The sequence below is a fragment of the Melospiza georgiana genome, chromosome 2 (genome assembly GCF_028018845.1).
Source record: "Melospiza georgiana isolate bMelGeo1 chromosome 2, bMelGeo1.pri, whole genome shotgun sequence".
NCBI lineage: Eukaryota > Metazoa > Chordata > Aves > Passeriformes > Passerellidae > Melospiza > Melospiza georgiana.
Genome location: NC_080431.1, coordinates 97094323 through 97238501, shown reverse-complemented (window position 1 = coordinate 97238501; position 144179 = coordinate 97094323). Strand labels below are relative to the sequence as shown.

Here is a 144179-nt window from a genome sequence, read left to right as displayed (position 1 = left end):
CTATTTTTAAAAAATCAGGTACAACTGTTTACAAAAAGATGAGATAACCTGTTTCAGGAAGTTGGTATATTACTGTAGGAGATCTCCTGTAGGTAGAATAAAGAAGCTAAAGTAATCTTCAGATGCTGCCTACCTTTCCTTCTGCTATAGAAAGAGGCCAGACTGACAGCTGTGGGATTTAGAGAAATCCATATTTCTGATTGCTATTTTATAATTGTTAGGTATTTCAGCTGCTTTGTGTTCAGCAATATATATCTTATACCCCTAGTCCTACCAAGGACAAAATGCAGTTATCTCCATCTATCTAGTCAAAGTTATTTATGAAACCCTGAAAATGGTGTATCTTATCTGATTACACCAGTCCAATAAAATTCACCTAAAAGCTCTTCAGCAACACAGTGATTTTAAAATGAGTCTGTGTTTGACCTGCATTTAGACTTGTGTCATAAGCAGTTTTCTCACATATGCTCAAAGGTATTGGGTAACAATGATTTGCATGTCCCAGGCAGAGTTGTCTGAAAGGGTCACGTCCACAGCCCTATAAGGAAAGTGGGACTAGATCAGTTGGGAGGGAAAGATGCTATGCACATCATGTAGTCCTTTTTTCTTACATTTTGAAATTCAGCATCTTCAGAAAACTTTTTTTCACTGAGTCTGTCTTCTTCATCTAATAGAATGGTATGAAAAAGAAAAAAAAAAAAAAGACTAAAATTTTGCTTCAGTTACCCCAAGTAATCCTACTCCCAAACTAATTAATCTCATTCTTCCAAAGCTGCAACTGAAGCTCGCATTTGGTCGCAAGGGTTTTGTGCTTTGACCGCAATCAGTTGTTAAAAGGCAAGCCAAAAGGGATAAGGCAAAAAAAAGGCCAAGATAGGATTCCTACTTCAGAGAATATGAAGCTGTTGACTGCAGCTCCAGCTATTAGCACAACTTGTTTCCAGGAGTCTGAGTTCAGTGAGGCGAATTTCAGTGAGCCTTTGCCCAGGTGTGAGGGCAGAGATTCTTCCTCCTGCCACTGTCAGTGAGGCCGAGGTGTTTCCATTCTTCTGTACCCCGTCTAATATTTCTGACTGAAGTGGCATGGCAAGGCTAATTAAGTCAGCAAGGCTGCATTAATCTCATGGCTCCTAATTGCCATTTTAACAATCCATGTCTGGCAATTGAGTCTCCCACCAAGATGCAACAAATACAGGCAGTAAAATAAAGGACATTTCTTCCAGACACATAATGATACTCTCCCATGTATCTCTGGCATTGTATTAAATATTAGAATATAAAGGAGGCAAGGTTTAGAAGAGGCCCTTATGTCAAATCACCACGAAGAGATTCCAGTTCATCATTAATATTTTCAAATTAAATTCCAAATAGGCTTAGTTATGTTGCCAGAGAATTCATTGTTTGAATACAAAACCCCAAATATTTTAATACCATTGAACACACACACGTGCGCACACACACACTCACAAAATAAACTTACCTGGCATTACATTTTTGTATTATTTCATTTGTTTCTCAAGATGCAGAAGAATTCAGATTCTGGAATTGAATAGCATAGAATGCCATCATGTTTCAAGAAAGCTGGTGTCCTTAATATTAGGACCCAAATTCAATAAATTTGCCTGCATTCAAATACAAAAAAATCTTAAATTCCCTGCATTCAATATCAATTTTGATTCCACCAAAATTAAAAATGATCAATAAATCAAAAATATCAATGTCATCTCTTGATCAGAGGTACTGATACGGGTCACTCCTTTGAATTCCAAAATGGCATACATTAACATTCTAGTTTTGAAATAATTTTAAATTTTGCTTGAATAAGTTTCTTTAATGTATTCAGCAGTATGGCAAATGGAGCTACTATTACACTTGTACAGAGAGAATGTAAAATTAAGTCATCTGCTCACCACGTGCGGGAAAAGTAAAGCTGTGAGAGAATTCAAAATAGAGGGATTTACAGATGGAAGAAGACATTTTGTTCTTCCTCAAACTGGTTTTATTGTCATGTTTTTACTTCTGCTTTTATTTTCTTGAAAAAAAATAAATGAGGCTAATCCTTAACTGAAATTCATTTTGAAAGCCCATACATCAAATAGCATGCCCAGAATGCACAGGAGGGGATAGACAGTCCCTGCAATGTAGGGATGAAAACTGTTCTCCATCTTATTTTGTGTCCTTAAAAGGTCTGTGTGCAGCCCTTCAAGCTGCAATCCTAGGTGAAAAGAATTTTCTGTACTTCTTTATCTGTTATATTTCCTAAGAGTGAAGTTTGTCAAGATTGTAGTGCTACTATTAAGGAATACAAATTTCATAGATTCTCCTGTTTCAAAATGACAATGTGGACTGAAGAAGTATCTCCAAGTTAACTGAAAACAAATTAACACTTGATAAATAAAAGTGCATTTCACAATTTTAGTAAATTCCAAAATACAACGTTCTCTTCTGTATATGTGAAAATATTGAAAATGCACAAAACCAAAAAGATTTCAAATGTTAACATCTTCTTGGTAGTCTGAATAATTCAAGGGAAAGGTAGAAAAAAGTGGATACTAGACCATTCACCAAAAAGGTGATATTGAGTTCATATCAATCTAGAAAATGTGTTCTCTTGATTTTCCAGGAAAGAATATCCTGAAACAGAAAAAGAAAATAGACTGCAAGTGCATACTGTGATTTACAAATCATTATTTTAAAAGGAAGGAAAAGCTAAAACCACAAACACATAGAGCACAGAAGTGACTTCAGTTACTCTTTCTGCTGAGACCAAATTCCACAGAATCTCATTGTTAAAAATGGCTCACTTTCTACTTTGAACCCTAATTGTGGAGTCTGTTAAGGATCTTGGTTCTTAATTGTTCACTCAGTCCTGTTTGTAACAATAACCTACAGGATCTGGAAAACAGTCATAAATTATCAAAACCTGTCCCCAAATTGTTCCATTTTTATGGTGTGAAGTCTTCATGTGGGAAAGGGAGCAGAAAAAAATTATGTTGTTTCAGGGAACAAAGCCCCAAAATTTGCATTTTGCATGCATGACAGGGAAAGTAACAAGCAGTTTCATGGTGGTTTAGTAATGGTGTTTTAGTAAACGATAATAAATCCCAGTTCCTCCAAAAAGTGGGAGCCACTCCTTCCTCACTGGTGGGTGCATCCTTTGAAAGCAGACCAAGTGCCCAGGGCAGCACAGAGGACAGAAAACACAAACCACAGAGGAGATAAGGTCACTAAACACCTTCCAGGTGACACCATTCTGCTCTGAAAGGGACGATTCCCCTGCAGGAGCTCCCCAGCTCCGCTCTTCCCCTCTCCCTCCTTCTCCTCGCACAAAGAGCAGCACAAGCTTTCTGCTTCGAAGTAATGAATGAACCTGAAGGATGCTCTGCCAAGCCATGCAAAATTAATTAGGTCAAGGGCTCGGGTGGCTGCAGGGTGACTGTTACACTGACATTTTTAAGCAGCCTGTCTGTTGCACAGCAGCCCTCCCAGTTGTGCCATCCCAAAGATCAGCGTTATGGGACGTGTTCATCAAATCACTAAACATAATCATATTTCCTTTTATAACTGTCATGGCTTCTTTCCTACATGCTCACTCCCCTCTCTTTTTCTTCTGTGTTGTATTTATTATTATTATTTTCCCTACAAGAAATGAAAGGTTTCTGAAATATCAGAAGGTTTTTTTCCTTGGTACAACAGCTCCCTCTAATGTTTTCTTTTTTCCTTCATTTACTGATGGAGAGGAAAAAATGTGTGAGTTATACTTAAAAATTGATGAGCAGTGTTTCTTTGGCCATTCCTCTGTGTTGTGAATACATAAACACCAAGGCTCAAACTGGCAACAATTCTTCTTAGACACTTTATATCTATCTGAAAAATAGGCTTTATCAAGGGTACCAAACAATTACATTATGTTTAAAAATACTATAAATATAACCTTGGTTGGTTTCCCCTGTCCAGACTTCTTTGCTGCTTTTCAGGGTTTCAAAGATCTGTGGTTTGATGGCAGACACTGACTTACAAATATTTTATTTATTTATTGTCTTGTTCCATCTCTGAGTAGGTAAGGAGATGTGAACAGATGTGCTGTTCTGACATGTCTTTTAGAAGCCTGTGAGTAGAAAAGTGCTGAATAAAAATACCCCAACCAAATCAACCCAAATCCCATGGAAAAAAATATCAATTCCTGAGGTCTTTCAGTAATGGCAATTGCACTGCAGAGTAACAAAAACAAGACAGGCCATTCAGGAATGGGATATGGATTAAGGAAAAAATTTAAAGGAGGACGAGAGACAAAAGAGTGGGTGTGAGAAGGGAATGAATGATCAACTGGATCAATAGACTTTAAAAACAAGTAGATCATTGCCATTTCCCAGGTCAGCCTCCTCACAGTGTCCTCCCCAGATGTGAAGGAGATGGATTTCTTCTCCTCAGACACAAAGCTCCCAAATACTGTGGTTGCAGTTGTTTTCAAACAAACACTGGTCTTTGAAAGACTGTATTTGTGCAAGTTCAGTGTAATGACATCTAATCTCCTGTTTCAGGTTTGGTAGCACCCTGCTGGAACACAGTCTCTGATGAGCAACGTGATGGTCCTTCTGTGCTTTGAAAGCCCAGAAAAAGGGAAAGCAGCTGCATTCAGAGGCACATCAGCTCTAATGAAGGGAGGGGAAATTCACATTTCTGTGAGGAGGCATCTAACTGTTATGAGGGGCATATAGCTGGAGTTTTCCAGGCTCCCTCAGAGCAGCAGCACTGCCAGTTCTGCTGGCCCATGAGCAGTGTGGTATGGAAACAGCACTGTGCACTGTTGGCAGGGCAGGAGGGCAGATGCCTGCAACCAGGACAAGCCTTAACAACAGATTGGATTTTGTCTTGCACCTCTCCAAGCTCCAAGTGAAGAATGTACTGCAAAATGAGAGCTTAAATTTAGAGCTCTGCTCAAATCAATAAAAAAGATATAGATGTTTGTAACCATATTAGTGAGGTGGTTACAAAGCTATGAGGAAAAAAGAAAAATATTGTTAGCTATATTATAGCAGTGAACAGAAAAAAAAATCCTCTAAGCACTCTGAGCTGCACAGGGTTTCCTGGGTGATATCTCTGTGTCAGCCAGGTTCAGCTTTCACCTGGGGACAAGCACACTTCTCAGTTCATGTTTACATCTTTGGGTTCCTCACCCGCTTAGCTGCACACTGTAATCAGCTCACACATTTCAACTGCACAGGAAGCCAGTCCTCTCAAAGCCTCACACTGCATCTGTCAGGTCGTGTGGTGAGAGGCTGCTCCTGCAGAGCAGGACCAGGCTGGGAGACCCTGGGGCAGGCAGGGCCCCAGTGCCTCCCATGTGCACCCTCTGTGCCTGATGTACCTATTTATAGATGATGCATATGACATATATATATGTGTGTGTGTGTGTGTGTGTGATCTATATATATATATCTATATATATGAGAAACATGATGTATACACTGGTGTACTATTGGAATAAGGTTCCCAATATTACCAGTTAGATTGTGCCTGGGCCAGTCCGACCCTCGCTGCCGGGCCAAAGGCAGCAACTGCGGTGTATCACCGCAGAGATACCTTGGCTTGCTGGTGGTTGCAGCTGGGCACTGAACAAGTCCAGGCTTGTTAGGAACCCCGTTTACCTCAGGAGGAATAGCTTCAGGCGATGGTGAAGAGAAAAAGGAAGGATTCTGCTGGAGGGTTTAATGTCCAGAGGTTTATTCCATGGTTACAGAGGTCTGAACGTGAGCAACTGCTCCAACAGAATGCTGACCGCATGGTCTCATTCACCTTTTAAGCTCAGGGACAGGGGGAGGGGTGGTACAGGTGAGCCACCAACCAGGTGAGAGGGGCAGGGTCTCAGGGGAGGATGACACCCAGATAGGCCAATGACCCCTGGGCCTGAGGGGCATCCTTTGAACTTGACCAACCACACGACGCCTTGCTGGAACGTTTAGCCTGATTGACAGGACTCACTCAGCATGGGGGCAAGGGGGAAGGGAGAGAGACATAGGCACACCTGGGGAAGTAACCTGGAAGTCCAAAATGGGACATTACAGCACACCACAACATCGTACATATGTTTGTGTTTGTGTATATGAATCACGTGTGTGTGTGCATGCTCTTGGGAACATGCTTGGTCTTGATGCAGGCTGAACCTGGGGACACAGGGCTGCCACACCTCCTTTGCCATGCTACTGCCCTCAGCAGCTCCATGGCAGTACTGTCACAGACATCTTTTCATTAAAATCCTTTCATTAGGATCCTTTCTGCTGAAGCTGAGAAGTTTCAGCAACAAATGTAAGCAGTGGTTATCTGCTGCTGTGGAATGCAACAGGTGGATCTGTGATTGGTCTCCTGTGGATGTTTGGATTTACTGACCACTCATGGCAGAGCTGGGTCTCGCTTTCTGCTGGGACACAGAACTTTGTTATTCAATCTTTTCTATCTTAGCTTAGCTAGCCTTCTGGGAACTTTCCTTCTATTTCTTTTTAGTATAGTCGTAATATAATATATATCATAAAATAATAAATCAAGCCTTCTGAACATGAGGTCAACATTCTCACCTCTCTCACCCTGAAGACCTTTGTGACCAGTGTGACACAGTACTTCACAGTTTGCACCCTCTAAGCTTTACCAGAGCAATCACATTCCTATTTAGTGGGGGGAACTTCTATTTTATGATGTGAGCCTTTGAAGATCCACTAGCTCTCCTTTCCCAAGCAGATTTTGTGTTCTTTTCACAGAGTTGCCTCAGCCTTTCCAATGCACTTTAATCTTGAGCTCATCTGAAAGAATGAAATAAAAATTACTAGCTATACACTTCCTTTGTAGAGTGATACATCTTCTTTTCTTGTCTCATATACTGTGATAGAAAAAAAAACATTTTTTCCATCAGGATGTGAAAATGAGACACAAGCTGAATAAGATCCAACATTCCAAGATGTCTGAGAAAATTAACAGTAGATAAGATTTCATTTCTTCAGTCAATGCTTAATCTACTAGATAGTAATAATCTTGCTGTAAAGCAGTTACCTTTGTTGGGATTCAACAAGAAATAGATTTTCCTTTTTCTTAAAAAATACACTGATTTCTGGAGTTGAAGTTAACTTTGGCATGATCTTTATATCAATCTGAACTTTCTACAACTGGGATAACTCATTGTAAATTCAATGCTGAATTTACACCCAGCTGCAGCCACCACAAATGCTAATGCTGGCACCTGATGGAAGTGACTCTCAGACCACCAAAGACAATCCAACACAGCAGCACTGATTGCAACTCCAAATTTAGAACAGTGTTCTGACCATACCTATCACTGAACAAAGTATTGCAAGAAGGATTTGTAGGACAGGTTGTGGAGAATTCTAAGACTCAAAAGAGCCTGGCAATTTTAGAGGGCAAATGATTAAGAGAAATTTAAGCATAAATTGATTAACGTCTCCCCTCTCAAATAGATACTCAGGAAAACAATAAGCATGAAGTAGCTTGCACTAAAATCTGATTTCACAATAATTTTGAACTCTCTAAACTGAGTTTTAGTAACACAGGCTCAGTTCTGGCAATAGTGCAGGTTTCTGTGCCACCATCAGTAAATACAGGCGAGGGCATTTACAGGGACTGACATTAGCAGATATGCTGTGTCTGCATCAGCAAGCAGGGCAACACAGCAAAAACTGATCTGGAGAGCAGAAGTTTCCACACCACCTGCACTGCTGAGGCTTAACTTCAGATCATTTCTAGTGTGTTTCTGTAGGCTGAATACCTGAAGACTCCTGAACCCCACGTTTTGAGATGGTCTCAGTTGGAATCCCAAACCCTTTCCTTTCTGCAAAATCATGGCAAGCAGGAGTAATAAAGAAAATTATTTCAAAAGAATTCTGCTGACTCAAACTACAGTGCTAATGCAAACCAGATTAAATGACCTGATTAGAGATTTGAACAGGAAAGATTAAAAAAAAAAAAAAAAAAAAAAAAAAAAAAAAAAAAAAAAGAGAGACATTATTCTGTCTCCTTCTCCCATTGGAGTAAACTGTAGTCTGACTGTCTTAATTTATGAACTTTAACCAGATGTCTAAAATCTGTGCAGTAAGTATCCTTCCTGAGCTCTCTGAAGGTACCTCTTTTCAATCAGGATGAAAACACTTTCTTTTTACTCCTGTCTCCTTTTTTCATCTTATTGATTTACTTGTTACCATCATAGCCTGCAACTTCTGCATAATACTGGTCACACATATAAATGAGCCTAAAACATAAGCAAGGTTTTATCTCTCTTTACTCTGTAGATACATTAACACCCTTAAATCTGACTGTGGACACCTGCATTAGTTGTCAGCTGGAAGCTTTTTCATCTTCAGAAAAACCTAACACATTATGTTAGGTTTTCTTCAAATCTGATATCAGCAAAATCCCTCTAAACTTGCTTTTCTCTGAATGTAGTATTCTCCAAATCCCACTTCAGACAATATCCAGGATGAGCTTACAGACTGAAGCTTTAGACAGCTGGCTCCTACTGTTGTTAATGCTACTGCTGAAATAAAGGTGCTATTATTGTCTGATAGGGCTTTCTGTAGTGCAGTTCCTTTACTTTGAGTAAAGTTTGAGTTTGAGTTTGAGTTTTATTGTGCATGTTCATGTGGAGGTCAAAGGAGCACAAAGCTCTCACTTCTGGCCCTCCAAGACATCATTTCTTCAGGCAGCTGAGAGGGATGAAAGGCAGCAAGAGGATCTCTGTATTATGCGATTCCAAGTTCCTGCATTGCATTGTATACACTATAAGAAAAGTAACAATTACTGGTGCATTTGAATAAGAAGCTTTCTGCTGATAAGCCACCTTGAGTGTTTTCTGAAGGTGGGACTCTGGATACCACCCATGAGAAATGGAGTACTGCAAGGAAAGGAGCAAGATAAATCAGGACACACTGAAAAGCAGTGTAAGGGGTATTGAGGCACTCCTGCACGTTTCATCCAGGTGCAGGTTTCTCTCTCCATCTCACAGTAGGTGAGCATGCTGTGCAACCACTGCTCTCCCAACAAACAAGCAGGAATGGTAACTAAAAAATGATCTGTAAAAGGCGACATCAGGATATGACCAAGTATACCTAAAACACTCCAGTGGAAACAAGATCAGAGTCTAACAGCATTAACATTAAGCATTGTATAACCATGTAATGGGTAAAACAGACTTGGGCAAATTAGTTTAAATTGTTACCCATCAAGTCAAGAGTAGGGGAATGAAAAATAAACTCTAATTTAAAACACCTTCCCCTCACTCCTTCATTTTTCCTGGGCTCCAGTTTTCTCCTGATTTTCCCTACATCCCTGTGCACAGCACCGTGGGAGGATAAAGAATGGTGTCTGTGGTCAGCTTATCACATGTTGTGCCTGCTTGTCCTTCTTCCTTAGGGGGAGGACTCCTCACACTATTCCCAGCCACAGTGGGGTCCTTCCCAGGGGAGTCAGTTTGCCAAGAACATCTCTAAAGTAAGTGCCTCCCATGGGCCACAGTTGTTCCAAGAACTGCCCGAACTCAGGCCCCTTCATGGGATGCAGTCCTTCAGGAACACTGCTCCAGCAGCCCAGGCGGGCCACAGGTCCCGCCAGGATCCTGCTCCAGCATGGACTCACTGTTTCACATTTACCACAGATCCTGCCAGGATCCTGCTCCAGCATGGACTCACTGTTTCACATTTACCACAGATCCTGCCAGGATCCTGCTCCAGCATGGACTCATTGTTTCACATTTACCACAGGTCCTGCCAGGATCCTGCTCCAGCATGGACTCATTGTTTCACATTTACCACAGGTCCCGCCAGGATCCTGCTCCAGCATGGACTCACTGTTTCACATTTACCACAGGTCCTGCCAGGATCCTGCTCCAGCATGGACTCACTGTTTCACATTTACCACAGGTCCCGCCAGGATCCTGCTCCAGCATGGACTCACTGTTTCACATTTACCACAGGTCCCGCCAGGATCCTGCTCCAGCAGGGGCCACAGCTTCTTTTGGTCATGCAGCTGCTCCAGCATGAGGGATCTCCAGGGCTTCACATGGACCTTCATGGGCTTCAGATGGACAGCCTGCCTCACCACAGCCTGCCTCACCACATTCTTCACTGTCGCTGATGGGGTCTGCCTTGGCCAGCAGCAGGTCCATCTCCCGTCTGAGAGCCAGCTGCCTTTGACTCTGTTGGACATGGGCAAAGCTCCTGGCAGCCTCTCACAGAGCTCTTCTCCCTGTTATCCAAACCTGGCCACACAAACCATTACTAGCCAATCATTTTGGGGTCTATTATGGGTTGTTTCTGGGTGCCTATTAACAATATAAGAATATATAGATATACACACAGGAAAAACACAATGTCTGAATGGTTTCAAATTTTAAATGTCTGAAGAAGAAGAAAAATAACTGTAATTGTCTCAACCTAGGAATTAAGAGAAAGAAAAGGAAGCAGACTAGTACAAACGATAAATGTTTTGCTCCACACAGATAAATTAATCAGCAGCTGTAGCAAGACAAATATCAGACAGATGTCTCTAGGAGCTTCCTGAACTCTCACTTGCAGTTAAGTTTGGCAGACCCAATAAAAATGAGGTACAGCCAATGTGCAGCTCCTTACCCTGAGAGAGTAAGAAAAAACAGCAAGAAAAGACATAGTTGATTAATATAATTGTCTCATACCTCATTAGACAGCTAACCCTTGCTGTGCATTAAAGACTTTTTCCCAAGTCTGTTCTGGTACCACCTCAGAGAATTACTTTCTAAATATAATGCAGAGTATAAACAAAGTTTGATTCAGTTTTTATTGCTTGCCCCAAGGTCTGTCTTCAGTGTTTCTCAACACAATAACAGGGAGCCATGGGGCTTTACCTCTGCCTCTCTTTACACCACTTCCTCCTCTAAACATACAGGTTAGGAATACATCCAGAATAAAGGAAATGCTGAATTTAAAACTAAATGTGGTTCTTAGCTTCTGGATAAAAGAGGAAACATTCAGGCTCAAAAAGCCTTGGACTACGGACTTTGTCTGCCTTTGCAATAAATTATACATAAACATTATACAGAGCTGGAAAATGCATATTTTGGCTCTTGATGTGGAATAAGGCCATATGTTAACATGAAAGAAGGGACTACAACTGGGATAACTCAGAGCATTGCTGGCTACTCCCAACAAAATCATTTCTATCAGCTCAACCCTTCCAAAAAACTGCAGAAGTTAGGTTTTGCTGAGAAAACTAATTTCACTGACGTCAATGATTTTTGCAACATGACAGTTAGTTAGTTTGCAAGAGAGGAAGCTGAGTAATCAGTGGATCTTGTCTAAAATAAGAAACTATACATTTGAAATATATCTTGAACTAATGTTTTTAGATTTGGAATACTTAAGGATTTTCATAATCTGCACCGGTTTATAGCTTTTCCTTCAAATTTAGCTGAATACTGAACATCAAAAAATCAGTTTCATTTGTACAGATGCAAAAGTCTTCTGAAAAGAACTATGTTGAATTTGCATAATAAGGTTTTTTCTTTCTCCATACTTTTCTTGGAAGTAGTTTTTTTCAATGTAAGAAAATACACATTAAAAAAGTGAGAAAACCTCCATGTCTGAGTCCACCAATATTCTAGATGTTTCCTTTTAACAATGCAGTAGAAGCTGATACATCAATGGACTTCAGCTTTGATAATCAGATAAATACATCTTTTGTTGTTTTAAATTCAAGGAGACTTTAGTGAAAGTCCGGCTTCTCCCTAGGAAAAAATAAACATATTGCACATATATGTTTCTGTAGTGGTAAACTTCCTAAAAAGTGGTCAGGTAGATTTAATATTTTTAATTTTTTTATCATTTATATACAGCTGTCTGAAATAGCCAATTCCCTATGGCTCAGAGCTCTGAACCAAACTGCAGCCATTCAGTCTTGTGCAGGAGGTTGCTGCAACTTCTTTTCATTTGGTTACTGCAGGCAGTCTAACCTACCACAAAACAACATGCAGAATAGTACTCAGGAAAGTTTTTTAAGCTCTTCATAGAATTAAAATTTCCTTCAGACTGGTAAATTGCATTATTAACAATGAAAGTAACTTGGGGGCTGATTTAAAGAAATCAGGCCATGTTATGTGGTTTTCCAAAAAGTATCAGCTTCCTAACAGTTTTATTGAAAGGATGAAAAATAACCTAAATCTATATATTCAAAGCGAGTGTTATTATTTCAGGTTAAATATATAACAGTAAATAATAAAGGCATGCTTTTATTAGAGACAGTGGACACAAACAGAAGATAAATGCCTTTTAAACAGAAGAAATCTCTATTACTGTGAAGAGTGGTCAAACACAGGTTGAGCTGGGAGATTGTGGAGTCTCCAATTTTGCTACTGAAGTCAAACCCCATCTGGACACAGCCTGGAGTAACCTGCCCCAGCAGAGAGGGAGACCAGTAGAGACCTCCAGAAGTGCCTGCAGCCCAAGCCATCCCTTCAAAGTTAGCAACAGTCATGATCCAGTAGAAACAATTAAAAATGAAACCAGTTTTTCTTTAATGTGCAGAATAATCCACCAAAAATAATAGAGATAACGACTGCATGCTTCAAAAGAGTGAATTATCCCTGTTTAAAAAGAGATATATTTTAAATTAAATTTAATCATATTTTATACTTTAAAAATAAACAACAAATATACAGGTTATACCAGAAAATTGGTAGATAAAATAATTGATTATTAATAAAAAATGTATGCTGGTGTGCTTTTGCAGTTTTTGAGGATTATCTATAAATCCTTTTTAAATATTTACAACCAAACCAAAAGAATAAAGAAATTAATAATTTAAAAAAATAAAGAAACTGAAGAAAAAAAGAAGAAAATGAGTTTTAAGCCTCCCATGTAAAATTTAATTGGCCCAAAGATATTCAAGACCAAGTATCACTGCACCAAGCCTGCTGTCAACTTTGGTTCTTACTTTGAATCACAGCTTTGCAACCTAGATATTCTAGTGGCCTAAATATTCATTTATTCCTCAAGGTGTGCAGTGGAAGGACATGAGGTAAGAGCCGGCTTGGTGGTTGCTAGAAAATTTTATCTGACTCAAAATAACAAGAAATTAGCTGGAACAATTAAATCATTCCGGGGAGGTTGGATGCTTTAGCAATGCAGATGAGGGCAAAGTCTTCTGCTTCAGAAAAAAATCAAAACTATTGACTTATAAATTAAACTTTAAAGGACTTGAACTGACATATTCTTTCCAGCTACCAAATGGCTTTGTCTTTTGGAGTGGCTGGTAGACTTCTCTCCATGATGTTTTTACAGTTTCATTAATCAAGCAGGTCAGCAGAATGGTCCTGAGGTATAATTGTTCTCATGCCCCTCAGATGGCACCCAGAGGGATAGAATGCAAGAAAATAAAGATAGTGCAGAAGGTATCTCACCCCTGAGGAGCTGCAGCTGTGCCAATCACCAAAGATTAGGAACAGGCCTGCCCTTAATAGGCCACAGCTGTGTCCAATAGGAAGATAAGTGCTACAAAAGAGTGGGTCAGCTGGCTGAGGAGACAGTTGGAGTTTGTTGACTGCGCTGAGAAGAAGGAGTTAGTGCTGTGAGGATCTGTCCATAAAAAAATCACCAAGGTATGGAACTTTTGCAATAAGATGGCAACAAGAGGTCAGTTTTCAAACCTTCAATTTCATTTCATCTCCTTCAGGACTTTGATTCTATTTATTCCAAAGTGAAGATGACAAACTGGAATTTAGAATTTCCTGTCTTTTTGGGTTTTTTTTCCTCATCTCTTTATCCCTCACCCCAAATCAAGGGACTTCTGCAGTTTCTTTCATATCTTCAAAAGTCTTCAGCAATTGTGCTTTGCACCAGATTTTTGAGACTTAGATAAACATCTAGAAGACAACTAATGTTTGGCATCCCTGGGAGACAGCTGATCAGACACAAGAAGGTCAGCTTGCCTTTATGTGTGCTAAGCTTTAGCAGATCAGAGGAGACCAATGAAGCTTTGAAATTTGACTCTGTACTTATATAGGTTTGTGCTATGCCATTTAGGCATTCCTTACAGTTCTAGCTGTCACCATCTGTCACTGCAAAAAGGGATAAAACTCCTTACTATTGCCATCTTGATAGTGCAGAAATTAGGAAGTGATTGTTGTAGCCTTTTGCATTATATATTAATTAAAACACTCCTATTTAATATTATAAATTTAAGGTTTCTCTCTGTGTATATTTAGTTACATAAAGCATAGAATTCTACTCGCTTTTGGAATAACCTAATAAAGCAAATGAATAAACTGGACCACTTCCACATCCAAAGTTTTGCCATATGTTCCAATTAAAGTGAGTTCCAAAGGCAAGATTCAGTTCATTAAGGTTCTTATTCTCTTGCTTTTCTTCCTTCCTTTTCTCCCCGGAATCTGTGAAAGAATTTATGCATTTTGAATTTCTTGGCACCTTACTTGGACAGAGGGGTTGTTTTATGACCTACCTCCTATTGATTTCCAAGTGCTATAGTGATTGTTCATGTTTTCTTTTCATTATTCTAATCAATTTTGCCAACAGCAAAAAGTAAAAATTAGTACAGTTTTGAATTTGTTATTTTCATCTTTCTGAGGCCCTGAGGTTCTTACTGGAATATACATTTCTTCTTTGTCTTACACTCTTATATAAGACCTAGGTAGGTACTTCAGAGCCCAAATAGTCAAATTCCAAAATGTATATGTATGATAAAGAATTAAATCTAATAAGTCTGCTTTTAGTTTTCCTAGTCTCTAGCCTGAATAATCAATATTTTTGTCATATCTTCACAAATACAAGTGTGTTTGTCATGAGAAAAACATGTTAGAGCACTATAGAAAGAGAGATATTTAAGTAAAATGTACCAAAAAATTGCCCTGATAATACTATCATAGCCTCTATTCATGAAGAGGGTATGAAGATCAGTCATACACATTTTTGCTTGAACACCACTGAAACCACAAAAACTAGTCACTGAAGTTCTTGTTTCTCATTCCTGCTTATTGCCATTTTCTGTCCTATAGAGGAAAGGTAACCATGAAAGAGAGAGAGAGAACTGTTTGACAGGTCTCCACAGCCCCTGCTTTGTTGGTTTGGAATCAGAAGGTAGCTGCTGTAAAAACAAAGTTCAATAGAGCCCCTTATGGCTTCCAGTTCTTATCAGAGTGATCAGAGTTGGTGTGGGTGGGAAGGGGCTCCCTGTCAGTGCCAGCTGTGCTCTGTGAGAGCTGAGCCAGGGGACTGCACACCTGTGTGCAGCTGACAGGCTCGGGTTTACATCTGATGCATGATGTGCCTCCTGCAGGGAACAAGGTTTCCTGAAAATAATCTGATCAGACAGAGCAAGTAACTCCTGTATGAATCAAATCTCCTTATATTATCACACAAGAAAGGTCGAAGAGAGCGAGCTGCAGCTTTCAGCGTGTGGAGCTGAGTCATTTGATCACAGGATGTGGTCAGGAAAAGGAGCAGCTTTGCCCAGCTTAATTCGAGCCTTGAGATAGTATCAGGCACTATTTGGTGTTTGTAACAATAAACTTGCCGAAACTGAGGAAAAAAGGAAGCTGAAAGATTCTGAGGGCTATTTTAGTTTGAAGCAGATGTTCTTTTTTAAAGAAATTTTTTAGTATTTAATGACCTCTAGTGGACAAGGTTACATGTGCAGGTCTTCCAAATGAAAATGTGAATTCTGCACCTATCTGCAAGGAAGACTGCAGTGCAACGTTATCAAATTCCTACCCTTTGGTTCTTTACGTCACAATTCCAAAATTCACATCCCACCTTCTAACTGTGAACCTGCTTAAACTGAAAAGTGAGCACAAATTATTCTTTATAACAAGTGTGCAAGCTAACAAGAAAAATTCCCAAGGCAGAATTATTAGCATATGTAATAAGAAAGTCAGTTCAAACACATTTTAAAAAATGAAAAAATTCTGCTCATTCAGCTTTTCAGAACTGTAATGTTGCAAACACCATGTACAAATTTTCTAAATGGATTTCTTTACCAGGGTAAACTATGCTATTTTCTAAGGAAGTCCACCTTTAAAAAAATAGCCATCAAGTACACTGTCATAGTATCATGTGCATGTTTCTCTCATTTTGGGACTAGCTGGACCGTGAACATTGATGTTCTCATAACAGGGGTATAAATCATCACAAATCCGTTGATTAGAAATTACAGATCTTTCCTTACATACTCTGTCTGTGGTGACTTCTCCTCTTCCCTACTCTGTTTGACTCCTTTTCCTTCCTGCTCTCCTATTCCTGAAGTCTCTATCTCTTTCCAGAGTCAGAAAGTATTTTTCCTTCACCTGTGCTTCAGTGACATTATACCCTGAGAACCTTGGGTTGAGTATCAGAAAATCATCTTCTCTGACTTCATTATTTTACCATAATAATTATTTTATTGTTTGATCATTCAGGGTGAAAAGAATTATTAAGTTTCCATGGCTTATATAAGAGGGTCAGTTTCTGACTGGAAGTTTAATTTGTTTCTTTATTATAACAGCCTGTGGTAGTTGGCAAAGAGTGATGATAATTATTGGCTTTAAATTTAACTAGGAGTTGTAACTCTGAAAAAAGAGAATACCATTCACTTTTGACACTAAAACCATCAGTAACAGTAAAATAATCAGTATACATAATTCCCTCAAATTATCACTGTATTCCCTTAAGAAAGAAAAATGGGATGGCACAAAAGAGCAGATCAGAAATGGCTGCACACTCTTTCCAGAAGAGATATCATTGTGGAGGCAATGGTCAGTGTACAGCAAGCAATAAATGGTAAAGAGTTCATGGTTGGTGAAGTCTGATCCTGACTGGCTTACTCATCATGCAATTAATTAAATCAGCACACTCTTGAGCACTTCCATCTCATTCAGACATGGTTATCTCCCTCTCAGATGTATCAAGTCTTCTGGCCTTTTCTGCTAAAAATAAAAATAATTTGAAAATAATAATCTCTGCTTTACTGCTTCACTGCAGCATTTTCTATCATACTATGAAGGAGCAATCAGAACATAAGCTCCCCTGATAGGCAAGAATCCAAGCTACTTCAAGAAGAATTAGAAAGATGCTTTGATCCAGACTTCCAGTGAGCCATGCAGGGATGTCTCATTGTCTTTAATTCCTTCATTAAGTCATCAGCACAGTGCACAAAAAGAGTACAGACTTAAAAGGTGAGCCTTGCAATGCATCGAGTCACAGAACTGCTCTTGCTGCTTCTGGAAGTTGGAAGGAAGAGCTGTTAAAGCCCCCATCTGCCCTCTGGGTACATAGGCAGGTGCTTTATGTGAAACAAATGCTTGTGTCTCTCCCATGCACTCAGTGCTTTGTACTGCCCTCACACTGGCTTCTGCTAAGCTGTTTCAAAGTTGGGAGGATTTTCACTTTGGATGTAACACTAATGCAAGCAGTTCCTTTGCCAACACAAATCTCCTGGGACACTGAGCCCGTAACAGTCTCTACCTTGTTATCTTCCATCAACAATACCTCACTCTGTCTTGCCATTGAGTAAGATCTCTTCATATGCACTCAATCTACCCAAACATTCTTTAGAGAATATTTCATGTTAAAAAGTCGCTAAAACTAGCATCACACAGTAAAATTAATTTACCCTGGTGACAGTCTCAGGTGGAGATGAAGCACAGCAGCATAGCATTCAAATTTATTTCATTAGCAGTAGTGTGAGCATATTATAGCCTAACTAATGTTCTGCTTCTCCATTTATTATCTCCATAGTTACAGAAATAAACTTGCTACATAGAACTGATCTCTTCCTCATCTTTTATATCTCACATTTCTACAAACCTGAAGCAAGACTTTCAGTAGTCATTACATATATATATATTATATATATATTGCATTCCTCACTGCCTAAGACCTACCTACCCTTCTGTGTAAGGAGCTCATTCTACCATCTAGTGAAGGTATTTCATTCAGTTGTCACTTTTCAAACCATATTGGTTATTATTTGCTTATTTCATCATTATTCTGTATTTCTGTATGCCATATTCTGTGGTATTTCTCTTCCTTTGCCACAATGAATACTAGCTTTGCACCTGCTGAGTCAGGCTACCTAGTTAAGCTGCATGTCCTGTATTGTGGGAATAGAAAGATAGCATGAATCACTACCAAAATCTGCTCAGTTCAATATGGTAAAATGTTGCTTGAGAAAATATGCGCCCTGGTGTTACAAATGCTTGTGGGGGTTAGATAAGCCCTTGTCTTTTGCCCAGGCCTCTGGCAGCAGGCAGTAGCTTTATTGAGGCAGGCAGCGCCCCAAAACTCACTCTCATTCACAAGTTCTTTATTGTTGAAGTCTGAGTCAATCTGTTATAGATTGAATTATTTATTTAATAGACAGAAAACTAGCAGACATAAGTCTAATACTACACAGGAACAAAGATAAAAAGAAAAGAGAAACTACTGGTAGATATGCACAGCACAAGGTTAAAGGCACCTGTTAATGTTACAGCTAGCGAAAAAATAATATAACTGAAGATTCAGTGTATCTTGCTCTCCAATTGTTGGTGCAGCACACATGGATAGCCTTTCCCTCAATCCCCAGAGAAGCAACCACAGAACCTGTGTCCAGGCTCTGGGGAGAGGTGTCCCACACTTCCAGGGTGTGTGTGTGTAGAAGGTTTCTGCCCCTGTGATAATTGATGTGTGTTTTATAATTTGTTAAACAGTGTCTCTCAGTCAAGAATATTTCTTTTATCTCTTCCCACATCTGCTCTCCAGACTAAGGTGTTGATTCTTAGCTGAGACCTGAACCCCTTTGGTGCCAGAGATGAGCCCTTGCTGGGCCTTTTAGCCCCCAGGTTATCTTTTTATGCATCAGCCATCTGTGGTAGAGAGGAGTGAGGGACAGATGTCCCTCCACACCAAGCCAGCCTCAGAGAAAACCCCTGGATGGAAACCAGATAACTTTATTCCCTATCTGACAGGCGACAACAGTAGGGGCGCAACTCATCTTGCTGGACTGGTTTGTTAACAAAGACAAGGTCATTACCTACCCTTGAGAGGACTTAGGGAAACTGAGTGTTTGCAATAATGCATCTAAAGTATGGTCTGTTACCAGCTGGGAGGCCAGGACAGCTGAGCAAAACACAGTGCAGTCTGTGCAACCTAAACAAAAACTGATAGGCAATAATCTGTCTATCACTGCTGAAGTTAACCAGATACTGAAACAAACATATCCTCTAAAAATACAGGAAGAATGAAAGAGGAAGATAATTTCTTTCAATACAGTAATTATTGTGGTAATAAATAAATCAACTCGTGCATTCATGTTAAGGCAAACAAGCTTAAAACACTCTATCCTTCTATGAACTGTTTAAAATTACTTTGGTGGTTATATGGAACAAAATGGACTTTAAGCTGTGATATTTGCCTGTGTCATGACTGAGCACTAACACCTTATAAATTTTAATGAAATATTGTGGAGGCATGGAGGTCCAACAGATAAACCACTGGACCAAGACTCAGAATTCAGCTCTACCCCTCATCCCTCCTTTACTAGTCTTAAGCAATGTCCATCACTTTTCCCTCTGTTACCTTCTCTGCTCCTAAAAAAGGCATAATATCCATCTTTTCAGAAATACATCTGTATCTTTTCTGTAGAAGAAGGCTAGAAAAAGTTAAATTTTATATGTTATTAAAGTATAAAGTGATAGAGAATACTGTATGACCTTTCAGCAGTAGCCCCAGTGAAAGGCTGCACTAGTACATCAAAGAGTTAATTTTCTTTATTAACAGGATAAAGATTTAAGGATAAAGGATAAAGATTTCCAGTCACACAAACCAATGTGGCTCTAGCCAGGAAGAGGGCGCAGAAGTTTTATTTGCCACATGCCCCTTGTATAAAACTTAAACTAAGAAGAAAATTTGAATAATTAAATAATTAGAACTTTGAAGGGGCATAAAAGGGCTGAATTTTCTTAAAAAAAAAAAAAAAAAAAAAAAAAAAAAAAAAAACCTAACTGAAAAACCCACAAATATACTTCTAATAAACACACAGAGAAAAGTAAAAGCAAACAAAGAAAATTCTTTTACAAGAAGTCTGTTTCTAATACTATTTACTTCATAATACCTGTAGAATAATGGTGGGTCAGTGTAGAGACATCCAAGAACAGAGTTTTGAAAGGGACAAGAAAACCATAAGCAACACATCAATTCTTGTTAAAATCTAAAGTACTGCAACTTTAAGGAGGTCCTGAACTGGAAATGAGTAAAAGCAGCTTAAGAGCAGCAATAATGCAAACCCAAAATGTGGCAGCACTTCTGAGGACAACCATGAGAAATGGATTGTGTTTATGCATTCAAAAGGCATTACCAGGGACTGCTTTTGGAGTTTCCACCAGGCCACCTTTGGCCGTGTCTGATCACACACAGATGGCAGTAGACATTGCTCTTAAATACACCTAAGAGCAGCCACTTCAGTAACTGAACTAGTGATGGAACTACTGATGCTGTCTGACAAGATGCAAACCCCCCTTTGCACTGCATGTGGAAGACCTCACAAAATCTAATGAAGTATTGGACAGTGCAGGGTTCTGAAGACATTAAAATAATAAATGTTCCCTGGTTAATCGCAAGAAGCACTTGGCAAAAGGGACTGTTCACTACCACTGTTTTTGTCTGTGAAAAACAAGGTTTTGCTTAAAGGAAAGGCAGAAGTTACTCTAATAGATTCAAGGTGTGACATCATGAGCAAACTTTATTCTAACTAATTTCAGATGTCAGCATGGGAGAAATATCACTTTCAGTGTGCAATTTTTCTAAGCTGTATTAAAGTCATGCTGAGATGAGACAAAGAGCACCCTAAAAGTTCATTTTCTTAAAGAGATATTAAAGGAGTCTTGGGTGAGTTGCTCAGACACTCAAGTTCTACATGCAAGACATCTGCATTTTACTAAGTTCTACCCCATAAGATTGCATTGTGAAAAAAAGGCTTTTCTAAAGCAGGCCAGAAGCCAAGATAAGGGCAATTAAAAATAAAAACAAAAACAGTGAAGCAAAACACAAACAAGTAAAAAATCCCAAAACCAACCTAAAACAAACAAAAAAAACCCAAATAAAACACCCAAACAAACGAATGGAATCTGAGAGATTCATTGTTTTGGTTTCTGAAACAGATGAAAAAGCTAAACACTGGAAAATGTTTAAGGAGAGGAGCTGTATGATAGTCAATTAGCACTTTTCAATACACTGCTTGTGTATTAGGCAGGTTTTCTGAAGGATAGTTAGGTGAAAGATGGAAACAAAAGACAAATTTTGAAAAATATACTATTGTAATACACACTTCTCAGGTAACAGGATACCTATCAGTGCTGCAATAGAAACAAAATAATTAAGCAACATGACAATGTCACTGTATGGTAAATAAGGTATCTTTCTTTAAGGCGAGAACCTTCCTTTGCTTCTCATTCAGGAGCAGAGTGTCACCTTTATAAACAGACAAAAGATGATGAGTAAAACAAGACATTGCATCACTGGTGATGTTTGGCCCCTCTGCTCTCTCTCCCAGGGCAGCAGCAGCACAGCACTGAGTGACTGAAGGATTAGTGTCTGCCACCCAGGCAAATCAGAGCAGCAGAGCAGCAAAAGGCAAGATAGAGACGCACTTAAAATAACCCAGAGTAAGCAGTTTCCTCTGAGAGAAAAAAAGGAAGTATCAGAGGCTATAGACAGATGAGCAAGTGTGGGTCTAGCCAGCAAGTGGGTCTAGAAATACAAAAGAGCACAAATACAAAGCTCTTTTACAATCTCTTTTACAAGATAGCAAATGAGTTATAAGCAATAATGGAACTAAATCCAAAGCCTTCATAAATAAAAGCAGATTGCTTGTGTTCATGGATAAGCAAAGCTAAAGTTAGAACTATTAGAACATGGGTAGGTAAGAAATCAGAATTGATATTTATTAATCCAGCAAGAATTGATTCAGGAAGATATTGCTCAAAATGAGTGTAAGCAGTAACTATGTTTGTCAACATGAAATGGAGAAATCTTCATGGTGGTCAGAGAGAGAATTCTGCTAATTCTGGGCAGTATAAAAAAAGAATCTGAAAGAGAAATCAAGTATCCAATTCTGTATGCATCAAGATAGTCCATGACACCAGCAATTTTCCTGAAGAAAAAATGGTTTGGTTTTTTTTCAGCATAGGTTTGCCTTTTGCTTTCACCAAAAATACAGCTTGTTGAGGTGCAGTGTAATAATGAATCCTGCAGACCAAGCTCCAATGGATATTTTCAATGTGTAAACAACAGCCTGAAAAAGTAATGAACTTGAGCTCAGGTCTCCTGGATGACCTGTAATACAGTACTTTTTGTTTAAAGAGACTTTGACATTGTCATCATCATCAGTTCACATTGTTCAGGACAGAGATATGAAAACAGGCCCCAACTCTGCCTAAATGTGTTTAAAACAATCAAAAAATTTCTAATTATATTTTATTTCTGGCAGAGGTGCATTTGTTCCAGGGCAAAGTGGGGTTTTAACCTCTAGCCAGTGATTGGAGCATGTTTTTGTTTTCTCACACTGAACAAGCTACACTGTACAAGTCTCTTCTTGGAGCATGCAACTCCTGGCTAAGATTTCTGCAACCTCCCTGAGGGAACTCACAATACTGCTCAAGATAATTAATATTATCTTCTCCCTTCAAGTCACAGCTCTTGGAAAAACATTTTGTTCTGTCTTTTTCTTTTTTGGAGTCTAGCCAAGAAACAGCAAAAGAGATATAGGGGAAGAAAGGGGATGAGTGTCTGTGCCATTCTTACAGGCTTGGCATAGGCTCAGAATGGCAATTACCTCGGATAAGAGCTTTTCTTTACAAAAAGTAGGGTTTCCCACACCCACTCACCAGATCAAATAAAAAATGATGGATTGGTAAAGGCACATGAACTCTCCTTTCTTCACAACTGACCACAATTCATGATGGCACAAGATGGACAGACAGATGTTCAAGCTCTAAATCTCTTAAGGCACAGGCTACAGAGCTCACTGATGCCCATGATCTTTTATTTCAGTCTTAATAGAATCTGGCCATGCATCAGCTGGGTACTACAGGAGCCCCACACACTTTACTAGTTTCTGTTTCCTGCTGATAGCTCATTCCTTTAAATTTGCATAAGTGGAAGCAGTTGTTGTCTGAGTGATGACATTGTAAGAAGCTGCTTCTCTTATCTGCATAAGATGCTTACCTTGAAAAGCTGGTGTGGGCTGGGAGGAGTCCTGACAACTACTCAGGAATCACAAGTTTCAGACTATGAGGGAAAATTCCCTGACACAGGAAAATTTAAGAGATTCAAACTTTTTGGTTCTTTTTATCTTTTGTACAGAACATCTGAAGGTTTCCTTTACAGCTTTCTTGTGCCATATGTTCTGTAGATGAACAATCCTGATGTTTTCAGGTACAAAAACTATGTCCCTTCAGCTTAAGAATGAATAAATTATTTTGCCACTTACCGTCTTTTATGAGACTCTCCTGGGAGAAAAATTCCATGTCCCTGATACTTCTTTCAGCAAAAGGCTTTGTGTGTCAGAAATATTAAGCTTTAATACAAGATAATAATCTATGGTGGCAAAAAGAGATGTAATAAACTCAAGTGGCAAAACCTTTGAAATGGCAATAATGTTGGGGGCAGGATGGGACATATAACAACTGCTTTAGATTAATTTGGTCTTGCCACTGCAACTGCTGAAAGGCTGTAGATGGCACTTAGACACTTTATATTATGGTCAGGGGCTCCCAGAGCACTCAGCATAAATAAATCTGTTTAAATTAACATCTCTGTTTGCTTCCAGCTTCTGAGATGACCTACCCTATGGATTATGCTGCTAGCCCAGTAAAGTTACTCTTCCCAGAATGCATTTACCTTTCCCTTACATCAGCCCCGTTGACAACAGCACTGTGGTATCTAAGCTGGAGAATTGCTTCAAGAATGGTAAGAGGTTTCAGAGTTCAGGCCTGAAACACCCAGAGCATTTCTCTCTTGGGTGACCCAGACACAGAGACACCCCAATGAGTCACAGCTCTCCCAGCAGCAGGGGCAGTTTACAGAGCTGTGCAGCTGTGTGCTGTGTCAGGATGCTCCATTCCGTTCTTATCTGCTGAAAAAATAAAACACTCTGTAGAAAGAAATGGCAAAATTGTTATTGCCAAGTCACTGGACACAGTGAGTCTGAAAATGATGCATAATTCTGAATCTTTGAAGCTCATATTTATTAAAAAGAGAGATACAAACAAAATTTATGTCTCATGATAAATGATATGTAGCTTAGTGCAGATAAATAACCAGCCAACTATTCTATGAAACTATTAAACACATAATCAAGATGAAAAAGGTGTCCCTGGTTGAAGTTCTCTCCTTCCCAGCTTTGGAATGTCCTTCCAAAGGTAAATGAAGCATCCAGATACAACTCCCTCAGGTATTGTATCAAAATTTGCAGAAAATTTTTTAATGGGTTTAGAATAAAATAGCTATCAGGATTGGAAATTCATTTTCCTTCCTTTCAATGCATTTTTTCAGAAACTGCATTTAGATAGAACATTCATATTACCAGCAGTCCAAAAGGTCTTTTTAGAAATCAGACTAGTACAATTATCTGAAATTACTTTCTAGAAGGAACTGAAAGAACAAGTGTACTCCAAGAGAGATTTGAGAAAACACAAATGCTAAAAACATTATTTAGATAATCCTGTTATCTTTTTTCTTCCCCACTAACTTAGGTTCCGCAAACATTTACAGTTTTTTATAATGTATTAGGATTTTTGGTTGTTTTTCTGGTTGCTTGTTTGGTTGGATGGGGTTTTGTTTTGTTGGTTTTTGTGGGGTTTTTGGTTAATAGGTTGCTGTGTTTCTGTGTTTGGTTTTGATTTTTTTTTCCTGGATAGGCTGCAATAATCCCAAGTGTAAATTCTTTTGTATTTGTGATATTTTGGGAACCTTATTTAGTACCTGTGTTTCTACTTAGCTTGCTTTTCTTGATGCACTTTTTTCTTGCCTTCAAACAATAGTATGCATTGTTCTAGTATCAAACCATATCTGGCCCCTGAAGAATTTTTGCAACACTCAGACTTTCCTCCTTTAACACTTGTCTGCCTCCTGTTGTTCATGTAAGACTCACCATTCTGCACAAGTGATGTCTTTGGGTTTTTTGTCTTTTCCATAGTGCTAATAAATTATATTCATGCCTAGTCTAAACATAATTACTTGGAGTCAGATTTTAAAAAGCTACACTTATCGCTTTTTTGTGAATCTTCAGTTTTAGAGAATTTATTTCCCATTCACAAGGTGTTTTGGACTAAGAACATGGGTTTTAACTGATTTTCAGATATTGAAGACTCAAAGGTCCTACAAAAGCCACTAGAAGCTGTGGGGATTCAGCATCTCTGTCAATCCCTGAAAAAAGGTTTCTTGGCAATGTCTCAGTTCATCACTTATAAGATCTGGTACTTTGTCACAAATAAAAGCTGCTTAAATGCCATTTTAAGCCACTGATCCATCACTTTTCATGTTGCAATTTTGTACTCCTTTTCCATTTAATACTTTCCTCTTCAGCCACACCATTTATCTTTATTCCTCATTCCAGCCACAGGTCTGGCCTCTGGACACCACAGGAGAAGCATCCCTGCCAGAACTGAGAGAGCTCATTACTAAGTCTTTAATCTTGATTCCCTCTTCTCCTTCCTTCTCCGGGCTGTCGTGGCTGACACTTATTCTTCCTGCAAAACAAACTGCTCCACCAAGTTAGTAAAAAAACCATTCTGATGTGACACAAGTCTTTGGGCCCTTCTTGGGGCTCTTACCATGGAGATGGCAGGGAGAGTTATTCTCTGATACTCAGAGAAATAAAGTGTGCTTGCAGTAGAACTGGTTTTCTGATATCCTAAGTTATACCATACTTCACTGTTTTAACTTCTGCAACTCACAAAACACTCCTTAACTAATTGCTAAATAAAACATGGCATTTGCAAGGCTTACTCTGTATTTTTCAATTCACATTTTTAATTTAATAATTTCTTTAGGATTCTTAAGAGCTTTACCTCTGCTTCAGCTGGGCCCATATTCATTTTTATAAACCTTCATGCAGATCCAAAGTGTTTGGTATTATACAGACAAATAACCTCTTGGACACATTTCTTTGCTGCTCGATTTTCTTTTAATGTGGGAAAATATTTTCATATAATTTCCAAAAGATACTTAGAAAAATATAGCAGTACTCCCTAATTCAGTCTTACACTGCCTATTTCTTTGATGCTTGTTGCTTCTTTCTCTGAGTCTTCTACAGAAAAGCAGAAAACCCTTTGAGTGCGTGTGGGAACTCAGCACATCACTCCGGATGTCCAGAGTTGCCAAGGTAACCCTTGGGGGGCTCGGAAATCCTGGAATGTTGCCAAAAGTGCTTGGTGGTTGGATTTTGACCTGGCACAGGATGTGCCACCTGTATGAGGACAAGAGGATCACTTGGGGATAAGTAGTGTAAGAATTAATTATTCACAGGGTGAAAATACAGGTTTTAGGATTTTGGTACAGGGGGGTTATGGAGACAAGATGGAGGAATCAGGGCGTGTCTTGTCCTTCTTCTTTCTTCTTCTTGTCATCCATCTTCTGTGTGGTGATGTTGGCACTTTGGGATTGCTTCATGTTGAATGTGCACTTGTTAATATGGGTGAAAGGTATTGGGAAATAAAGGTAAATATAATATGCGTAGTTTTTAGTATAAAAATAGATGACCGCCCAGTGGGAGGTCAGCGTGCCCTTGGCTGCCTTGCTGGTCAGACCTCTGTCAGGTTGGAAGAGAGTTTTGTAGATAAGAAATAATAAACAATACTGAAGACCGAAAAATCTGACGAGTGCACTCGTCCTTTGGAGCGCGGGCTGTCCCGGGCCATCCTACGCGTGACCAGGCAGAGACAAAAGGCCGGGCCGGTCAAGTGTGCAGCAGGGATGTAACCGAGAAGAAACCCGTGAACCCCAACTAGGCGCAGCACTCCAGCTCTGTTTTAAGTGACGGAAAAGGACGCGGGATTCCCTATTTCTACGGCAGACAGAGCGGAGGAACGCGCGGGAGCAAAGCGCCCGCCCTGGGGGAGGTTTCCCGTGCTGTGCGCCCAGCGCCGGTCCCAGCAGAGGGCGCTGCTGCTCCGGCCGGAGCGGGATTGCCGCCTCGCAGCGCCGGCACGGCCTGAGGGAGCAACACCGCCATAACAGCCACCAGAAACCTCACCTCTTGGATGTAGGATTGTGTTTTCTGTAATCAACCCGATTACAGAAAATAGAGATGCCTCGGTGCCTTTATGGTCCACATTTCTGCAGATGTGATCTCAGCAATTCAGTGTTCTCCGATCTCGGCCTGTTGTCTCTGCCCGGTCAGGCGTAGAATGGCCTTGGGACAGCCCGCGCTCCAAAGGACGAGTGCACTCTTCCGATTTTTCGGTCTTCAGTATTGTTTATTAATTCTTATCTACAAAGTTGTCTGCCAGCCTGACAGAGGTCTGACCAGCAAGACAGCCATGGGCACACTGACCTCCCACTGGGTGGTCGTCTATTTTTATACTAAAAACTACTTATAAGATATATACCTTTACCTTCCAATACCTTTTACCCTTATTAACAAGTGCAGATTTAATGTGAACCGATCCCAAAGTGCCAGCATCACCACCAAAGATGGATGACAAGAAGAAGAGGAGAAGGACAGGGCACGCCCTAATTCCTCCATCTTCTCTCCTAAACCCCCCCCTGTACCAAAATCCCAAAACCTGTGTTTTCACCCTGTGAATAACCAATTCCTTCACCACTTATCCCCAAGTGATCCTCTCGTCCTCATACACGTGGCACATCCCTTGCAGGGTCAAAATCCGATCACCAAGTGCTTCTGGCAACATTCCAGGATTTCCGAGCCCCCTAGGGGTCATCTCGGCAACTCTGGACATGCGGAGTGATGTGCTGAGTTCCCACACAGTGTGGGCACTAAAATAATGTATTTGTGAATGTATGGTGGGTTTAAAGCTCAAAATAAAGTAGAGTTTTCTAGACAGGCATGAATTTTACCAAAAGTTAAATAATTTACTGCAAAAAGTTGACACTAATGTAACAACAAAAATTAGGGGTGGGGCGGTTGCAGGTGCTTTTAACAAGATCTCTATTTGCAGGTCAGCATTCCTCAGAAGATACAGAGAAGCTGAGATACAAAGATGAATAACACCTATCAATTACTCATCAAGCTGCTGTCAGAGGCAGAAATGCATCAAATCCTCCTAAATCGAGCACCAAGAAGGATGACAAAATACTTTAGCTCATAACTCAGAGACTTTAAAGTTCAATAAGCTTGGGCCAAACAATATTGCCAGTCAGAAGGGATTTTTCAGTATTCTCCCATTTCTTAACAGAAGCACAAAAATTATTCACAGGACTATATCAGACCAAAAGTCCATCTATCCCAGAATCAATTTTCCGCAGATGAACAAAAGCAGATGCCACAACATTAAAGATATTAAATCTCAGATCCTACGGTCACACTTTGCCACTTGCAACACTATTTTTCAGCAGCCAGTTGTTCAAGGAATTCTGTGCTATTAAACAGTCACTGATGATCTACTCTCAGCAAAATTTCCTAATTGTTTTTAATCTCTTTCTGGACTCCACAACATCCGGTGGCACTAAGTTCAATCAGTTAATTATCTGTCAAAAGAAAACTACTTCCTTTGTTTGTGTTAAATCTGCTGCCAAATGCGTTAATGTTGTACTCCAGCTACCAGAACAGCAAATACCTCCCCTATAATCAATAGGGAGAAATATGTCTCAACTATTTTGCTTGCTTACACAACTCCTGACTCACAAGTAGTTTTTATCACATTTATTGACTCTGGATATCCAACAGCCAATTTAAATCTATTTTCATTTTACTCATACCACTGTCAACATCATATTGACCTAAATCACTGGATTTTAAGAAAACCCCTGTAGTAAAATAATGAAGAGATTATTAGCCTATTTATGTGTTGGGAGAAGTTGCTTTTCTCTTATTTTTGTCTTGTCATAAAATATCTAGCATTAAGTATTGAGAAGAAGACTATAACAGAGTAGATGGCTTTTTGTTTTGTTTCTCCATGACCTTTCCTTTTCCATATTCTGCTATTTTAATTTCTTTTCTTGAGACTCCGTATATTAAGATCTTGACTTCTCATGGACAAAATATTTAATCGGCAGCAAGAAGAATGCTACAGCCTCAATTAGTCACTGTCTGCAGCCTCTTTGACTTGCCATTGATTCTGGTATCAAAACAAAAGCAGTAACTATGTCCAAAAAAGAAGCAGCATTAAAAGATTGGTGTCTTTCAGACACTCTTCATTAATATTTTAGTATTTCTCTACCATTACACATTTTTTACATTGTGCCATGTAATTCAGAGAACTTTCCCAGTCTCAACCTTTTAAAGTGTTCTTCCTTCCAGTGCCTATCAGCACCATCACACCACCCACCACACAGAACTCCTCTCTTACTTTCCCTACTTCTGTATTTGCAGACAAAGCACTATTGTGCTTTGTTACCAAAATAAAGACATCATCCAGACTTAAGAATTGACTCAAACTCTTGGCTGAGCAAACAATAAAACTATACACTCACATCAGCAGATACTTCTCTGTAACAATTGTACTGTACAAGTGAATCAAGGAAGGATATTGAAGATTCCCTGGAGAAACTTATTTTCATCTGGGGACAGTGGCAATCATTCTCTAAAAAGAAAGAAAAAAGTCAGTTTTTCCTTTACAAATTCTTGTTGATGCAGGACGAACTTGCAATTAGACAACAAAATAAATAAACATGATTTTAATGAACAGCTGTATATATGTTACATTGATTCCATGACCATAAAGGCATGTCAAAATTCCCATGTTCTCCAAAATTATTAAATATCAATGTATTGATTTTTTTAGCCTGTAACAGAGTTTTCTGGGACAAAATCATTGCGATATTTACTATGACAAGACTGGAGTTCCTGATTATGCAGGATGGATTATGGGGAAAGCTATGCAAATGTAAAGTCCTTGTTGTGAAACTCCAGGCAATTCAGTAGGTGGTAGTTCTCCTTACAACACAAAAGGTTATGTTCAGAGTTGTGTAACTTGGGTGGGGCTATAATGAAATATTCATCCAGATGATACACTTGGTATTCAGGCTTAAATTCCAAGGAAGTGTGTCCATGCCAGCTGAAAGAGCAAAATAAGTTCAGTGTTGGCTCTGTGCAAAAGGGGTGTGCTGGCTGGTAAGCACCCAGGTGCAAGGGATGGAAAGCTGTCGTGGGATCAGCTGTGCTCTCCAGCACCTTCACAGTCTTATTCAGTGATCTCCAGCTCAGCAGATCCTCAGCTACACAGGAGCTGGGTCCTTGCTGATGTGCTGAACAGCCAGTGCAATTCCATTTCCCCATTCCTGTGTGACAAGTTCCTCAAAATGAGAAACCACTGTAGCAAAAAACCCTTCCACAGTCAGCAGATGAAAATTCCCCTGAAAAATACATTATGGTGATTTTTGTCAGATACCAGGCCTTTTACTGGGTCCTCTTCTTCCTCTTCCTGCATGTCTGACAGCTGCTTGGCCTTTTGAACTGCTCACATCTCACACACCAAAGCAGATCCTCTTTCAGCACGTGCTGTAAATAGAGCTTTGGAGCAGAGACTTGCTGCTTCACTTACTTCAGAACCATAAGTGCAGGGGCCGAAATGAAAAGTCTGAATCCTCACTGACCACACAGCTGGGGAAAAATTTATTAGTCATCTGTGCATAGGAGCACTGTTTGAAACTCTATGCTTTGTTACAAATATTTCATTTAATTTATTAGAAAAAAAGAAACAGAAAAATTTAGAAGGATGGATTTGGACTGATTGAAATTTTTATTCATGGATTTGGGACTACAGAAGTAATGGGTAATTTTGAGAAGCTGAAGCATTTCACTTGTAGTTTCTGCATTTTGTTTTTGTTATTTCATTTTTTTTTAATTGTTTGAAAGGAATTCAGGGCAAAATAAAATCTGGACTAACTGAAAATATTTATTTTTATTTTGGTTTTCTCTTTCAACAAATAGTGTTCCATCAGGTTTGTCTTGGATTTTTGACTTGTAGGAGGTGGTAGGGTTTAAAACAATTTTTCTTACCTCCACGTCAGCACTCTATCCCAATATTTGCATTAACTTTTTGATAATAATGGATGAATAATATTAGTCAATTGTTGCATGAAGAAAGTTATTTTTAAACAAACTAACCAGCGATTTTTTCACTCGGTTTCACTTAGCTGAAAATAGAAATTTATGAGCACGTCTGCAAAATATTTCTATAGTTTTCAATTAAATGTTTTGCTTTTGGGCAATCTTCATTAGAATACTTTATTAAAATATTTTCTGAGAATAGAAATATATTTTTAAGAAGTTGTAAAGTTTTGCCTATATTGCTAAATATGCGGGGAGGGTTGTTTTCTTAATATTTTTTCCCATTGTATTTTTTAGAAACATTTTTTGCATCTGGTGCTTATGGAGAATGTCACTTCTATTCACTGCAAAAACGCTCAAAATGATCCTTTTGGCAACAGAGCAAAGTGTTATCAGAGGTAGAAGATCACTGTATCATATTACAAATGCTCCCTTCTATTAAGCTTTTTACTGTTGAGAACAAGAAACACTCACAAATTGTCAGGAAAGATACAGAAACACATTTGATATGCCCAGAAGAACGAAGAAGCTCAGGCTGCTTCATGGCTTCCAGCCATGTGGAAAGCCAATCCAACCTCTCCGCTTTGGGTGAGCTTTTGAGAGCATTTCATTCCAGCTCCTGCTAAGTTGCTCCTTTCATACAAGTTCAGAGAATCATACAAAATGCTGACTTGGCAGGGACCCATCAGGACCACTGAGTGCAGATGGAGGCTCTGAGGGACAGTTCCCAAAGCTTTGCTGGAGTCCAAAAGGATTACATCCACTGGCTTCCCTTGATCAGCCAGGTGTGTGACCCTGCTGTGGAAGGAAGTCAGGATGACAAGCAGGACTCTCCTCTCATGAATCCATGCTGGCTGTGACTGATCGCTGCCTTGTCCTCCAGGTGTTTTACAATATTTCTCAGAATAAACTTTTCCATGTTTTTAACTGGCACTAAAGTGACACTGACAGGCCACTAGTCCAGGGTCATCTTTCTTGCCTTTCTTGGAAGTCAGAACAACCACTTTCCAGTAGCTGAGACCTCTCCAGGTTCCCAAGACAGTTCAAAAACATTCAGGAGAGGTTTTGTGGTGACATCAGCCAGCTCTTTGAGGATTCTTGCATGAGTCCCATCAGGCCCTATAGATTTGTAGGGATCTAGCTGGAGCAGCAGATCCTGCACAAGTTTAGGGTCAAGGGGGTGTTGATCACTCTTGCAGACATATACAGTTGTGAAAAATGGAATTTTCTCCTTTGACAACAAAGAAGGTTGATGGAGTTGATGTAGGCTCTGGTACTGATTACAAGAAAATACTGTATCCTGAATCTACTCCAGCCTCTGGCAGCATCATAACTGATGTTCATGGCATGGCAGAATAGCTACAAATAATTATCAAAGTACCTCTAATAGCAGGCAGCAAAGGGCATCTAAGACTTTCATTTCTAAGAAGATTTTTTAGCTGAGATTTTGTGTAAGAAATATGCAGAGTGTAGAATTCACTGTAAATTTGGATACGAATACAGTGAAGAGATAAAATAAGGTTGCTATCTTTTAGATAATAATCTCAGACATTTTAAGCATTAATAGGATTAAACGTAGTTGAAGAAGAGTTACATAAGAACACAGAACCAAAATGAAATTTATAATGCTTTTAAACATTATCATTTTCCTTCCAAAACAGAATTTACAGCTGTAATTTTATAGATACTTTACATTTCTAGATTGAGAACTGTATTTTTTTTTTCTATAGAACTGCATTTGGACTGCTGGGACAGGTTTTCCCTTCAACTGATACAAGAACTGATACCTAAAAGAGGTGCTTCCCTTATCATATTTTATTATGGGAATTTTAGGGTATTATTTTTGATGCAGAACTTGGCTTTGCCTCTGGCTTTCTGAAAAAACCCCAAGTGGATATTTAGGGATTTGTTTTGTCTTCTACAGTCCTAAACTCCATAAAAATGCGACTCATGTGAAACCATCCTGCCAGTTATGGTCTCAAAGATGTCTCAGTTTGACAGCCTAATCTTTTGTAGGGCTTCTCATTTTTGCAGAGGTTTCCTTTCATCAGCCACCTCATCAGCACGACTGACTAAAGACTCAGATGAGGAGCTCCCAGGACTGCTGCAAGGCCAGATAGGTTTCCGTTAGCAGGGATGGATCGTGATACGGATCTTGAATGCTTCTGGTTATCGGTGGTTTCTGAGGAAGAGGTTTGTATTTCATGAATGTTTGTTTAAGGACTGCCAGAGAAGAGTGTAGAGCAGTTAGGATCTTTCTTTGAGTAGATGGAATCTAATCATCTAATACATCAAAAGATAGACATGTAAGTTCAGAGGAGTGTGGTTAAGCTATAAGCTCCAGCACTCAAAAGCTACAGAATGGCAAAGTAATGTATCCTATGCAAGCCTTGGATTGCACTGCAATTTCTATTTCCCTGGCCACATAATCTTTTCCCACCTGTAAATATCCTCTTCAGTGTGCAGACTGAACTGTGTTAGTTCTTGTGCTCCTGCTCCTTCCTCTCCTTTACCTTTCAAGCAGATGAGCCAGGATGCACTTAACCTGCTAAAATCAAATGCAGCCAATATGTGATAGCTGATGCCACTGGTGATCTGTTCTCTTTCCACATCTTGTTTGTTATTCATTGTCCAAAATGTGTCCCACACCCTGTATAATGCATGTGACTCAAGGTTTTCTCTAGATACAAAATTATTATTTTCCTCCTGAGCTTTCCTGTAGCCTGCTGTAGTCACCAAGTGATGCACAAACAACAATTAAGTTATTTTCACAACATACCAGTGAGACAGCATGCTATTATTATACCTAATTTACATGTGGAGAACTAAGGTATGAGGAACTGTGGTTCCACGTGTAAGCTATGAACATCTTTAACCACAAAAGCTGGGACCATTCTTGGAAGAGAGATGACCTATTAACTAAATGAGGTAGGATTACTGTTGAAAAATAGCATGTTATCGTGTAATTAAAAACTAAGTCATACCACAAGAGCCTGATAGAGTCAAAAGAGCCTTATTCAAGCAGAGGCAATTCTGATATTTTCTAATCTTTCAAACTAAATTTATGGTCCTTACTTACGTATTTTAATCTGGTTAATATTTGTAAACGGTAGGATTAGTACCCCTCAAAATAAGAAAAAAGGAAATTTCATTAGATCTCATGATCCTGACTTTGATGCGAGTCATCAGATGGGTCTGAGTTCCTTGACCTCACAGTAGAGTCCTGCAATATCTGGCTGCCCCAGGCTGTGCTTCTGCAGAGGTCTAGACCCATCTGCTGCCAGCTAAAACAAATCTGAGAGGAAAAAAATTGCAGTTTCGTTTCTGGATCAATGGGCACTCACAATAGATAGGTAATAGGGAACCAAAACCTGAATCAGTAGCATTATCTGAGGGGGGCATGATGAGTGTTTTGGTTGCTTGATTGGTTTTTTGGGGGGGGGGGGCGGGGCTGAGGCTTTTTTGGTGTGTGAGTTTCCAGAGACACTGTTTCATCAGCAGGTTTCATGGGGATTTTAAGCATTAGAGACTTAGACAGATCCAGTTTGAAGAGACTTTATTGATTTACTCAGTCTCCCAAATATGAGCCTCAATGATGAACTTGAACTTCTGCTGATCAGGTACATTTTGAGTTGCTTCCAACATTTCTCCTATGACTTCATCTATGTTTATAGTAAAGTTTCATGAAAACAGTAATACTAATCCCTTTAGGGGAAAAAAAAAAAAGAGAAAAAGAGAAAAATCCTTATCTTTCATATTGTCATATCCACTAGGCAATCACTGTGTACTCAGCAGTGTACTCCAGAACTTGGCCTAAAAATAAGAGAATTGCAAGATCCTGCTACATTTTATGCTAATTTATTCCTCAAGGAAGGCATGTTACTCCTTATGACTTCCCTTGTTATCTTTAACAATTTCCATAATTTAATTGTGGGTTTGGTTTATCATTTGGATAACATGGCTTGAGTGCAGTCTTCCCATATGCAAGAATTTCTTTGTATTTTTATTTTGTCAAGAGACAATAAAAGCAATGACTTCTATCTAAATTAGAAGATTCATTTTATCTTTTAGTTTGAAACCTACAATCCACTAATATCTCTTGACAGTCAGGCACAGGAGTGCTTAATGATATCAATCATGCATATACATATATATGTATATATATGTATCTCAGCCTTGTGACTCTGTGACTCAGTGTATCCACCTAGCCTGTGATTTGTGCCATGTTACTAATGTATCCTGTGTTTCTGTTTGTTACACAATGCAAGGCTGGCCTTGAAAAGGGAATTGGAAGGTCTCAAAACATGTGTGGGTTTAAGAAAAAATATGAATATTTATTACTATTATTTATGTAATTTTTTTCAATGTGGAAAAAGGTACTTTTCTTAGGGTTCTTTTACCTCTTATGGCTGAGAAAAAACAGAAAAATCTGCCAGCAGCTGGAGCTGTAGGTTTATGCAGTAGCTCACACATTAACAACACTGGAAATACCAGTGTATTTTATTATAAAATAACTTTCTTGGAATTATACCCTTACATGTTTGAAAAAAGAAATTGAGTAATACAGAAGTAACACTAAATCTTAAAAGGATTACCTGAAAAATGTTAGCTCAGAGGGGTTTTCTCCTTGAATTTGCTTTGTTTGCAGTCAGTGACTGCACTTCTCCATGGCAATATCTGTCCTGTGAGTATAGAGCCCTCAAGGGTTTATCTAGTCTGCTCTCCCTCTAGTGCTGATGCTAACGTATTCACACTCAGGAGATAAAAGGGAAACACATCTGATGGCACAACAGAGGCAACATTTCATTGTGTCAAACTTCTTTTCCCAAAGAAAGTCCCAAAGAGTTCTTTCCAATTCTTGGGCACCACCTCTTACACAAGCACTACATGTATTGATACCTTTAAAATGCTCAGTGCTCTCCAGCCCTGCTGAAGTCAATGGGAACTGAGGTGCATTTTCTTCTAAGAGAGACCAAAGCCTGGCCCAAGGGACGGCTCTCCTGATGTTCAGAGTCATTACTGACACAGTTCAGGAGCCTTCCCCATGAAATGTGGAGGTGCAGACCAGGCATACCTTCAGACACAGAGCAGGAGCGTTTTCCTTCATGCTCAATCTGCCAGTTCTCAGCTCCTCAAGGCTCTCCTCAGCCTCTAGCTCAGCAAAACATGAGATGAGTACCTAACTCATACTCATACTAAACACTGAAATGTTTAGTATTACTGTATTATTAAGATGTATTCTCTCCTTTATCCTTTCATAGCTAAATTCTCCTCCACTTGCCTGAGACCCACAAAAAAAAAAAAAAAAAAAAAAAAAGGGCTTGGAGAGCCCTTGGGAGCTTCCCTGGGCTGAGAATTCTCAGGAATATTCATCTGCATTTATAGCTTTATCCATCCTGTAAACATTTTTACAAATAAAACATTGTTCAGTTTATTCTCAAGGAGAAAAAGGGGGTCAGTAAAGTGGCAAGATAAGGTTCCACCTTTTACTTTAGATTTTCCTTATTTTTTTAATATCAATTAATTTTCTAGAACTGCTGTATTGTATTTTTACCAGAATATCCTACTGATTTTTTTAATATAAATGGCTTAATTTCAGCTACAGGCTTCTCAATGTTATTAGCCTATTTAATACTATTTTGATTTTAATCTGTCAGTGTAAATCAATAGCAAACTGAATATTTGAGCCATTATGGCATCTTCATTGTTACCCTAAGCAATTATTTACCATATTCTCAGATTTATTTCTTTTTTAAAGCAAATATTTTCTTTGTCTCTAGGATGTTCCTGCAGCTTGTTGATTAAACTAGAAGTTACAAAGTTTGACTTCAAGCCCTTGGGGTGCTCTGATCCCACACTGAGCAGAGCAGAGCTTTCCAAAATAAGCTTGCTAACGTCAGAACCTCTTGTTGCTAAGAGAAGAAGCAAGTGTAGCCTGGTAAAAGCACGTTGTTTCAACAAATCCATTTGAACTGGCAGCCAACCTGTCCAAAGACAATGGAAGTAGCTTTAAGCAAAACATACCAAATTGTTACATCAGCCTGTTTTAGTGGAGCAGGAAAATATTGGAAGGCTATTGAGGAAAATAGTGTGGGGGGAAATATTCTCTACTGAACAGAGATTGGAGAATGTGTATGTGTTCTATCAGTCAGAAAACCAATGGAAGTGAGAATGACTTACCTCAGGCTAATAATGTACAGTACATGCAAGTTCTCAAAAGAATTTCCTATTAAGCTTCTTTTTATTACCACACTAACCAAAGGCTCCACTACTGCATGGTACATTACTTTTGAGAATTAAATATTAATTTAGATCAGAGGTATATATTCCCATTCCAGCTAGGAGGAATGCTACACAATACTGACCTTCCCCATGAGCAGCACGTAAATTCATCCATACTTGACAATATATACAATTTACATTCGCCTGGTGGATCACCTGGATGAGTCTCTGCACTGTGGTCCTTTATTTCTCATCAACTGCTAATTTATTAAAATGAAACACCTTACAGTCTTGTGTTCTCACCTTCTTAAAGATACATACATGCCTGAGAAGGTGAAATTAGAGTCAAATATAAGAGAATTCTTAGCCTTCACAGATTAAAAATGACAGAGTTTACTGGCTAGATGGAAAATAAAAAACTTGTGACTTTTTCAGAGATTCTCAAACTTCACAAATAAATGGTAGCTAACATATGTTTAATAAATGGCAGTGGAATACAAATTATTGACCCCTACTGTGTCATCTGACAAAGCAGAGGAAAATATCCGTGAGAAATCACATTTATATGTTTGATTCATTTATCATGTATTTTATAGAGTCAAGTTACATGTCAGTGGGCTGGCTTGACTTTTCCATGCAAAATTATTGTATCTCAAAAATATTGAAAATTCAAAAGGGCAAGAAGAGCAGGTCTGCTGGTTTGTGTGTCCTACCTTTGCTGGTTTTGGTTTGTTTTTGTTTTTTTTCAATTTCTTGCATTTTAATTCCATTTAAATCACTGCAGGATGGAATGTCATCTTTTGATGACCAATTTGCATAGTTTTCCATTATGGATACACATACATATCCTTTATGGAAACACATACATTTATACATTTATACATTTATACATTTATACATTTACACCAAAATCATTTTGTTTTAAATTCCTAAAGTAAGAAGAAGATATCTGTGCTCAAAAGAGATAAAGAATATTCCAGTTTTAGAAAATAGACCTTGATTCAAAATCTCTTATTTTGATGCTCTTTATATTGGCTTAGGAGAATTGTGAATCCTCTCTTATGGAACACATACAACTGAGACTGATTTCAGGAACATTCTCTCAGTTCAGGGCAGCTCTGCCTTGCTTATATATGTGATCATGCTACTTGTTATGAGGAAAAATCACATCAAAACCACCCCCAAACTATTGCTCTTATCATTCAGCCAGCACTGGAAGGCAAAATCAGTTTTTCATGACCCCCAACTAATTTCCCTGGGAGTCCATAGAAAGACTTGGGATTTCTCAGTGGTCTTTCCATCAGATGCAGCATCTGTCCAAGTAGAGCTTCCTGCTCTCTCGGGAGGCCATGTTCCCCCTTACTATGTGTTTCTCCTGATTTTAAGACTGAGCACCAAACTCTCCCTTGATTTTCTCAGTTATTAAACTAAGTAATTAGCACTAAATCTTCAAGGTGTGGTAGTGGAAATCTCTGTGTTAGCATAGTGTACTGTTATCTAGTATGATGAATTGCAAAATAATTGTCCCTTAAATACGAGTTTAACTCAATTATGATCTTTTGAGATCACTCGCAACACATATCTGAATGAGACTCCAAGTAAAAATAAAAGATTTAATGGAAAAAAAGTTTGTAGAGTTTTATTTCAAGATTTTATATACAAGACCTGGAAGGTGAAATGTACAGTTACGCAATCACAGGGCAAAGATTTAATGTCCCTCTAATTGTGAACATGACCAGTTCTGTTCATTTACCTGAAGGAGGAAAGGCTGTTGAATGAAGTGAGCATTAATCTGGGCCTTGGGAGACTGCAGCTCAGCCCTGTGCTTTTCCAGGCATCTCCTCTGTGACTATGTATGAATCATATATACCTAGATTCTGCCATTAAAATCTTGTTTAATCTCAATCAGTTGCCTAAATCAAAGAACTAAAAATAACCCTATGAAAATAACCAAGGATATTTGATATCTCAGAATATTCCCTGTCCCACTTTAAAAAAACATCTATATCTATAGCTTTGCTTACAAATGTCTCCTTGGTATTGCCTACTCTTGATCTGCTTTAATACAAAGCTCATTTCTTTCAAAACCTTATGCTACTCCTTACTTACACTTAAATCCTCATTTCTGTGTATCAGAACTAAAATCTTCCATGCTTTATTTATTTGCTTAAAAAAAATGGTTGACTTTAACTAAATTAGAAGAAAGCAATTCCATCTGAGAAATTTATATTAATCAAGTTTCGGTGCTGAAATCAATGTGCTTCATACTTGAAGAGTTTATGTGAATAACTAATCAAAACTAGCACTAAAATTCAGGAAACTTACAAACAGCTAAACTGTTTGTAAGTAACACATAAAGTAACTATCTGAAACATTTAAGCAAAGCCAAGTAGTAGAGGTTTTTTGAATAAATCAAATTGTGTCGATGGCAATAAACACAATTTTTCAAAATACAATAGAATATATTACTCCATCGAATTTTTCTGAGAAAAAAAGGCCTGATTAGTTTATTTGATTCAGCTTTATTTGATTGTCTTCACAAACTCCTGTTACAGCAGTTGAATGTGAAAATACTACATGCAAAAGATACATCCCAAAACAAAAAATACTCCGTCTACACATCAATGCACAGCAATGACATTCTTTTCAAAATTAGGCTCTAGAAAAAGTGTTAGAGATGTTGAAGAACATGAAGTTTAAAAGCAGACATAACCTCATGCTTCCATATTTTTTGAACTTTATAATTCACAGTTCATATCTTCAGTAAAAATTTTCTTTTTCAGATTCAGAATACAATTTTTAAATTTCAATTTTATGTTTATGAAAAAATGTAAATACCTAGAAAAATTGGAATTCAGGACTTTCAAACAATCAAAATGAAATATTGTATTGGTCAATTACAATTTTCTGATTTATTACTGGATCATGCAAATTCTTGGAAATTTTATTTATTGTCTTGGTGCAAAAACTTATTTTAGACTTGAAGTATGGGAGAGATTTTCTTCCTACTTTGCCTTCCTAATAACAGTTAAAATTGATGTTTTGTTTTTTTTCACTAAGAAATACCAGGTTTCGTTTATTTGGCAGCTGGCATTCAAATAGCAGTTTAAATTCAGCAGGCATTGCACAAATTTTGGAAAAGCATGTTTACATTTGTCCATGTTCCATTTCCCACAACAGATTTTAAAATTTAACACATGTGAGTTAAGAAGAGAAGTCTTTCTCTATTTCTTGTCAGCATTTTATAACAGAGTAGGATTGCTGTTTCTGAGACATAGAATTGAACATTTAGTCTTCACTAAGTTTGTTCAGCTGTAGCTACATCAGGGAAAACAAGAATCAGGACCTTTCATCACTGCCCATTACAAGACATGGAGTTTGCACTATAACTTCATTCCCCACCACCTCTATAAGTGCCAACTCTGTTCCTTACTTGTGTTCACCTGCTTTTTAATTATCACCTTGCAAAGCTGCACACCTGCAGCAGCTCTGTTCTCACTTCACTGCACATTGCCCATTATGTTTGCACAGCACACCCTACGCAAAAATAATTTTGTCACTACATCATTACACCTCCTTCCCTTTCAGGGAATCCCAGCAAAAGTCACCTGCTTATAACAACGTTATTATTGGGGAATGAGAGCTATTAATTTTCTTTTTAAAAACATTAAACCTTTTCACATAAAAATCTTGCATATCCAATATCAGTTTTGCAACTGTTAAGATCAGTGTAAGGGGTTGAAAAAAAAAACAAAACAGAAACACAGAGTTTTCTCTTTGGATCTCATTAGCACACGTGTCAAACCACAGCCAAAGGTTTTGAAATGTTCCCACTGTTGAAACATATAATTTTGCATTAGGTGTATTTCTTGTAAAGTCACACCATCCCTGTTCTGTTGGGCTGATTGCTGCTGATGAGGGGTTCTTTTACTTTTCTGTGTTGCATCACATTTTGTGTAAATCACATGCACAAGCACATGTCACAGTCACCCATGAGCCCAGCTGCTCATGAATAACTTAACTGAGAAGCAGTTCAGCAAACCTCAAAAACCATGTGAACTCCAGGGGAGTCTGATGCTTGGTCACATTTTGAACTGTCATAAGGAACACTGTTTTCCTATGCATTTCCATACAGTGGAAGAGCTGTGCTCCTCTGAGTCTCTCCATATGACAAACATCCTGTCACAGAGTGTATTTTCCTCAGAGTCCCAGACAGGTGTGCACATGTATATTTGTGAGTGTATGTCTGCAGGAAGTGCAGAGAATGATAATCTGCCCTAATATTATTTAAATCACTGTGATTATAAATGATAAATTTAAATGACATGCAAAATGGAACTTTTCAAAAATGTCACAGTGGTTTTATTTTTCCTCTCCACTTATTTGGTATGTCTTATTTAAGTAAAAATAGTGAATATTCTGTGATTTTCTTAACCCCATAAAGTCTGTAATTCTGTTGCTAAGTGATTACTTAGGTCTCTCTGAAGCAAGTAGGATAGGATGATAAGTGCTACCCAAGCAAAACTATCATGTATTACAATCATTTTGTGGTCATAATAATTTCACCAAAGCTAGCAAGGACTTCTTAGGCAATCATATACTCTAAAAATCAGAGTATTGCAGTTTTTACAAAACACAATGGAAAATTATGGTGGGGAAGAAACTGTGATCAATATTACTAAAATGAATATATCTACAAAAAAAACAAGGAGCAAGGTTTATGTGGAATGACATTTTTTTACCTGAGCCATATCCTTTGCTTAGCAGGGTGTGTTTGTGATACAGTGGTACACCACTGATATGTCAGCTAAATTCTGTGCTGTTTACTGATATTTTTATGAAAGGACTGTGCAACTGATCCTTGTAGAACAGAACAGTCTTAATTCATTTACTCTAATGGGAAAATGGGACTAAGAAAATATACAGGCAATTTAAAAGCAAAGACATCAAGAAAATTGCAGAATATTTGAGATCAGAACTTTCAGCACTGAAAAATCCTTTAAAAATTAAAAAGCCTGTTGAGGGGTGTAAGTATGCAATAAAAGTTAACTGCCATATATTTATATGCAAAATCCACAGACATTTGCAAAGTAGAGATGATGCTGCATGTTTACAACTCAACAATAATCAAATATTAGTTTCACAGTATGCTTGTTCTAATAACATTTCTGTAGATTAGCATTAAAGGATTTCTGTCAATGAATACACTTAGCTAAAGCTCAAGCTGATCATTCAACATAAATATGTCTAAGGATTTCATTTAAAATATTATTTTAATATTAAATGAAAATAAATGTAGAGTGAAAAATTTAATGAGTTTGGAATTTATCAGTTGAAAATAATACCTTTAGAATGGGAAAACTCCATTCTATTTCCTGTCCTAATTCTTGTTCTAACTTGCACAGAATATTTTGTTCCAATGATTGCACTACTTAGCAGATACATTTCTGCCCAAGAAACACAGCCAAGCATTGAGATTAAATCTTTATTTAAATTATAAGATAAAAATAGTGCCATGTGCTTTTTTTTCTCCACACCCTATGTTATTAAGACCTAGATATCAATCTCTGTAACAATGAATCTGTGATAGAAGCCAGAACTCTAAAATCCTGTTTAGAAAACACACATCATGTGGTCACAGAGTCACAGAATGGCTGTGTTTGAAAGGGACATTTTGTGGTCATCTGGTCTAATCCCTCTGCCCATGCAGGCCCATCTAGAGTTGGCCCCTATTCAGGACCATGTCCAAGGAAATTTGAAATATCTACAACAGTGGAGACTGCACAGTCTCCATCACAGTGAAAAGTGTTTCCTGATATTCAGAGGGAGCCTCCTTGTTCCATGTTGTGTCCATTGGCTCTTTCTCTGTCATTGGGCACCTCTGAAAAACAGCCTGTTTCTGTCTTCATTATAAACTCCCTTCATATACTTACACACATGAACAAGAGCCCCCAAAGTGCCAGTTCAACATCATGTATCACAAAGTTTAGCTCAAACCTGCTTCATCACTTGATCCATGTTTAAAGGCTGGAGTAAGGTGCAGACAAATATTGCAATACCTAAACCATGGGCATCTGTCCTTGGGAAGGTGAGTCCTGATACAGGTAAACAGGTGGGACTTTTTAAACTCTATTTTTGTAACACTGCAAATCTTCCTGACGGCCCCTCTACATCATTTCTACTTCTTGATTAGTCAGTAGTACCAGTTTAAACGTGGGCTTCTCCTATGTTTCCAGACACTCCAGAGAAGGAATAAAGTAGCTTATATATGTGTACTTGCCCATATTGTCAAGACTTCAAACACAGTTAGGCACAATACATACAAAAATGTGTCTGATGAGGCCCTTCAGCAGTTATGCACACTGACGAGGAAGCACTAGCAAGGAAACTGCCTGAAGCTACCTGGTAGGATATGTTAAGCCTGTCCCATTTGGTGAATCCAAACCAGAGTCATCTCTTGGTTTTTGCCCCAAAATGAGCACAGGGTCATGCTTTGTAAAAAGTAGGAGGATGTAATTTTGGCATGCATGCAACCACTCACCTTTTCAATATCCTCATAGTTAGAATACTTGGAAGAGATTCTTGTCTTTAATCAGTGATGCCTTCTTCTAGGGAAGTGTCCAGCAACCCAAATATGGAATTGACCCAGAGAGAGCACACTTTGCCTCTGTCTTATAGCTGGACAACTATATAGCCAAGAGATAATATTTTCTTCACAAATATTTCTTCTATATCACTCTATTATTATTCATAATAAAAAATGTTTTAATTATACTAATCACATATAATTAAATAAATCTACTTGTCAATCTACCTCTACTCTTTGTTCTTTCTTCAACAAATGCATACTGAAATGTTTATATGAAGTCTGAGAAAAATTGCTTCTCGTATGTCAAATCAATTAATCCTATAGAAGACATAGATTATGAAAAGTTCCACACACACACAAATACTGAAATGAATGTACTTATTTTGCAGTGCCAATGCAAGTAAGTCCTGTAATTTTTGCATACAGCCTGGGGAATGACAACATCAGTTATCATCAATCAGAGGAAAGAACACAACAAATACCAGTCTGTATAAAGAAAAATAGTCTGCACTGTTCTGACCACTACCAAAATAAAACACAATGGGAACATAGGTTATTTATATTTCTATGACTTACAGGCTTAGATACATAGAGAATTTAGGCTTTTAACTGGACTTGATTGATTAAAAATAATGTCCCAGTAATTAGTCAAGACCTGTACTGTGAAAATTCATACATATTATCTATATAAAATATATTAGCAACAGAAGTGGGAGACTAGCTCTTAATAACCTATTTCTTGAAAGAGCTATTCTGCTAATGAAATACATGCCACATTCTCAAAATACCTTTTTTCTCAAATGCTTTGTTACCCTTTATCACCCCAGATGAAGGGGGGCAAGGGTGGGCATTAGATTTTGCGGACTCAGAGCTGACAATGAAAACTTCTGAGGAACAATTGAGTGTTCAATCTGTTCAATCTTGCTCTTTTGGTTACACAATCTGGTTTCTGCATTGTAAATGGAAGATTTCATAGTCCCTGTTTGATTGAATTCTTATACCTTCAGGCATAAAAAGGACGCCTTGAACAGCAGTGCAAATAATTTCACAATTTATGGCAACCACAATTGACTAAAAGATACTCACACGCACAAAGATGAGAATTTTTCTTTCAAAAACACAGCAAACCATTCTCCAGCACAGTAACACTTGAATCTATTGAATGAACTCATAATTTTAAAATGTTATTCAAGTTTCTCTGGTATCTCTGAAAAACTTGTGGAAGAAAATATGTCTAGCACCTACCTGTGAGTTTTTTGATATAACAGACTATGTTCTTGAGAACCTGTGAATTACAAAAATTTTTACAGACACTTTTCCTTGTTCATTCAGCCTCAATATGGTTTCAGTAGGTCTGAAAATGTACTGGTATATCCAAGCTCCCCTTATAAATAAATGCAGTTTGGACTGTTCTAGTTTTTAAGCTGGTGTTTTACAGCTTCTCTGAGAAGTGCTTTCTGGATATTCTTCATATTTTAGTTCTGCAGAGTCATAAATACAGAAGGGAAAATGATAATGTAAAAATCCATGGATTATGGGCATATTCCTACAAACTTTCTGCCAGTCAGTAGCAGAGCTGACTGCTGCAACTGGCAAAAAATGGGTATGGTTCTCCCAGGTTTCAGCCATACAAAATGGTGCACTCACATGCTCTCTGTATGAAAGTCATTTTAAATCAATTACCTTGGTCAAAGGAAAAAGAAATTTTATTTTCAGTAACATAGAGGCACACAATGAAAAAAAAAATCCATAAATATCTATATATAGCATTCCAAATGTGCATAAAACTCATCTCTAAATCTCCTCAAAGACTGCTGATGGGCTAATATGTAATTAAAATATAAGAGTTTCTGTGATTTTAGTGTTTGGGAGGACCATTATTTTCTTTCATTATTTTGTCTACTGTTCTTACAGTGAAAAACTATTTTGATAAGAAGAAAGGGGCAAACAAAACAAAAAATTGATTTTATCTCAGAGTATTTCCTCACATATGAAACTGTTGTAATGAGTTGCTTATTCAGGCAGAACATATTTTATCTCTCCCTGTTTAATTAGTGGTATTAATATCTATTGGGTGGGCTAAATGTATAATTGCAAAGTGTACAGATCTACCCAATGTTTGGGGTTTTTTAATAAAGGAAAATGAATTATAGCTTCACTGGTCCTTTAACACTGTAGATTCACGTTCCCTACACACCAGTGTGTTGGGGAAGTGTAAGATGCATTGTGTCTCCAGAAAAGCAAAGTATTTCCATATTTCAAATCTGTGAAGTTTTATGGATGAGAAAACAAGAATAATCACTGCTGCACGCATTTGTGTCAGACAGCCTCACAGATACATATTTCTGCTGCTGAAATCTTTATTTTTTTAATGTGCCAGATTATTAGATCATACACAAGGCAAAGTACTTGAATTAATATCTGCTAAGCCAAAATAATTGTGGCCGTTGTTCCCTCTTAGAGGTCTGTTTGTGGGAATTTATTGTTCCTGAAATATAGTTCTAGTCAGAAAAAGGCCATATCAATTATTTCAAGGTGTCTCCGAAGAAACTGAATTTACATATTACCATAAGTACAGCTGAACAGATGTAGAAAGGGTAGTTTTTGGGAGTAGGCTAGTTGAAAAGTATTTTGAAATGAGAAGGCCACCATTTTGTTTCTATGAAAAACAAAGAAACACAGAGGGTTCTACTGGAGCAGCACAGAGGCTGAAATGAGCTTTTTGACTACAGAGCAGCCAAATAAACAAACAGAAAACCCAAACAATCATTTGCATGTCCCTGTTCAGAAGTGCCTCCCAGCTGTATAGATTCCTATGGGAGCTTCTTAGAATATGTAGAATGGAAGAATTAATCAGTGTTTGGTTTAGGTGCTTGCTTTGGACTTTATTGTTTATAAATAAACCAATCTATTTGTTTGTTTATTCCCTAATGTACTGTGCCTCAGAGCAAAACCTGATTAAAAATGTCTCAGAAATTAAGTACATGTGTTTCTATGAATGCTAAACATATTTTATAGCAGTTATTAAATCAGTTCAGATTTAGTAGATAACTGTTTTAGACAAAAAATTATTGTGGGAGGGTTTAATAATCCTATACTAAATGATGCAATTCCATTAAATTATGTGGAAAATTAACATAAAGAAGAGAGTCATCAGAGCCAAATTTCTAATACATTAAAATCCAAGTGTAGAATTTTTTTGGTGTTTAAAAGAAACAATAGGATTATTATGCAGAGATCATTTTTCATTGAAATGCTATGTATGTTAATACCTACTGCAATGGATTAGAGACGTTCTTTGTTTAAAGAAGAAAAAAACTGACTGAGAATTAAAAAATACACCTGTCATGCATATAAGGCACAGACTATGAGTCCATAATAATATGCATTGCCATGAAAATGTTGTAACAGCTGTAAGGAGTTGTGCTGCCAGTTTGCCAAATGAAAAACAAAACCTGTTTCAAAGCACAGAGGACTGAAAAATAGAGCAGGCTCTGGCATGCACACTGCATCACATTTTATACTTGGATTGGTCAAATGGATACTTGCTCTTACTTCACACAAATTTCACTCAATTAAGATTTCTGAAGCAGTGAAATAAAGGAATAATAAAGTGCATACAGACTCACAAGTAAGACTATTCAATATTCATTTCCTCCACAATTACTGAAATGTGAATATAGCCATTTACACCAGCTGGAAAGATGCTGTACTTTTATTAGGCCTTTTCCTCTGAAAAATTTCTTTGCACATAGATGGAAATTTATAATTCTGCTTTGCTTCTGTAAATGTCATTTAATATGGTAATCACAGTATATTGCCTATTTTTTCTGGCATTGTTTTTGCCATTAGAGGTCAGCAGTATTGTAGAAAATTTATCAGATTTTACTGTATTTCAAAATAAAGACTAACAGTATTAAATACTTATCTTAAATACTTTCAGAGAAAGATAAAGCAAGAATGTAGGAAATTCAAATAAGTGCACCAATAAACAAAATCACACTATCACTGTAACTGTAATATCCCGCTGGGATGTAATTGTCCTCTAATGACTGCAACAGTCTGCATAATTTTAGCTTAAATTTCAAGTAAGATCTACATTCATCCCTAAATATTATACTGAGGCCATACTTTTTCTTTTTATGCAATGTCCAAAATAATGCAATGCTACTTATGTAACATCAACCAATACCTATCCATGGAGGTTCAAACTGCTGATGAATGACAGTGAGTCCAACAACTGCTTTGCCTCACCTGTCACATAGAATCTACTGTCCCAATCTTAAATTTCACCTTTTCCTTTTATTAAAGAAGTTTACTTTTAAGCTACAGTATTTTTTTAATTTCTTCAATATAAAAATTTAAGCAGAGCTTTTATTCAATAGCTAAAAACTTTGATATACCATTTTTCCCACCTAGTTTGTGCATGTCAAGGTCACTACAACTGGTACCTTGTGGACATGTAACACATCTCTGGCACTATTTATTTAAGAGAACAGGGGGAAGAATGGAGAAAGGAGTGAGGGGGAAGACTTCTCCATTAAACTTTGCAATAAAACAAAATTAGGATTTGCCTTGTTTAGAAATACAGCTCTGTGCTTATTTAATTAGAGACAGTATTATATTTCTCAAGCAGGTAGAAAATTGAAGTTACAGCAGCCTACCTTCATCAGCGCCTTTTCTACCTTAGGGATTTATTTTCACTTCTTGTTCTCCGACAATGAATTTTCATTTTGTTTTTGTTTTTGTTTTTTGCACCAACATGGAGTGCTGTTACATCTACTTTATTCTGTGCTGAAAGCCATTTGGAATGCAATATAAATCAAATGTCATCTCGTAAGAGGTGACATAATAATGAAACAGTCCTCTTCTACCCAAGGACTTTTTGCCACACAGACATAATTTCTTTCCTTTAAATATCTCTTTCTGTGATTGCCAAATCAGCAGGCTAAAATCTTAGAATCCAGAAAGCCAGTTATCCCTATACCATAAGCCAGTCACCTTTCACCAAAAGAGAATTAGAAAAAAGAGATCGATTATCAGCTTGGCAAAAGGGCATGTACAAAAACTGTGGAACAGCTTGAGATGATTCTTGTTACATTCACAGGTTTAAAGAATGGTCTTATGGCACTCTTGTTACAGAGCTCAGGAGTGGCAGTATATGTCCAATTACTAAATTTTGTAAGAGGAGTTCCTGTGCTACACAGTTAAGTCCCCAAGTACAACTTCTTTGAAATAGTCTTTTGAACTACATAACCAAAGTGTCCCTGTCTGTGGTCTTGCATGACTGAATAAAGGCAGCTTAAAGCTGTAGAAATAGTTGGAAAAAATAATCAGCAAAAGTAGCAGAACACTATTTGTTAGAAGACTGGAAGGCTAATTGGATAGCAACGAAGAACAAATACAGAAGTAGCCAAAAAACCAAAAAACAAACAAAGAAACAAACAAAAAACCACCTCCCCCCAAAAAACCGAAAAAGCAAAGCAAATCAAAAACAAAACAGAACAAAACAAAAACAAAAACAAACCACAAACACACCCCTGTATTAAACCTGTATTTAAATGTCCAGATATATACATAGTTGAAAATGTGGAAATGTGAAAGTTCTGGTCATTAGATTTCTTATTTTGTCAAGAACTGTTAAGAAATACACACACATATACATATATATGTATATTTATATATAAGCATATAAATGTGAGCATGAAGGTAGAATGGAAGGGAACTCTGGAGGTCCCAAATCAATGAAGTTCTGAAGTGGGTGTGGTTGCTCTGGTTTCATCCAGCCCGGGTTAGAACAGCTTCATGGGTGGAGAGTTCAGAATCTCTCCAGGCATCAGGTCTGGTCTTATGTTCTTAACCTCTCTGAATCTACAGACATGTACTTATTATTCATCTGTTACTGAAATATAAGACCTTTATGGCAAAGAAAAACCAGCACTGTTTTCATGGGTCTTTGCTTTATAATGTGTTGTTTATTTATATAGAGAGTAATTAACTCCCTGTGATACAAACTGAAGAAACTGATAGACACTATATAGGAAAATCTTTCTTCCTGTAGTTAAGAGTGGAAGGATTTGACTACAGGAGCTGGTACTGAAATTTTCCCAGGTACTGACAAGAATGAAAGCTTTGTAATCAGCTCTTTCTATCTAGCACTGTATAATATCACACTCATTGCAAAACTGGTCTCCAGTATCACAAGGGCACCTTGAAATCCATGTTCCTCTGAGCTAAAGAAGTCCCTGCAATACTAGCAGCAATCTGTAGCAATAGTCCAGATACACACAAAAACGCTCTGGGACAGTCTAACCTGGATTCACAGTCATGGCTTAAATTGAGGCTATTTTTGTTCAAATTGCCCATCAGTCTATTTGCGTGCGCAGTAAAAGAAAACAGAAATAAAGGAAAATAATTAAAACAAAACCCAGAAAAGTCATGTAAAATGAAATTTGGGGGGGTTGTATATGATCTTGATCCAGAAAACTTGGGGTTTGCATGGTCTCTTTGAAGGGTCAGAGTGGAAATTTATCTACATGTTATCAGTGTGTAGGTGTCTGAAGACCATGATGAAAGGGAATTTATTTTTAAAACAACTTGCTGTCAAAACTGGCATATGTAATTGGATCAGGGACTATTTAATTACAAAGCCTTATGACATACACTAGCACAAAAATATCTATTAGAGCGATATTATCCCTTCTTAATTCATCAGGATGGCAAGAGTTTTTGCCTAAAGCTTTCTGAATAGCTTCCAATACAAAGTTAATCATGTTTATCATCTATTTCAGAATTAGCTGGATTTGTATTATATTGTAACACAAATGTTTTGAAAATATTTTGGAAAGCATTTCAAAAGACAAACTTAATCCAATTCTGTCTGGCAGTGCATCCACATGCTGAACCTTGAAAAACCACATTACTGCATGAGTCAAGTTTCTCTCATCCTTTCACCTAATTTTGTTCTCTGATTTTTATGCCAGTTATAAACCTAGAAATATTTACAGTCAGTGCAATGTTTAATAGAAAATCAGTTTTCTATTCTAGTATATTCAGTGATTTAAATATTTTCTGTTATACATACACAGAGTAAGGAAAAATTTTCACATAAATACACTTTAATTTTGATGTTAGTGAAAGATATAGTTAAAGACTTAGATGAGTTAAACACACTCTGAGTACCCTATTACTGATTTTTGTTCTTCTTGTGACTAGAAAAGGGCATTTAGAAGTGTCAAGACCAAGTGGTTCTTTTTGCTTTTTCTCTCGGGCAGCTGCAAAATTACACGAGAAGGAAAAAAGTAATTGAGAGTGTTATATTGAGAGATGTGCATGTTCGTGCATGAAGTTCAAACAAAATATGCTGGCAGCACAGAACAAAGTTCACCGGCTAATTCCAAATACATTCTTTGGGTAATTTTTCAGAGGGCAGTGATCACAGAGTTAGCATAATAAAGGCTCTTTCAATAAGTAAACTTCTAAAGGAGCTAAAAATTCCCTTCTCTTGAAACCTGGATGCAATGCCAAGCCCCTGCCAGCACACTGCCTTTTTGGGTGTCTGCTATGGTCTGTGTGCCTGCTGCTACACTGCTCCACAAGATCTCCTGACCTGCTTTTTTTCTGTTTGTTTGGGTCTCCTGTGCAATTTCTTTCCTCTCCATGCCACACCTTGGAGAAGAGTGGGTCATCTACTCTGTCAGGCTGCATCCTGATTCTTGTTAAGAGTTCCTTTGGATAACAAGGATTCTCCTCATACCCCAATTCTGAAGGGCAAGTCATCACAGAAAATTTTGATCTGCTGGAGTACTCTCATTATATTTCCAGGTCTATAGGTGTGGTCTGGGAAGTGAATGTATCTGGCGCTGGCAGGATCAAGATATGCAATTTAGGTTAACCCCCTTGAAGACCACAAAAAACCAACGCTAATGCAGAACTCCAAAAGGAGAAGGAAGCTTGGAGATGTCCTCAAGTGGTAAGCCACCACCGTAAAAATTAGAGAATGTGACTGATGCCATCAGGATTCAGTCCCGCTGGAAACGCTGATATAACAAAGTTAGAGTTACACTGGGAGAGGCGTATCAGAATATGCAAATTTATGCTAATACAGTTTATTCTGGTACTAAACTGGAAGGAATAATGTGTGGAAATGTGTATGTACTTAAACAGTCACCCTAATATCTTAACAGGATGACCATGAACTGATCAATCTCGTACCTTTGATGTGGTCTACCTGCCTCTACCACACAGCTATTTTCTAGATGACAATCTACGCATCATGAATTCAAACTTCCCTCTATTTTTGACTACATTTTGCATAAATTTTTATAAGTTCTTAATGTGCAGTTTCTTAGGTCTTCCTGTTTTAATCGATGCAATAGTAGTTAGACCAGAAAAAGAGTATCTGGTGGTATAGATCCACTGTACATCCACAAAGAAAACTTAAAGCCAAAACACATACACAAGAGATGGAGAGCAGCTCTACAAAATGCTTTTCAGTAATTCTTCATAGAATAGCCATAAAAAGCATTAAGTGTAGAGATGGGTGAACACAGCTGTGGATTCTTCTGTGATCCTGTATCAAGGGCTGTTCTGTGGATAATCCTTTTAGAAATGCTCTTTGGCCTGAGCCAGCATGTGCCAAGTTTCTGCATCAATCATGACATTCTGCCTTGACCAGATAGAAGCCAGTCAACAGCTAATGCGATTACATGGCCAGGAGAGTTTTTAACAGGAAAATGGTTTAGAAACTTGCAATTGGATTTGAACTGATAATTCCTTGATTGAAAGGTAGCTTTTCATGTACTGATTCTGAATGACTATTTCTAGCAATGAAGACAGGGGACAAAAGTAAAAAAATATTTGGCTTTCTCTTTTTTTTTTTTTTTTTCCTTAAAACTTCAGTTTGTTGTACTTGTCATTTGGTTTAAAAGTCATTTAGAAGTCAAACATTTCTCTGAATACAAAGAAAGATCCATTTGGATGCAGTGGACATATGCTGATTTTTAGATATTGAAGATTAGATTGAAGATATTTACTGTAAATGGGCTGTGAGCTTTGCAATCCACATTGCAGCTCTATTAGAACAATCAAAGATATCCAAGAAAGTGTAATTATGGCATAGTGAAGATTATCCTATTTGCAGCTGAAAATTGCTTATTAACTGCATGTGAAAATGTAAAATATTATATCCTAGTAGTTCTATTCTATTTCATTTTAGCAGAACTAATTTTATCTCAATAGCCAAAATTCATTACTTAAGACCACAGGCTGAATGCAAATCACACTAATTGGCTAATTGTTCCATTTCATTCAAATGAACATCAACTTATTAAACACCAACTTGTTGACTGATTTCCCTGTCACAGGTCATTTCCCCGCCATTTTTTCTGAGTTTACTATGGAAAGACAGGAAACAGACCATGAAACCTGAAAGTTTTTCCCTCTGAACACAAGGGCCTACCCCAACATTGAGTTTGAACTGTCTCACTTCTCACTGATCAAGCACAAATTATAAACTTGGTTGGAGCATTTAGAAGGCACTGTAAATCCAGGAGAAGATGCAGCATGAGGATGACCCAAGTGAAAACTTAGAGAGCCTACATTTACCTATTTCCTTTCACCTATCACAAACAGCACTTTAAATGGAAAATCTTGGAACTTTTCCTGAGTCATCTTACTACAATTTATCAGTTAGCAAGTACTTGATAATTTCAGTCAATCAATATTTAACTATTTTTAGTCTCTCTGCTGTAAGCACTTGCATTTTACCCACACTTCTAGCCGTGAGAACCTCTCAGGGAGTTAGCTGGCTGCCTGTGCTCTGAGGAGCTTTAGTTCTTACATGTACTTAGGCTGATGCTTGCCTGACTCTCAGTATATCCAGGCTATGGTGGAATATTTTGGCTTCTCTGCAGCACAATACATTGGGGAAACCCCTCATATTAGGTTCCATTCCTCTCTAAGGTTGCGTTTGTCTGTTGGTCCTTCATCATTGGAGAAAACTAGAGCTGTTTTTCTATAGTGGCTTTTTAACCCTTGGACATCTCAGCATTCCTTGCTCTGCTACTGAAATTAATACTTCTTTCTTCAATGAGTTTGAGACAAGTATCGTTTTCCCTACATTTTTATGCAGGGTTTTAATACTACTTATTAGGTTCTTCTCTTTTCAACTATTGCCATTAAATTTATTGTTGGCAAAGAGGCTGGATTTTTTGCATTAAAAACTGATATACTCAAAATCTTTTTTTTTTTTTAATAATAAGACAAAGCCCAAGAGTACCTTAAAAAAACCCGAAACCATACCTCTTATGAATATACCACACCTACATCCATAAGGGCTGATCACTCTCCTTACAACCTCATTAGTGTGTCTGAACCATCTGAAGTGCCAAAGTAATGTATGGCCAAAGATTCAGCCAAACACATGTCAACTCTAAGTGTTTTTATTGATTTGCATCAGACCTCAGACTACATTCAAACATGACTGATAAAAATGGGTTACCTCTTCTTAAGGAGGGGAAGGTAGCAGCAATGTGCAGGACTTTTCCTCCCGGACCATCACTGCATGTTGCCTCAAGAGATAATGGGAGAAATACCAGCTCAAACTGAACAGGGTAGGTGGGTAATGCTTAAGAGAAATTCATGAGATTTAAACCTCATCAAAAGTTTCAAAGGGCTGGTTCACATCCAAGAACTATGTTTTGAACTGTGCCAAAACAAAACAAGGATCTAAAAATAAGACTCTGCATTGTGTCTACCATCATCTCCCTTGTTCTATTTTTTCCCAAATAAAATTTCAATGATACAATCCATTAGGAAACAAGGAAAATGAAGGAGTTTTTAGACCCTTTCCCAATGAACAAAGAGGTGATTCTAATGAGAAAGGGTAAGCAGACAATTGATTTACAGTCCAAATAAGCCAAAGGAAGAAAGAAAATAAGTCAAGTCCCTCTACCCTCCTGGCTTTCATAATTTGTTAATTTAAAAAAAAAGAGAAACAACCAAACACAAAAAAAAAAAAAACAAAAACCTTTAACTTAATTAGGTTGGTTACTGAGGATTCCTGTTTCCTAGTTCATCTTAATAATTTTTATTTTCTTAATTAATTTTGAGAATATTAACATGAGCTTTAATGTTGAGGTTCCTACTTCTTTGTAATCAGATTAAGTAATTTCAATGCCTTTCATGTGTTTTCTAGTTCTTCTTTCAACTGCTTTCATAACTGCTTGCTTCTATTTATATTTCTTCTACCGCAAAGCCAATGTCACTAAGATACTTCTGTTCTTGCTCATAATAAATCTGCTATTTTTGGAAGGAGGCTCAGCACCATTTGTGCTGATTAATTGCTTTCATCTCTTTCATCCTGCCTTCCAATTTCCATCTCTTTTATTTTGCATTAACCCCTTCCATTCTCTGGACGGACATCTAGTGGAGCCAGGCTATCACGATGCTGACAGCTCCCTAACAATAGCCAGAGATGCTGGAATATTTCTGTGTCACAGGCTGCAAAAAAACACCCCCATCTTCTTGATACAAACACATTCACAGATAAGCTGTGATGAGTCCCGTGTTTTTCTTTCACACTACTTGTTCCAGCCTAATTGAGCAATGGCAGCAGGGAGACATTTTTCTCCTAGCACTCATCAAGATGTAATAACAGGGTTCCTATTGTTAAGCAGGCAAGCCTTGCTTTTGTTGGCACCAATAAGAGTTTTAATGTAAACATCGGCCTCAAAAGACAATATACTCATAGTTAACAGAATACAAAAAAGATCTAATAATAACAACATGCCTTAATTTTTAATTCTATCACACGATTCTGAAATTGTCAGTATTTTAAGCCATAAACTTAACATCATAACTTAAGTTAGAGGAATCCTATAAAAGACATAGACATCAGAATACAAAGTGGATTTCCCACTCATAAAGCTTGTTTAAAGTGAATCGTGAAAACAGCCAGAGCCTTGCCACAAAGAAACGGATGTAAAAATAAAGGTCAGGAACCTGGCTCTCTGCCTCTGCCTTGGCCAGGAGAACCAGTCCAGCAAAGACATGGAAGCAGCTCACTTTTTGCTCCTTCCAAGAACAAAGGGACAGAAAGGGTGACATTGACATGCCACATGTAACCAAACACAGTGCCTCCTGTTCTTTGGTATTAGCTATTAGACTTCATTTATTTTACTCCAGGCCTGCAGGTGTACAAAACACTCCGGGAGCTCCTAGTAAAAAATTCCTTTCAGCATGGTATATGCTGTCTCTACTCGTAACAACAGACCTCAATAAAAGATTTATCATGATTTATATACAACTATTAGTTGTTTAATAGTGTAAGTCTACCTATTACAACTTTCTACAGGATAGATAATTTTAGGGGTAGTAGGAGGTGACAATAAGCTTTGGTATAGTGGCCTTCTCTCTCCTGGTTGCAGAAAATTAATGGAATCAAAATGTCACTTGATATTTAGTCACTACTATTGTTTTCATCCACCAGAGCAAAATTATACCACAATGAAATGCAAGGCCAGAAATGAGTTTAAAAAGCAGCTCTAAAATGTCAAACTTGTACACCTAACACCAGTTAATTTTGCTCGTACACATAACAAGCCTGATCACCAGTTACTGAGGTCACAGGACCTCCACTGAGCCAAGTGTCTGATTTTGCAGATTTCGGTTCTGGCTTCCAGAGCACTGTCCAAATGTAAAGTTTTTCAAAACATTACTTAGTTTATTAAAAAAAGTCATCAGTGGCCTGACAATAATTAGCCACAAGATCCACAATATCATTAGTTCAAGAGAGGCTGGTCATAATGATGTTAATTTTTCTATTGCTCACATAAAGCCAAGGGTGATGATGGCCAGATATAGTCTATCTACTTTGCCTAAGTCTTAGGGCCAGAGAAAGTTTATAATATGATTACAGACCTGAGCACACTGGTGCATTATGTCAGATGCTTTTTTTTTTTTTAATGCCATCTTCCAGATTTGCAATTTATATTTAAAATGCCTCTAGTACCACGGTTGTAAAGCATAAAATGATTGTGGAATCAATGAAGCAATGTCTCTCCGAGTTTACAGTGTGGAACAATGGCTTGAAATAGCACAAATTGCCTTGTATTTCCTGGGGGGATGTTATTGCTGTAGTCTGGTGACAATTCTCTTAACATCAATTATTCCACTACTGATTCTACAGTGTCACTACTAGGTAATGATCCACTCATCCACACTGGATGTACCAACAGCTTTTGGCAAATGTTTGCTGGGTGAGTTTAAAGATATTCACTGCATTTCATGGTGCTTACCATACAATATGAATGCAATTTTTGTAAGAAGGCAGTGTATACCAGTTGTATTTAAATTGTCAGTGATGGCCATGTGTTTATACTGCACCAGAAGAGGTTACTGCTGGCTCCAGAGAGACAGCACATAAATCTTCCTCACCTCCCCAGAAAGCTTTCCAGCTTTCTAATATGTAATGAATACTGCAGCATAAATACAATGTGCCGCAGTTATCTTTCTCTTTTCTGACAAATTTATGACCATGCTTTCCTCAAGAAAAGTTGAATAGATTACTTTGTTGTTGGGAGAAAAAAAGAAAAAACAGAAATAGCATTATTTACTAAAAACAGGTGCTGCCACCTTCTTGAAAATAATTTTGTTTCATTTGTTTAACATAAGAAAAAGAGGGAGAAAGGATGGAGCAAGCAATGTAGAATAAACTGTACCCTACCCTCTGAAAGTTGTATTTGGCACACAGACAATTCACTAACCATTTCTTAGTAGTGATAATTAGCAAGTCAACTTCTGTCTGTTTATTGGTTTTCCCATTCAGTTGTTTTAGCTATCATGGTACATTCAATCATTTTCTTTGTTCCCACACAGTAAATTTACCAGCACTTGAATTATTCTGGCACTATTTATTTATTTATTTATTACTGTCCGCAGGGTTTTGATGTAGCTATTTTTGTAACATGAGTGAAATTGCATTTACACAGAGTATTTTTGATCATTTGTCTTGTCACATCCTTTGCAACCCTAATACTTGTGTTTGGTACATTGAATGAAGTAGTATACAAACTAAATATAGTCACCAAAATAAAGTACTGGTTCATGATGGGAGCAGACTTGTGGGATTACAGTTCCAGTCCCATGGTAGCAGCATTCCCAGAGGGCAGAGAGATGTTCAGATGAAAGAGGAAGACAATAAGTTTTGGATAGGATAGCTTTTTACAGCTTCCAGAGAACAGTTTTTTGTTTGTTTTTTTTTTTATAGTCTGTGTTTCTGATTTACCTTTATTGTCACAACAGTTTTAAGGACACATCATGACAGATGTTCCCCCAGTTGTACACAAGAATGTTCATGAAAGAACTTGTACACAAGAAATGTTCATGAAAAATTAATGTTGCATTCTGCAAATGTTGAGGCCTCCAGATATCAGAAAACCTCTTCTATTCCCCCTCTTCATGAGACACTATTTTTCACTAGGTGTCTTTCATTCCTCATCTGCACTCTTACTTTCTACTTGTTCTTACATTTTAAAGGAAATTTTCATTAATTTCTGCTATCTCTTCAATCAATTATGTTTTTTCTTTTCTTTCCTGTTTTTTTTTCTTTCCTTTTTACTGAGGGGGTATGATGAGGGACTTTTTTCCCTAAGTGTATAGATAGATTGCTTCTCTCGTCCATGATGCTAGGAGGGCAAATCAAGGAAAAGTAAAGGATAAAGAGCACAATTGAATCAAAAATACGTGCTTCTCATTCACAAATACAATCAAGATGCACATTTCAAGTGCAACTAGTAAAAACTCTGTAACTACAGCAATAGAGCTGTAAGAAGAATACAAATCATCCACTAAGGCAAAATTATTCTGCCAGACAGAGTACTCTGGTGAAAGTTGAACGAGAAAGCAGCTTGTAAAACAAAGTGTCCTCTTCAGCCCAAAAAACTCAACAGTTCAACTGCATAGAGATATTTATCAATGATAATTCATACTTTTCACAGACAATTTTACATTGCTGAATCTAAGGTCAAGGCAAAGAATAGTCCAGGCTAGAAGAACTCAGTGGATAAAATGAAGCTGTCAGAAAAGGCTGAGGAATTAAATTAAGGTCAACTCTGCCATCTTGATTCCGTCTCCCACCATATCATCTGTATTAGCATTGATGTTATTACATGTTCATTATTCTTTGGCTACATACAATGAATAATTGCAGTACATAGTGTAGATTGTGTTTATTTAATAGAGATAAAGGCAGTAACTTTTCAAAGCCTCCAGCTGCTGTTAAAATAAAACTTAAGGCACTATGACGAAAATCGCCTCCATTACCAGAGCAGACCCATGGGACCAGGTCCTGGTCATGCAAATAAAGGTAATACTTTAACATAAGACACAAGCCTCTGCTTGGTACCTCTTAATTTTGAGCACTTGGAAACTTTTTATTTCCTTTATGTGTCATTGTCTGTGTGTATTTTCCTAAATGTAAACTGAAGCAACACAAAATAAAACAGAAACTCTTGTATCATGGTGATGGTCAGTATGGGTCATCAATAGAAGGCTGATGACATTCAATGTGTGTCTACTTTGACCCTGATTTCTGAAGAGGAGCACGTGACTGCAGTCACAAAGCCTTTTGCAGTCTTTACCCACTACTTTCCTCCTTCTCCAATTTTTCCAGAGCAGGCTTTTCCCCATGAGCCTCCTGGTTTTTTTCCTTTTCAATTCTTCTTGACTCCATAATGATGATTTCCCTCTTTCAGCATCTCACTCCCAATTTGTTCATTTTGTCTCAACACTTCCCTAATAACCTGATTTGTCCCTGATGATCCTGGCTGACAAGTTTGGGTTCCTCCCTACGCTGGCCCAGGTCTGCTGGGCTCAATATCAGTCTCCTCCTTTGCTTCCACCTGACAGTCCAGGACTTTCCACCTCTGCATCTGAGGCTAGAAGTCAAAGACAGGTTTTCATAAGAATATCCTCTCTTTCAGAGAAGAGGCCTAATACAGAAGCTTTCTCTCTTTTTTAACTCCACAGAATTTTTCAATTAAATGGCTTTTTTGTCTTGCAAGCCTAATTCTAGCTGGTAAATGCATCATCTAGAGTGCCTGGGCAGTGTGAGCAATGATGGGAGTTCCCTTATTTATCTTGTGATAGAATCTTAAGTTTTTTACTGATGAAATCTGGGTAATCTACCAAGTGGTTGTATATGGCAGTCCTTCAAAATCTAAAATGGCTGGATTTTGAAAGGGACAGCAAAAGATGAGGGAAATTCAGCACAATGCACTACCTCTATTTTTACAAGCAAAAGTTCAAAAACGAACATTGTGAATATTGCTACTGTATTTAAGCAATTAGCCATACTTATAGGTGAAGTACCTGTAAGAAATAAATTTTACAGCATTGTAAGCATAATCCCTTCTTATTACTTTCATGCCCTATTACTAATTAATGTATTGCTTTTAAAATATTGGTTATTTATCATTAAAATAAATGTCCCTTATATTTTCTTCCACATGACAGAAGTTAATGGTAAAATTATCCTAAATATGTATATTAATGTGATCTTTCCTCATATCTTATACAATAAGAGTGCACTAATATATCACTTATTCCATAAAGACCTCCACTCTATGAAATTATCATTTTTCCATTTATTCAGAGCAAAGCAACAATTAGATCCTTGAATTAATTATAACCCTGGCTATGTGCTGGTGGCTTCCATGGTAAAGTGCTAACTCTTGAGTGATGGTGTCTCAATAATTCATGACTGATGTTCACTTGATAGGGAGATGTAAGCAAAATTTTCTTTTTACACTGAAAATATTTAAGATAAAGAAGGCTCTAGAGTTCAGATTTTCCAAGAATTTTCATGAACTTAAGTCTCTCTTTGATATTTATGGTGTGTGGGGTTTTTTTATTTAGAACATTATCTGATCAACAAAGGTATAATGTCATATGGATGTATTTATATTCAACTAAATTAAAATTTACTTCTGATAATTTCCACATTTGATCACCATCAAATAAGATTGATAATGTATCACTCACAAGAAGAAATTTTATTTGAATGATTCATTTATAAGTTTAATCTGAAGGTAGGCACTCAAGCAGAAATTACTTAATTTTAAATTATGAACATCAATGTGAACTCCCATAATTACAAAAATTTCAAATACCATGACGTAACTGAGCTATGTGATTTCATACTACACACTCAATGTATTTTCCATCTGATTATGTGGTTTCTGGGGGTTATACACTATATGTCGTGATTTATTAGAAAAGCTGGTAAGAGCAAAGGAGGCATAAAACTCACTCATGTATTCCACCACTACATTTTCCATGTATTTGTGCTAGTTTGTAGGTCCACTTTGAGTCATGTCAACCTCCTAAGGAGGTAAAATACTCTCCAAAGTCCAAAGTATTACTGCCATTAATCAAAAAAAAAAAAAAAAAACACCCTACCAACCAACAACAAAAAAAAAAAAAAAAAAAAAAACCAAAAAAAAAAAAAAAAAAAAAAAAAAAACACACCAAAAACAACCAAAAAAAAAAAAAAAAACCACCAAAAACAACAACTGAAAAAAATCCCACCCCAACCAACCTGGAAATATTAGAATGGTGTAAGAACAAAAAAGTCATGAAGCTTATCTTCCCCTACTGAAGAAGGCTGGACCACTCTTAATGGAGGCTTTTCTACACTCTCTTTCAAAGCCTCTAATAATAGAAACCCTATTTATACACTAGGCAGCTTGTTCATGTTATTAATTATCACTGTGTTTTAACTATTTTCTTTTCCTATTTAACGTAGCCCTCTCTTGTTGCAAATTTAGTCAATATTGTCCTTGTGCTATGCTGGACATGGAAGTCAGATGAAAACCACAATGCAACAACTTGTATATACTGGAGGATTTACCCTTAAACACTCTTATTTTCCTAAATTAACTCCGTATTTTCAAATTATCTTCTGAGATCATACTGTCTAATTCATTTGGCATTTCTAGCTTACCCTGAACTTATTCTAACTTGCCTACATCATTCACAGAGAATAATTCCTAAAAGTAGACATGCTATTTTAGCTGAGGCCTCACCAGATCTGGAAAAAGCAGAAAAACTACTATCTGTATTATGTACAACACAGCTGCTAATACCTCCTAGAATGAAATTCGCTTTTTCTTTAACCACATCAAACTATTGATTTACATGTATTATGCTGCATATGCACCTCTTCAAAATGCTTCTCTGCTATTCTTCTGCCTAAAGAGTGATTCCTTATTTTGTCTTTGTGATTTTTTTGGCTTTGGATTGATTTTTTTTTTGATCCTCTAGTGTCTTACTATGCATTTTTCTTTATTGGATTGCATCTAACTGACTTCAGATAATTTCTCTAATTTATCATATTCATTAACTCCTCACTTTTTTTTTTTTTGGATTTGAGGTATTTTGCTGTAGCAAAATTTAATTAATTCCTTACTTAAAAGTTATAGCTTTCTACATTGATAGTTATCCTTCTTTCATTCTATCTTCCCGTGAGACCCTACCTAACAACACTAAATTTGCTGTCTTCTTTGCTGAACTATACTTCCATCTTTATCCTCCTCTTCCATACATGCAGCCTCTTCCTGGAATCACAAATACATCATAATCATTTACATCACCATGTCTCCTGTCTTTGGATTTTCAAGTGGTATTGTCTGGCTACTTTGAATTGCACCTAAAACTGCTGGTGCCAACCATTTATTCGAATAAAAATATTGTGTCCATCTGACTAGTAATTATTCCTTGTATGAGAAGCAAAATTACTCTTTCAAAGATACAAACTTAATTAAAACCATCTCCCACAACCCTACTATTTTGATGCATTACATGGCTGCACAAAAATAGCTTCGTCCACACCTACTCCTTCTGTTTGGCAGTTTATAGTATATCGTTACCATTAAATTAACCTTGTTTTTTTCCCTTTTCATCTTCACCCAAGCATCCAACCACACTGCCTCCTCCTGAACTTCAGAGCAGGTATGTGTACATTCTTGCTCCACAGAGCAACACTTCCCTGTGTTTTTCCTTCAGCACGGGCAGGGCTTCACTCTATATTTAAACCAGAGAGAGCATTATAACTATTTCACATAAACTTGCCTGAGTGATTTTCAGGGAAAACAAAGAATGACCTGGTGAAGTGACCTGTCTGTGTACCAGCCCAAGAACAATGCAGGCTAGAAGTGCATGCAAGGAGAAGCTGGCAGGGTATGGATTAAAATGGATGAACATAAAAAGGCAGCATTTTATTAACACAACAAAAGGCCGCACAGCATAGCCAAGCGAGCAAACAAGAAAAATTGTTACAGCCCTATAATTATAATGTAAATTGAAATTAATAATAGTAGAAATACTCATCTCATGCTCTTCTAATCAACAAATAGTAGATTACAGGGTAATTAGTAGGGAATTTATATATGATTATTAGGCTCTGGATTACATAGTGAGTAATTACAGTAGCAATGTGTAGGCTCTTCATGCCAAGGACCATAGAATCTTCTGGCAAAAAAGTACATAAGTTAAAGGTAGAACATGTCCTACAATGGTATACATGATCAGACATAGGTATTAAAAAAAATATCAGTTTCTCTAAAATAAGGCAAAAAATAAGGAATCTAAATAATTTAAATATTATTTAAATATTAACTATTTTTAAAAAACACACAGTAACTTATCAACAGAAGTTTTAGCATAAAATGCTGGTCATGATTTATTGAATTACTGTGATAAAAATATCTGCTTTGTTTCTGTTAATTTGAAAAAAGGACAATTCAGTGAAAATTTTAAAGCCTAAGGAGTAGGATGAACATCATATTTTTACAACTGTCACTTCCACTTAATTCCAGTGATCACTGCATGGAACCATCTCTGTCCTTTCAAAAGAGGTTACATCCTTAAAAATTTAAGCCCAATGTGAATTATTTCTGAAAATGCAAAAATAAAATGTGTGAGATTTTCTAATTTAATCAAATCTAAAATTAGCTTCCTATATCCACACAGGAAGAATAATAATATGATTTTCTGGTGTTGTACAGTATACAGCAACTGTCTTGGGTGGAACTGGCAGACACTGAGCATTAATAAAACTCAGACCTTAATTTAGGAGCCCAAAGTGAATTTTCAGTCTTAACTATAGCAGCCTTAAAATCAATCCTCATAAGAAATTACCTTAAAGCACTATTTTAGTATGATTATTTTAAAACAAGGATAACTTATTTCCTTGTAAAACCAGATGAGTAGATAACTTCTAGGCATTAGAGGAGAACATTTTTCCAGCCACTGTCATTGCCACTCCATTTATCAAAGTCTGATGCCTACTGCAATCCAAAGCAGTAACAATGATCTTAAAAATCAATCAAGACTCTGTAACAAATGAGAAAAGAGAGCAAAAGAGGAAAAGGAACACGGCATTCATTCAGCATAATTTAATCAGAAGAATAAAAAAGTTAAATGCTAGTAAAAAAAAATTCAGGTCTGAGGGAAAGAGCATTTAATTAGAAATAATATGAAAAAAGTCTAGAACATTCTTGCAGCTGCCTAAACCAGCTTCACTTTTAAGTTTTCTAGTTATAAATGCTAAACAAGATCAAAAGAATTGTTCTCAAGCAAACAATTTGACATAGGCTTCATTCTTATATTAATAAGGACCTGGGAATCTGCTAGACAATATTAAACTGTCCAGTGCTGCTAATCCCTATGGAAGATGTGTAAGAAATTATGCCTGAATTGTACCTGAATTCTGCTTTTCAATTAGCATTTGTCAAAAACTGTGAAGAGCACTCATAGAACCAGGAAATATATAATTTGATCTGTGAATTTTCCATTATTCCAGGCAAGAATTATTTTTGAAACTCTACAACTTCTTGATTTCTTTTGAGAGTTAGCTTGGGAGGAGACCTGGCATGTACATTTCTACCTCTGTGCAGTGCACAAGACTGGCTTTGTTGCTCCTCTGACATCACCCAGCCTCTTTAATTTGGTACAAAAATGTCATAGTCAGAGGAATCCCACAGAAAAGAAGAAATAATTATTGAGTAGTCTGTTTTCTGGCACTAGTGATGCTGGGATCAAAAACCAGGGCTGTTCTCAACATGAAAAGATTAGGAAGCCTGAAGCTCTTTCTCTTAATTTTTCATATCTTCTGTGCAGGGCTTTTCTTCAGGGTCTTTTGCCAGACAAAGCTTAGTAGTGAGGTGAATCCAGTCTTGTAAAGAACACAGTGAGGCCAGAGGGGGAAATGGATACCTTGGGCTGCAAGATGCACTTAAAGCAGCTGACTTTATAATAACTTACATAGCTTATAGCATACTCTGTCAGCATATTCCTACTCTTCAGCTGAATTTTTAATTAATATAGCTTTAATTAAATAATGATTAAATTCACCTGTTAAACACAGAAGCAGCATTGCTGCACTATCCATCATTGCACCACAGTCAAAAAAGGCCTGTCAGTTGGATATTTGCATGCCTTCACTGTTTCCAAAATCTTGATTAAGGATAAGTATAGATTCTTTTTCATACTTCACAGTGAAAAAAAAATTAAAACTTTTTTTGTATTTTTTATACTTTCTAGGAAGACCCAGCTGTACACTATGCTCATTTATCATCACTCAGAGCAATAATTAATCAACACAATATTCACACAAAGAGAATTTTGCCAAACAAAAAAATAAGGTTTCAGTTGATAATATACATATATGTGAAATGGATGAGGATAGAAGAGGACTGGGGCATAGAATTTCTGTTAAATATTTATATTCTTGCAAAATAACTAAAATATTGAATTATCATTATACCAACACCTTTTAAAAACACATATGCATTACAAAAACTGATACAAATGTGACTGCAGAAGGTGAAATAAATCTAAATCACCAGAAGGAAAAACAGTTGTGAGTGGGAATGAATGAAATATGCCAGAAATTGTTAGGGTTTACAGAACTGAAAAATAGATGGAATGCAGGATAAGTAAGTTCTTAGGCTACCAAAAAACAAATAGTGACAGGTCTGCTACAAAATGTTTATATTCCAGAATAATGAAATAGACAAAAGTTTAAGGAGAAATATAGAGAAATACAAGTGCTAAATATTTCCTGAGGAAGAACATAACACAGTGAAGTTCAGATGGGTACCACAGGCTTTAGGCTTCAAATCAACACCCATGATAGATTTCATATGTCATGTTATATTATGTTATTATAAATAGTGACATACAATTGCAGAAGAAAAGAGGTTGTTAAATAAAGAAAAAACAGAGATATTAAATAAGGGAAGAGGATTGAAAAATATCAAAAAAACCACAGGAAATATAATAGCACCTTGATAATGACTGTTGAAAAATTCATATGGATGTCCAATATTTGTAACAATGCGTTTCAAATGAAGTTAGTAAAGAACTATAAATAATAAAAAGAAGTCAAGATTAGCAAGATCTTGAGTTAAATTTGAGATACTGCTGTAATAGAACTCCAGCAAAATAAATAGATGTAAAAATGTGAGCTTTCTTTTTCAATGACATGAAGACAGGGTCTTTGCAAATACTTTCAACAATAAGGTTAAAATAAGAAGAAAAATAAATAAAACACCATGTCCATGTTGCAAAAGGTAGATAATGTACCCGAGTAATGCAAAAGAAATACAATACAAGTGAAATCACTTGGAATTTGACAATAAACCATGGAGTTTATTTTCAAAGACTACAGTTTGCAATTCAACTGTGAATGAAGTCCTAAGAATGTTAGAAATCACCAAAAACAGGTTTCACTATTTTTGTACCTTTTCTGAATATTCTTATTAATTTTGATGAACCAGATTATTTCCTAGGTACAACAACCAATTTTGTAACCACTGTCGATAAACAAACATAAGGTGTTCTGTTTTTAAGAACACGGGATCTTAAAACCAGCTTTGGATTACATCTAGACTTAAAATACACGTGTCCTGCCTCCACTATATTCTGTAGAGAGTCAACAGCAAGACATAGAGTGAAAAGAATGGTCTGTTAGGTCATTATTTTATGTGGGTTTCTTCAGCTCCAGCACCATCACATATGGCTCACCTACCTCCTCTTTTCCTGATCACCTCTTCCATCTTTCTGGGAGTACTATTATTGTAAAAGTGTAGTGTCCCAAACCAAGGAACTGGTGAGGCTGGAAAAAGCTTTCCCTTTCTATGGCATCACTTTTCAGTCTGATGGCTTTGCCAGGACTCTTCACTGTGTGGTTGCACAGCTGAGGGGACAAGTGGAAGGGGCTGAGGGAAAAAGAAACAATTAGCTGATGACTGCTTAACTTGGCCTGAATCTCATTTTACCCCAATGGCTGAGATGACAAGGCACCTGCATTTCCATCTTGACTCTGTGCATTAATAATTTGCAGATCAAATGTAAATTCTTAGCCTCGCCCACACCACACTTGCCCTTGCCTTCTCTGACCTGCACTCCCTCATAGATGACTACTAGTTCCTTGCTCAGCCCACTGGGGTCTGCAACTCTGTTTTCAGTACTTTGTTAGTGTAGTTAGCAGTACTAACTCTTTCTTCTTTTTATGCCACAAAAATAATCATGATCTTCAGGGACAAACAGACAGAATTTTACAGAGGAATAATAGAAAACAGGTAATTCACTTGCACTCACAAAGTTGGGTTTTTTTCAGAAAAAATGTTTTCTATATGAAATAAATGTGCCTGTTTTCAAAACCCAGTGAAAAAATTCAATTCTTTTATGAGATTTCTAAAAGATAAACAAAAATACATCATGGCACTATAGATCACAATTATATACTTTTTATAAGGGCAAAGCATAACTCAAAGAGACACTCAGGTAATTAATATATTTTCAGAAGGAAAATTTTAGACCGTTAATAAATGTTTAGTTTAAATTTGAAACATTTTGTTTCAAACTGCAACATGACAATATAAGTTGTGATTCTAATCTTGTTTTAAAGTTGCCTGGGTTGGGTAAATGAACTACTCTAAAAATGTCTTATTTTCACTAGCACACATCTAGATAACACCAGGAAAACTGAATCAGAATGAAATAATTTGTATACTATTTTATGTTCATGTTTACATTTTACAAAAGTGAAAATCTAAGAATAAATTGTAAGTTAATAATTTGAGTTATTTTTTGGAGGAACATATAAGAATTTCAGCTATTATGTAAGCACTTCTTTACTGTAATGATATAAAGCTTTGCTAAATAAAGACAAACAGAAATTAGCAGAAATCTTTCTGTGGTATATAGTAAGAGGTTTTGAAGGGCTCCAGAGGTCATAGTTTTCCCCACCTTAAAATAATTCCCTTCTAAGAATTTATGAGGCTTTACCACAGAGTAGGTATTCTCATGGCCTTGACGGATTGTCACAGCTTCAGCAGAAACACTGAGAATTCTCAGAATTGAGGCAGACCTCCATCTCATGCAAAGAATTTTTTCAGGATATTTTTATCACTGCTATTTTATTTTGAGATACTTGATGCATAGTCACTTCTAGTGACAAATTACGTTATATATGTAATGAGAAGGAACCCAGTTCCTTTAGATTATATTGATGTGTGAACTAATAGGAAATATTTGGGAGGCCTTAACACAGAGATCTACATGCGCCAGTGATGCATCATTTGCCAGCATTTTATTTCTGCACTGCACTGTAAGTGAATAGTTGAGCTAGGATTACTAGCTTGTGGCAAAGATTCGTTTGCGGTTGATGGGTTCTTGTTCTAGGTGGTTTTGGCTCGCTATGATTATGAGGGGGAGGAGCCAGCATGAAAGGACTAGCAGGGGGGAGGAGGTTTGGTCAATGGATGTTCAGGGGTTTAGGCCTTTGTTTGGGTAATATATTGGTGTGAGTCATTGGAGACTGACAGTGGCCATCAGTAGGCTGTATAATGTGATTTAGCTCATAGGTGTTTGTGTGAGGAGAGGAGGGTTAAGGGGAGGAGAACTGCAGTTGGGGCGATGATTTGTAGCATTGTAGGAGGTTGAAGTTTTGTAGGTGATGGGAGCCATGGGTTTGGGTTGAGGCTACTAGTAGGGCCAGCCCTGAGCCTACTTCGCAGGTGGAGAATATTAGTATGAGGATGGGTAGGATGGTACTCTCATCACTCTACTCTCACCACTGCACTGTAAAGTTCATTTGGCAAGAGATTTATTCCTATTTTCAGCAAATCTATAAACCCACAAAAATACAAATTTCTAATATCATATTTGCTTTGCATCAATTGTTTGATTTTTTTTTACTGCTTTGTAAAATCAAGATTTAGTACTCCTTTGGAAAAAAATAAACTGGAGAGGTGCAAAACGAATTTTTTAGTTTGCAGCAATCCTGTGTCATGAGAACAACTTTTCCCTCTCCTTAATCATTACTTGCTGTCAAAAACCATCACTGTGGCATTTTATTTCTATGAGATATTCCCTGCTCAGTGCTTATTTCATGCTTTTTGGATTAGCAAAAAACAATTTCACACCCAGTGAAATTAGTGCTACGTGTAATATGAATCTGTGATTTGAAACTTCATTCTGCTGAATTGGCCTGATTTGGTACAATAGGTTCCTAGAGAGCCATACCTCTTTTTCTAATGGTTCAGTGAGATCAAAGGTAATTTTTTTCTTCTTTCACTCTAGTCTCATCGCAACTGGAAAAAAAATTAGAGGAGTTTTGTCACGGTCCGGTTGACCCAATTTGAGAAGCAGGGTTCACCCTGATTCAGGGTTGGCGCTTTATCACAGTCTGGCGATAGCGCTGGATCGCCGGCTCAACCAAGATGAGCATTGCCAGGGCAGCACTGCGGCTACCGGTGCAGTAAAAGGAGGGGGTACGACTGCAGTTGCCCAAAAGGTAATTTATTAAGGCAGATAACAAAAACAGAAGCTGAACACAGCAGCCCTAGGAGGTAACACCTTGTGGGGGGCAGCCAACAGAAGACCAATATTACAGGGAACAGAACATTATACAACCTTGGTAACAGAATGAAGGACCTATGAACAACAACGTGACTCTATACAGAAAACCAATGAATCAATCATTAGCACATAACCTTGTATAGAAACTATGACTTAACCTATATTAACGTAACCCATAATGCTGTGCGTCTCACCATAACTTATCTAGATGTTTTCTTTCTTAGCATTCTGCTTCTTAAGGCCTTAAGTCGATGCCTTCTGCATGGTCAGCCAGGGCTAATTCACTACTGATTTCTGCCTGAATCACTCCCACAGAGTTTCAATTTAGTAAAGCACTTACTGTTAAGAATGAGCTTAACTTTTTGTTAGTCAACAAAGCGCTTTAAGGTTTCTTTTGTTCCTACTGACTCCAAATCATACACGAGTTTAAACAGAAAATGTATATAATTGATTTCATAAAACAAGACCAAACTGTGAAACACACTTTAAATGGATTTATCCAAGAAAAGCTGTGATCTGATTATATTACAATTAATTAAAGATTTTTCCTTCTTAAAGTCCTTGGGTATGGCTGGGGAGATAAAATTTTCAACCTTTGAACCTGATCTAAAGTTAAAATCTTTCTCTCAAAAAACTTTGAACAATTATCAAAGTTTTCATATTATGTTCAGCAAAATAACTACTGATTTGAAGAAATAAAAATCCTTTGTAATGTAATGAGATTAAGATATGCAGTATTTGTAATATTGCCAAATAAATGCTACCTGTACTCTTCAAATCATTTAGTGAAAACCACTTCTCAGTGAATCTTGAAAATAATATTATCAAGTATTTTCACATTTCTCTCAAATGTGCAAGTCATCTTTGGGCTTTTTTTTTTCCACAATCAAACACTAAAACGTAAATCTTAATAGAACAGCCCACTACACTAGTAAAGATCTTGAATATTTATAATGAGTGAAAAAGGTACCAGCAGTAATGTAACTTTCACTCCATCCCAAGTTACAGAATAGAATAGTACTGAGTAAACATGCAGAAACATTTGATGTCTCTATCGTCCCAGTTAGCCTCTTTACTCCACTATCTCTAACACTGTCACGATATAATTCTCACATTTTCAGCTTTTAAATTCCTAACTTCTGAAAACCTCATGCATGCACCTTCATTAAATTCCTCATTCTTCCTACATAACAGTCCCTGGGGGCACAGGTTGGGGCAGTCAAATATTACTAGATAGTAGTTCACTATCTAGTAATAGAAGAATTACTACTAGATAGAAAAATGAGGTGATCAGCTGTCCAAACTAAAGAGCATACGCTCAGTCAGAAACACCTCACCAGTGTTACAGTCATTTGTACCCTAAAACTTGCACCTTGGTATTTTTAGGGAAGAACTTTAATCTCTTCATTATTTCTGTGTGAAATCCCTAAATCACTTTACCCACATTTCTTTCTGCATTACAATAATTTTCTTCCTTTCAATACTGTCCAAGTTCCATCTGTTCAAATGCAGATACTAAAAACAACTGATGAAGCTAGCTAGATCATTGCTAAAGAACTTCATTTTTTCCCCATTAGATTTAGAAAGAGATGTGTATAGTTATGCACTACCACATGTGCATTTATTACCCATTTCTTCTAAGGGACTGGAAAAGGACAGAGCTGTCCAGGAAAGTCATGGCATGAGACACGGTATGATCAAATCCAATTTCTGTCTTCAGGGATTTCTATAGATTGGGTTTCTCAGTCCCCAGTGAAATGTAAATAAATGTGCTGTTCCCCACTAGAAGTTCAGAAGGAAGCTGAAAAAGGAAACTCTACAAACACTCTCTTTCAAAAAGCTTTCCCCAAGGCTCAGAAGCCCCCAGTAGATTTACTCCTTAGCCATGACACCTGGAAGTGCTGCTCCAACCCCCACTATCCTGCCCACCCCATATGGCACTCACTTTTTCAATAGAAAACATTCTTTCTCCTTGGCCTATATGTCTGGTATTACTTATTATTTACTTATTTCATTTTTCATGTATTGGATTTTCTTATAATGAATTTGGGAACCATTTGTAATGGAGAATATGAGAAAGGTGAAGACATCTGGCAGAGTTTCTATTAATTTTTGAGTAGTAACCTTTGCAACTGTACAGGTGTCATTGGGAGATGTGAACATTGTTGAAAGCAAAAAGATTGCTTGCCTGCCTGATTAAAAAATTTCTAAAAATAGAAAAAGACAAGAAACCCACAATATATAAACACGACTCTTATACTCATGAAAGCAGCACCACTGATAAAATAGTTAAGGGAGTCAAGAATCTGAATAGTAACAGTCACAAAAAAGGAGTAACAAAATAAAGATCAAAACTCTATCACCTGTTACAGGCCCTACCAAGTAGTTAAATGCAGACCAAGTTAAAAACTGAGTTATTTTTCTTTTTAATAAAAATATATACCAGAGATATTTGAGTAAAATAAATTGTATATATCTGACTTTCAAATAGAGAGAAAGAAAAACTAGAACTGGAGGGAAATACCAATACAACTAAGATCTTTTTCCTTTAATCTGAAACTCTCCGAAATTAAATATTCTTTTACAAAATTAATATATATTTTTGATATATTATCCATTAATCTCAGACATCAGTAAGTGCATGATTCCTGTTAATTTCTGCTAGGTTGGAATCAGCATCTAAGCAAGCATTTTTCCAATACTTCAAGTATGTCTCTCTGAACTAATCACAACAAACAAACCAACCAATCCCAAGTGTATGCAGATTAAACCTGATGCAAAGCCTCTGTCATCACGGAAACATTCCTGTGACTATGAAAAGTAGATGAATGGATGATGAAAAATAATCACTGCAAAAACAGATAAACATATTGAGAAATTTTGCAAAACACTGGGTAAAAATTTTAATAAAGTGAATTTATTAATGATGAGATATGATTTCTAGATATGCTAAAAACAAAGCTGGAAAATAATGCTTGCAATTATTTTTAGATTACTTAAAGCATCTTTTCTTCCTAAATCAATATTTCCTCCGATTCAAGACACTGTCTTCTTCATTCCCCTCAGACTTGCAGGGAACTGCACTGACAAGGTATCAATTAATGCAGTAAGCTATCACCTGAAATGCTATTGGCTCAAATTTGAATTCTTGGATTTTACATTTAATTAAATAATTCTAATTTCATCTGTATAAAACTTGTAAAACTATTTAAGTCTGAAACCTGAAAAGAAGAATGCCTGTGTGACAAATCGTGGCTTCATAAAAGTTTTGATCCTTCACAGAACTATGAATGAGTGATCTATTCCAGCTATGTAAAGTATTCATCCATCTCCTTCTAACACACACAAAGTTGACTCAAAGGCCAGAGATCAGCTGCTAAGTATAGTAGGAAAGTTATGTAATTAGTTGTTTTGCAAGATCAATGAATAATTGGGTTGCTCATCTGCTGCTGAACTCAGCTACATTCATATTCTGTATTGCTCAACATTCGTAATATTTAATATTTATGTTGACTACTTCACAGGTTTTATACTACATCAAAGTAATAGGCAATGGAAAAAATAAAATGTACCACAAAGGAGAAAAAAAAAAGTGAGATCATTAAATGAATTCTTACGTAAATTTATGACATTGCCCTTCTTCTTCAGGAGTTATTGTGACCAGCTATGTAGCATATATGCCTGGACATAACCTAGATTTTCACAGATCTATAATGATCCTATATTAAATCGACCCTTGACACTTCCTAAATGCCACAATGCTTTTATTTTTTTGGCTGAAGGTCATACTTAAATGAGCATGATGCCTAAGAAATTTCATTTTATTCTATTTTCATCATATATTTGACATATGATTCCTTCTCAGCTTCAGTGCTTGAGAGCAGTTTCATGCTTTTGGTTTATGCTCCCATTCATAGAGCATGTAAGTGTCTGCATGACTTTAACCGTGCATGTAACTCAACAGCAGTTATTGAATCACTGCACCTTATGACTAATTCCATTGGCTTTAACAGAATCTAGGCACTTGCATAAAACTAACAGAAATTAAGTAGGTGCTTAAATACTTTGCTTAATGAGTCTACAATGGCTCTCATGTACTGAACAGTTCATGAACTGAACTGTAAACAGATGAATGAATCACAGCTAATATCACTTTGCAATTGTTCAGTAAAACATATTTGCTTAACAGAAAAAGAGTTTGAATATAATGAATAAATTTTATTTCACATGTAAGTGTACAAAAATGAATTCTAAGAAATCTAAAATCTATTTCTTCAGCTTTGGTAGTAATCAGAATGTAGGAGTTTAAGTAGAAATACTTGAAAGGCTTTTCTATTTGCTTTAGCCTGTGTTTCTATGAGGATATTAATTGACAATAAAAGTATCAATTAGGTCAGCTTGAAGTGTTAAAGTGGTAAGCATGACAATACAGAATGAATTTATTCTTTATAGTACTTTAATTACATTAAGACCAGATTAAGAATATATTACTTCACAACAGAAGATACTAGTTACAAATAATAAACATATAATTCATATTGTTGTATTTAAAAGATAATGTTCTTCCTTTTAGTAATTCAATTCCAATTTTAAAGATGTAGCTATCATGCAATCAAGCATTTTTCCTTCAATAAAAAAAAAACCAAGAATTGCTTACATTTACCCATGAATATAAATATTTATAGAACATTTTTGTATACAATTTGTAAAAGTTTGGGGGCTCTGACTTCATCTTTGTTTTAGAGATAAACTGCAAAGATCTGAAAAGAGTTGTCTAAGCTGGAAGTAAATAGATTTTGCTTAGCTGATTTTAAATGCTACAGATGTAAAAGAGAATGACATTCTCGTCTGGAACCCATGTGAGTTAAATCTAACTGCTTTTTTTCTGATAGAGCTACTCAAAGAAAGGAATCCAGAATACCACCTACCATCTGACAATCTAAATGAGGTGCCCATCTCTTTCCTCTGATTTTATGGCCAGTTTCAACAACACTGTGAAGTGATTTAGTCATGCATAGCATAAAATCATTTAGTTTGCAAAAGATTTATGAATGAGAGTATCTTTAAAAACTATTAACGGGAACCTCAGCTGCAGCCGTGTATATCTATGAAGTGTTTAAAGTGCTGATTTTTTTTTTCAAGGGTCAGTGTGTGAAACAGTAAAGGGATAAGCAAAAGAAAGTGTAAAAAGCTGAACCATAGATAGAAATGCAGTGTGGCTGAGGATTCCCTACAGCTGTAAATGCCCTAAAACCTTGCGCATGGTGAGGGTTTGGGAAAGTGATTTAGCCAGAAACCCCAATAACTTTTTTTAATAAATGATTCCCTGAACTAATTCCTGAACTGGCTCACCAGGAAGCTCCCTGAGTGTCAAAAGCAAAAGCAAGGGCGTGGGTGCTGATGCGAGAGAGGGAGGAGAACAACAGAGCTGTGGCAGCCTGCATTTGGATCAGGTTAAAATGAACCACACCTGAAGCCCACATAAATTGTGACATGGGGAAAATTTGATGCTAAATCAATGCAGATACAATGCACTCTGAGGCCTGACAACATTCTCACCTTGATGCCCATGACTAGAGGAAGATTTTAGCTGTTTCTTTTTTCTCACCAAATCCTTAGTCTTGAAGATAACAATATGAAACCAAATAAAATTTTTTAAATGTTGAATTAAAAGATTTATTCTATTCATGCATTAGATAAACATGCCTTTAAAAAGACATATGCATTTCATTTAAAAGGCTTTTAATTATGCTAAATACAGGAGAAAAATATTTTGTCACAGAAATTTTACATTTACCTAAATGAGAACTCATTGTTGAGATAGTTTAATTCCCCACAGCTGGCAGCAACAGATAGAGTTTATTATTCTGACTACCCTGAAAGATATAAAGTTCACAGTATACATCTCGCTAGGAAGAAAAAAAAGCAAAAAAGAGCTCAAAAGCTCAAACCAATTTACTTGTTTGTGGAATTTATTATTTTATACTAATTTTTGCAGAAATGTGGTAAAATTTGTAAAAATACACTACAGATACATACCATAAATTGTATAAATAAACGTGAATAGAATTATATTTGATATTCAACTTTTGCAGAATTCCACACAGCAATGTAGCAAACACGTTCTTTCATTGACACAGTAAATATGGAGTATTTGTGAAGTAGTAATGCACAGTATGGGAGAATAGGTCCTACAACTGCATTCAATAGCTTAAAGAAGGGAGGCTGGAATGAGAGCTCTTCTCATACAATTAAGAGCAAAAATTCTGGATTTCCCATTTTCTGGGTGACCGCTATAAGCAGTATACTATCCTGAGTATTCAAAATGAGATAATGCCAGTGTCAATGGACATAACTACTCGTCTGGGGAAAAGAATGAACAAAAAGATGTCCTAGTGCATTGGTACTTTATTCTGTCTTTGAACTGAAGCAAATATCACCACTTGACTTCAAAGAACTTGTCCAGCATTCATGATCTTCTATCAGCTAAGACAATGTTCCTATAACATTTTTTTTTTGTATAAAAATTTGCCACAACTCACTTTTGTGAGGGTAGCAGTTTTGCATGTATGTGAGATATACCTTCAGAATGTTTAACAGAACAAGTTCCTCAGCAATCATAGGCAAAGCAACATCTTGCTTCCAGATCTCAATCTAGTTTTGGGAGAAGCTAGACACAAACTTGCTCAGACTGGGCAGAAAGTCTAGACACCCTAGTAACAGCATTTCCATGTTTGAACTGGCTACACCAATGCATTTCCGAAGCAAGGAATCAACTCAGCAAGATTAATCAGAAACACGGTTTTGGATGTAGGCAACAACGTTAAATTCTTTGTGTTTAAATTCTCATTTGGGTACTGCCACTATGCTCATCATAATTTAAATGCTTTCAAAAAAATGTTAAACATAATCATATTCAAATAAAAGTGCAATAGTTGCTGTATGAAGTTGCTGTATGAAGGTGCAGGTACATTCACATGCTGTGTGATTGCTCATTATACAGATAGGCTTATTTCCATACTATGAAGGAACTGCTTCAGATGGGTGGAATAATTTCCCCCTTCCTTTGTCACAGGCCGGGTTTTTTGCACGAAAGGGTGCTGGTTTACATCACAGGACTTGCCTGATCATGAACTTCTTTAGCAAAACAAAACAAATGAAAAACACATACCAGTACTAATTATCTTTACTAGTTATTCTTCCTCCTCAGAGCAGTCCCACGTTTTTAGGCACCGTATGTAATGTGACTAAAGGAGATGATATGGAGCTATTTATTAGTAATAACCACCACTGAAGGACTTCTCCATTTCCTCCCTACAGGTTTGAACAGGTTCTCCTGCAAACTTGTTGTAGTAGTTTTACTGTGATGGTGATGGTAAATATACGCTTTAACAAGATTTGTAAGGAAAATTATATATTTGCAGGGAAGAAAGAAGGCAGCTTTCAGGAAGACAAACGTAAACCTCCTCAGACTACAGGAAAGACACTTTTGTCTGCAGCCATGGAGACATTTAAATGACTGATTCCTTTCCCAGAGAGTTAGATGCTTAAATCATATTCCACTTGCATGGAATGTGTACCACAATGTTCCCCCAAAATGAAAGAAAAAAGATCTGCTATATCAACTCATGGATAGGTAGCAAGTTTTGTTATCCTTTCCATTGGTTTATGTTGTTAACGAAAGGTTTCCTGGGGGAAAATTAAAAGAAAACCTACAAACCATAAGGAAGGAATGACAGGAAAGTTAGTAATTTAGGACCCAAATAAACATTTAACTAACAGTGAGGTTTTATGTGCTGAAGTTTGGCAAATGCACATATATGAAAGGCCACAGGGAACAACCAAATGTACACCTGGAACCCTTCTGGTCCCTGAAAATTCTGAGTTTACAAAGGAATACAAGTACACAGAAATTTTTGCAACTGAAATAGAAGAATAAGCCCTCACTAAAATAATGAATTGAGAAAACTATTAATACTACTATTCTCTGGTTTTGGGGGGTCTTTTTCTAAATAAAATCTCTTTTTAAAAGATCTTAATTGTCTTTGGAAAGATTCATTTCTAACATCTGGTAATTTTAAGAGACAATGAAAATAGAACTAACCCTTGGTGTAAGCACCTGTAAGGTAAAGGACTAGAAACATAAAGGAGGCAAATTATTTTAAGATAAAGAAATCTGGCATTAGGCACCTAATGTATGTGTGGGGAAAGTAAAAAACTGAAAACTATGAATTATTGAGAGCAAGGGAAAAGCCAAGATTATTCAAAAAGTACCTGAGACCAAAAGGTGACATTTTAAGTTAAAGGCAAAGAAGAAAGAAAAGAGGAGTATAGGGCTGCAGGCTTCTCTATGAATTAGGCCCAAATTGAGCAAGAAACTCTGTTTCATATCCAGTATTGCAATCTAGTGGTCAGCTCTACTTCCACTTGCCATTTATAAAGTTAGGAGCTTTGATTCTCAACCTTATTGTACGTAGAAAGAATGACATTTTCTTTCCCTGAAGTATTGTGGATAATAATAGTATCTGCAAGATAAATTCTCAGATGGTTATAGAGAGGTGGCAAAGCACACTAATAATATGTTGACATTCTAAATATAAACACTGCAATTATGTTGTTACAACTACAACTAGGAAATGCCTTGCACACAGAGGAAGGAAGCAAACTTAAATCTTAAGAACGGACACTGCATCAAATGGAAGTAATCCTGTGCTTAGCATCCTTGCTGAATCACAGCTGGGTGATTTGAATGGGTGCTGTCATACAGGCCCCCAGCTGCTGAAGCATGGCAGTAGGAGGCTCTTTACAAGAAAGTTTTATGGTCCTGCATGCAAGTAATTTAAACATTAGGTCAAATTTGTAGCATAAATGGAAATAACAGTTGAAGATAATCAATACCTGAAGTAAAATACTTTATGCCCTTTTTAACATCTGAGAAGTGAATGATTTCTTAGTTTTAATTGAAAAGGAAAGGTTTCAGGAAGATCAAATATCAATTTTCTTGGCTAGACTGAAGGTAAAGAACTCTCTCTTGAAAATAATTAGCACAATACAGCTTATATCTTTTTTCTCAATTTGCAATTATTTGGCTAGTAAAACAAACTTAGATTTTTAGACATACTAAGATTTTTAAAATGTTTTGATGTGTATTTTTCAAATTGCTATCTTAAAAAAAAATCAGTCATTGTTAAAAGAGCTTTGTTGGTTTGCTTGCCTTTAGACCAAAGAGAAATTAAATTTACAGCTTGCCAGAACACTTACAATTTCCAGTTTAAGGAATCTTCAAAATACATTATTCAAGGCCTAAACCATGGTAAATCTGGATTAGAATGTACAGAACATAGTCGCAGACCGGGTAAGATGGGAAAGGACCACAGTGGGTCACCTGGTTCAACCTCCCTGCTCAAGCAGGGTCATCCCAGAGCACATGGCACAGCATTGCATCCAGATGGTTTCTGCATATCTCCAGTGAGGGAGATTCCACAACCTCTCTGGGTGACCTGCTCTAGTGCTCAGTCAACCTTGCAGTAAAGAAGCAGAAAGGGAAGTAAAACAGTAAAGTAGTAAAGCAATATAGAAGGGCAAAAGTTGCATTCCAAAGAGTTAACAGATGAAATCTGAAATTTTGGAGGAAAAGTGATGTAATCCTCCTTGACTGGTGACTTTTCAAAGGCTGACAGGAAGCAGAGATGACCTAATGATTTTTTGAGTTAGTCATAGCCCTTCATGTCAACAAGCTACAAGATAAAAATGCATTTTATATCCTCTGATATTATGACTATAAACTGGACTCTAAGGATACCTTAAAATTCAGGATAAATGCACATATATTTGTAATTATTATTAATAATTTATATATTTGTACTCATTTAATATACACACAATTATTTCTCAATATTATTGAACCTACTCCACACAGAAACTAATAAGCCTTATATTCTCATGATGTCACATTTAATAAAAAGGAGATGCCAAATGCCACCCCCGTGACTTCATTTACACTCAGCTTTGCAGACACCCTGCTCGCAGGAGCAGAGGGTAGTAGCTGTAAATAGAGCAAAACTGGGCCAGAAAAAGGCATGGAAAATATTAGGATTTCCCTCCCAGTTTTGATGTGTACGCTTTACAGTAACTTGGTTCACACACCAATTTGCCTTGTCTTTCAGCATAATCGTCAACAGTTTCTTGGCTGCTCTGAAGGAGCTATATTCGGTACTCTGCTGCATGGGGCGGGTGTGTGCTCGCCTCGGCCGAGCGCAGCCCAGCACTACCCCCAGGCAGCCGCAGCCACACGAACACACTGCAGGCTGGAGCAGGACGCGATGTGACCGGTGCGGAATCCACACCTGCTCGGAAACGGGGAGTAAAATAAGGCGTGACAAACCCTTTGGGACGTGCGGGGGGAGCTACTCGAGCGCGCTCCCACGCGTGGGGAAAGACCAGCTCCTCCCAGGGCTGTTACTGTGCAGCCGAGGGGATCTCACCGCTCATTTTTAACTTTCTGCGGGGAGCGCACGGGACCGTCCCAGGTGTCCCTGCAACGCTGAGGGAGCGCGAGGCAGGCGCGGCAGCCGCCGGCACTTCCCTGCACCCCGCTCCCCGCCGCCGAACCGCGCAGCCCCTCGGGCGGGACGCAGGGTGGGGAAGGAGAAGCAGAGAGCACCGGGGCTGTCACACGGTTCCGGGCCGTGCCCGCGGCGAGGGGCGAGGGCCGCGCTCCCGCTGTGTGGCGGGGCCGCGCTTCCCCCGGCCCCTCCCCGCCCCGCCAGCCCTCAGCGGGACGGTGCCGCAGCGGCAGCGGCAAACCCCGCCCTCCGCCCCGCGTGTGGCGCGGCTGGGCGCACCCTCGCCATTGTCTGCGCGGCGGTCCTTGCCTGCTGCGGGCACCGGCGGGCGGCGCGGCGCTTGTGGCCGCGATGCTGAAGGGCTGCGCGCCCCCTCAGACGCGGCAGCGGGCTCCAGCCCTGGGGAGCAGCCACCCCGCCTGCTGAAGACTGAAACTTTGCGTCCCCGCCGCTCCCTCTCCTCCCTCTTCCTCTCGCCCTTCTCCATGCGCTGAGCGGCCGCGGGACGCCCGCTCGGCCCTATGGACGCCTTCAGCGCTGCCAAGGCCAAGATGGGGGCGAAGAGCGGCGGCGAGGCGGCGGCGGCGGGAGTGGCCGCGCCTCAGCCCGCCGTGCCGGCCCCCAGCCCCGCCGGTCCCGGCTCGCCCGGCGCGCTCGAGCCCGCTGCCTACAAGCTGGAGGACCTGGAGACCCTGGCCACCGTGGGTGAGTGCGGGAAGGAGGGCAACAAAGGAATTGCCGAGGTGCCTGTCTGCGACCGTGCCCGGCGAGAGGAGGTGCCCGAACGGCTGGCTGCCCCCTTCCCCAGCGCCCTCTTTTTTTGTGGTTTTTTTTTTTTGTTTGTTTGTTTTTTTTTTTTTAATTTCTCTCCGCCTCCCCCTCCCTCTCCGCTGGCTTTTCTCCCGCCGCGCCACCGCTGGCCGGTGTGAGGGCAGCTGGGCTGCCTGCGGTGGCTGTAGGTGCCTGTGGGCGGCTGGCGGGGACGCGCCGCAGCCTCCGCGCGGTTCGGGAGCCGGGCTGCGGGAGGCTGTGGGCATTGTACGGCCCCGGTGCTGCCGTGTCACCGGCTCCGGCTCCGGGAGGCTGTGGGCATTGTACGCCCCGGTGCTGCCGTGTCACCGGCTTCGGCTGCGGGATGCTGTGGGCATTGCACGGCCCCGGCTGCGGGATCTGCAGCGGAGCGAGCCTGCACCCGGACCTGGGTTTGGCTTGTCTCTGGGATGAGTACTGCCACTGCTGAAGCTGAAAGACCTTTTAGTATAAAACCTGGTTTATCTGGTTTAACTTCATTTACCTGCATCATGATAAAAAATTCATCATTTAAATTAGCTGTCGGGCCAGGGAAGAGATCAAACAGGTTAACCGAATGCGGGTGAGTGTATGTCAAACCCCCGACACGCTGTTGCCCTGAATATTGATGCACAGATATTTTGCGTGTGTAGAATTTTGGTAGAAGGTAAGGTCTCATCTCACAAGTACCACGCTTACTAAAGCTGCCTGTAATCGGTGGCATTGCAGAGTAAATGTGCCTAATAAATAGACGTGTCAGACATCCGTGATGTTCATGGTGTTCATGTGTGCTGTATCTCTGTATTGTATTTGAACATACATACTGACAGTTGCATATGTTTTTGCACCTGGTTTGAAAGCTTCAAGTTGTGTGTTCAACTATATGGAAGTTTTGTTCACTTTTTCATTATAGGACTGTGAAATTACTTTGGATAGATTTATTTTAGTAAGTAATGTAATGTAAATCTTAATTTCCCCTAAGCTCTCTTCAGCCAAAAAGGTGTGATGTAAGCCCTTTCTTAGTGAAGGTAATGGCTTTAAACATGGAATTGGAAAGGCCCAGGAGTGTTGTTGTTAATGAAGAATGCATTATCTTCTCTTGAAATACGTTGTGTTTTGAGATAGTGTTCCAATTTGAAATGTGGGCAGACATTTTACCGATAAATTATTTGAGATTATTAAGAGACTTCTTGAAAGGTTTGTAATGTTTTTTTTCCCTCCAGAAGTGGTTGCTTTTCTTCATTACATTATGACCATGTGGATAGAGTAGTCATCACTGAGGATTAAGACTTCGAGTGAAACACAGATTGCAGAAAAAGAGTAATTTTTAAAGAAGGCAGGGTAGTCATGGAAATATTTCTGCAGCCAATGAAGAAATGTGGAAGTAATCCTGGTGTCAACCTTAAACAGTATACCTTTATTAGAGTGTCCTTTAAGATGCTCTTTAGAGGCTGAGGAAAGGGAAAATTGTGATTCCATAGGATTTAAAGAGAGACTTAAAAAAAGTGAGACACTGCCTGTTACGAAGAAACAGAGAAAGAAATAAAAGGTAAAAGGAGCAGATAGCTGCCTGTCAAGGCACTGACAGAATATGTAGTGTCCCTTCATTTTCTGTCTTCCCCAGCTTGATTTTTTTTCTTTTTTTCTCAAATAACTCTGTCTCCAAAGATAACTGTTCCTTGCATCTCTTTTGAACTGTGTCATTGGTCATTTAATAGGGAAAATAAAGATAAAGAAAGAGAAAACTGGAAAGGTATAAAACTGTGCACAGATAAATACATAAGGCCTTACATTGTCAAAGAAACAGAGCTGGCTTATTTTAAGTTGGTTGAAAAATGAATTTGTGACATGCCTGTGTATCTTGCTGCTGACTAGGAAGCAATGTTGCAGCCTTAAAGTGATACTGAAACTGAACACGTGAGTACCTGCTCTGAGTGGCCGAGTTTATAAAAGATGCAGTGCCCCACTAATGCCTCTGTAGTGCACTAGTCAGGGATCTGAGTCACATCTGAGTCTGCCTGAGGTTGGGCAGCTCTGTGTGCACCTGCTAGCATGAAGCACTGGACACCTGATTTAAACGGGCTGCAAGTTAAATCAGTGCAAAATACTGCAGGGTAGTAGAGTGGATTTGTTTTTTAGCTTGAGAAACTTTTTTGCTTGTCTTTGACCTTTTTAAATTAAGCTAGTTAAGCACACTGTAGGTTTATATCACATGTACTGAAAGAGTATATCTACAGTTCTTTTTAGCAGTGGTTTAAGTCAGTATTACCTTATCCTCCATTTTGATCTCCCTGCACAAATAGATGGCATTCATGTCATCAGTTTCACTACAGCAATTTAGAGTAGTCTGCAGTTTGACTGCTCTGATGAGGATAACCATTTTCTTTCTGCTGATGTTCTTGAAAGCTGTATGCTCTGAGATAATTGGAGATGTTTAGGGATGGGAGGGGAAATACCAGAACTTCCTGTTATGTAATTTTTGGGTATCTCCTTTTCACTAGAATCATTGCTTATAGATATTCCCAGGCTTTGAAATAGTTATGGCCATGGAAGATATCAACTTAAAAAGTTGAAAGTCAAAACAGGGAGGTAAGTTCCATGCTGTGGGAGCTGTTTATGATTAATATTTAAGGTAACAGAATTGTGTTGGTGTCTGTGAGATTGTAGTCATCTATGACTTTATGCAACTTCTCTCTGAGGATGGAATAAAATCAATGTAAAAAAAAAAAAAAGTTGACTGCAATACCTGCTTTGAATATAGCAGCTACTGTTTTAAGTTTCCTTCATAGTCTCAGAGGATTAAAATCTCTCTGTTAACCTGACCACCATAATGCAGGCTGGATTTTCTGTGGCATGTGTTTTCTGTGATTTCTGTTGGGATGTTGTGCCTGGTTTAGCAAAGAACTTCATGTAAAGGTGAGAAGAGCAGAAGGGAAGTACAGTTTAGTGTAATGAGTCAGAGGACATTTATCTCCCCCAAACATCCCAGGACTCAGCCTTTGTTTGGGTGTTTGTGGGCTCTTTGTTAAAAGGCAATTGCAGCAGAGTCTGGAATACAAGTTTGCTTTGGAGGGAAGTGCTTTAATACTTAGTTGATAAAGTGAAGTTACAGCTTTGGGGAGGGCACAGGATTGGGACACATACTGGTTTCTGGCACTAAGAGAAGTTAAACAGGAAAAATATTTCTTTGAAGGTACTTCCTGAGGGGTTGAATATGTGGCTTTGAACCTTTGAAGTATATGGGTTTTTTAACTAGTCTCCTTTTATGAAAGTTGAACACTTGCTCTGGAGCCATTGAAGGTGCTTGGTTGTCCTCATCTTGTTTTGAATTAATTTTCCTTTCAAAGGAGGTTGAAATACAAATGTTTGCTCAGCACACTCAGAAACTGCTGTTCAGGCCAGGCTGAAATACTCTGTGAATCTCAGTGAATCTATGCACTCACCTGTGCCAAGATTGAGGTAGTTCTGTGCTGGACAGAAACAAAAACAATTATATGCCATGACCACCATGTTCATTCAAAGTTCATGACCTGTGCTCACCTGAACCTATTTCAAACTTCTTGTAAGTCAGTGAAAAGGGGAGACTGAGCACTAATGGCAGAGTTTCTGAATCATCCTTTGTTGTGATGGGCATTTAACATGGGCAGACTTCCTGTTCCAGAAGCCAGAGTGCCTGCAGTTGGACACCTGACACGTATCTTGAAATAGAGATACTAAATTTTTAATTGTGCCATAATGAAAAAGTAATTCGGGTAAACTAGAGTAAGTAATACAGGGAAACCAGAAGGTACTTCTTCATTTTTGGGTACATAAAGATGGGGAAAGTGTTACATTCCCAATTGAAATGCATAGTGATGGAAAAGGGAGAAGGAAGAGAACACCAGGAGGAGAAAGATGACAAATTTTTTCTTACCCTCTCTCCTTTGAGATCTGTTTCTTGTCCATTTTTCAAAGTGCAGTGAATTCCATAGCATACTATGTAAATGTAAGTTTGGAGTTGTGAATCTGTTCAATTGATTGAAATATTTTAATTAGAGTATTTTAATGCAAAAAGATTCTTTAAACTACTTTTCCCATGAAGTGCTTTACACTAAACAAATGCAGAATAAAAATTGGGCATAGCAGTATTTTCATTTTTATGCACATGGGAAAATTTTAAAAAGTTCATGGGAAAAATGAGATGCTACATATTTTCAAATACTTAATTTCTCTATGTTCGCACAGAAAATATGCTAGCCAAATATATTTCAAGTGGCATTGTATCAGCATGACAGCAGGTACACAGCTGTAGTCTAATGCCAGGGAATTGTCTAAGTAAGAAAGTTCTTTACTTGAAAAGAACACTGGTGGCTTTTTCCTTTTCTTGGAGGCTTAATTTAGTTCACTTTCTTACCAAGTGTTATTTTTGGTTTCACTACCAAGGTTGTCACCTATTTTAAATTTTCTAAGGGATATATGAGCATTTTTTCCGTGTTTTGTCACATTTTCTTGATACTGAGATGATAAATAATAATCCATGATTTTAGTTGGCAATGTTCTTGAATACCACAAGTTTTGAAAGAAAACATGGTCTGAATGTTGTGACTGTAATGGTGACCTGAATTCACCATTACGTTTGTACGTCTTTGAGGCTTTAGTCATAAAGCTAAATGACTTGAATTTTGTTTTCAGTCTCTGTATTTCTTACTTCATTTTTCCCTCCTACAAAATGACACTTGTCCCAAAATAAATCATTATTATTACAGCTGCTGTCTAGAGAGAAATGACCAGGTGTGAGACTCAGCTTTCTTCCTTTGCTTTTCCTGTTATCCACTGCTGAGGTGAATTTCAATACCATAATGTTTATTGTAGTTTAGGCAGCAACAGGTTCTTTCCCATAAGTTTCTTGTTCTCTTTAGGATGGAAAAAAAATGGATTGAAACAAGTATTCTCTTTTATCTTTCAGAGAGGTCAGAAAAGTGAGAGTGTGTGGAAGAAGTCTGAACATGTGAAAATTCAAAGTTCACATTTCTGCTTTTCTATCTGCAGTGTTTAAAATCAGTCTTGAGGTAAATTGTTAGTGTTTGCCTGTCACCTGTTTCTTTTGTCTGAATCTAGTTTAGATATTTAATTGATTGCAGAAAGTATTCTTTATCTGATATTGTGAATTTGACAGTGTGTTATAGAATAGGCTTCAACACTCAAATATGCTTCTTAAAGATGAGTGATTTGTAAAGTCCTATAAATAGCCCAGAGATGCCCAGAAGTGCTTTTTGCAATGCAAATAATCAGATAATCTGGGACACAACTGGTATTAATATTTCAGAAATAAGAAGCATGCAAAACTCACCCACAAAATCAAAAGCACCCAACACCATACCTTTCCCCTGCCAAGTTTACGCTTAAAAAACCCTGATTTTCCAGGTGAAAATACTTTGGGAAAACTCTGTTAAGTGTTGTCTTAGCCCAAACTGAAGAAGATAAGAAACCTGCAGAGAAATGGAGATTTTAACTATTTTTTTTTTTATTTTTCCTTTTTCAGTGGGAAGAAACAGGAACTATAAAGTGCTAGGTGTTGAAAGCTCTTGTAGGCTCTTGGGGCTTGACTCAGTTTTTTTCTATGTTTAGCTTCTTGAGCATGCAAGTCTGGACTGCTTGTAGAGGACAGAGAGAGCAGCCTTTTGGAGATGACTGCACTGGTATTTTGGCTTTCATGTAATGAAAACCTAGCAAAACAAATCCCTTCCCAAAGTGTGTTTAATCCTGGTTTGGTCCACTTTTAAAGGTGACAGTCAGCATAACTAGACAAAAAAAGACAAGTGTGGTGAAATTTATATACTGTTTTGTTTATTATGAGAGACATAGAGGTGTATACAGCAGTGAAGAGTGATTTTTTTGTTAAGATAGGAACCTGTGTTTACCTTCCAAGGTCTTGTCTGGGCATAAGCTGTTTTTAACCAAATTATTTAGCTCAGTGTAATTCCCCTACTGTTGACACTTAGCAGTGTAGAACATTTTCAGTATTAGCCTGTACTACTCAGGAGTTATTTAACATGTTATGTTTACTTGGGAAAGCATCCTTTAACATCTGCAGTATTTTAGAGGGTTTTTTAGCAGCTTCAAACTGGTACATAAAATTTTCTGAATACTGTGTGTTAGTGTGCACCTGGGATATTTAGGGTAGAACAATTCTCAAAATTAGACTATTCATGCTTTCCCATAGAAAAACTGTCTTTCAAATGACTGAACAAATGTTGATTTCTTTTTTTAGAAAATAAAGAAGGGAGAGATATATGATAGAACATTTTTTGCTAATAATATTCAGTTTGTCAGCTGCACTGTTTGCACTTCACATTAAAGCACTGGTTCGTTTTCTTGTATAAAATATGGATTTTTTTAACCCTTATTTTTAATACTGGAGTGAATCAAAGATGGTGATCTGTAGAATTTGGTCATGAAAACTTTTCACTTGGCTGCCCTTTTTCTTCTGGCCTGTTTCTTCACTCACATCCCAGCTTGGAGCAGTTGCTGGCTGGTCTGTTGATTGACTGTAACTTTTGTGGAAGTGTGTTGTCTTTTTTCTTCAGGGAATCAATTGGTCTGCTTCGACACGTTTCAAATCAGACAAATCGTGTGTGTGTGTTTTATTTATTGCTAACTGATGCACATTAAATATAAATGAAGCATCCTTTTCATGTCACTGAGCTGTATGGTGCAACCTATTTCTGTGTGCTACTGGTGGTGATGGAATGTGAGACTTTCTGCTGGGTTGATCTGGCCAGTGAAACCATTCCCATGGTATCTGATTTTCTAGTCTTGTGATTCTTTGTTTGTTAGGGAGAGTATTTCATAGCCCTTATGCCAGCCCTTATCTTGTCTGTATATCAAGAGACTAATTTTTATGGGAAATCTTTGCTCTTGTTTCTTTCCTGGATATTTGGTTTGAGTATCACCCATAGCTTTCTGTATTGGATATATACCTATATACGTTATGTATGTAAATATGTATATCTATTTAAGTTTACACAAACTCATAAATTTTAAGATTTACTATTCTGCAGCTTGATAGAGGAAAAGTGAGAATATGTAATTCTTCTGCTTATTTTCTGTCAGCATATTTGAGCTTCTAAATGGCTCTCACACCAGATATTTGTTTCTGGAAACTATTCAAATACAGTACCTAAAATATGTAGGAGCAGGTTTTTTATTTAATTTTTAAACTGGTGTATTTTTTACTTCCTTAAAGGATTGGTTCTGAGCTAATTTTGCATGAAAGATCATGTACCTATTATTTTTTAATTTGATTCTAATATGCAGTTTGTATATTCAGGTGTAATTATTTATATTTTGTGTTTATTGGAGTGCTGGAGAAAGGGAACTCAAAGCAGAAGAGCTGTATAATAAAAACAATTATCAGCAGTTGTAACCTGTGACTTAGACTTGTTGTTTTTTGTATATGGTCTCGATGTTGTCTAAGGCATATTTTTAAAAGCATTAAATCTAACAATATGGTAAATAATTTTGCCTGGAAAATGCAGTTATAGAACCTCTGACATTGTCTAATACAAGAGGAAATCAGGTGAAGGTGCCAAGGTGTGGGATTTTTTTGTGGTGTTTTGTTTTCTGTTTGGTTGGTTTCTTGTTTGTTTGTTTGTTTCTTCATTATTCTTCATGATTCTTTCCAGAGAGGTAAGGGCTGATTACCAAAATCCTGTAAAATGACAGTTTGAGTTGGCCATTATGCTGTGTTTTTTATGAGTTTTGGACTTGTTCTTTGCTAAAATGTAACTTCTTACATTTTGAAGAAGAGCATTCTTGGTATTTGTTCAAGTGTTGTTATGTTTCTTTAGGGGAATATGGTGACTCAGAGCAATTTGAAATATTAATAGAAATGATCCTGCCATTATTGTTGAAGGTGCAGGGTGCTCTCTGGATGGAAACAAAATGTCTAGTTAGTACTGCTCTTTATGCCTCTCAGGTATTACTCCAGTCAGTAAATTAAATGCTCTGAAATGCTTTAGGTAGATGTTAAGGGAACTGTCCCTCTACAGACTCTTCCAGAAACAGGCTAAACTGGTATAAGATTTTTACTTTGCTGATCTGCTAATGAGGATGCCCTGTAATAGCTGTGTGTATGGCAAATAGAAGGATTTGGAGGGGCTGGTGGCTGACTGTGTTCATATTCAACTTTGGGTGCTATAATAGCAGACTCCTTGTGCCACCTGCCCCAAAACTGATGACAGACTTGTAGCCTCAGAGCTCTTCCCTGCCACCTTGGAGTGGCTTCCTGCAGCTCTTGGGTGCAGGAGATGAAAGCCTGTGCAGTTTCAATTTGCGTGGCCTGCCAAAAGTAACTTCAGAGTATACATTGTAAAATTTTTCTTTGTTTTCGGGAAAATTAGTGGGTAACTTGTTGTCTGTCCCTGGAGAACAGTGAGAACAATGGTGGTCAGTCTGTTTCTAAATTGGGATTCTTGTCCCCTCTTTCATGAAAATTTTTCAAGTTGCATGTCACTATGTTGAGATTGTGTTCTGAGGCCATTAAATTCTCCCTGACTTCTGTGACTCTCAAAGGCCTTTAAAAACTTTGGCAGTATGTCTTTATTTAAACCACCCAGCTGTCACACTCTGAAGTGGTGAATTTAGAATTTATGGTGAAGCAGCAATGGTTTTTTTCCTCCTTTTTTTAGTAATCAACACAGTTTAATTCCCATATTTGTAGAAATTGTTCAGTCTTTCATATATTTGGAAATAGTGGAATTTGGGTTATAATAAATGTAAAAAACATTTCTAAAATTTTCCCAGTATTACATCTTAATTAAAATTATTTTGTTTGAAAGCTTTTATACATCTATTGTAGTACTTTTACCTTTTACAGTGAGTAACTGGTTCCTTGGATTTGTTTATGGAAAGTTTTTCTTGGTTAAAGTTGGGTTTGTTTTGTTCTGGTTGTTTTTTTTGTTGTTGTTGTTGTTGTTTTTTTTTTGCTACAAATGCCAGCTGGGAAGAAGCTTAGAGAAAGAGTGTGTCCTACAAGAAAGAACCATTAAAAAGAAAAGCAAAAGTAACTGGGAAGAGAATTGGAAAGAATCTGAAAAAACCCCTAACAGTTGGTGCAAAATATTTTCAATTACATGAAGATATATTTCTGCTGGGGGGAAAAAAGAGGATTTGTAATTTTTTTTTTCATTTCAGTTTTACACATTCATTCAGGTTTTATACATTCATGAGTTGAACAATAGATACAAATTGGGGTACATCCAATCCTGATGCTGTAAAGCTTATGACATCTATCCATTTCAAGTATTTTAGGAAAATAAATTTTATTCTTTGTTCTAATAAGTGAAGGGTTTCTAGATTTATCTTAACTCTTTTATCTGCAACACCTGACTTACTGTAAAGTAAAAGATGTATTGTGGTGGCAGTGGTGATAATTTTTTGCTGCCTTGGTTCTTAGGCAGACCTAAATTTTTCAGTGCTCCTAGACTACTGTTGGTTGAGGGTTAGACAGAGTACAGCCCAGTTTGTTTGATTTGGCACAATTATGTGAAAACAATTTTTTAAAAATTATTTTGAACATGAAATACACAGGCTTTTGCTGTCTGCAAGGGATGTTTCTGATCAGTGAATTCTTGATCTGTCGAGAAGAGCTTGCAATACACAGTAATTGTAGGAAGAGAGGCAACACTGTGAAATGATAAATGAGGAAGACAACTGGTTTTGTGACGATTAATCAGCATCTCAGCAAGCAGTCTTTTTTTTTTCTTTTTTTTTTTTTTATCCTGACACGTTTGCAGGTAAACCCAGCGAACTTAAGGATAAGTCAGGAGTTGGTTTCATAATTATTAATTTCATAGCTTAGTGTCTACCTGTTTCACATTGCTTTAAGAGTTTCCTGTGAGTGTACCTGGGTGATAAAAGCTTGTAATATAGTTAATTTTATCTTTGAATTGCAATTGAAATGCTTTGGCATAGTATTTAGAGACAGGGTTTAAACTTCTGTGTTAAATATTCTTTTAGAATTTTACTGACTTTGTGTGGTTGCTATTTGCATTTTAGAAAAGAGGCTTCTTGGTGAAATGGGGACTTAGCAAAATAAATAATAAGAGAAGGTTGGCAGGCAGTGGAGATGAATGCATATCTGAAGCTATACCTTTGGTACAGAATGTTCAAATTCCTACTAAAAATGATTTTGGAAAAAGAAGGGAGAAGGGGGCTTAATGCTGTTTTGAGACACTTTCATTTTGTTTAGGTGGGCTTGTATTTCCTGGATAATTGCTTCTTTTCAGAGCAAAACCAGTACAACTGAGTGAAAGTGTGGCTAGAAGCACAGTTGGATATTCTAGATGATTGTAAGTGAAGAAACTGATGTCACCAGTTCTAGATTTGATAAGTGAGTCTGAATGTGTAGCTTTTGCTAGGTCATAGTGTGAGTGCAGTGTCATCTATTCATGTGGAACTAAGTGAGCTGTGGTGCTTTTTTATAGATTTTCTGATATGCTCAAGTTGGGCTCTCCTGAATGAAATGTGGATGATTTATGTCCTGTAATAAAATATATTGATAAGCTTCTCTCTAATCTTTGTATGTTTTGTCATTTAAAATATTTCTACAAGGGAGAAAAATCTCCTATTAGCAGTTGGGTATAATACCTATGGAGAGATCCAGAACTCCAGGTCCTCCCATGATAGTTGAGATTTCTAGTATGATTTGCTTTCATTTATGGTAGAAATGTTAGGAGCTGCATTGTTTGAGAACAAACACAACTTTGTTGCTTGGCCTCCTCTGCTTCTCTGAAATGTGAATCTTGATATAGAATTAAACACTGATTATAATAATAGGACAGGGAAAAAAAAGCCACCTAGAAATGCAAGGCCACTTGAGGGAAGGAGAAAAGCCATACTGTGTTTGATCACTTCACTTTGGAGAGCCTTCCACAGCATAGTTTTGTAAGTTTTATAAGCAGACAATTATATTTTTTTTTGGTGGGAGGGAAAAGGTGGAAACTATTTAATAATTTGCCATAAAGTGCAGTCATCTCTAAGGAGTTTTGTATGCTGTACACAGACCTCATGTTAAAGACTGAAAGTAAACTTGACTTAAAAGGGCACTATAGTGAAAACAGGTGCTTAGCTGTTTAAGCATTGATTATACTTAGCTTGTGTACTGGCATGTCCTACAAAGGATAACATTTAGTTTTTATGTCAAGAAGTTTGAAATTTTATTAGTCATTGTCAGAGCTTTCCTCTGGTACTTGTGAGGAGGTGTATTTTAATAGTGCAGTGCAAGTTTCTTCCATTAGCGATGTATGAGGACCTCGTATGTATGACACAATAATTTCATCAGTCTCTCTTCTGTCTCCTGAGACTTGTTCCTAGGAAATCTGCAAGCATCTGAAACAAGCTTTAGTAACAGTAAATACCTAATTTGCCTGATAAAGTTTCTTGTTTGGCTATTTCATCTGTCTTCAGGGAAGAAATATGCCTTTTAGCTTTGCTACCAAAAACTTAACATGCTTCACCTTTTGTAAAAAGTGTTAATGGATAATAATATAATCACCATCAGATCACCAGTAGCTTTCAGTTACAATTGGTTTAAATATGAGCTGATGAGCAGGCCCAAATAGATTTATTTTTGATCTTAAATTCTGTCCCTGCCTTCTAAGTTTAGCAGCTTTGAGTTTGTGTTCTGTTTCCATAAATGTAGATTCTGAATTATAAATTATATTGAACTGTTTGTTCTTTAAATTGAAAACAAATATATTTCTGTTGAGCTGTGTGCTCTGTCAGCTATAGTAGTGAGTGACCCTCAGCAATGATGTTTCAATTTTGGAGAAACACAGTCTACCAAGGGCACATCAAGTACTCTTGGCATGTGAACTATAGCTCATGAATTCAATTAGCTGTAATTGAATCTGTCCTATCAAAGTGGTGTTGGATTTGCTATTCATTACTTCCTTTACTACTGGCTGTGGTCTTGTTTTAAGTGTATCAGATGAGGTGCAGCTAATTCTGAGGTTGTTTGGGGTGAGAGAACTGTAGAGTAGAAGTAAGAAGCAACTATGGCAGTAAACAACAGAATAAATTAACCTGAGTTTTGATAAATGGGTGCATGTGTATATTGCATGTGTCTGTTGCTTACCTGAGAAATTCAATGTATGATGAAGACATACCTAGGATGAAGAGTGAAATAGCAGAGTCAAATAACAGAAAATATGAAAGGAAATGTCGATTCTTAGGGTAGAAGTGGACTTGGTTTTATTTTCAAGATTTGAGTAGTCATAAAATCAGAGAATGCTTTGAAATGATTGAAGGGGACCTTAAAGACCATCTAGTTCCAACCTATCTGCTCTGGGCAGCTTTCTTCACTAGGTTGCTGGAAGCCCCATCCAAGCTGGTCTCAAACACTTCCAGAGATGAGGTGTTCAGAACTCCTCTGGGCAGCCTGGGTAATCCAACCTAACATCTGGCCTAAACCTACCCTCTTTCAGTTTGAAGCCATTGCCCCTGTCCTGTCACTATCTGCCCATGTAAAAAGTAGCATTTTATTTTGGTTTTTTAAGCCCTCTTTAACTGCCAGAAAGCCTCAGTAAGATCTCCCCTGATCCTTGCTTTCTCCAGGCTGAGCAACCCAGCTCTCTCAGCCTGTCTTTACAAGAGAGGAGCTGCAGCCCTCTCATGACCTTTGTGTCCCTCCTTTGGCCCTGCTCTAACAGGTCTGTGTCTCTTGTGCTGAGAGCCCCAGAGCTGGGTACTCAAGTGGGCTCTTAGAGGGGCAGAATCCCCTCCCTGGACCTGCTCACCCACACTGCTTGTGATGCAGCCCAGCATGTGGTTGACCACCTGGGCTGCAAGCATGCATTTCTTGTTAATAATTTCAAATCTGATAAATTCTTGTTTAATCACATATATTTACTCTTTAAATGTATTTGTTCAGGGCAGCTAGTCATTGCAAATGAGCTTTATTCTGTAATCTTGTATGTCAATCTTTTGTGTGGAAAATAAGGTATTATGTAGTGAGTTCATTTCTAGCCTCGCCTCTTTGGGACATGTTGGATCTTTCCACCTGTCTCTTCAGATGTATGAAATTTGCAAAGTTTTTTTAAAAACTTCTGCAAACAATTTTTTTAAAAATAAATATTGGACCTCACATGATGTTATACTTAAAGAAAAACAAAAGGAAAGATTGTACAGAAAAGTGTCCACAGAAATGCTATCCAGTTACTGGCCAAAATATCTTTCCTTACTGTTGCAAAATGAATGATACTGTTACAATATATGCCATGGCCTCTGAAACTTACTCTAATATTGACTTGATTTCCTTTTCTTGTGGAGTTGCTTTCTTAAGAGTAGTTTGGAAAATCAGGGTTGTTTTGTGAAAGGAATTTACTTGTAGCATATTTTGGTGTACTTTTTCATAAATTCTCAAATGTTCTCATTTAAATAATGGTCCATTTAAATAATGTCAGTTATGTACAGTGTTCTATTTAAAGTCTTATTTATTGATTTGGATGGTTTCCTTGTGCATGATATTGATAGATGTAATAACAGAGAGAGATTGGATCCCAGTTTTGAAACAAGAAGGGATGGAAAGTGTGTGCATAAAACTTGGGGGAAGGTGAAACTGGGAGATTGGTAGAGTGGCTTTTCTTTCCTATTAAGGAACTGCACAGTAAAAATAGAAAAAACTACTACATCCATTCTGTGTTTCAGTCACATAGTTGGCTTATATGAACTTAGAACAGAATTTACGTTTAGCCTTACTTTTCTGCATTGTAAAGAAAAAACAGTGGCTGGTCCATACAGCCCTGAATAGTATGAAAAATTCAGACCATAGTCCTTTTCTGATAGGGTATTTAAATGTTAAATTGGCATTGGCATGTCTTCAGTAACATTAGGTATTAATACAAGTGATATTTTCAGTCTTTATTCCATTAGTAATGTAATTCTTGGACACTATCAAGATTTTTTCCAATATGTTTAATTGACATTTGAGAACGCAATTTGGAGACTGGGATTTTGAAACTTAATATTTGTGTTAGGGCTTTTGTTCCAGTTCCATATCAAATACAACTTTATTTGGATATTCTAGACTTACTTCCTCTTTCTTGGATAATAGCTCTTTATGTGGAGAATATGGTGATATTCATTCTAGTGCCAAACAATGGTGATTTCATCACCTTATCTTGTACAGAGTTACACTAATTTTGTAAGGTATACTATGTGAGAATTTGGAAAGGTAATGGAACACATGAAGTAAATTCTAGATACCTAAGGCATTGTTATTCTGTAGTCTCTTAGGAATATCAATTGATACTGCCTTCTGAATATAAACAAAGCCTTCCCTTTGAGGAATGTTTTGTTCCACTCATGAGTTCTCAGTGTATTAACATTTAACCAAATAAAAGTATATTTGCAATACTTCTTCCAGATTGAGATAGTGTTTTAGGACAAAATTCTTGTGGGCTTGTAGTTTTTTTGTATAATCTCATTTACAGAAGATAGAATGCAGGGTTGTAGTTGCACTGCAGCAATTATTTGGGTCTTTTGGAAAGGCTTTCCTTTTGCTGTGGTTACAGTGCTGAGTCATTTGTGCATATAATAATGAAATCTCTAGTACTCACTATAATCCATGTAAAACAAAGATCTAATGAAATAGATTTTTTAGAAATGGTCATAGTTAAATCAGAAATATTTTTCTCTGTCAGTATAATAGGTCAAGTTTGAGAGTAGTGTTTTAAATACCTTCTAAGACTATTGTGCTATATAAACTTGAATAACATATGTAACATTACAGACTATAGAGATAAATTCAAGCTTGCAAATCGGATGTGGTTTGAACCATGATTATTTGTAGACACAGTATCCTTTCCTGTGTGCAATGTTAAACTATATCAATATTTTGAAAAAAAAATGCCAGGTGAATGAACTGACATTGTGAATACCACATTTGTGGCACTGGGTCAGTAAGTTAGGTAATAGTACTGAAGATTATAAGGAAGTATAGATATCATTTTTTAGGCACACAGTTTGTGGTAATTGGGGGTGGGGCTGCAGGTGAGCCTCATCCCCAATGGGCTACAGCTGTGGGAAGCAGGTGAGCAGCACTGAGAGCAATGAGCCTTGCAAACATTGAAAGCAAAGAGACATGCAGGGCCCAGGTGCACTGACCAGTCATGGAAGGGAACAGAGGGCACACAGCTGCAATGCATGAATATGAGGGGTATAAAAGGTTGGGCTAAAGAACAAGAAGGGCGGATGCTTGAAGTCTTCTGTTGTGGTGTTACTTTGTATGGGTTGGAGCCTTCTGAAATTCTGTGATGATACTCTGTGCATTGTGGCCCTCTCAACTGCAACATGTGCTGTGGTGTACGCTGTGATATCATTTGGCATAGATTTCATGACATGGAGCCTGAAGAATTCAGTGAGTGGCCAACAATTCTTTTTCGAGCCTCGCAAATTTATATACTTCCTTACACAGATTAGCCTATTCTCTTTCAGTAGTTTCTGTGCCATAAGTGTCATGCACTTATCAGGCCATGTAACTTCGAGGTGGTCTCTTCTGTCTGAATGTAGATTTATGCATTGTAAACAACTAACAAACCTATGTGTGTTGAGTCAGCAGAGGGAAATAGGTACTTCTGTGTTCATAAACTGATTGTGTAAAACCACTCTATTGAATACAGAAGTGCCTTTTTTCTCCTCTGTTAAATTGCAGGGGATTCCACTTGGCTGGTCCAAAGTTGAGCTGTGTAATAAGTGAAGACATTCCAGCTTTGAGTGCAGAGACTCTTGATTCTTTGCCTAAAAGATGGGAGAAAATGTGTCTCTCACCTTTTGTTTGGATTGCATATATATGCAATAACAGCTTGCATACTCTTAGCCTGCAACTTTGCAACTTTAATTTTTTTTGTATTGTACAAAGAGTTTTTGTAAGTTTCTACCATAAATTGGAACAGGCCCGGAATAATGGTATTCCTTTCAAAACATATGCTTACTGTGTCTTCTAATGTGCAACCATGAAGAATATGGTATGAGTTACATGGTGCTTTGTGGTAATCTCTCTTTGAAAGTGGAAGTTTTACTCCAGTTTTCAAAAATGCCAGTCCTAAGGTTTTAAGATATAATATGAAGACTGAGCTTTCTGATGAATTGAGGTCTTTAACTACTACTCAATGGTCAGGCTTTGTCTTCTGTGGGAATGTCCAGAGGTTTTGTTTGTTTTGTTTTTGCTTATCCTGAATTAGCTCTACGTCAGTTTTAAATTTAAAAATGAAAGTGAAAAGTTTGATTGGAAAAAAGTATTGAAAAATAGTTGTTGACCACGGCTGAACTTTGATTTCATTTTGCTTCCTTAATATTACTGTATCAGGTTTTCAACCTGGCCTTTCCAGCTTTCTCAATCGTGTCTGTATGTTTCTGGACTAGGGCCTTCTGTGTGGTAACACAGATAATAGCAGGGGATAGGAATCCTGGAACACTATTCTATTAGTTGTCTATTTACTCATTTCCTGAAACACATGAGAGATGAAATGTCCTGAGTGCAGGACTTTAGGTCTTGAATGTCTTACTTGTCTTCAAGCAGAAGCTCTTCAACCTAATTCCAGTCTTATACTTTACAATCATTGTAGGACATGCTAAGTAATAAATAGACAATCTGTTTGAAAAGTGTTTAAAAATACAGTTTTTGTGCACAATGTGGAATACCTCCTCTTGATTTGTGTCTGATTTAGCACTGCTTTTGGTGAAGATGGAAGTGAAGTGTAATTGAAAGGAATGTATTCTAAGAGGAACTAGTCCCTCAAAGGCTTCTGTCCAGCACTGGTGAAGGAGGAAATCAGTCAAGTACAAACAATGTGGCTTTTATTACCTTGGGTCAGCAATAATAAACCTTTGTACTTCACAAGACTCTATTGTTTGCTTCTTAAAAGGACACTATCAAGGGTATTAAGCTCGTGCTTTCTTTGCATTAACATGGGACTGACTTGCAGCAAGTAACTGTTTAGGAAAAGCTGAGTTTCAGGACAAACCAAAAGATGATGATTGTGTAAAAATCATACAAGTAGGTAGATACAAATATTCCTGGGTTGAAAAGAAAGGTTGCTAATCAGATGCCAAATACCCCTATTTAGACTTACCAGGGTAAGAGGGGGTTGCTGCTAAAGTTTCTATCTGTGCTCTTGCATGGATTTGATTTTTATTAGACTCTATGTAGCATGAACTTCTTTGGAACAAAATGCTTCTAAATCCTGTATGGATTATTACATTAGTTAATATTGGTTAACATTACATTGTTACATTTGCTTCTTAGTCATCAAAATTTTATTTGTAATTATTTTTCTGGGATGTAAATGTGAGTTTTGAGCCGTGTTTTGTACTTGTTTGGCTGGCCACTTTTATTTTAAGGTTTTCTTTTTTTCTTTGGGGGTAATTGTAAGCTTACAGTGATGATGTGTATAATTCTTTGGTGGTCATATATGCAACCTCATAAGTTCAGCTGTTGCATTTGAAAGAGCAAAAGATGTTGGAACAATATTTCAAGTACCTGAACAGTTGTGTATCTCCTACAGAGGTTCTGTTTTAAACTTAGAAGACCTTATTGGCTGCTTCTTTTAGTTAAAGTTACCTAAAAAGGATTTTAGTCTGCTAAAACTTGTTATTGCTGTGGCATGGCAATTTGTTCAGGTTTGGATGTTTTATTTTGTTTTGCAGATTTTAATTTTTTTTTTTTTGTTCAAAACAAACTAAATTTCTTTATGCTGAATTTGAGTAAACCAGCTAAAACAGTTCTGTAAATACTTCCTGTCAACAGGGAAATTGAAGATGAAGATAGAACTGCTGATAAATTATGAGAGAGAGCTTTACTGTCCTTGTGGGTAAAAATTTGATTATGAGGATAAAACTTAGAAACTGAGCTTTTTTTTTCTTTTTTTTTTTCCAATATGAGCTGTACCTGTTCAGGTTTTTGGGGTTTTTTTCCTACTTACCTTTTTGGAAGGGGAAAAAATACTGGGAAACACTTCTCATTAACTGAACAGAACACATGTAAAATGGTGTGTTAATGATTTGCTTGAATTGATTCTTTATGTACTACAGAGGTAAACTGCAAGTTATTCATCCTTGCAGAAAATGAGAAGCCTTTTGGCTTAGACTGGTTCTGGGACATCCAGTTCAAAACACTGGGTGTATTTCTAATCCCAGCTCAAGAAGCCAGAGCTGTGTATCACAACTCACATCTGTTCACAGACACAAAATCAAAGAGCATCTGAAGATCAGGATTCATTACTTTGAATTGTATTGGAAAATGTGTCTGTCATAACATTTTTTATTACTTCTATTAAACAATCAAGACAAATCTTGTAGACTAAAATTTGGGGTTTTATGATACCTGGTGTTGTTCTTTGCTCCTCTGGTTGATTTTCCTTCTTTGCTGGAATCTGGGTTATTTTGTATCTAATTTTGTTTGTTGTAACTTGAAGTGTAACACACTTGAATTAAATAGAGTAACTTTTGTGCTAAATGTCTGTTTGTATTAGTTTTCATTTTAAGGAAACTGTTTCATAGTGGGTTTAAACACTTAAAGATAATTAACACCACTGGAAAACATTCACTTTGAACACATTCAGTTAGCCAGAGTCCTGAATTGCTCAAAACTTGATGGGAATTTTAAGCATCAGTTAATGTACAGGAGGCTAGGTGTGGGATTTGCCTGCCTGGCTTTTGTTGTTTGAGAAATTATTTGGAAAAAAACCAATAGGTTAAAAATTCTTCCCTTTAATATTTACATTCCGAGAAGTAGTTCATGTGCTTGTTTTAACCTCTCCCTACCTGAAAGAATCAATTCTGTGAATAGGATTTGAATGCTACAACTTTTTAAAATCCAGAAAAGATCTTTTCTTCTTGTATAATTTCCAATTTACAGATTTTTCTCCAGCCATTAAAATGTGACACTTTTTGATAATGCTTTAATTACCTGAAATTCTCATCAGATGGAAGAGAGAATATAATGATTCTCTGAGTATCAGTGTTTGGCTTGGCAACTGTTACTAGCTAGACAGGTGCATGATTCTTAGCTTAAATATACTTGTCTTTTAAAACATGGTAGACCAAGTTTTTAAAAATTATATTAATACAGATTGATATGCTTCACTTCTAGCAAGTGTTTGGTATCATTTAAAATAAGCTGTTTGAATAGGCCTCCTTTATTTAGTTAAGGAAATAGTATAAAACTTCGTTTCTAGATGAAAAAGGATTTCATCATTAAAGGTTTCTATTTCAGCAGTTTTTATAAAAAAAGTCAGTTTTGAAGTTGTGATCTATCTGTACTTCAAGTGTAATATTTAAATAGGTTAAAGTAGGAAAAATAATGATTTTGCAATGTCCTAGTTTCACTATGGAAGAAAAGCTTTATCATCCACTCATGTGTTCATCTTCTTTTTATCAATGTTCTTTTTTGGTCATTGTCACAAATTGCAGGTTTTGGAAGACTTTATAGAAAGAGCTGCAAAAATACCATTGAAGAACCAAGTAGGGAAATATTAATTTTATTAGAATTGTTCTGAAGTTTTGAGAAGGGAGATGCATTTAGAATCAGTGTTCTAAAAGCTGCTTAGAAATTGAGGGGATTTATGGCTATCATAACCAGCAATCTGGTTACTTTCTGGTTTCATTTATTTATTGGTCCCTAGTATTTCAAAATAAATTAGAAAAGAAAGAATGAAGAGACTGAAGAAACTTTCAAGAATTCTGAGTGTTTTGCTTAAGGGCAGGGCACCCTGATGTTTACAGTATTTTTGTAGAGAGACAATAATTTGTGAATAAAAAAAAATCAAAAACCTGACATTACAGAGGAGCTTGCATCATTGATGTTCAGTTGATTGGCACTTTCTGGAAATCAGAAATGTCTCTGAACTATGTGGAAAAACAGGAAACTTGACTGATGGGTGTTAATTAGCCTGGTGATTCCCATGTCCTTAGTTCTTAAGGATTGTAGTTCAGTAAGATTTAAATGAGTGGGTAAACAACAAGAGTTGTTGACACAACTTCTTGGTATTCTCTGGCATACTTGTGTGAATCTTGCATGAAACTGAAAAGAAACTAAACTGAATTCCAGGCACTTAAATGTAGTTTTAGTGGTGTGTTGTTACAGGCTCCTTGTATACCAAGTAAGAAAGAACCTAAAAATTGCCAGGGCTTTGGGATCTTTGGAAATTTTTTGCAGCATCCCCTTTGAGTCAGAAGGTAGGCTGTACTTTGAACATGCATTGCTATTTTCTTTTTAAGTTCAACTGAGGTGGGGTAAAGAATTAATGATACTGAGCTTTCAATTGATTTGACAACAGGTATGGCTATCATCCAAAACAAAAGAGAAAACCAGTGGTATGCCAGTGCCAATAAAATTTGTGGAACAGGTAATCCAATGATCTTGCCTGGAATGTGATGGGCATAGTTCTTGCTGCGTACTCTCTCACGTTATTGCTAAATAGAAAGTCATTTTCTTTCTTGAAGGGATGCTTGGTGGAAATGGAATCACAGCACAACAAATGAATGAGAAGCATCGAAGCAAACTCATCTGGCAGGGCTGCCCATGGTGAACATACACGTGCATCTCTGTTTTCTGTGCTGTTAAGGTCTTAATCAGACTCTTTCTGATTTCAGTGTTTATCATTGAAGGATACAAAAACTTTACAAAAATTGTGATCAGACATTTCTTTTGTTGATTCAGCAGTATGAGGTGCCCAGTTCTAGGCAAAAAAAAGGGCCTCTAACTTGTTATTTCTGATTTTCACTGTTTTTCAGTGTTAAATCTGAACCCTCTAAAGTAATAAAGATCTATAAAAGCAGTGATCTAAGATTTACAGTGAACAATCCACAGCTGGCTTGCAGAACAGTGAAGACACTGTATTTGGCATTTTCAGTGACATTGGGTAATGGGTTGACACATTAATGAAAATCTAAACTTCCCTACTGTGATGTCCAAAATCATCATGGTCCTCATTTTGAGTTGTCCTATTCATTTGCCAGCCACATCTTTTGTTGTAGAAGCCCACAGTTACTTGTGCCTTGTGGTTTCCCTAAATCATTCTCCCAAGTGTTAATCTTCTGATTACCAGTCTGTTTGGGCAGGCTGGTTTTCCTTTGCTGTGCCACTTTTCCACTTTTTTGTCAAGAACTGACAACCCCATTTCCTAGTCTAGCCTGTTGAAGTTCAATCCCAAAAAAAGACAGCGATTAAATGGCAGACAAAATTTCACATTTAGTAGTTAGTTTGCAATCTGATACATATCACTTAATATCTGTTATCAGTTAATATCTGATATTTAACAGAGTAAAGTCTGTTGTGCTTGTGACTATTAATAAAGACTAATGTGTCATAGTAGAAAATGTTTCTTCTAACTGTAAATAAAAGTGAATGTATCTGATGATTTTTGTAGGCATCTGTTGAAGGCAGGGCCAACCCTTCTGCGACTCGGAAAGCAGCCCCCAGGGTCACACAGCTCACATGACCTAGTTTATTCCTCATTAAAACAGATGGTATCTATCTGAGCAAGGCAAACTTGGTTTTAAGAAAGAGCTGGGGATTAAAACAGCTGGGTCTGATTAATGGGAGCAAATAAAGAGGCAATCTAAGCATTAAATTAGTCATCTACATCAATAGCAAAATAGTCACTACATGACTACTCACAAAATTGTTTTAGCTGATCAAAAGTTGCAGGATTGTTTTACCTAGCATCAAAAGTATCTGAAATTGCATCAGAAATGTTCCCACATTCTTTATTCTTTTCTGCCAGGCTTCAAAGAGAACAAAATGGAAACTGGCTATGGTGGTTTTGAATGGTATTAGCGAATCCAGCTTGTTTTGTAAGACTTAAAATACCCTACTTGTGTTTGATACATAGCCCAAGTTGGTCCTCTGCAGATTTTGACCTCATCTCTTCGTGTTTAACATGAGAAGGTTACCTAGTGGAGAAGATTGCAGGCATTCCTTCAAGCTCTGCAAGCACATAAAATTTGCAGTGGGATCCAAGAATTTTGTTTCTGTTGTAAACAGATTATACTGGATTAGTGGTTAGCATTTTGCATATTTTTTTCTGTTTGCCCATTTAGTCCTGAAAATCATGAATTGTGTTGCTAATAGCACAGGCGCCATTCTTGCTGTTGTCACTGGTGGCCAGAGACCTTCACTTACCATATGCCTTAGCAGGGAGAAGGGGCCTGTGCAAATAAACTACAACTCTGCCTTCAGACTTGGTAAGAACAGCTGTTTTCTTGTGGTATGATCTTATCATGTAGGTGCTTTGTTTTGCTCTGAAACTCTGGTAACGTGCACTAAATTAAACAGACAGATAGAGGTATATGTGTATGGAGTGTATGAAGCCATTGCTCTTGCTTCAGCAGGATAATACTTGGTAGATCTCAGGGCTAATCCAGAATGGTACCATGTCCCTCGAGTTCTCTTGGTTTGAACTAAATATGAAATAAACATGAGTAGACTAAAGTGCAAATTTGTGAACACTGTTTCCCTTAATTCTTACAGACAAGTGTAGAATATTTCCATTTTAAGGTAATTATAAGGAATATTTACTTATCTGTCCCAAGAGGTCAACTTCATTTGGTTCACACAGATGAACTCTGAGGTGATCAGGGGAAAATGTGGAACAGTTCTTTCATAGGGATTAACAGAAATTGTTCCATGAGTTAGATGTCTCCTCACCTGGAGTGGGGCTTTGATGGAAGATTATTAACACTGCCTTTTTGCTGCCAAAAATCTTCCCTCAAATTTATGGAGCTGGGCCTTTGTCTTGCTCAGTGCCACTTACTGCTTCAGGTTTTTTTTTTTCTTTTTATGAATCTGAGGGGCAGAATTTCCATCTACTCACAACACAAGAACCTGTTCTTATAGAACAGATATACTTGCCTATGCTAAACAACCACAATAACATCTTGTTGCAGCCTCCTACCTTCCCTATCAATTGCAAGGAAGAACACTTAAAGAATGTTAGCAGAAATGGCTAAAAGCATGAGCAGGTTTGACGTGAGATTTTTAATTGCAGTTATTTATGCAAATTTTACCTGGTTATTTAAAGACTGGCTAAGCATAAAACAAAACAAGAAAAAGGCATAACAATTAGTCCCATGGAAGAGTGGTGGGTGTGTGGGTACTGCCAGTTCATGCAGGCTTAATGGATTTTCTGAGAAGACTTGATGGGGAGAAAATGCATATTTTGGGAAGACATGTCTCAAAACAAGTGTTAGATGGCTTCTCGGTCTGTATGGTCTTGATTTTTATAGTTGCTGGCAAGTGTGCTCAAGATGTTTGAGAATAGACTGCCTGGGATCAGTTCAGCAATAAAACTGGTTAGGGAGGTTCTGTGTTCTCACCTGTCTGTGTGGTCGTCTGGTTTTCCCAGAGGCTTTGTAGATTAGGCCATGCCACTATTCTGGAATAGCCTGCCAGGCTTTGCTGTTCCTGGCAGAGGTGTTTTTACAGAGAAAGTGTTTCCAAAGTTAGAACTATTGCTAAATAGGTCTCTGACAGGTTCTTCGCTGAAATTAGGTGGAACTTGGGATTTCTGTTATTATTGTTGTTATTTTTGACCAGTGGTTTGTAAAGAGAAATTATTAGCATAAGGAAAAGTAAAGCATTCTAAAATAAAAAGTTCTTAAACAAGTAGAACAAGTCCTGAAGCATGTAATCACTAGAGATCTAGAAACAATTAGATATGTGTTCACTTTTGACTTTCATGTTGGATATGTCTGTGGAAGCACTTTGTTTGTACAAGTATCAAAATGCATCTAAAACCACATTTGCTTATGGGGGGTTAGTATTGTTAATTTCCCTGAGTCCACATTTGGAAGTCTCAAAAATCAAAGATGGTTTCTAGTTTTAGTGTGCCATATGACTATCATTATTTTTCACAATGTTTTTACTCAGAATTTAAATTTCAGCTCCTAATTCAGAAATAACTGAGTTAATTTTCTTTTTTTTTTTTTGTCTGTAATGATATGCAGTGTAAATGTAAGTAATCCGTATTTAAAGTATTTTGAACAGATGTGTCTGTTTGGAAACTTTTGGGCCCTTTTTGGTGTTTGTTTGTTTGTTGGATTTATGTTATTTGTTTGGGGTTTTTTTACTGCAGAAGCCTGTCCCTGAGCAAATAAAGTTGTTTGCAGATATAGTCATGTAATATGAGTACATTGTTAAAGGATTTCATTGCATGATAAATTTTCCAGGGTAACCTGATGGTTTACTTTGCTATAAAAGCAGGCTTTTTCTGAGATGTAGTTTTCATGGTTAAAGAACTGTAATTCAGGACAGGTGGGAATGTAAAACTTCTTTGATAGAATCTTTTGTGCTTGGACAATGGTAATGCTTGATGTGTTTGTGTAGTGAGAACTTTTATCTTGAAAACTGGCTTTGAAATCTGTATTGGTAGTGGAGCTGCAAATTCCATAAAACTGGATTGCTGGAGTTAGTAGTTTTTAGTGGTTTTTAGTAAATGCTGTCTTAAACAACGTTTTAAGTGATTGGAAAGGAAAACTGTTAAATAACATAAAATATTTTAGCTGAGAATCCACATACAGAAAAGAAATACTTCAAGCATAAATTGAAGCTAGCAGAGGCAAAAATTCCCTTGTTTTTTCTCATCTCCTCAATAATGGAATTATAGAAGTTAATTTGTTGGTTTCTTGCTCCTACCTATCTCTCAAAAATGTATTTCCTTTCACATACGCACTCCTTTCCCTGTACCTATTGCACATCTTAGGAAATTGTCTTTACTATAAATTGGTCATAACTGGTCAACACAATCTGAAATCAAGTAACAAACCAGTTAATAATACTGCAGCAGGTGTCTGTGCTGCCTTTTCTAGGGTATGTGCAAGTAAGGGGATGATAGTGAGCTGAAGTATTAAGCTTTTGACTTTTCTGGAGAGAGGGACCTTTCACAAGTTAGATGCTTGGTTTTAATGCCAGGTGTCCTTTATAGTGGTACATATTGCTGTCTGAGAATGGGATTCAAAAGATCAGGTGCACTGTTGTAATGGAACCTTTGTTCATTGTTTAATGAGCAGAAAAACAGTAAGCAATCACCTAATGAGCTGAAATTTGTGTTGGTCTTCAAATGTGTAAAACTGCTGCGCAACAAATAGCAGTCTGGCTAAATGTGCCGGTTTTAACTTTGATTTCAAACTAAGAGATACTCAGTTCAGTTATATGATTGTCTTGAGTGCAATGCACTTAAAAGGAACTTTAATGACTGTTGAATAGAGAAATGCCTAATGCTTTATTTAAAAGTCACTACGTTTTTATTTTCCTTCTTTATTTTTTAGAGTGAGTTCAAAAAGGAGTACATTACTGTAAAAAAAAAGGGGTGCCAGACAGCTGCTGTTTCCAAGTGATATAGCACTGAGCACTATAAGCAGATTTTTAAAAATGTATTAATTTTTAGAAGGATCAGCAAATTTTATGTATTTTTTCCCATCACTTCCTTGTCCTACTGAATCGCTTTGCCTCTTTGTACACATTTAAGTTTATAATCTTATAATCTCCGCACCTGAATAACTGCAGTTCTTGTAGGTTTTAATTTAGCAAATTATCTTTGTTCTTTTTCCCTTTTTATGCTAAGTTGATGTTTCTTCTCCAACTTTTCAGGCACGGGTACCTTTGGACGTGTTCACCTGGTGAAGGAGAAAATGGCCAAGCGTTACTTTGCACTGAAAGTAATGAGCATTCCTGATGTCATTCGACTGAAGCAAGAGCAACATGTGCACAATGAAAAGTCTGTCTTGAAAGAAGTCAACCACCCTTTTTTGATCAGATTGTAAGTTGTTTTATTTTTTTAATTCATTTCACTCATACAGGAAGTGCCGTTAAAGTACTCCAGAATCTCATTGCAAGTTCTTAGGTACTTTAATGACACAGAGTATTTAATTTCTCATATGTAATCTAGATTAAAATGGACTTTGGAATGAAATACATATTTTAGAAGAATCAAGAATTTAAAATAAAGAGGCATTATTTAAACATTGAAACAATTTATTATAAGGTGTTTTCTCTCTTATCTTTGCACTGCAGAAGAGACATTTTTGAAAGTGAGAGGAAAATACTAATGAAGAATTGTTAGCTTTGGCTCATCAAAATGACTTCTAGAATGATTCTTGATGTTAGAATTGTGATGAAAGTATTTCTACGTGTATGTGCTGTAGATATTGGTAAATAGCTAAAGATATTCCCAGACTTAATAGCAAGTTTTTAAAAACTTAAATGAACTTCTGCAAACTTTATTTTTAAAGAGTTTAAATAACTGCAGCATTTCTTGGACTTTCCTGTATTTGAAGTTAAGTGATGGAACCTATTGAGAAGCATTATTTAAACACAGTTCATGAAGAATACTTCTTTTTTAGTGGAATTGAGGTAACTCTAATGATCCCAGTGGTCCCATTGCTAAATGGAGAACTTTTCTCATACTTTTCTGTTCACAGCACCGCAGTGCTTCTTGTGTATCTGAGTCTGTATCTATTAATGACATTACTAAACCTCTGGTAATTGCAGGTTAATTTCCATTTATGTTTTCTCATGCACGGATACATGGCCAGCTATTAACTAAGATTTGTTTCCATTTACCTGCCTTAATCAGTTTTACATAGAATTAGACAAAATTAGCATTAGTTAATCTAGCTGCAGGGAGTGCAGCTTCCTGCCAGGGTTAGGCAAGTATCAGAGGGAGAAGAAGAAGAAGGGAACAGCATGGTCATCATCATTCAGAAGATGGAATGAGCCCTGCAGGAGGAGGCTTTTTCCCTGGTGTGGTGTTGGCTTTCCCAGCATCATGATGCTGTTAGTTTCCTGCTAGTGTTCAGAAATCCTGTATGTGGCATAGTATCAGTAAGACAAGTTCTAGAATATGTAGAGATTGAGATTCATGGAAGAAAGCAAGATGGAGAAGCTGAGTACATCTGGTTAGACTGGTTGAAGTATGGTTGGAATGGGGGGAACAGGATTTTGTATATGTATCTGTGTACATCTTGAATTTCTTGAAAGGAAAACCCTACCAAAAACAATGAACAAATTCCCAGGCAAACCCCATCCCAGTAGGTCTGTGTGTCAGGAACAGTGGGAGTAGAGAAATTTGGGTGATGTGTCAGAGACAGGGAGGATTCATGTTCATATAGAAGTGATTAAAAATCCAAACTAGGGGAGTTTTCCTGGATTTCATTCACACCTTATTTACAAAATATCAGATTTTTCATGTTGCCAAAGGACACAATTCAAATAGTTCTCTTTGTATGCAAAGCAAACATCTTTCATGTCTTCTAGAGCTCTGCTTTTTCTGTTGAAATGTCCAATGGCATGTTGCATCAGCAGCTATGTTCATATAATTGTCCATGTGATTTTTCCCTTGTCAGAGGAGACTCCAAGCAACATAGCTGAAGTGAGATAGTTAAAATTTAAGTCACAAAGATACTTATGTGCTTTAGGTTAAACAAACCTTTGTGAATGATTATCACTAGATGGTATGACAAATAACACTTTCTGCAGTTTTTTGTGTGACTAAAAGATTTTTTTCAGCCACCTCCTGCCCAATTTGTTTGGTTTTTTATCTGTTATTATTTTACTGTAAGTGTTTAACAAAAATGGGGAAAAATTATATAGTTCAGCTTTAATGCCTTTAAAGTGTGTGATCTACATGGTCTGGTTTTTATCTTTTCAGTTAGCTTCACCATCTTTAACACAGATAGCATTTTCCTTTGGTGTCAGTGCAGCATAGTATTTCAGGATTTTATGACGGAAAATTATAAAGTAATGCTGCACATAATTGTGTGCTGGTGTTTGGAAATTCCATAAGTTTTCCTATATGTAAAGAATGGAGGTTTTTTTCCTTTATCTGTTACTTTTGACAAATACCTATTCTAAATATAGTGAGGTACAGTTTTTCTGTAGACACTGGCGTTATTTATCTATGTTATTTTTTAAACAATTTTTTTCTAAACACTTCCTAAGTGCTTCTGCAACAACTGATCACTGGAGATTCCTAGGCAATCTTTACTGACAATTGAGTAATGTGTCATATTCACTGTGGTGCAAGTCTTCTTAGTGAGATGTAATGTTGACATGTTTTTGAAGAGAGGAAGAATTAATAAAAATCAACTGTGTCTTGTAGCTGTATAAGCTGAAGCAGGTTGTTAGTCTGTAGGATTTCACAGTGGCATCTCAAGTTTATGTAGCAAGCTGAATTGTAGAGTTAATGACACCACCTGTTATTCTAATCACAGCTTCTGTGATTTTTTTTTTCTTTTAGTATTACATTACCATTTAAAGCAGTCGGAATTGCAAGTACAGAAATTCTTCATTTTGCTCTTTTTCATGTATACCAAATAATGTGTCCATTTTTCTGTGGATAGACAAACCTTTAAGAGTCAGTTTTTTAAGAAATTAATTCTTGTAAAAAATTCTGTGCTTAATGATGCAGAAGTTCCATTTTTTCCCCTCTGTATTGTCAGATTTTGCTCTTCCTCTACTATATATAGGTGTTTTGCTTTTTTTCACCCATTTCTACTTTTCTTTCATTGTTTATTGTAGGTATAGCTTTGCTTAATTATGTAAAATACATTTTCAGAGTGTTTTTGTGTAGTCTGTAAAGATGCTGTGATCACCAAGAGCCAATTAATGATGTTGATGACTGTGATAGGGAAGAAGTTCCATAAAAGCAGAAGACAAGCTTGGGCTCTGCTTTCTCCTTTACTGAGGGAATCAAAGAGCAGTAGCTCATGTCTGTTAGTCTGTCTTGTTTCCTTGGTTGCCTCAGTGCTACTGTGAAAAATAAAATCTTCTGGACTAAAAGTCATTCATGTGTTGTGGAGCTCAGTTCCTGCTCACCTTTCCTGAGGCTCTGTGCCCTGATTAACCATGAGGTATTTGTGGTACTGCAGAAGCACTGACGAGAGGCTGAAGTAGCTTCTGTTCTTGTATCACTGTACCAATAAGTAGGTAAGGATACAGTGTTCTCTATCTTTTATTATGGAATTAGGGATAGTTCTTTGTTTTAAATGGCAGTGTTCTTCAAGATGTTACCACCTATTTGTTTTCTTCTTAACTGTTGAGCTACATTTAGGGGTAAGGTGACTTGTTTAATGTAGATAGATGAAATAAAAGATAATTTAGGGCAATGTAGAAGAGAAGATTCCTATATTCTGTAATGAAACATTTTAAAGCCACATATAACTATTTTCTTTCCTCTATACCTGTTCTTTATGTTTCTCTGGCTACCCCAGAAATAGCTCTTAAATTAAAGGTTGTAGTCTGAGGAATGGAAGGTACCTATCCTTGGATTAATTCTGAGGTACAGAAATGAATCTTGTTCTGCTATCATTTTTGTTATTGTGAAAGATCAAGGGTTGTCATCTGATGCTTTAGTTGGGATTGTGTATCTCTAGGGAGGAAGGCATAGGACAGGAGGAGAACTCTTTGATGTCTGGTTTTGAACATATTGTCATGAAAGTCTTTACAAAAGCAGATTCTGCTTACCCCCATCACTTTGGTAATGCTTGATAATATAAAATGCAAGGTGTGTGGTCTTTATATTGGGTCAGTTATTTGGTGCTTTGAAGAGACCTGTTTGGCATGATGAAACAGAATCTATCAATTAAAGTTTTTTCTTGTCCTGTGCTGTACTTAGCCTCAGCTATCTGGTTTTGTAGTGTAGTTTAAGGTCGTTACTCAAGTGTATTACATAATCCTGCTGGATTCTTGGAGGTTTTAATGTTTGCAGACAAGGAGTCAGAAATTAGTTATGTACACAGTTGAGGTAGCAGAGGCCATTTTACAGACATTGACTTGTAAAGCAAATCAAAGACATTAATTTCTTTATTCACTAAAACAATACTTTTGTTACAGATTTTGGACCAACCACGATGAACGTTTTTTATATATGCTAATGGAATACGTGCCAGGAGGAGAACTTTTTAGTTACCTGCGCAACATGGGGCGTTTCAACAACAGCACAGGACTGTTTTACTCGACGGAAATTATTTGTGCAATAGAATACCTGCACTCCAAAGAAATAGTTTACAGAGACTTAAAACCTGAAAATATATTACTAGACAAAGAAGGACATATCAAGCTTACTGACTTCGGATTTGCAAAAAAACTGGTGGACAGGTAGGTCGGGTTTTGTTCTGGTAATTACATTTTGCATGCTAAACAGTTAGAAAAAAATGTTTGATTTCAGATGCTCAGCATTTGATTTAACACTCCATGTGGTTCACACGTATCAAATCCCTTAATATGAAGGAAATTATAATCTTTAAATGGCTGAATGGAAAGCAGTATTATCCCTTAGGTATCACCAGGAGCAATATCACACATAAGCAATGACAGGAAAATATTTTTATATGGCTGGTTTTGTATATTTAAGTTTTCAGCAGTCATGTTGGAAAAAGGGAGTTAAGGAAAATAATATGAACCAATACTAAGATACATAAATTAATCCTCCATACATACTGAATATGTCTTATAACTCAGGTTTCCTTCTAGTTTCCTTTTAGAGATTTTTGAAGAGTGATTTTAAAACTAGATACAGTGTTTTCACTAGCCTGTGGCAAAAATGAAACTGTGAAAGCCTAGACAGAAACCATAAGGCCAGCTTCAGCAGCACTGATTTATTTAAATCTAGCTTCTGTATTACTGTTAGCTTTAGTTACATATGTGAGTTTTGGTGATGCAGAGGCTCCCCTCCAGTGATTTCTCTGTTCTCTCTGTTTGGACTACTCTTTCAAGACCATAATACATGCTTTTAAAAGTAAACAAGAGCATTGGGATTCAAGAAAAGGGAGGTAAAAACCAGCCTGTTGTATCAGAAGAGTGGTGTGACAAGGCTTGATGTTATGCCTTTGAGTCATCTCTTGAGGGAGACTCTATTTGATTGTTCAGATTGAGGCAGCACGGTGCTGAGTTAGGCTCTACATGGGTGCTCATCCTCTTCAGTCATCAACCTGTTTGATGCTGCTTTAGCAGCTACATACTTGTAAATCATAACAAACATAATTCAACGACCATACACCATGATGTGAACACACCATGGTTACATAACTTGTTTTTCTACCCCTAATTCAGCTGAGTCTCCTTCCCACAGTCCTTTTCTAGTTAACCAAAGTTACAGGCCTGAGCCATGATTTTACAAGGCCTTTCTTTTGTAAGGTTTTACTTATCAGTAACAAGAAGCTGCTTAATGCATCCATTATGAAGTAAAAGTCAGATGAGACCAATGACATCTCAAAATAGAATCAAAAGTTCTATTAACCTTTAAGGTCTGAAAATCTGTTTTAATAATTTTTATTAGGAGTATATTAATAAAGTTTTCACTGGGCAAGTAAAAAGGCCTACAAATTCTGGCCTTTCATTTTAATACTTTGTTTTTAAAGCAAAAACCTTTTTGCAGGAAGAGCTAACATATTCCATGTAAGAAAGTAGTGCAATCTCTTTATAAGACATTTTCATACAAGTACTCACAACTTGCTCTTCATATGTATATACTGCCGCCTGGTGGTAATTCTTGTTTTGTGCTTCTGTGGGTTTAAGGCACAAGAGAAGTAACCCTTCATTAAATAAGGTGATAGTTCATATCAGAGTATATTTTTCAACCTGGTAGATGAATCTCTAAGAGTAAATTTGTTCAAATATATTTTAGGATATCAAACTTGATTGCTACTGGTTTTAATTGGGTTTGTGTTCTCCATATTGCTTGGGGGCAGTGGAGTTGATCAGTTTTTGTTGAATCATAGAAGATTATAGTAGTTTTGTATTCATAGCTGATTTTCCTTCAAATGTACAACAGGTAACATGACTGCAGAACATAAAATTGAAATAAGCAAAAACATTATCAGTTAGAGCACAGGTGGCAAAGACTGCACAGGTTGCACCTATGCAAATCTGGTTAATTTTTTTGTGTTACTGGGTTTGGGGTTTTGTTTTTTTTTTTTGAAACTACATGGTATTCTCCCCACTAGCTGAAGTCATTTTCACAATGTTGGTTTTGTCACTGTAAAAATATACAGTTATAAACCCTTTATTCACTAGTGCCCTCCAGTAGGTGCTTTTCTTTATGGCATAGCCTATTTGATCAAAATTATAGGAGATATTGTCATTTTTATGCATGGCAGATATCTGTACTAATGAATCTTATGTGTATGGGTGTCAGTGAGTGTATAGATGTGAGCATATACACAGCATACATGAATGGCAAGAAGAAGACCTGAAGTATTTGTGTTCTTTAAACATTGTGAGGTAACCTGCTCTCAGGATCAGCAGAGACATCCCTAGAAAGAGGACACTTTACATAAATGAAAACATGGTCTGCAGAAGACTTGGGATACGATCTCACATTCCAGATAAATAATACTTCACCAAATGATTCTGTAGCTGCTTAATTGGGGTTTTTCTGTAGACGTTTTCCTTTCTTACACACTGCCGTGTGTAAAGGGATGAAATTTTCACCATGTACCTCTACAGTTAAGCTGCTCTTCAGAAAGAGGGTTTTGCTCATAGCTCATGTTCCCACTGTGGAAAGCAGCCTGCACCTGTACCTTCTTGTTACTACAATTTCTGAAGGGCTAGACTCTCAATGTTTTTTTTAGAGAGACAGAGGAGGTTTTCTTTGCTCCTTCTGTTCCTTGTTGGTATGTCCTTCTGTTTATCCTTGTTCCTCCCTTTTCACTCATAGTGTATGTTTAAAAACTCTGAATTTTTCTCCAAAACAGTGTGTCTTTGCCTCAGCTGCTGTTTATTTCTTCTCTTTTCCACCTTGATGTTGCTTAACTGAAGACTTAATAACCTTTTCAGTTTCTTGTAAGTACATTCATATAAAATAGATGTGCCACTACTTCTAAAAAAGGGCAATTTCAGGAAGGAAGTTGGGGAGGGGGTTTTTATAAATTACTGATACCTGAAGGCTGTAAAAAGAATTTCCTTTGAACTTTACAACTGTAGCCCTTTCTCTTTCTGAAACGCATATACCACTTTTTGGGTATAGTACTTTTATTGAAATGTTTTTCTGTTCCGATTTCCTTTTTTTGTGTGGTTTTTGGATGTTGTTTTTTTTTCATTCGGGTGTTTAGTGTTTTTTGGGAATTTTTGGAGGGTTGGCGTTTAATTCCCATGTTCTTTCAGAGAAGCACAAGGCTAATCTGCATGGAATTTTATGGGGTTTTTTATCGACAGTTTTAAATAAGACAGGTAAAAAGACTCGAGTGATCTTTTTTCTTTTTTCTGGAATGTTATTCACTGTTAATTTCAGTTTATTCGGTTTACATTCCTAAAAAAGAAATTTACCCATGAGTCTTTCTAGAAAGTTGAAGTGATTAATCTTAAACATATTGGGGACAGTTCTGCATTGTTTCATGGGCTGGATGTGCCTCATGACTGTTCCACACAGTGGACTAAAGAGAGAAAGGCGATGTAAGACGTAGTAAGTCTAGTTTGCAAAGTCTACCTTTTGTCACTGTACAAGCAAGCAAGAATGTCTTGCAGAACAAATTTTTGTTGGCTGCATGCAAAACAATCTTTGTTAAATATAATTATAGAGAAACTGCCAGAATACCAAAACAAATCTGTCTCATATGCAAAAAGCTTTCAGGTACACAGATGGATGCTGAATGGTGTAGAATGCTGAAACACATTAACCATCGAGACTGAACTTCTTCACACAGTACTCTTCAGTAGTTTCACAAAATTATTATGTAGCTTACCTTTTTAACCAGAGTAGATTCTATATTTCATGTTTTAAAATTACATATTCAAGCTTATCAATTACCACTTTCTTGTATTTCAGCTTTTATCTTGAAAATTCAGAAGAGTGAATATTTTGTAGCCATTTGAAGGGAACAGTCTATTCTTACCTTTTTTCATTGTAATTTATCTTCAAATAAGTTATCTGGAACTTCAGATAAATATGCAGTAGCCATAAAACAGTAATGATTAAAAAAATAATTTAACATATTATCTTTTTGTAGCATCTACTTGATGTGTTTTCCAAAATACTATTTAGTATGTTTCATGGCCAACAAAAGAGGAAACACAAGTCACAATCTTATGGAACAAATGCATATCTTAAAAAAGAACATGAGTTCCAAGTTTTTGTGTAATTAATAAACATACATTTCTTGATTGAAATTAAGGAAGTAGTTAATGTGGTAGTAATAAATTTTATTTCCTAGTGCAGCTAGGAAACTTCAGATTGCATTGGCAAGTTACATTCACAGTTTTCCTCTTGGTAGAATAAAAACATGGTAAAACTGTCAGCTAATTTATTTGCAGTCAGCTGATTTCATTTAGGCATTTGCCTAAATCAGTGTGATTAAGTCACATGACTGATACAGCTTTTTAAATTTGGGAGAGGGAGAAGTACTTTGTTTTAAAATATGTTAGTCTTAATTCCATAGTCCTGATCTAGGTAGCTGCTAGATGGCAGTAGTGTAAAGCAGCACTGTATGTAAAAATTCAGTATCCTTGATTTGGAAAATGAGAGTTCATATTTTTTGGATAAATTAATTATAAAAATGTATTCTTTACACTTAAAAATGTCATTTCAAGAACCTTGAAGTGCATTGAATGCAAAGTGTGCCTAGTGCTTCTGACAGTTTAGCTGGAATAATTTGGCTTTTGCCATAGTAAACTGAAGCTTAAAGAAGTTCAAGTTGTAATTCTTCAGCTAAAGCCTTAACTGACTATACAGCTTCCCTTCCTTTATCTTATTTTTATGAATCAAATGTTCAAGGCTTAAAAAAACCAACCAACTGAAAAAAAACCCCAGAAACAAAAGCTCCCTTTAAAATATTGCAAGGAGTCATAGATTATGCTGAGTTGGAAGGGACGCATCAGAATCCTCAAATCCAACTCCTGGCCTGGCCTAGGACATTCCCAGGAGTCACACCCTGTGCCTGAGAGCATTTTCCAATCACTTTTTGAACTTTCTTAGGCCTGGTGCTGTGATCACTTCCCTGGAGAGCCTGCTGCAGTGCTCAACCACCCTCTGGGTGAAGAACCTTTTCCTGATATCCAACCTAAACCTCCCCTGACTCAGCTTCCTTATGTTTCTTTGAGTCCTCTCACTGGGCACAAGAGTGAAGAGATCAGTGCCTGCTCCTCTGCTTCCCCTTGTGGGGATGTTGAAGACCACAATGAGGTCTCCCCTCAGTCTCCTCCAGTCTGAACAGACCAAGTGCCCTCAGCCCCTCCTCATAAGGCTTCTCCAGACCCTTCACCATCTGCATTGCCCTCCTTGGGACACCCTCTAGTAGCTTAATGTCTTTTTTACATTTTGTTGCCCAAAACTGCACACAGGGCTCAAGGTGAGGCCACATCAGCACAGAGTAGGATGGAACGATCATCTTCCTTGCATTCTCAGAAAAAAAGAAATTGAATTAGTATTATTTCTAAAGGTGATTGCTGTTCATCTTAATGCATTTGTTCAGGAGTGTCTTAACAGTTTAATTGGAGGAAATTCTTCCTCTCACAAACACTCAGGATTTTTTGGCGCAAGTTAGAAATCATGTGGTGACCATTTGTGATTATAGTCTTTGTCATATTTTACTAGAGCTCCTTTTAAAATCTGATACAGTTTTCTTTCTTATTCTGTGCTGGGATTTCAATTTCTCTTGAATAGGTGAGCACATTTTCAAAGTTTTATCTTCTGACTTGCCAGGGATGGGTAATTTATTCAAAATGAGAGGACCTTTTTCTCTCAAGTATATTTAAACCTAAGTCAAGGGAGTGAAGCCAAGAAAATTCTACATGGATATTTTTACAATGAAAAGTTCACATTACTGAAAGAAATTACATCAGAATATTCTTATTTTCAATTATAATTTGGTCTTTGTAAACATAACTGCTTAGCTTCAGTTTTTCTTTTCTCTATAGAACTTGAACTTCAGTTAGTTAGCAATATAAGAGTTTTATTTTGACCTTACCATAGAAAGCTACAATTAAAAATGACTTAAAAATAGATCAAAAAGTATTGCCTACTTATCTCATACTTGCTTGACTACACCTTGTAAATATTTAAAATAACTAAAAATACAAATGTTTCCCTTTTAATGAATATTGTGGAAGTGATGACAGGTTAGATTTCAATACTATTTGAAAAACTTTACTTAGATTGTAAAACAAATCTTCATATATGTGCTATTATTTACTGATTTAAACTACGACTGCTTTAAAAACTCCCTTCTTTTCTTTTTTCTAAATGAAACTTTGTTTTTCTGGAAAAAGCCATTTAAGCTTGTCTTCTGCTGGGCCTGTCAGAAGGAGTCCATGAAAAACACTGTTAATAATTCAAAACAATGTATAGTCTTAATGGGTGGAGTACCACAGCACCAGCTGGGAAACTCTATGCACAGGTATTTTCTGAGACAGGCGGTTTCTTAATTTGCACATATCTGTATTCCAGGAGAATTGGACAGCATCATCAAAGCAGTCTGTTTAAATCTTGTGCAGGCCTTTCTTATGTCTCTATTCCTTTGTATTGTAAATACATAGGTAGGTATATGTTGGGTAGTTCTTATGTCTGTGTTTGGTTTTTCCTGTAACTGTTATTTCAGTTTCAATTTGATCTGCTATTGTTGTTTGTTTTGTGCTTTTTTTTTTCCCTTCTTTTACAACCAGAACGTGGACTCTCTGTGGCACTCCTGAGTACCTTGCACCAGAAGTCATACAAAGTAAAGGCCATGGAAGAGCTGTGGATTGGTGGGCCCTAGGAATTCTTATATTTGAGATGTTGTCAGGGTAAGTGATAATTACTATACCACAGCAATATTATGTAATACAGAATTATTTGCTAGTTCTGTTTACAATATTTGGATAAGCAAATTTGGGCCAAATTTATTATTGATTTACTGGTTTAATTTCTGCTTTTGAAGAAAGGAATTGGGAAGCTTTAGAAAACTACAGATATCACTTGTTGTGGGAATGTTTTAGGATTTTGAGTTTGTTGGTTTTGTATCTTGTTTTGAGTTTGTGTTTTCTGTTTGGTTTGGGTTTTTTGTTTTGTTTTTCTTAATACTTTAACAGCTTCTCTTTTCCTTATGTGTTTGGAAATTCAGGTTTTGCTGAAGTTTAGATTTTTATTTACGAGGTCCTTTACATTTAAAGGGTAAAGAACAGGACTACTTCTGTAATTAATTTCCAACATAGGGAAATCCTAGTTACAGTGGGAGCTTTAGTCCGTAAAAATGCACAGTGGCAAGTAGGAAGACTTTAATACAATTTGTATTATAATGGAGCACTGGTTTTCTTTAAACCAGAGGAAGAAGAATAGTGAAAAGCTTTATAGGTCTGTTTGAAATCAGTTTGCTCAAATGCTGCTTTTGCTGTTGTGGAATTTTTTTGATAAAGCAATGTTTTCAGAAGATACAAATTCAAACTGAAGAAACGGTTTCTGGCATTAATATAATAACTTGTTCATTACTTGTTGTGGTTTTCCTCTTTGTCTTGGCTGTGTTGTTTGAGGGTACTTGAAAAAAGGTTTGGATTTTTGAAAGCAATTGGCTTTGCCGTGGTGGGTGCTATAGGACAAATGCAGGTGAAAGCAAGGTTTTCATAGCTTCTGAATAAACATAGGGTATTTTATCAGTTTGATTTCATAGTTCTACCTTCTTCATAGTTTCATACCTTCTGCCTGGTACCTGGCTCTGAGCTCTACACCTTCTTGGGCCCCAGGTGCATCAGGTGTCCTCTGTGGCCTTTCTTAATAAATTTGCAGCCCTGTAGAATGATCAGAACAGTGTCCTTGCTTGGATTTATTCATCCTTTTCTCTGTGTATTTCTGTCATTTCAAAGTGACTTCGCTGACTCTTGCATTGTTTGGACAAGCTTGTAATTTTGCCTGAGCAAGTAGCTCCCCTGATGAAAGGGTGGTCACTTCAGAGCTCTAATCACATTGTGGGGTACTGCTGTTCACTCAATAGCAACACAACTTTCCCTAGCACAGCATTGCTCCCCACTGCTTGCTTTCGTAGTGTCCTGAAGGCTTACATATGCATTGACTTTGAATCTATGGCAATTAGTAGACAGAAAAGCAATAAACGTAGTTGCTGGCTGGCCCAAGTTGTTATTTATGGAGGCTGATTTGCAGAGACCAGGCTCCACCTTTTTTCCATTGCTTCCTGCAAGGTGAGCAGCCCAAGTTGGTCAAAAGAGTCCTTCTCAGAGAGAAAAAAGAGATTCCCAGCAAGCTTGTTGCCACTATTCTTAGCCTTGGACAGCAAGAAGACTGTAGATAAAAGTGTCTGGGCTGTAATATGAGCATAGGTGCTGCAGTCACCCAGCTGTGATTTACCTTCCTGCCAGGGGTTTCAGTGTGGCCACTCTGTTAGGTCTGTGTGGTCTCAGTGTTAGTGGATATTGGACCTTATTTATTTGCACGCCTTACAGAGATGTTGGGAGGATTCTCTCCTCTAGACCACTAATAGAAATGTAGTTTACAAAGTTAACAAAGACTACAGGTGGCCATCAGACAAGATATTTGGAGTCATTGAGACCTCAAGACCACAGGGTGCTGAAGTATGGCTTCTGTGTGTTCCACTGAAACATGACTGGTATATATTGTTCATTAAAAATGGGAGCAGCTGCTGTTGTTTCTATGTAGGATCTTCTGTGTCATGACACTGACTGGCTCAGGGAATGAGACCTGGATTTCAGAGTGGGTGGCTTAAAATGAGCACTTTGGCTTTTAGAGACTTTTAACCAATAGAGATAGCTTACACTGTCCTGAAAGTCAAGTGAGGTTTTATATAGGCTGACTGACAGAGCAGCTGTCTGTTGTGTGTGATTTGCTAAGGTTTTTTTATTACAGTGCTTGAATAGACTCACTCTTTATAATGATTGAATGCTGCTTTGGATAGGGATTGCATCCAAGACTAAAAAATTAAAAACAGCAGCATTCAGTCATTCTCCAAAGCTGGAATAGGGACTCCATACAAGCTTATATATTTGGGGTGATTGTGTTTTGAGGCTTGTTTTTTGGAGTTTTTTTTTTTGTTTGATTTGGACTTTTTAAAGATGGGGAAATGCTACTTTCTTAGGGTGTTTTTTTAGGGGATTAAAGAAGGATAGAGATTATGGCTTGTATGTGTTTCCTTTAGATGGGAAGGTTGTCACAATGAATGTATGCTTTTAGCATTTTATAAACTTTTTACTGTTCTTAGCAATAGTGTTTTGAAGCACTTTTCCTCACTAGCTCAAGATCTGGCTAGATATTTACTATCAAGGCTTTTATTACAGAAGCAGTCCTAGTTAACTTTATAGTTCAAAATTCAAAGAAGATGTAAGAAATCTGAAAATATTTTGAAGGTGACCAAAACCTGACTTCAAGACTAAGTTATTGTCTGCAAGTAAATTAATGTAAGACATTTGGTAGTTATTTCCTGAAGTTAGTCTCCCTGAAGCCCAAAAGCAATTGAAAAGAATTGGTAGGTGTGCATGTAAGGAAATGGCCTCTCTAAAAACAAACAAACCCACACCTTCGGTTCAACAGTGTCTTATTTCCCTAACTTAATCTCTGGAGGCCCATTGAATTCTTCTTCTGCACAAACTAGGTTTGAGGCAAGGTCCTGTTGAGGCAAAATAGAGAAGGGGGAAGGAACAGGGAGAAGCAAGGGTGATAAGAAAACTTAACAGATGGATAACACCAAGTTCATTGAGTTAATCTAAACAAGATAAGCAAACTGTCAATACAAAAACATCTATTTATTTTGAGTAAATGAGTTCTGTTGCTATTTAATGGAAAGAAAAATATGCTTGTCATTTAACATTAGATAAGTTAGGTTGTAATTGTACTGTTATCAGATATGCAGCTAATACGAATTTTGTGTATTAATATGGATTTGTGGGTTTACTTTAGCTTTGGTTGTCATATGTGATGTGGTGGTCTGGCATTTTAGGTAGGTTAATGGTTCCTGTCTGCAATTTCATATTCTCAGACCTGTATATTTTCCCTTGAGATTTTACTTCTCTCTTCAGACTGTCTTGGAAACTTATGTCCGTGCCATTGTTATGCTTCAGTTAGCAAAAGGATTGGTTTGCAGCTGTTCGCCCATTTACAGAGATGATATTTTTTGTATCTTCTTTTCAGTTGGTGAAAAGGCAGCTGTTTGTATTTGTGTTGTGGTGTGAAGAAAGTCTGAAACTCAGGGGGATTTTTTCTGATTTATTAAGTAGCTTCCAGCACAATACTTGTGTTGTTTTGTTTAAAATCTGTGCTGTGTTGAAGATTGACATTTATAAAAAGCATCAAAATCAAGTTACTTGGTTTGTCCATGAGAAAACTGCAGTGTTTCAAAGCCATTGTCATTTTGCATAGAGTTCAAATGCACTTTTGTTGCAATAAAATTATTATATAGCCAACTGTGATTTAAATTTTTCACAAGAACTCTAGACATAGTAATTTTGGGTTTTTAAAGTGGGAAAGCAAATTAAAACAATGCAATATAAATATGAAAAAATTATATGTACTTCTGTTCTTCTTGATTTCACACCTCAGTAATGTACAGTAATCTGCTTACTGCAGCTGGTAGCTTTGTAATACATAGTTTAAAATATTCTAATTTCTTTATGTATTTGTAGATTCTAATAGGTAATAAGTAGAAAATTGGGTTTGTCAACTTGCTGTGGAGAATGTGAATGATATTTATGTTGCTTGACTAAAAAAGAAACTATATGATAGACTTTCTTGTGGTGAAAAAACCGGTGCATGTTAAATAGCAATCATGTTTTCCTTGTTCTTTAGTGTCAAAGCAGGAATTTTTAATAGCACAAGTATTATTCCTGAGATTCTTCCACTTTTCAGTTAGCTGGGAAGTAGTTTTTCATAAAGAAAGTACTCTGACTTTGTGAAAACCAACAAAAAATGTCCTTTAGTCTTTCCCTAACCAGATAGTGTAGTCATGCTTTTCAGTGCTTTGAATTATTATGTTTTTTTCACCATAAGCCTACAAATACCTTTACTTAATTATTCTGATGGAATTTGATTATTCCTGTGGCTGAAATTTACAGTATTTCAAAGGGAATGCTAATCCGCTTGATCATCAGCTGTATAATGAAGAAATTAATATTTCTGAAAACATAATGGAAATAATGTATATTACTTGCTGAAGAATAAGGTAGTTTGACTACCATAAAATTTAAAAAAAGTCTGAAGTGCAGAAATGTTGTTTTCATCCTTGTTTTTGTGCTATCAGTGATTTCCAAAGCCACAAGCACTGTATTTGTGTGCGTATGCACAGAGTTAAGTTTTCTGAGAAAGTAATTATGTTAGAGAGATGTGAAAATACTTTATTTAAACTGTAATAGTGATTGGATGTTTTTAGTATGGTCAGCACTCAAAAGCTGCAGGTTTTTTTAATTCTGTGGGGATTTTGAAGCTGAAGCATAGTAAGAGGGTTGTTTTGGTCAGATTACAGAGGGTAAAGCAGGACTGAGATTACTGAATGAGCTATTCCATTCCCTTAGAAGGGTTCCTGTTTAACTTTCAAGAGCATGAGTGACACTCAGAAAGCTGACTGCTCCTGTGCTCAGCTGCCTGCCCTGGCTGTACTGATGCACCTCTTGCAGCCATCAGGGATGTGCTGTACTCGTAAAGGAAGCACAGCAGAAAACTTTCAGGTCTTACTGTAGCTGTATGACAAGAAGTAGTTTCTCTGTTAGCTCATAACTTCATGAAGAACTTCATAGAAGACATAAATGTAGAATTTTAATTACATGTTGTTTACTATTCATCGTGGGGAGGATTTTGAAATGAAAACTTTATCTGTCCCACACAGAAAGGCAGCTGCACTTGGAGAGTTGTGAGCAGTCTGACTGTTTCAAAAACCTTATCTAGCAAAACACATAGTTGAATTCAAGATGTACAACAAATAACTGAACTGGATAATGTATTCATGTGAAGGTCCTTTAACACTTTAGAGAGAAACTGGTAAATAAGGGTGTGCTGGCAGTTACAGGACAAGATCAAAAACGGTAATGCTCTTTTGGAGAGTATATCCCTGGGTTTTGGAGATAAAAGCAAAGCATTTTCTACTTTTGAACTGAATTTTTTTTTATAAGTTAGATTTTTATGGCAATTGTGTAGCAATTTTATATTTTTCTATTCTGTTGTTATATTTAAATTCTAATTCTGCATTCAGTGTGTTGTGTACAAAAATGTTTTCTGTTTTACAATGGCAGCCTTAAATTATTCTTCAAGATAGTACTTGATTGGTAGTGTCCTAGCAAAAAGAACAACTTCATCAATTATTTCTGAGGGAAATTGCTATAACATAATATTGCTTATAAAATTTTTAGAACTTCTTTTCTAACCTCTGAAAATTTTCTATATTAAAATAGGTTTCCTCCATTTTTTGATGACAATCCATTTGGTATATATCAGAAGATTCTTGCTGGCAAAATAGATTTCCCGAGGCATTTGGATTTATATGTAAAGTAAGTCCATGACTCCCAACACTGTCTTTTCTATTCTAAATACCTGCTGAGCACTGTTTCTAAAAAATCTTTTTAGAAGACCTGATTGCAGATTCTGATTTTCTGAAACATCATGTTGGAAAATATTTGATATTACATTTACACTTTCAGTCCAAATAAGCTTACATATTTTGTAGACTTCAAGGTGGTGATACAGTTGTAAGATAGTATCTGCCTATCTTTTCTGTTTATTATGGGTTATTAAATGCTTTTCCACCTTCCACCCATTGGCATGTCCTGTAAGAAGGTCAAGAGGAGAAATATGAGGAGATAATCTGAGCAAAAATTAGGAGAGCAGGAAGAGGACACTAAAACTGTTTCTATCCATAGATACATACCACTTAAATCACTCTCAGCATAATTACTTGAGTGAACTGTGGTACTTCAGAAGTTCTAGTGTAAAGTCAACTTAAATTTGTGATAGCAGGGGCCCAGTTCAGTGTGGAGTATTACATATACATATAATGTGGGTTTAATTTTCAGTATTTAGCAATTGCTGAAAGTGTATTGCAGATGAAATAAGTTTTTTTTTCCTATTTGAAAATTCCATAACTGAAATAATTTTTAGTAAACATTGGAACATGAGGAAATGTGATTATAAACATGAAGTTTCTTCTAAGTGACAACTGAGTGAGTGATGGAGTGAAGACAGGAAGCTACTCCTTTGTTAATCACTTGTGATGTTTTGATGGTGACTTCAGAGAGGCACTTGCTTACTGTCACTACTGGGTAAACATACAAGCAAAACTAATCATTTGAGAAAGTGTTGTGTTGTGTTTTGTTTTGTTTTTGAGTTTCCACTGAATCATTGAGTGCACTGAATGAAGCATGTCTGCTTCCCCTTAGGCTGACTAGTGTCTCATATTCTTATGTCTTTGTAACAGTTTTCTGTCAGTAGCTCCACACAGTTTACAGTTTAGTGTAGTTTATCCAGTCTTCTTAATCCAATTGGTTTGGGAAAGAAAACTGATTATCTCTTCTAGTATTCTGTGCACTGAACTGTAATATTGTGATCAGGAGGGGGAACACCTCAAATTCGGTTATCATCTCTAACAACCCATCCAATATAATGAAAGCTGTTACAGAGACTAGTAACCCCTGAGCCTCCTTTTATCCTGGCTAAACAATCCCAGCTCCCTCAGCCACTCCTTGTAGGACTTACCCTCCAGATCCTTCACCAGCTCCATTGCCCTTCTCTGGACTCACACCAGCATCTCAATGCCTTTCTTCAAGTGAGTGGCCCAGAACTGGACACAGAAACACGAAGTGTGGTCTCACCACTGACAAGTAGAGGGGGCCAATCGCTGTTCTGTCCTGCTGGCCACACTACTCTTGTGGCTTCACTTACTTTCTGCAGTGAGTTGTGAACACAGTGTCTTGGATGTCAGCCCCTCTTCCTTCTTTTAAACCACAATATGCAGAACTGGATAGTCCTTGAACATCTCTGCATCATTACCTTAAAGCAAGTGCCAAGATTATTTTGTCTAATGAAGGCAGTCTTCTTCTCTTACCTTCTAACCCATCTGTTTTCTCTCTTCTTCCAATAAATCAGTATTTCAGCCAGAAAGAAGACTGTCTTGGGTCCTGTCAGATCCAGACTGTGTCTGAAGTACTAGTGCTATATAAAGTTTTAACTCTCTGTTCTGAGGCAGCAAAACTGTTTCCCTTTCTGAAATCTGAGAGCGCTTCTCTCCCTATGGATATGTACTGCCTGAGCTTACAGGCATTTACATTTTTTACTCACCTATCCCTTATCACCCTCCTGTACTCTTTATTTTCTGAATTTGTACCACTTCTGCTTTCCCTCCTGATGCATGAATGTCACTTTTCCTTACTGCTTTTTTAAGGTTTTTTTTGCAAAGCCACTTTTGGAAACCTCCAAACGAAATGTCCCTGTTACACCATTTTACTGACTATTGCTCTGCAGAGACCTTCATGTAGAATTTGGTTCTCAGAAACATGCACCAGCGTATCTATTGAATTAATTTTAACATAATTTTTAAATGAGTATTTAGAATCAATGTAATAAAGAGCTACGGAACTATTATTGGTTTCAATTCAATGGATATTTCACTGATCAATGCAGCAAGTATCATATTTAGTAACAATACTGTATCAGCAAGTAAGCTCATCCCTTACCTGTTTTATGATGAATTTTTGAAGCAAGCCAAGAATGATCCATGAAATGTTTTCTGGTTTTATAGGAATGGGAAAGTGTCTTTGCCCATAAACTCTGTGAATCTCTTTTTGGGTTTCTGTATTTCTTTTCAGTCCTACTTCTGTTTTCAAGTGTGCTTATAGTCCTCCTCCATGATGAATGGTCTTTGTGAAGTAGAAAGGGATCTTTCTGTAAAGGTGACTGTGAAAGGAGTTGGTCACATGATTTAATCTAATTGAAATATTGATTGTCTGGAATAATCACGAGAGTTTTAAAAACTGCTTCCTCCATGGACTTTTTTTATTCATATATCTGGTAATTTAACTTTTTTCCAGTTGAATTTTAGAATTGTGTTTCTGCCAAATGCAACAGCTTTTCAAACAGTCTAGCATATTCAGTTTATTCTGCACACACTTTTGTGATATCAAGGATAGGTGACACTGCTATTTTTGGGAGGCATAGTAGACATTACAGGTAGGGATGGAGAGAGGCAGGTGTGTCATTAAGTTTGTGTTAATTTCTGTAAATAAAACAGTTGACTTTTTTAAACCTTTGATATTGTTGAAAATTTGAACTAGCCATACTCCTTAATCTCCGTTTCATGCTGTATGTCATCTCTCAGGAATAATTGAGGTTATAGAAATAAGGATGGTTAAACTTTTGTTCTTTCTTGTCATTGGTACTTCATGCAATTAGTCCAGAATGCCAGTTTTCTAAAATCAAATAGCAAAATAATCTTTGAGATAAAATGCAACTGCTTATAGAAATATGAAGCCGTATTTTTCTTTCAACTCGCAAGTAATGAAGCTAATTCCATAAATTATGATACTTTTGGTTTATGTCATAGTTGTTTGGGGCTTAATATTTGAAGTACTTTGCTATTAACATGGAAGAGTTTTCTGTCTCTAAACTTCTTTCAGTTGCTTAAAATGTTGATTTAGTTTTATGTAGAACTGTTCAATGAGCCAGTATCTCAGTGAGACTTTATGTTTTCAGTTAAATTATAGATGTTACTAGTTTTAAGCAGATGACTAGCTCTTCCATGGTTTCCCTGGATATTTAGCAGAAAGATGAGGGTGCAACTTTATCTGCTTTTTTAATGCATTTTAGTGTTGAGTTCTGTCAGGCAGATTGGAGATCTGTTGGAGAAAAAACATTGAGGTTTTGAGATTGGGCATGCTGAGCAAAATGAAAAAATACAAAGAACAAAATGGTGCTACTTGGCAAGGGGCAGGGGAAGAGAAAGAAGAGGTTTTTTCCCTTTGTTTCTTGCAAGAGTCTAAAAGAAATCTGCAAGAATTCTGTTAGATTCTTTTTTATTGCTTACTCTTAAATGTCCTAAAATATGAGGAAATGAATGGTCAGAGGGAAGCATGTCTTTATTCTGTAACACTTGACAATCAAATATAAGTTACTTCTGTTTAACAGAGAACCTGTTTTCTCTACTTCAGAGACCTTATTAAGAAGCTGCTTGTGGTTGACAGAACAAGACGACTTGGAAATATGAAGGTCAGTGTAAAATCCTTAGTGTAACACACAAGGTTGAAAGAATTCTGTAGGAAAGATATAGACCAGCTCTTCATAGAATTTTTGGTTCAAGAAGCATGAAACACATACAGTTTCCCATACATTACTTAGGTTATGCAATCCTAAATGCAAATTTACCTCTGTATTTCTGTGTTTCTGAAAATCATTCCACTATTTGAATTAATGCTACTCTTGATGGTGGTTTTCCTCTCTCCTCACCACCACCTGTTCATTAATGTGCAAACCTAGATTAGACCAGAAACATGATATTAAGTCCTGTAGTGGATGGTGCCAGCTCATTTGGTTCGTTTTTGTGGCAGTGATAATCCCAGAAGGGCCGCTAATCAAACTTGAGGTTTAAAAATTATTTTAAAAATATAAGGATTGTAGTGATACCTGGTCATTGTCTTGGTGGTGCTGATTAAGCACAGTCAAATACTCTTCCACCAGGAAGAATTATTTACCCTAATCCAAACAGTTTTATGAAGACAATAGATACTGAAATTACCATGTATAATCTTTCCCTTAGGAGACATCTAAAATTTTTATTTCTCTGGGGAAGGGATGTTAGAGGTTTGGTTTTTGGCCCAAAGCCCCTTGAATGGTAAACATAGGTGAAGATGGTAAGAAGTGCACAATCATCCAGGGTTTTCTTAACATATTAATATAAATGCTTTAACCAGCTCTCCGGTGTTTTCTTTTGGAGCTTTTTTATGGCACAAAGTTAGATTGGTAAAAAAAAACAGAACATAATGTTTTTTCTTATCCTTCAGAATCCTTTGTAGTCTTTTTCAGGAGAATTTCTTAAGCTGAAAGTTTTTCAACTCATTTATCAGTGAAAACTTTTATATCTTTGGACAGCTTTGAAGGAAAACAAAAATAAAAGCAAATCTTGACTTGTTCAAACGCAGGCTTTGAGCAAATGTGTTTGGTTGAGTTTTCTGTTTTCTGGGGATTTTTTTAGTCCATGGTTGCTTAGGTTTGTTTTGGGGCTTTCCCTACAATTGACTAAAATTCTTAAATCAAAACCAGTTCTAATTAAGAACAGATTTTGGGATGAGAGCACCAGGTCAGACTTGTGTCTGATCCTTTTCCATTGTCATAATTGTTTCAAAAATATGTAAATCCCACAAAACATTTTCTGGTGAAACATTCAGTCAGATCTGCTTTTGAGGGAACTACGTGAACTGTTCTCCTTGATGCCTCATTGGATATGAGCATGGATATTTCCACTCCACATAAATCTGAAAAAACCCAAATGTGTGATAATGCTTGGTTTTGTGGAGCTGTATATGTTACAGTCTTGAGTGCTGTGCTTTGATCAGGCCTGAGACAGGGAACCAGCTGTTTTTCCCCAGTGCTTAATGCCTTGAGAACAAGTCTGTGCTTGAAACAAGCTTAATCATGAAAAAAAGAGACATTTTTGTTTCTTATGCACATAAATAAAACAGGCACCCCAGAGAGAATAATCATTACAAGGCAAATACACCTTTAGCTGTATATCTAAAATGAAAACAAATGTTTTAATATATTTACTTTTGTAACAGGACTGAGAACCTCTTGCTGTCAGCATTAAATGCCTGTAATATTTTAAAAAGCTATGTGCTTCCCAGACATTATTTTTATTTAAAACACCATCAACCCTCAGGTTTTTTTTTATAGCGCAAGGATTAGAAAGTATATCTGAATATAAGACATTCTCTAAAATGTTGGTGAAAACAAAAGTAAATAGGACAGTAACTAATGGTTTTGTGGATACTTTAAAGCCTGTTCTTGATCTCCATTGTGTCAGAAGAATGCTAAAAAAAGCCCAAAAAAAACCCAAATCAAAATTACTTGGGTTTTATTGCTGGAACTCAGGACCTACTAGGGAATTAACACTATGAATTTATCCTTTAGAGTCTTTTCATGATTATCACCTGAAAAAAAAGAAAAAAGGATAGACCTGATATTACAATCCTTGTAATGAAATACATGGTTTGGCATACATGTAAGCTTAAAAAATAGTAATTTTGATTTCTTTCCTTAAAGAATGGAGCCGATGATGTGAAGAGACATCGATGGTTCAGGTCGATAGACTGGGATGCTGTACCTCAAAGGAGACTCAAGGTACATTCTGCAAATACTGTGTAGGACATCACAGGGAGAAATCATTGTTCATTTAAGCTGATCTGTTGAAGGTTTGTTGGCTGTTGTATCTGTGTGTTTGTGTGTGTATAAGCACATGTCTATATGCACACTTAGTAATTAAATGCATATTGGCCTTTTTGCAATGTGGAGTTCATTGTATGAGTGTCTGCACTTTTGTCTATATACGAACTGTCTAAAAAAATCCCTGCTTTAGTTTGCTGAAGATGATTTGTTAATGCAGAGTTTAGTTTTCAGGTTTAGGGTTTTCTAAGTGATTACTTGTAAGTGGTTTTTTTATTGGGGGACGTGGAGGGGATTGCTCATTTGTTGGTTTGATTTTGTTTTTCTTTTTTCCCTGTCCTTATGTATATGGAGGCATTTTATTCTGGGCTTTAAATTTTTGTACCAAGTTCAATTCAGGTAAATGTAGAGCACATGGGAGTAGGAGGAATAGGAAAGGTGAAAGAGAAGGATTTATGAATGTAATTCCAACAGACTTTTATAGCACTGAATTCTAGTACTATATGAGGGCAGATGTTTGCAAAAGCTACCAACACTACAAAATACTTTTAAAGTACTTTAGAAGTAAAACTGCTTTCTTTCTTTCCTTCCTCAAAGTTCTAATTTGTACAATTCCTTACAGCAGTGGTTTTCTGTAGCAGAGGCTGAGTTACCTCATGCAGTCAGTCAAGTACAAATTAAACATTTGTTTTTATTTTCTTTGCACTAGTTTCTTCCACTTAAATTCCAGGTAGATACCTTGAGTTCTTGCAAAAAAAAAAAAGAGACAATATTAAAATCTTCTTGATGTATTCTTGTAAATAATATCTAATACAAAGCTATAGATGGCTTTTCTCTTTAAGAAAAATAAGTTTCCAGTGTTTTAAATGTGTGGGTTTGTTTTATTTTTAATCATTACTGCAACCAGTTGATATTTTTATGTATATGCATTGTAATGAAGTCACATTTTTCTAGGTATTTACTCTAAATTCTGTTTACCAAACCTGCAAAGAACACAAACTAGATGATAACCTGTTTAATAATATATAAACTCAGACGTTTATGGCAACCTAAGCAATAAAAAACAAATAGTACTAAAAATTATTATTAGATGTACAATCAAATGTCTCAGGTCCAAACATCCTTTATGTGGCATTTTTATTTTAAAAATTAATTTTAAAAGAGTCACCATAGCATTCAGATTACTATTAAGGTCTTGGAAGATGAAGTGATATTTAATTAAACTTGAGAGTAGGGATGTGAAGTGGATCAGAATTTTAGTTGGTTATTTGAAGAATATAGCTGCCTCTATAGAATTTGTTCTCATGATTTCATACTGATGAAGAGATTGAAAATATGAAATAATGCACACAATGCTCCATTTTCCTAGTAAAAAGCCTGAATTTGTCTATTGTATAGATTATGCATGGAATCATGGTCTGAATAAGGTCCTAAATATCAATATCATATAAACAATAGCAATGGCTGAAAGGCAGATAATTGTTTCATTAATCATCCTTTCTCTCTTGTTTTTTTCTTTCTACGTGTCACTTCACAAAACTGGCTTTTTCTGCCAAAATGCTTACAGGGAGGAGGGGTACCAGGCACTGCCCACAGTGGAGCAGACATTTCTCAGGGGCAGAGCAGATTCTGCACATTTTCCTCAGCATCTGGGCAGTGTTACTGTGACTGCCAGACACAAAATTAGCACTCTGCTTTTGGCTGAAGGTTAGAAGTACTATCATACAGGGACCTGTCTTTCCCACTGAAAACCAACTGATGATGACACCATTTTGAAAAGCCCAAAAGATCAAATAAGATCTCATGAGCTAGTGGAAGCCAGACTTTTTTCTTTTTGAGGATATGCAGAATAGCATTTTGCTATACTTTATAATTCTGTCTTGGGTGTAAATTGGAGCCAGTTCAGTGATCATCCATAGGGTTTTCTCATTCTAAAGTGTTCTGTTGGATTCAGCATGATAGTTAAGCTCTCAGTTGCTGAGAAGAGGATAGAGACATGAATGTCCCTTGAGAGAGGAAATGGGGTTTGCCCTTCATTAATACCTGCAATTAACGCAATGTTCCTGAAGGGATCTTTATCTCGTAGTCTGTTGCCAGAAGCACAGTGCATTCTCAATGTTAGATTTCAGACAAGTAAAAACTACAGGGACTGTAAAGCTGATGAGCAATGCTAGAAATTGAAAGGATCCTCTGTGAAAACAAACAAAAACTGATACTTGGCACCTTCAAGTTTCATAAAAACAATCTATTTGAATTAAGATGCTTTTATAACCATCCTTTTGAAATGAGTTATGGTGAAGCAATTTCTTTACCTGCTTGAATTTATTGCTAGGTTAGGAAAAAACACAGTTAGTAGACAGAAGTTAGTAATTTCAACCTCTTTAAAAGCAATCAATCTATTTGAAAGCAATGAAGAGGAGGCTACCTTCAATATGGTAGCAGATTCCCATGCTGCTATGAAGATTCTTAGTTGAAAAGAAGCTAGTGCTCTCAATAAAATAGGTATCTATATTAAGTGTATTAATTATCTAAGTGTCTTTTAGCCAGATTATTTAAGTGTGAAATTGACAAAAAGTAGGAAAGTGTATGTGTTGCTGCAAGTTTCTCTCTCTCGGTGCCATTCATTATTAGGGAACAGGTGAAGGTAAATCTGTACTGCATTTGTTTAATAGATCTCTTACAGAATAGTATGATGGAGAGGAGCTCACTGAGGAAACTACTAATATTTTTGTTGTACTTCTTCTGACCAGCCTCCCATAGTGCCCAAAGTATCCAATGATGGGGATACTTCCAATTTTGAAGCTTATCCTGAAGATGACTGGAACAAAACACCTCCGGTACCTCCTAAAGATCTAGAAATTTTCAAGAACTTCTGAGTGTAGCGTCTGCACTCAACAAGGTATGTCCAAATGTCAAGAGTGCCCTTGAAAACCTTGCAGACCTGTGAGTGAGAACCATATGCAGAATTACATTTTCTGATTTATAACGGCTTGAGGTGACAAAAATCACCTCACAGGATTTGGTTTTCTACATTCATGAAGGTTTATTTGCTTACAAATATTTAAGTCCTTCTGTCCTTAAATTTTTTTAAATAGTGTGTAAAAAGAAATACCTAGAATGATTTGACAGATAAGGAAATGTGATAGTTTTTAACTGTAAGGTTTTACTACTCTATAGTAATAAGATTGTCGGATTAGTTCTGTACCCTGAATATTCTCTCTTATAAATGTGATAGGTTGATACTTATTACTGAGTTCAAATAGTCCACCTTGAGTTTTGTGTTCTCTTTTTTTGTCTTAGAAACTGGAAGGAAATTGAAGTGCTAAGAGCAAGTCTGAAGAACAATGGAGTTCAGATATAAAGGAAGATTTTCTTTGTGGCTAAGAATGATGCTGCATTCAGATATGTGTATCAGTAAATGTCAGAAAATATGGAGGCAGGCAGGAATAATTTTTTGCTGTAAACATTTGACCTTAGTTTATTAAATTGTAATAATGGTAGTCTGCTCTGAAGTAGACTGATTAAAATTATATTTTTAGGATTATTTTTTTTTAACTTATGGTTGAATTGAGTTTCCTGCTATTCCCAGATCCTTTTTGCATAATTAACTCATAGACTTAATTTTATAAGTTTATACTAAACTTGTGTAATTAAAAGCACAAATTAGTATATATGTATATAATGGATACAGTACAACTAAAGCACAGGAATTGTGCAAAGATGTAAATTTTTGTACTTTGCAGAGTCTATGATTTTTATTTTTCAAACAATGTTTTTCAAGAAGTTCTTTAGGAATAAAAGTCTTAAAAAAGGATAAATGAGTTTTTCATCATCTTATATACCTTTTATAATTCTTTGTAAAAAACAGAAATAATTACGTTTTAAAAAAGATTTGTACCTAAAATTTCCAATGCCTCACACTTACAACCATAGTACTTGAAAGCAGAAAGACCAGGGCACGTTTTATTGTTGTTAAAGATGTATCTTAATGGCTAATTTATGAAGTTCTGTTACAATTATGACTTTTTGAAAACCAGAATTTTGAGTGATAATACACTGTCTGAAATGAGATTCATCACATGAAAACTCACTGTAAACATGCAAGTCAGTCCATCCTGATAAAAGGGCTTTAACTGGCTCTGACAGGAGTTGTTCCCTCACAAGTTTGTTGTCTTCTCCAAATGTAAAGCATGAGCCATAACAGACCTTTTTCATTAGCAAAATAGTTGTTGTTGTATGCTGAACACTTCAGAATATCAGAGGGAAGACGGAATATTTATTACAGCCTTATTTTTCTCCTCCTCCTTTTTTGAAAATGTCCTAGTCCCTGCTGCCAGCAATTTCATATGTACTGAGTTCACTGCACTTAGATGCACAGTCTCTTTTTTCATCCTGTGTTAACATCTTTCTAGCAGCTTGAGCACACTTTTTTGGAAGTATTTGCAATATTGCTTAATTTTAAGTAGCACTAAATATCAGTATGTGCATAAGTATGTATCTCTATATATGAATGCACAGAAACATGAAGGTAGATTGAATACTAGGCAGAATCTCTTTCTTAGGGTTTTTTTCATGTTACATATTGTGATACTTGTCTTAATATAAGGGAGTTGATTTTGAAGTGCTTCAATTACAAAAAACACAATGACATTTTTTTAGGATGTTGTCAGTTTAGATAACTTCTAGTGAAATTACCATATTTGGACCTTCTTTTTTTCTCAGAACACATCAGCTCTCTGAAGTTCTACAACTATGACTTATGGCTCTACATAATACTGTTTGATTAGATCATACAGACAGTGTTTTTCAAAAACTACTCTCCACATTTTTGATCTGAGAGCTATAAGTGCAGGCCGAAGATTTGTTTTTCTAAACTAAATCCTGAATGCCTACCAAGTAGGCATTCTAGTAATTGCTACTGAAATGACCATATTTATGATTTTATTGCAGATCTGTTACTGGAGTCTCCTTGTGGAAAAGTGATCTCAATTTTTTTTGTTTAAACAGTACAGAAGTGCTATTGAGAACCTGTAACATCTAGGATATTAGATTATTTCTTCATAAAGCAAGTCTTACTAAAAGAGGTTGTATAACTTGTCAAAAATGCACAATGTGTAACAAAATCAAGATATTTCAAAATGAAAATTCTGGAATATCACAAAGCTGTCTTGATGTTATGCAAGTTGATGGCCGCAGCTGCCACTCAGTGAATATTGTGTAGGAATGTGTAATGAAATACAGGACAATCCATAGGAAATTACAGTTTTAACCTAGTGCAAGTACCTTATTCTCTTGGAAAAATGAATCTGGCTCACTATGTTTGTATCTGTGGAATTAGTTATTCTAAATCAATTGAAAAAACGGAATTACATGAAACAAAGCTTACTTTGTGTAAGGGGGAGCAAAAGCAGTTGGGGAGTTTTCTTGATCTGTAAGTGTATGGTATTTTATGGACTCTGAATACATACATCAATTTCATATTAGGAAATTTACATACTTCAAGAAAGTGTGCTAAACATAGGATTTTTCTTCAAATTTCAAAGCTGCTCTGTGTTTAAGTCTTCAGATCTGAGGAAATTAAGTTGAAATTGAGTAATTTGCCACAGTGGCGGTTAGAAGTTTTGAATGCTTGAACAACAGGAGATAGTGAATTTTCTTTTTATGACTTTTATCCATTGCTGGCAGTGGATGCACTGACACTCATTCTGATGGAGACTAAGGAAGTGAGTACAATGTTATTAATAATGATAATCCATTGACTTTACATTGTTTCCGAGCCATGTGTACATACACCTAACTACTGACCTCGTCAGCATGCTTTCTAGTACAAAACTGCTTTCAGTTTTTCTAAATTAAAATACTGAAGTAAAAAATAAAACCAAAACATTTTTTAAGCATTATTTTAAGCGATCAGTTATTTTCTTTACAGTCCTGGGCTTAATGAGGTGTTATTACCTGGCTGTTTTATTTATTTGCACAAGTGAGTCTGCTTTAAGTCTTTACTGGGACTTCATGGCCCGCTAATGTAGTTCTGTCTGAGTGCTCATGCAGGTAAACACTGCACTAGGAATTCTGGATTTATGGGTTTTTTTAAAGAAGACTAGAAGATTTTTTAGTTCCTATTCAAGTAGGGTGTTCTCTGAAGTTCATTTTATTTTGGTTCTTTCTGTTAATGTGTACTGTTCCATATAGACTGTTGCATAAGGACTGTTGTTTTGCAAGAGCCCATAGGCCTTTGATATTCTACATCAGTGAACAAGAATGTTAAACATTAAAGAAACAACCTTTATTTTTGAGTTTTATATATATATATTTTTAATTGCCCAGTCTGAGGTTTTAAGTGATAAACATGAATTGTAAACTCAATTGCCTTGTAACCAAATGATATGCTTCATGATTGAAATGAAGAACATGCTGTAGATTTTCCTGTAAATGAGCTTGATCAATGAATATGTGTGCTACTGAGCTTTAACTCATGTGATCTTCCACTGTAGAAAGTCATTGTTATGGATCAAATATAGGTACTAAACTATGTTTAAATGGATAAACAGGGATTTTACAGTTTTGAAAGCAATGAAGATATGGCTGTTCCTCAGCCCATCTGCTTGCCATTCAGAAGAGTTGTGATGCAGTGCTTCCTATGCTATAGAATTATTTTTCAGCTTTCAATGACTGTAGCATGATTCCTTCTTGTACTGTACTGTGTACAGACTTCCCATGTTTTGCACTTTTCTATGGCAAACCTTGACTGCTTTATAAATACTCTGTTGTGTAGAAAGTAGTGATAGTGGTAGCAGGCATTTGTGTGCTGCATAATCAGTTTGGACTGCTCGACTTGCGAGGTTCACTTGGGCTAATGTTGTGTGTAGCTGGTTGCTTGTTGTAGCTCACGTGTAAGTACTGTTCAACTTACAAAGTCAGCCCTCATTGCACAATGAAAAATCACTGTGATCTGTACATAAACCCTAGTAAAACTTTATTGCTGTTTAATTTAATGTAATATCTGTCAAATCTGGATTCATTTAATAAACCTTTATATCTTTCCAAATGTTTAAACCTAGTTTGCTTCCATTTATGCTGGAAGGAGATTGGGGTTCTTCATCCAAGAAAATGGTGAAGGGGAGATGAAAGTAGCAGAAAAACAACTGTTCCTTCTTTTCACATTTTAATCCTTTTCAGAACAAGATTGCAAGTATTGGAACAGATTTCAGATGGTGTCGAAGAAACACCAAAAAGTACATTTTCTAAACCATTTCAGGTAGTGCACCAATAATCAAAAGTGTTAATTTGAACTTCTCATTAAACTTTGATTATATGACCCTAATTCCTTTGGCATTTTAACAACTTAATGACCTGAACACTGTCCAAAACACTCAGTTCAATCAGTTTCTTTAAGCATTGAAAAATATTCTTACAATGTCTACCTGAGTTACCCATTATTTCATCGTCCATCAAAATTTGAAAAGTTCATTTTTAACAAAATTTGTTTAGCTGTTTAAATTCCTTCTCTTGGGTCGAAGAGAATTATTTTTTCAATTATTTCTTACCACTTAGGTATCATAATATGGTGATAATTACGTAGTCATAGAACCTACTGGATACAGTTTGGGCTAGTTATGGGTTCACTTTTTAAAGATGGAATTTTTTCTGCCTGGCTTCATTCTAAATTCTGTGCATTGATGTTTTTCTCTTGTAAACCACCATGTCGTGTGCTTCAAGAGACTGCTAATGGAAAGTGAAGGAATACTGCAATGAGCCCTGGCAAGCTTTTAGTCATGTCTTTGTCATGAATCAAAAGAACTTTTCAGTTAAAACACAGGAAATTTTTTAATGGCAGCAAGAAAGAACTTTGGTATCTTGTTCATACCGCAGCCATGTGGCTGAGTTTTTGTTCATTTGTCCTTAGTGCTACGTCTTTTTTGAATATACATGTAACTCTTTTTATCTTTTCCAATAGAAGCCATTTAAAATACACTTTTTCACTCATTCAGGGCAGGTAGGTTTTGTTCAGTACCCCCAAATCTCTCACTTCATGCTTCATTAGGCCTTCTTAGGGTAAAACACTCTTAAAACTGCATTTGACAGTAGCCCACTGTCACTGTTCTGTGACCCCCTGTTAACCACTGAAGGTATGATACTATAAAGAATGGTGGAAAGCAGCTGGCACTGTTACATCTGGAACCTGCCCAGTACTTTATGAATTCTTACATAATTCACAAATCAAGCCCTTCCACATGCAAACCCCTGCTAGCTGCTTCAATCTCAGCTGCAGAATTCAAGTGGCTTTTCACAGGGAAAGTAAAAGGCTCTTCTGCTGCTCTCAGTAGAAGACAACTCCATTCTGCCTTTCATGCTCCCTTTCTATCAACCCTTCAAAAATCACCACATATGAATGTGGGTCAAGCTTTGTATTTATCCTTGAAACCAGAAATACTGTAAAATTTTAATGAGCTGAATTGTACAATTTTCCATGTATCTAAATTTTTTTCCAGTTTTGTGCAATCATATTTCAAACTATTATTCTGTGAAAAGTGCAGCGGTCAGCGGGGCTATTGCACCAACTTTGACTTAAGGTAGGTTTATCTGATTCATGACACTTGTTTCAATGCTAATAAGTTGCTGGGGCTGTTGAGAGTCTGACATCTCTTACTGCAGCTGTAGTTCAGGCCACTGAAGTCTCTGAGCCGCATCCCAAAACTGACACGTGACCTCAAAGACCAAAATTGCAGGCCTGTCTTACTTCTAGTATGCAGAAGTCTGAAGTGCCATGTAGGTGGGTCTCTACTGTACTTGTTTTTACATAGCCAGAGTACAGATAGATACATTGAACAGTGTAGTTGGTGTCAGTTTAAACAACTAACCAAATTCAGATTTTTTAATTTTTTTTTTTTAGTTGTTTGTTGAGGTTTTTTGTTTGTTTGCTTTAATTCTTCTTTACAGTATATTGTCTCTATTCTGGATAATTGCAATAAAGCAGGCAAATTAATGTGAGAAAAATATTTGGGGTGAGGGGAAAGCTTGATTTGGACTTTAATTCAAGAAAGAACTTGATATGCCTGAAAATTACATACTTGCAAATGTAATCTATCACTAAGTGTTGTAGTTCTATCACTAAATGTTGTAGAAAAGGTGGTGCCTGCTTAGGTTTATGCTGTCTTTTAAGCAAAAATTCCTGTTTTTCTCAATATCAAAAAATGCAATTTTGGGAGTTAGAGTTTATTTCAATTTAAGTCAGTAATCAGTGTAGTTTAGAGAATCCTTGGGACTAAAATCCCTTGGTTGGAGAAGGACAGTCTTTACAGTCATCATGCTCCTAATTTTCCGCCCAGGTGTAAGCTGTGCAGAGGAGGTGGCCGTGCTTTCATTGCCAGTACTGTTGCAATTCACATGAAGAAAACAGCAGCTTGCTTGAGCCTGCAGAGCGTAAACTTAAATCTTTTCACCTTGGAGGACCAGCTTTGAGAGAGTATAATTGAGCAACTTAACAAATATTAAGACTGAGGTATAGAAAAACTCTGCCCTTTACAATGGCAACTCTTCAGAAATTAAGCATTAGAGAGCTCAGTTTTTGATTTGGAATACAAAAGTAAAATATTCTGTGCTATTATGTGCTTCTGAAGTTTGATGAACAAATGCCAAAAAATATGGAGTGTTTCAAATTTTGTATATAATATCTAGTAGCTTCTTTGGCCTGGTTTTATTTTATCAGTTACAAAGAAATTGTAGTTGAATTTTGCTTGTGAAGCACCATTTAAGTGAAGCAGTACTGCTAACCTGTGTTAATACAGTAAATAAAACATTCACAAGTGGCATGTCTTCCATTTGCACTGATAACCAGTTTCCTTGATGCATGTTAACTAGATGACTTAACATTCTGTTCTTAGTTTTTGGTCAAGCTTTTACCTATTCTACTAGCAAGTTTTGCAAAAAAATAAGCAGGTAAGTAAACAGAAGTAGGTAAATTTTTTCCCCTGTTAATAAAGCTGAGCTTTCAGTTGATAATGGAAATGCATTATCAAGGAACAGCAATCTCATGTAAATGCATTATCCATAAACAGTAACCCCTTCAGATTAATAAATTCCTGCTTTGAATGTGTTCAGATTTAGAGTTCTTATTTTTCTTTTATTTTTCTCTTATTTTTCTGTGAATTCTTACTTTTTATATTTCCAAGTATAAAATGAGAAGATTGAATGATCAAACAGTGAAGTGATTATTTTTTCAATGTAATTAAAAATTAAAACTAAATTGACTTTCTTATCGTGCCAGTGCCAAAACCATGAGCAGTACTGAAAGTTACTTCATTTGTTGTGGCCTGTGTTCTGGATTTTCTATTTTCAAAGTGTCGAGAGGAATAGTAATTATGCAATAAAAAATTTAAATGAAGGGTCATTTTCCTTGTATTGTTTTTAAGCTTCTAGTGTATTCTGTACATTGAGTGGAGATGTCATCCTACTTGAAATAATTAGTTCCATAAGTTTTCTCTCTAAATCTCTTTAGTTGATCTGAGATTGGCATAACTTCAAGCAACTAAAAGAAGAAAATCTGCAAGAGGAATATAGAAACAGTCAATGACATTTAGAACATATGTTGTCCATGAGTGTGAGGGTTTTGTTGGGTTTTGGTTTCTTTTCTCTGCATAGGGCTATATGCATATGATATATTGGAAGCTAAAACAAAAGCCGCCTTGAGACACAGCTTTGAGTTATAGTATAGTTTCATATATTGCCAATAAAGTTCTTGCATTTACTTTTCTTAGCTAGTTCCTTTTAAAGGCATCAATAGTTGTATTTTCCTGTAATGTCTTGCAAGTGTTTGCTTCATGTTCAAGCTTGTTTCCCTGAGGGTGACATTCAGTGGAGTTCACTAATGTTTATTTTATTGAAAAAATCTCTGATCCTGGTTTGTTGGTTTTTTTTTCTCAAAGTATTATGAGCAATAGCAGCAATACATTACAGATTCAAACAATGAATTATCGTGGAAGACAATTAATGAGGAGACAAACAAAAGAGAGAACACATCCTATCGTTGTAGAGTATTTAAAAGGATTTCCAGTAGCATGGTAATTAAAATTCTTTCAAACAAGACCTTACAGATGTAAAGCTTAAGAAATAATAAATAAGGTTTCTCCTATTAATGTCAATAGTTCCATTTACCCAATTTATCTCAGTTTACATGTTTTGAATAGTTTGAAGTTAGTAGGGCTGTGTGTAAGTGTCTGGGAAAGCAGGGTGTCTGGGTATGTGAAAACCTTACCTTCTACAAAATGCTCTAATAGAAATGTAACACTGCAGAACAAATATTTACCTGTGGCAAGAAGCGGGAAAAAATATATCTGCATTGCATTTATTGCCTGGTATCACCACAGCACATTTAGGCAGCGTACCTTCCTTTGCTCAGGGGTTAAATTTTTTCAAATTGGAAAAAGAACTATGTGAAATAAAAATCTTCAGTACTCATTTCCTTCGATACTGTATCCCTTTCTATGAGAATAAAACCAAAACCAACTAAAAAAAAACCCACCACCCATGCAGTAGTTGATTTAAGGCAGATGCAGTTTCTAGGGGTGGAGAGAGGACTTGAAACTAAAGAACAGCAATGTCTTGGGAATGGGAGAGGAAGTGTTATATCCTTGGGTTTGAAAGTTTTCTGTCAGAATCTCATGCAAGTACGTTATGCTACACCAGAGAAGCTCAGGACTTCAAGGATCAAATTAGGTGGATTAATTTGAAGCAGGGGAAGGAAATACTTGGGAAAAGTTTTGACTTTTGCTTGACCATCTCACAGAAGCAGAGGGTGGTTGAGGTTGGAAAGGCTCTCCAAAGGTCAGCTGGCCCAACACCCCTGCTCAGGCAGAGCCATCTGGAGCCAAAGCAACAAAACAAAATTTTGTACTCATTTTAAGTGACATTCTTAGAACCATCCTCAAAAGCTGAGAAAATAAAATATACACTGCTCTTTTCTTCCTGTATTTCACTAAAAAATAAAGCATTTATTTTTAGATTTTTTTTTTCCATTTTAAAGTTTTCTAAGCAGCCACTAATAAGTTATTATTTATTACTAATATAATTCATTGTTCTCACAACTTAAACTTCAGTGGAGTTGAAATTACAAAGTGTGACTTTTGTTCAGTTCCTTGTGTTCTCAAATGCTACAGAAGGACTTTTTAACCTCTCTGGACTTAATTCAGGTCTGAAGTTGTGAAAGAGACCATGTGTTGGTGCCAGCTGCTGCACGCTGGTTGCTCATGACAAGCAAGTCCTGATTAAAGGTGGTGCTGGGTTTGCTGTCTATAGACAGCTTTGAATTTTCATTTGGAAGAAAAATTATTTTATTGGTCAGCAAGTTCATGGTAAAAAATTGTTACAGTGCCTTCCATGTGTAGAAGCACAGTTTCCAGTAGTCACTAAATCTTTTTCCCTCAGAGGTTTTCTAAATGGCCATGCTGTTCAACCTCTGTTCTCTCAAGTGTGAAAGCTGGTGTGGCCTTCCTGTGGGTTGCAGAGGCAGGTTGAAGTTAATGCAGGACTTGATTCTTTGCAAACTGAGAAACAAAACCTGGTGTGCTCACAGGTGGCTGGGTGTGCACTCAATCCAAAAAGTGCTGCTTGTTGCGCAAAGCACGCCTCTATCAGACAGAGAAATTTCACAAGAAACTAACTTGCAGCCAGTTCTTTCTATCGTGGTGTGACAAGCTGACAAATAATCACATCTTGTGGCATGGTGCTTGCATTTTCACCAGACACAGTCTGTCTGATTAATAAATGCTGATCCTACATGGCTGGCTGGAGTGTGAGAAGGGAATGTGTCTCCACAAAAAAGAGCCCGAGCATGATCCTGGTTGGCTCACCAGCCAACATTTATCCCAGGCAGATGGGAAAGAAGCACAGCAAGACTCCTTGGGAAAGAGGTTTCCTGGGTCAGGGAAGGTGTCCAGGACAAAGGCTGGAGCAGCCCCACGTCTGTTCCTGGGGCTGGAGGACAGAGTTGTGCCATAGGTCTGAAAACACACTTGCCTGCTCCCACCTGGTTTTACTCAAGCACCCTAAATGTGTAACTTCCATATTGATCATGCAGGGGCCCTCATGTCAACAAAAGAATTCCCTTTAATATTTTGGCTTTTGCTAATGCACAGAGTGCATCTTCTTTTCTCCTCCCCTGAAAGCTGTGCCATGGGAATTGGCCTGGAATATATGTAATTGAAAACAGAGAGAAACTGATGCCACTTCCAAGGCATGCCTTTCTTGTGATATACTCCTCATTTACTTAAGCATCAGTTTATGTGCATACATTAGTAACACCATATATTTTTAATCCTTCTCTTTTGAAATACCATGTAACAGTTTAATAAATCATTTCAAAGTCAAGGAATATTTTTCCACTGTTAGTTAACAGAGCCTGAGTTCTTCTTTGTCCTTTTGGTGACAGAAATATAGAAGAATTGTTCTCCCTCTAAATTAAAAAAAATTAAAAGGAATAAAATAACCACAGAAATACTTTTAAAGTATACTCTGGAGTCATATTTATTTTTAAACAATAGTAAATCATGTAATTGTTTCAACTAGGCTTTGTTCCAAGCAGTTCTAAATTTGGAGTTAAAAGAATTGATCCTAAAAAGATGTGCAGGAAAACAAAACTCTCTTCCTCTCTCATTTCCTGTTTGAACTGATGGGAATTTGGGATCTTTAGTTAATTTAGCATGCATTGCTCCTCCATGAACCCCTCTAGTCAAGGATCACAGAACGTCCTCTTCTCACAAGCAAAGCATGAATTTGTAATCCAGTATGTAAATTATTTTTTGTCATTAAAAATGAGCCTATTTAAATGAACTATTAAAAATATTTCAGTAGTTTTCTACTACTGGGTATGGAATCAGTTGCACTTCCAGCTTGCATTGTGTTGAATGTGTTTTACATTGCCCTGTAAGGTTGCTGATCACAGTGCTGCAAGTGTAATACACAGCAGCAAAATCACAGCAAGATAACAGGAGCATCAGCTGACACACACCAAGTGCTCTGGTTCCTCCCAGTGGTCCTGATTTGAAAAGGAGGAATGTAACCAGATCAGGAGATGGAAACTCTGCCCCAAGAATTTAGGTAAATGGCCAGGGAGCTTCAAAATGTCCTCAGACGAAAGGAGATTCCACAGTTCTGGAGGGGCTGTGTCTGCTCACTTGGGGCATCACAGGCTTAGGACATTAAATGTGGACTTGGAGTAAAGGGGGTTTCAAGAGTTTTTATCATATTCTTGTGAGTCTGAAAAACTTCACAGAATTTAAATATATAGTTTATGATACTTATATCTGCAAATACAACATCACATGGTCAGGGAGGGTAATAATACAAAACATAGTGAATTTAACTGGGGGGCATCTCATGGGACTTTTATAAAACAAGGGTAATTTTGTTTTTCTTTGGGGGTTTTACTTCTTTTTTTTTTCTTTTTTTCTTTTTTTTTTCTGGTGTTTTCCGAGAAGTTCTAGACTAGAGTGCCACTTGTAGGTTTATCCAGATGAAAACTCTGCAACTCTTTAACTGAGT

The 144179-nt window shown here is 36.9% G+C and overlaps 1 protein-coding gene across 1 annotated transcript; it reads left to right on the top strand.

Annotated features, from left to right (window-relative positions):
- The first annotated feature begins 80860 nt into the window (after window positions 1-80860).
- On the top strand, window positions 80861-136691 carry PRKX (protein kinase cAMP-dependent X-linked catalytic subunit). The gene is made up of 9 exons (XM_058045778.1): window positions 80861-81237; window positions 106952-107120; window positions 111194-111457; window positions 117956-118075; window positions 123671-123766; window positions 127415-127472; window positions 129522-129599; window positions 132392-132540; window positions 132942-136691. Exons 1-8 carry the CDS (start codon window positions 81054-81056, stop codon window positions 132515-132517), a joined length of 1095 nt encoding a protein of 364 aa, XP_057901761.1. The 5' UTR covers window positions 80861-81053; the 3' UTR covers window positions 132518-132540; window positions 132942-136691.
- The last annotated feature ends 7488 nt before the right edge of the window (window positions 136692-144179 follow it).

Coding starts and splice junctions, on each gene's coding strand:
- PRKX (XM_058045778.1), top strand. CDS start 81,054: ATGGACGCCTTCAGCGCTGCCAAGGCCAAGATGGGGGCGAAGAGCGGC. Junction 107,121..111,193: donor CACCCTTTTTTGATCAGATT/GTAAGTTGTTTT, acceptor CTTTTGTTACAG/ATTTTGGACCAACCACGATG. Junction 123,767..127,414: donor CATTTGGATTTATATGTAAA/GTAAGTCCATGA, acceptor TCTCTACTTCAG/AGACCTTATTAAGAAGCTGC.